Here is a 144,179-nt window from a genome sequence, read left to right as displayed (position 1 = left end):
AAGGTTATTTTCCTGTTCGCTATAGCCTCAGGGGCTAGTTAGTGAAATAGTAGCCCTATCAAGAAATGAGGGCCACATTCAGTTCACAGAAATGGGAGAACTGAATCTCTTTCCTGATCCAACCTTTCTCGCCAAGAACGAGCTACCCACTAAAAGATGGGGTCCCTGGAGAATCTGCCCTCTGAAGGAAGATGTCTCTCTATGTCCAGTAGTGTCTAAAGGTCTATCTTCGTAGAACTTAAGACTTCAGGGGAGGATAGCCCTTCAAAGGAGAAACCTCAGGATCAAACTTATCCCTAAAACAACTGAGGGCGAAGCTCACCTACTTCATTCGCAGAGCGGATCCTGACAGTACAGGTACACCGCAGGTCATGATCCGAGGAAAATTGCTTCATCACTGAACTTTTTTCAGTATATGGACTTTGAGCGTCTTCGCTCATATACGGGATGGAAATCATCCAGAGTGTTCTACAAACACTACGCTAAGCAAGTCCACGAACTGAAGCATTATGTGGTGGCGGCAGGTAGTGTATTAAAACCTGTCGTCTAGTGCTACGATGAACAGTTAATTGATTGGGACTATCAATTAGGGTGAAAAGGTGTTGACACTTCCAGTGTGATACCTTTTAAGTGAGTTTCACCATGGTGACACTAAGTCTGTTCAAAATCTCAGGTGTGGAATTATACAGATAACACTTGTGATAGTATACAACATTTACAGAATTTATATTGGAAAAATTTATCAAAATTTTTCAGTTTTAGAGTGGCACTTATCATTTCTTCCCTTTCAGGGAGGGAAAGATATTTTCTGTATACGTTGCACGTATAATTCCTTTAACATGTTACATTCGTTTCACTCATTATTCCATTTAGTCATTTATTCTAAATAAATGTCTATTAGAATGAAATTGCGTCCTTTCTCGCCCAGCTATTTGCACATTAAAGATGCCAGAGTTCTTTTACTTATTTATTTAAATAAACCTCATATCATTGTATGCTTACAAACAATAGATATAGTCGACACTGATATTGTTCCGACAATATATACAAACCGTGAGACCATTTGTATATCTGGTGGATACTTATGTTTGTTCATACAATATATGCTAACCTTGAGGCCCCTATTCTACTGTCTAGTATGACTCTTCCCTGTAGGGGGCAGAAAGCACTAACATTGTTTGTGATTAGTGGTAATATAATGACGGATAACGGTAACGTCATTTGTCTCAATGGTCCAGATGACCATAGAAAAATTGTCCCAAGGTTAAGGCACCGATGAAAATCCACAGATACAGTACTTTCTAGTAATTCTCTGGTAAACTTCCATCAGGACGACATGGCTTGAGCCCAAAAAACGGATTTTGAGCGAAGCGAAAAATGTTATTTTCATTAGTAAAATAAATTTTTGAATATACTTACCCGATAATCATGTAGCTGTCAACTCCGTTGCCCGACAGAAATCTACGGACGGGATACGCCAGCGATCGCTATACAAGAGGGGGGTGTACTCACCAGCGCCATCTGTGGTCAGGTACTGCAGTACTTCTTGTCAACACCACCTCAATTTTTTCCTCGGTCCACTGGTTCTCTATGGGGAGGAAGGGTGGGTCAATTAAATCATGATTATCGGGTAAGTATATTCAAAAATTTATTTTACTAATGAAAATAACATTTTTCAATATTAATCTTACCCGATAATCATGTAGCTGATTCACACCCAGGGGGGTGGGTGAAAACCAGTGTACATGTTAATCAAGAAGCTAAGTATCCCGTATTTCATTTTTATCAGTTATTCAAAATAACAAATGAAATTATAAGTACCTGGTAAGGAAGTCGACTTGAACCATTACTCTGCCTTTAATAAGTACGTCTTCCTTACTGAGCGCAGCGGTCCTCTTAGGAGGCTGAACAACTCTTAGGTGCTGAAGTATAAAGGGCTGCAACCCATACTAAAGGACCTCAACACAACCTCTAACCTAGGCGCTTCTCAAGAAAGAATTGACCACCCGCCAAATCAACAAGGATGCGGAAGGCTTCTTAGCCCACCGTAACAACCCAAAACAACAATAAAAGCATTCAAGAGAAAGGTTAAAAAGGTTATGGGATTAAGGGAATGTAGTGGTTGAGCCCTCACCTACTACTGCACTCGCTGCTACGAATGGTCCCAGGGTATAGCAGTTCTCGTAAAGAGACTGGACATCTTTGAGATAGAATGATGCAAACACTGACTTGCTCCTCCAATAGGTTGCATCCATAATACTCTGCAGAGAACGGTTCTGTTTGAAGGCCACTGAAGTAGCCACAGCTCTCACTTCGTGTGTTCTTACCTTCAGCAAAGCAAGGTCTTCATCCTTCATGTGAGAATGAGCTTCTCTAATCAGAAGCCTTATGTAATAAGAAACTGCGTTCTTAGACATAGGCATCGAAGGTTTCTTAATGGCACACCATAAGGCCTCTGATTGCCCTCGTAAAGGTTTTGACCTTTTAAGATAGTACTTTAGAGCTCTGACAGGGCAAAGAACTCTCTCCAGTTCGTTACCCACCATGTTGGAAAGGCTAGGAATTTCGAACGATCTAGGCCAAGGACGTGAAGGAAGTTCATTTTTTGCTAAAAAACCGAGCTGTAAGGAACATGTAGCAGTCTCAGATGTGAATCCTATGTTCCTGCTGAAGGCGTGAACCTCACTAACTCTTTTGGCTGTTGCAAGGCAGACGAGGAAAAGAGTTTTGAGAGTAAGGTCTTTGAAAGAGGCTGACTGGAGAGGTTCAAATCTAGGTGACATAAGGAACCTTAGGACTACGTCTAGATTCCAGCCTGGAGTGGACAAGCGACGTTCTTTAGAGGTCTCAAAAGACCTAAGGATGTCCTGCAGATCTTTGTTGGAGGAAAGATCCAAGCCTCTGTGGCGGAAAACTGTTGCCAACATACTTCTGTACCCCTTGATCGTAGGGGCCGAAAGAGATCTAACATTCCTAAGATGTAACAGGAAGTCAGCCACTTGGGTTACAGTGGTACTGGTAGAGGAAACTGCATTGGCTCTGCACCAACTTCGGAAGACTTCCCACTTGGATTGATAAACTCTGCGAGTGGATATCCTCCTAGCTCTGGCAATCGCTCTGGCTGCCTCCTTCGAAAAGCCTCTAGCTCTAGAGAGTCTTTCGATAGTCTGAAGGCAGTCAGACGAAGAGCGTGGAGGCTTGGGTGTACCTTCTTTACGTGAGGTTGACGTAGAAGGTCCACTCTTAGAGGGAGAGTCCTGGGAACGTCGACCAGCCATTGCAGTACCTCTGTGAACCATTCTCTTGCAGGCCAAAGGGGAGCAACCAACGTCAGCCGTGTCCCTTCGTGAGAGACGAACTTCTGAAGAACCCTGTTGATGATCTTGAACGGCGGGAATGCATACAGATCGAGGTGGGACCAATCCAGCAGAAAAGCATCCACGTGAACTGCTGCCGGGTCTGGGATCGGGGAACAGTACAATGGGAGCCTCTTGGTCATCGAGGTAGCGAACAGATCTATCGTTGGCTGACCCCACAAGGCCCAAAGTCTGCTGCACACGTTCCTGTGAAGGGTCCATTCTGTGGGGATGACTTGACCCTTCCTGCTGAGGCGATCTGCCGAGACATTTATATTGCCCTGAATGAACCTCGTTAACAGCGTGAGCTTTCGACTTCTTGACCAAATGAGGAGGTCCCTTGCTATCTCGAACAGCTTCCTCGAGTGAGTCCCTCCCTGCTTGGAGATGTACGCCAAGGCTGTGGTGTTGTCGGAGTTCACCTCCACCACCTTGTTTAGCAGGAGGGACTTGAAGTTCATTAAGGCCAGATGGACTGCCAACAACTCCTTGCAATTGATGTGAAGCGTTTCCTGTTCCTGGTTCCATATCCCCGAGCATTCCTGTCCGTCCAAGGTCGCGCCCCAGCCCGAGTCTGATGCGTCCGAGTAGAGATGAAGATCGGGGGTCTGAACAGCTAAAGAGAGACCCTCCTTGAGAAGGATGTTGCTCTTCCACCACATTAGAGTAGTCCTCATCTCTTTGGAAACAGGAATAGAGACCGCCTCGAGCGTCATATCCTTGTCCCAGTGAGCTGCTAGATGGTACTGAAGGGGGCGGAGGTGGAGTCTCCCTAACTCGATGAACAGGGCTAACGATGACAGAGTCCCTGTTAGACTCATCCACTGTCTCACCGAGCATCTGTTCTTTTTCAGCATGCTCAGGATGCACTCTAGGGCTTGGTTGATTCTTGGGGCCGACGGAAAAGCCCGAAAAGCTTGACTCTGAATCTCCATTCCCAGGTAAACGATGGTTTGGGAAGGAACAAGCTGGGACTTCTCTAAATTGACCAAAAGACCCAGTTCCTTGGTCAAATCCAAAGTCCATCTGAGACTCTCCAGACAGCGACGACTTGTGGGGGCTCTTAAAAGCCAGTCGTCTAAATAAAGGGAGGCTCTGATGTCCGCCAAGTGAAGGAATTTCGCAATATTCCTCATCAGTCGCGTAAACACCAGAGGTGCCGTGCTTAGGCCAAAACACAGGGCTTGGAATTGGTACACAACCTCTCCAAAGACGAATCTCAGAAAAGGTTGGGAGTCTGGATGGATGGGAACGTGAAAGTAGGCGTCTTTCAGATCCAACGAGACCATCCAGTCCTCCTGCCTGACCGCTGCTAGGACCGACTTCGTCGTCTCCATTGTGAACGTCTGCTTGGTGACATAAGCATTGAGCGCACTGACGTCCAGCACCGGTCTCCAACCTCCTGTCTTCTTGGCCACCAGGAAGAGACGGTTGTAAAAGCCCGGGAATTGATGATCCCGGACTATCACCACTGCCTCCTTCTGTAACAGGAGCGACACCTCTTGATGTAACGCTAGCCTCTTGTCCTTTTCCTTGTAGTTGGGAGAGAGGTTGATGGGAGAAGTGGTCAGAGGGGGATTGCGGCAGAACGGAATTCTGTAACCCTCCCTTAGCCACTTGACAGACTGAGCGTCTGCACCTCTTCTTTCCCAGGCTTGCCAGAAGGTCTTGAGTCTGGCTCCTACAGCTGTCTGGAGAGGAGGAAAGTCAATGCTTGCTTTTCGTGGACTTGGCACCTTTCTTGGACTTGCCCCTGTGACCGTCTGGACGGGAACCTCCTCGGCTGGGGGCTCTGCCACGAAAGGGCGGAATAAATCTGGTAGCAGGTGTATCAGCCACCGGGGTGCGGTAAGTTCTCGGTACTGAAGGTACAATTTTAGCCTTACGTGCTGAAGAGGCCATGAGGTCATGCGTGTCCTTCTGGATAAGAGCCGCAGCCATCTCTTTGATTAGCTCCTCCGGAAACAGGAACTTGGAGAGAGGAGCAAACAGTAACTGTGACCTCTGGCAAGAGGTGATACCAGTCGAAAGGTAGGAGCAAAGATGTTCCCTTTTCTTGAGGACTCCTGAGACAAAAATAGAAGCAAGTTCGCCAGAACCATCGCGAATTGCTTTGTCCATACAGGACATGATCAGCATGGCCGAGTCTTTGTCAGAAGGGGCAGTCTTCTTGCTCAAGGCCCCCAGGCACCAGTCGAGGAAATTAAAAATTTCAAAGGCGCGAAAGACTCCCTTCAAGAAGTGGTCCAGATCAGAAAAGGTCCAGCAAACCTTAGAGCGTCTCATAGCCGACCTACGGGGAGAGTCAACCAAACTTGAGAAGTCAGCCTGGGCAGAGGCAGGGACCCCCAAGCCTGGTTCCTCTCCCGTGGCATACCAGACGCCCGACTTAGAAGTCAGCTTAGGAGGAGGAAACATAAAAGACGTCCTTCCCAGTTGCTGCTTGGACTGCAACCAATCCCCTAAAATCCTCAAAGCTCTCTTTGATGATCTAGCGAAGACAAGCTTAGTGTAGGCAGACTTAATAGGCTGCATGCCTAGAGAAAACTCGGATGGAGGAGAACGAGGGGTTGCAGAAACAAAGTGTTCAGGGTATAACTCTCTGAACAGAGTCAGGACCTTACGAAAGTCTATGGAAGGTGGCAACGACTTGGGTTCCTCCACATCAGAAGAAGGATCATCCAGGTGAGCAGCTTCATCCTCAGAAACCTCATCACCTGAGGGTTGAGAAGCGAGAGGTAACGATAAAGCGGTATGCTGAATGGCTGAATCCTGAAGAACGGGTGCATGCGCACTTGCGGATTCATCATCAAGTCTCTGCTGAAGAGGATGAGGGCTGGCAATGACAAAGTCATGATGCTGGGATGAAGGAGGTTCTGCGGAGGTCTGAGGAGCAAGCGTGGTGAGAAGCGACTGCTGTAAGGCATGAGGGTCCTGCTGCATAGTATGCGGTTCATGTTGAATGGGAAGAGGCTCATGCTGCGAAGAATGCGGTTGCTGCATGCGTTGAGGCGGCTGCCTCATAGCATGAGGTTCCTGCCTCAAGGGTTGCGCCTGCCTCAAGGGTTGAGGAGGTGGCTGCGCAGAGAGAGGCTCTTGCCTCAAGAGTTGAGGTTCTTGCCTCAAGAGTTGAGGTTCTCGCCTCAAGAGTTGAGGTTCTTGCCTCAAGAGTTGAGGTTCTTGCCTCAAGAGTTGAGGTTCTTGCCTCAAGAGTTGAGGTTCTTGCCTCAAGAGTTGAGGTTCTCGCCTCAAGAGTTGAGGTTCTTGCCTCAAGAGTTGAGGTGGTTGCCGCAAGAGTTGAGGCTGCTGCCTCAAGGATGGTGGAGGTTGCCGCAACGCATGAGGTTGCTGCCTCGAGGATGGTGGAGGTTGTCGCAACGCATGAGGCTCCTGCCTCAAGGGTAGAGGAGGTTGCTGCAAAGCATGAGGCTCCTGCCTCAAGGGTTGAGGAGGTTGCCGCATAGCAAGAGGCTCCTGCCTCAAGGAAAGTGGAGGTTGCTGCAAAGCGCTGGTATCTGGCAACTCCCAATGCGGCAGCTCACGCATGGAGGCAGGAGGAGCCTCAACATCATACGTCTGGCAGGGTGGAGGAGCGCTCGCAGGAGGAGGTGTGCTAACCTTCTCTGCCTGAAACTCCTGCATCAACACCGCAAGCTGCGACTGCATTGTCTGCAGCATAGCCAACTTGGGATCAACAGAAGTTGGAGCAGAGGCCTGTTGAGGCATCGCTTTACCTCTCTTAGGAGGCGTGCAGCCATCAGATGACTGCGGCGAGTCCGAACTGGCCCAGTGGCTACACCTGGGCTGTTGGACTCGCTCGGTCTGGACCTTACGCTTAAGAGGCCTTGAGACCTGGGTCCAGCGTTTCCTCCCGGAAACCTCTTCCGCAGACGAGGAAATTAAGGGCTCAATCGTCTGGGAGTGGAAGTGACGATCTCTATAAGATACGCCCGCAACCACTGAGGATACAACTGTGCGCCGATCAAGGCCTGCCGAACCCTTTTGCCCTTCGACATTGCTTCTCCCCTGGGCTTGGGAGCTTGCAAGAGGTCCCGGACTGGGAGGACGACTGGCACGCACAGAAGTATCCTCATGCGCAACACTGACACTGACACTAGGCACAGCACTGGCACTACCACTTCCCACTGCACTTTTCACTTTAAGTTCCTTGACATCTGCCAAGAGAAATTTGTGGTCACTCACTACAGACTCCACCTTATCACCTAAAGCCTGAATGGCACGTAACACATCCGACATATCAGGCTGAGCACTCGTAATAGGTTCGGGGGTCACCACTACAGGGGAAGGAAAAGGTTGAGGATCATGGGGGGAGGAATAAACCAAAGAGCGAGAAGAACTCCTCCTAACTCTCTCCCTCTCTAACTTAGCCGTATACTTGAGGAATTCATTAAAATCGAATTCCGAAAGCCCGGCACATTCCTCACATCGATCTTCCAACTGACAGGATTTTCCCCTACAGTCGGAACAAACGGTGTGAGGATCAACCGAGGCCTTCGGAAGACGCCTACTACAAGTCCTAACACTACATCGTCTTTGTCTAGGAGCTTGAGAATGGTCGGACATCTTGAATTAGAGAACAGTCAAGGGGGGTTTCCAAATTAAAGCAAAGATCGTTATACCATTAATCAAAATCAATCCAAAAGCTATCTAAGCTAAGGGAAAAGCTTCCTGTATAGCGAAGGCTAAATTTCAGAGCAATACTTCACCAAAACCGTGAACAAAGACTCCAAAATCAACAGCGTATCCATGTAGGTCTTGCCGGCGGCACGACAGAGGAAAAATTGAGGTGGTGTTGACAAGAAGTACTGCAGTACCTGACCACAGATGGCGCTGGTGAGTACACCCCCCTCTTGTATAGCGATCGCTGGCGTATCCCGTCCGTAGATTTCTGTCGGGCAACGGAGTTGACAGCTACATGATTATCGGGTAAGATTAATATTGAAAAATCTATTTTTGGGTGAGATAGCCATGTCTTCCTGATGGACCCTCCCTCCTTTTCTATAGAAAAGGCCTTCGCAGGATCCCTCCCGAAACTACTATATCTGTAGCACCATGCTCAACGTTACAAGGAATGACTACCATCTTGAATATGCGCCATCTTGATACTCAATAGTAGTATGGGAAATAGGGTAACCTTGATAACGGGTCCCCTTCCAAAATTGCCACTCTTCCCCCTCGAGGCGAAAACGCTATTCGGGGTGAAGATCGCTATGTGTCGTATCAAGATATACGTCCCCTGATTTATGCGATATCCTTAAGAGAATTTTAAGGATATTCGCGCCAGGAGTTAGAATTCTGGAGACCTAAAGGTAAATTCTCTGGGAATATCACTGTAGTTCATATATCCCTTGGAAGCTACTATTAGGAACCTTCCATCAGGACGACAAGGCTTTACATCAGGAACAGAAGTGAGATAAGAGGCATGTCCTTCTTTGAGGTCTAGGTAGAGATAAATACAAAGGAGTAAGATCTCTGATCAAATATTACTGAGTTACAGCATCTTCTAAGATGAGAATAGGTAGCTTCTGTACAGAGCATCTGAGAAAATTGGATCTCACTTGGAATAGATTTTTCAACAGCTGAAGGCACAAATCCCACATTGGTATGAATAGTTATGTATGTATGCAAAGAATATTTTGTGCTGCATATTCCAAAGTTGAGGAGGTAGTAATAAGAAGGCAGGAAAGCAAAGTGAAGCCTTTTGATCATCATTGTTGAAATGCTTGTCATTAGAAGCAGAAACAGTCTGGGATCTCAAGCCTTAAACTGTATCCATAACTTACATATTAATCTTAACTAGTTTACAAGCAGTGTTAGAGAATGCACTTTTATATCAAACTCTAATGGCTAGAAGTGAATGCATGAATTATCAATTATTGTTCATCGAAGAGTACTGTATGTGTTCAAGACCCATACAGTACTCTCACCTTCAGCAAGTGAGGCAGATGCTTGACTACATAAAGATTCCTGTTGGGTAATGGGGGAAAGAGAGAGAGGTGTGGTCAGAGGTAAAGAACCTACTAGATCCTAGCGAGATACTAGCAATATAAGCATTGCATATATCTGCCATCCAATGAAGAGTACTTCAGCAATTTATGAGTGCTACTTGATTATTAGAATTACAATTCTAATAATATTGTGAAGCCCTCTCGGAAAAACAAGACTCACTAGTTACTGCTGTGCAGGGCAACCCACCAAGTCTGGAAGTCAAGTACCACTCATGTCCCCTTAAAATGCTAAAAACCAAATTAAAATAAATTATCTTGGCAAGAATAACCAGATAGAGGATTCCCCATATTCCATTAATGATCAAACCCTGAAATGGTAGCTCTAGCTGGAAGGGTTGTAAGCACTGTCTTAGACCAGGCATATGACTAAGAAACAAGAGTGACAAGAGCATTAGGAATGCTACCTTGAAAACTGTAATAAATACCCAGAAGATATGCTGTATCATACGAGTAAAGCAAAGAAGAGTCATCACTCTGCTTGGGAGGAAGCAACACTATTGGGAAGGTTTTCCTACAGCTCAGCAAAGTTAAATTCCATTTGCCTATGCAAAGACTTAAAAAGGAGGTTCTTCAACTTTCCCATCCAGGAGATCTCTGAAAGGACCTATAAGAAGTAAACGAAACTGAAATGGAAGAGGTCAATCATAAGTCTATGACTGGGCGCCCTTATATAAACTCTCAAAATAACTATGGTGATTTCTACCATCATATGGGTGTCAATGAAACTGTGACCAGCTTGTACATATAACAAAAGTAAAACAGGTGCTACATATCAGACCCTTACTTGTATTACTCCGAAAATGCAGTTCCTTTTTCAAACTACACGAAATTTGATTTGTGCTTAAATAAAAAAAAACACTTTTAAGATGACTTCAATACTACTAATCAAGGCATCTCAATACCATAATAGGCAGATAAAAATGATATTTTGATTATAAAATAAATTTTTGAATATACTTACCCGGTGAACATATAATAGCTGACGTCTTCGACGGCTCGACAGAATCCAAAAACTCGCGAGCGATCGCCATGAAGGTAGCGGGTGTGCCCACCAGCGCCGACTATCGGCCAGATACCGCATATACATGTAAACAGCTCCAGTTCTTCTCATCCCGCTGGGTCTCTATCGGGGAGGAAGGGGGGCCTTTAATTTATATATTCACCGGGTAAGTATATTCAAAAATTTATTTTATAATCAAAATATCATTTCTGGGCTCGAACCTGTGCCGCCCAGTGAATAAGCTCCATTTAGCACTTATTCTTAGGTAATTTACTGCTAAATATACCAGAGAAAAAATGTAAAGGAGTGCTAGGTTAACTAGCTCGCTCACCTATTGGTGTCGGTATAAAATTGGGCGTATATTCCAGAGGTCCCGCACTATTTAGATTAATCCACGACAGAGAACCCCAATAGAGGAGAGCTGTTCAACCTCACTCGGTACTACTACAATGCATCCGCTCAGAACCCAACTCCTTTTAGCACAACGATCAAAGTAACCCGCATTTTTCTGGTGCTCTCGATTTTGGATATTTTCTAGTGAATTATGGCTTCTTCGTCGGTTTCCCAGGAGACACCGTCTAAGTTAAGTACCAAGCTGGATTTTACTGTGTTTTGAGCAACCTAGATTGTTTAATATTTATATTATAGGAGTTATTCTCTTCGTTCATACCGATCTTGCTTGATTTCACTACAGTTGGTACTCCTGTTTTTGAGAGCTTTTAATTTTCACTTGCGGTGTTACTATGTGTATTATTTTTATTATCAAATATTATTTGTTATTGTGAATATTCATTATTTAGCGTTTAGAATCCTCGTGGTTCAATTTTTGGGCCGATATCATTTACGTATCGCTATGGCTGCCGACCGTGCTAAGGCGGCAATGTTATTTTAGCCATCAGGTGTGTCTTTTGTGATTTAATTATTTATGTTGCATGCCTTGCCCAAAAATTTTCTATGTGTTTATTCATATATTTAACGCTATTATTATTATTATAATGAATATTTGTGCCATTACTCCGTTTGATCTGTCTGGTTGGGGATCGTCAGTTGGTAGCCCTGCTGCCTCGTATCACGTGATCCTCCCCCACGCTCCCCCTCTAGCTAGGTGGGAGGCTAGGCTTCTCCCCCCTCCACTAAGGGACCGTTGCCTTCCCTCCTTTTAGAGGGGGTAGTTAAGTGTTTATGGACTTTGTCCTCCGGGTGGCCCGGCGGTTTAGTCTCTGTCTAGTCTGGTTGGCCACCGGTCTACAGAGTTGGATCCCGGTGTACCCTATTTTATATTCACTTTTCATTCTGGCTTATGTTATACGAAACCCTCCGGGTTCGATTGGCAGTTCTTAGTTACAGTTCCGCCCCCCTATTATTTTATAACATTTCCTATGATGATTATATATGACAGATCACTACCCCGGAGTCCCTAAAGGAATTGGTATTGAATATACCTTTATTTCCCGGCCCGGGGTCTACCCCACCCCGGGAAATCAGACACTATGTGTCTTAATTCCTTGTTATTGCATCCTTTTTTATGCTCCCGGCTTGACCGGAATGGATGGCTATACTTTAGTTTCAAGTTAGACTTATGTTTAGGCCCGGGACCTCCGGTCCCGCCCCTATGTAAGACTATTACAGTTAAGCTCTAACCTTGCGTTAGACCTATGTTAGGCCCGGGTCCTCCGGACCCGCCCCTATTTAAAAAAAAAAAAAAAAAAAAATTTAAAATTTAAAAAAAAAAAAAAAAAAAAAAGTACAGTTAAGCTCTAATCTTGTGTTAGACCTATGTTAGGCCCGGGTCCTCCGGACCCGCCCCTACTTAAAGACTAGTACAGTTAAGCTCTAATCTTGTGTTAGACCTATGTTAGGCCCGGGTCCTCCGGACCCGCCCCTACTTAAAAGAATAGTACAGTTAAGCTCTATTCTTGTGTTAGACCTATGTTAGGCCACTTAAAGAATAGTACAGTTAAGCTCTAATCTTGTGTTAGACCTATGTTAGGCCCGGGTCCTCCAGACCCGCCCTACTTAAGAGAATTACAGTTTCTCATATACTATTCTTTTTACAGATGGTGCATTGTCTGACGCCGGCCTGTGCAGCTGTTCTGCACCAGCCTTGTGGCCACTCCGTCTGCCGATCTCACGCCCCTTGTGGGGTTCAACTGGAAGACGTTGTGGTATGGCACCCGGATAACTGTGTGATTTGCTTCGACCTCATCACTACCCTTGGATCTGACTCGGTGAGTCCCGTTGGCTATATTGCCTTCTTATTTTATTTACTATTAGTAAGATATCTATGGTCTTGAAGGACCATTGGGAGTCTCCCTTTTATAATTCCCACTATTATTTCAGGCATCCCCGGAGCAAAAGTCTGCGGCTCGGGCCACACTGAAGGTGTGGGTTGGTGGGTTTGCCCGGAATGTAAAGTCTAAGCGGCCGTACGTCCTATCTGAGGACTACTGCACCATGGTTTACCCCAACGCCAAGTCTTCAGCTGCTGTGGCTAGGCATGTGGCAGCTCCCATCATTGCCCACATTGATGCCACTATAACGGGTCTCATCGACCCAGAGCAAGATCCATCGGACGCCCCCGGAGGTCTGGAGGACAATGTTGCCTCCATGAACCTGGACGTCGAACCAATGTTGCTAGACGAGCCGGATACAGGTAGGGTGGTAAGTGAGGCAGGTGTGTCCGGCGCTGAGATTCCTATCCTCAGCCCCGCTCTTTCTTCTTCTTCTGATCGCTCTTCCTTTCTTGGATTTTCTGGGGACCGTGATTCGTCTCAACGTTCATACCCGGTTCCCCCTAAGGATAAGTCTACTTCAAGGACCTTACCCAAAGCTCGCAAGCCTCACAAGACTTCTCATGGCTCTAAACATGGTACGAACCCGTCTTCAAAGACCTCTGGTTCCTCCTCTAAGTCTCACGACCCGGGAGTTCCTTCCGCCCCTCCTGCTGCTAGCCCGGGCCTTTCCGAATCAGCTATGCTTCGCATCGTGTCGGAGATGCAGGCAAAGTTGGTTTCGGAGATGCAGTCGAGGATGGACACGATGTTCTCTAACTTCGGTCAGAGAATTGGGGCTTTAGAGCAAGGAGCTCCGGAGAGAGTCCAAAGCTCTCTCATACCGGATGCCTCTAAGCTCCCGCCGTTTGCCAAGAACAACCCCTGGCGGATGGCTCTTCATTCCCCGTTCTCAGACGGAATGTTGACTCTGGAGGGCCTTGGCACTCGTCCTCTAGAGGACTTTGAATTCTTTCCTCCGGGTCTGGCATTTCCATTTCATGGTTATGCCAGACTTACCGAGGAAGCTTTAGTCCGATTAGACAAGGTCCCCAAAGAGACGGTCATCTTCCCGAAGGAGCAAGCCCAATCTGTTTGGGCCAGATTTTTGAATGACATCGGCTGCACTAACACCATGCTGACGCCTTATAAAAGCTCCTTTACGATGTTCTTAATGGACAAGACCACCTTGACTCCATGCGTCAATAAGGTGGCAGAGCTTGCCTTTCAATATGCTCTGGAGGAGAAGCCCTTGCCTCCCATCCGAGAGGTGGATCCAATCTCCCTCCTTCTTCCCTCAGGTATTGAGTGTTGGGACAACGTCCATACCACCTTTACCTCCGGCAAGCTTGCAGCAGACTGTGCCTCAGTCTTGTTTAGTGAGAAGCTTCCCCGTCTCCCGGAATCCCTCATTAAACAGGAATATGATTCCCGTCTACGTGTGGGCCGTACTCTAAACCTGGCCACATCCACGGAGTCGATAGCCTTGACTTACGATACGGAGAGTATTTTTAAGTCTCTCAACAAGGCTACGTTACAGTCTTTATATTATGACTTGTATGACTTCGCTACTGCTAAACGCAGATGTCGCAAGCATGTTCTAGCTGAGGCGACGATTAGGCATGAACCTAATAAACTCATCCGGTCCTCCTGTTGGGGTTCAAATCTCTTCCCAGAGGATCTCGTAGAGGAAGTCTTGGCGGAGGCCACTAGGGTTAATCAGAGCCTTAAAGCCCGTTGGGGTTTGACCCCTAAACGCAAGTATGACCCCGCAAATTATCAAGCCCGGGGTAGGAAGAAGCTTAGACCATATACCTCCACCCAGTTCAGGCAACAACAGAGTGCTTCATCCAACTTCCGGCTGCCTCTTCCTCCATCTTCTGTTGCCCCTGCACAGCCTTCCACCTCTCGGGCTCCTTCGGATGACTATGTCACCGTTCTGCTACCTAAGAGCCAGCTTTCTGGTGCCTCCGCCACTTCCCCTGCCTTTAACCAGTCCTACGAGGCTCATAGCTCTTCCCAGAGTTATGGTAGAGGTAGAGGCTACCACCGTGGCTCTAACCAGAACAAAGGCAGGGGAAGAGCCTTTCGCAGAGGAAAGAACTTCCGAGGCGGACGTGGAGGCAACTCCTCAAACCAATACTGAGGTACAGCAGGTAGGGGGGAGGCTCTATGCCTTCCGCAACAAATGGAGGTTCAGTCCCTGGGCGTTCAGTATCATCTCCAAGGGACTAGGGTGGAGTTGGATTCAAGGACCTCCTCCTCCGAACAAATTTCGTCAACATTCCACTCCGGACCTGGTCGAATTTGTCCAGGATCTTTTACAAAAGAACGCCATACAAGAAACGAAACATCTGAAGTTTCAAGGTCGGCTGTTCAGTGTCCCGAAGAAGGATTCAGACAAGAGAAGAGTGATTCTAGATCTATCCCTTCTCAACTTGTCCATTCAATGCGACAAGTTTCGAATGCTTACCGTCTCGCAGGTGCGGACCTTACTTCCCCGTGGGGCCGTCACCACCTCTATCGATCTTACAGACGCCTACTATCACGTCCCGATAGCGAGACACTTCCGTCCGTACCTAGGCTTTCGCTTAGGGGACAAAAGTTACTCCTTCAAGGTGATGCCTTTCGGGCTCAACATTGCCCCAAGGACCTTCACAAAGCTAGCAGAAGTCGCTGTTCAGGAACTCAGGAATCAAGGGATTCAAGTAGTAGCCTATCTGGACGACTGGCTCATTTGGTCAGACACCTCCCAAAATTGCCTAAAAGCCACTCACAAAGTCATCCATTATCTTCAATCTCTAGGCTTCCAGATCAACTTCAAGAAGTCCCGTCTTCTTCCAAAATCGAAGTTCCAATGGCTCGGCCTGCAATGGGATCTTATATCTCATACTCTGTGTCTTCCCAGACCCAAGAGGTTAGAGATTGCAAGGAACACCAAACGCTTTCTCAAAGACAAAGTAAGTTCCAGACGACTCCAAGAGAAGATTCTGGGGTCCCTTCAGTTTGCCTCAGTGACGGATCTTCTTCTGAAGGCAAAATTGAAAGATATCAATCGTGTCTGGCGTTCGAGGGCGAACCGGAAGCTCCGGGACAGGAAAGTCCACCTTCCTCCCATTCTACGGGAAAGACTTCTTCCTTGGACAAGAGCAAACAGTCTGTCAAAGTCAGTTCCCCTTCGATTTCCGCCTCCGGAATTAATCATTCACACAGACGCATCCCTATCAGGTTGGGGCGGCTATTCTCAGCTCAAGAAAGTTCAAGGTCTTTGGACTCCCTTGTTCCGCCATTTTCACATCAATGTGCTAGAGACCATGGCAGTTCTTCTAACCCTGAAACGTCTCGCTCTTCCCAAGAAACAACACCTTCGTCTGGTCCTCGACAGCGAAGTGGTGGTCCGCTGCCTCAACAGAGGCGGGTCAAAGTCAGGGCCTCTGAACCATGTTCTAGTAGCCATATTCTCCCTAGCAGCCTCGAACCGTTGGCATCTTTCAGCTGTCCACCTGGCGGGAGTCCGGAATGTAGTGGCAGACGCCCTGTCCCGGACCTCCCCTCTAGAATCGGAATGGTCACTCGATCTAAAGTCATTTCGGTGGATTCTCTCTCAGGTTCCCGGTCTCCAAGTGGACCTCTTCGCCACGGAATCCAACCACAAATTGAGAGTATATGTGGCTCCCAATCTAGACCCTCAGGCTTACGCCACAGACGCCATGTCACAGAATTGGGACAACTGGGAAAAGATTTATCTCTTTCCCCCGGTGAATCTTTTGCTGAAAGTTCTAGACAAACTGAGATCCTTCAAGGGACAAGTAGCCTTGGTCGCACCCAACTGGCCTAAGAGCAACTGGTATCCTCTCCTGCGGGAGTTGAGATTATACCCTCGCCCGATACCCAATCCGGTTCTGTCTCAGATAGTACAAACACGCGTTGTGTACGCTTTCTCAAACATTCAGAGCGCCCTAACTTTATGGACTTTATGAAGTTTGCGGCTATGCATGGTGCCAATATTGATCCTCAAAACACCTTGTTCCTAGAATCGGATAAACGGGATTCCACCATCCGTCAGTATGACTCAGACGTGAACTGTATGAACTTGAACCTTACAGTCACTTTCTTTAGATCTTTATTAGAATCAGGTCTGGCAGCCAATACTATCACCACTATTAAATCGGCTCTAAAAAAGATCTTCCTAGTGGGTTTTAACATAGACTTAACCGACTCTTTGTTAGCTTCAATTCCGAAAGCTTGTGCCAGACTGAAACCGGTTACTCGTCCTACCCCGGTGACCTGGTTCCTTAATGACGTACTCAAATTGGCTTCTGATACCATTAACAGTTCTTGTGGTTACATGCCCCTTCTCAGGAAAACACTTTTCCTAGTGAGCTTGGCTTCCGGGGCAAGAATTTCTGAATTGGCAGCCTTGTCGAGAGACCCGGGTCATATTGACTTTCTGCCTTCAGGAGAGGTCCTTCTTTCTCCTAACAAATTCTTTTTGGCTAAGAATGAAGACCCTCAAAACAGATGGACCTCCTGGAAAATTGTTCCCCTCACGCAAGATCCGTCGCTGTGCCCTGTCACTACTCTTAGGTCTTATCTATCCCGGACCTCCTCTAACTCCTCGGGGCCTCTATTCGTTAGAGAACAAGGCGGTACCATTACTATTAAAGGGATCAGGCAACAAATTTTGTATTTTATTAAACAAGCTAACCCTGACTCTTTTCCTCTTGCACATGATATCAGAGCGGTTGCCACCTCGGTGAACTTCTTTCACCACATGAATTTTACAGACCTTTCCAGGTATACAGGGTGGAAATCACCGTCAGTGTTCAAGAAACACTACCTTAAACATTTGGAAGCCCTAAAATTTTCTACAGTAGCCGCAGGGAGCGTAGTTACTCACGAGTAACTCACAGGTTAATGCCTTGACTCTTTATCTCTCCCTCTTACCTGCCTCATTTATACCCTATTGTATTCGTTGGTCGCGCACCTGAATACTGTTATTATATTTGTAAATTTTATGCTCCTGAGTATCTGTATATATTATCACTCACGGCATTATTATACCTACCTTATTGGATTTATGTTCATATTTAAGATACCCTTATAATTGTTTTTTGGTACTCATCTCTGATTAAAGCATCCTGTTTTTCTCTTACGCTTATGTTTTTTCCTTTATTTTGCAAGTTTGGTGACATTTTTTCTCTTGTATAGATTCACTGGGCGGCACAGGTTCGAGCCCAGAAAAGGGATTTTGACGTAGGAAAAATCTATTTCTGGGCGAAGGACCTGTGCCGCCCAGTGAACCCTCCCAGCTCCTCTCCCTTGGAGTCCCCAAACTTTGGGTGCTAAGGAGTTGGGTTCTGAGCGGATGCATTGTAGTAGTACCGAGTGAGGTTGAACGGCTCTCCTCTATTGGGGTTCTCTGTCGTGGATTAATCTAAATAGTGCGGGACCTCTGGAATATACGCCCAATTTTATACCGACACCAATAGGTGAGCGAGCTAGTTAACCTAGCACTCCTTTACATTTTTTCTCTGGTATATTTAGCAGTAAATTACCTAAGAATAAGTGCTAAATGGAGCTTATTCACTGGGCGGCACAGGTCCTTCGCCCAGAAATAGATTTTTCCTACGTCAAAATCCCTTTTTTAAATACTGTATTAAACTTAGCCGGTGAATATATAATAGCTGATTCACACCCATGGTGGTGGGTAGAGACCAGTATTAATACAGTTTACGGCGTATATGCTTAGAGTTTTTGACAGTTATATCATAACAAAACCCAAATAAATATAGGTACCTGGTAAGGAAGCTGACTCTAACAATTACTCTGCCTTGTTAGTCCGCTTTCCTCACGAAGCCCAGCCATCCTCTTAGGATGCTTAAAGACTCCCAGGAGCTGAAGTATCCAGGGCGACAACCCATACAACAGGACCTCATCAAAACCCTTAATCTGGGCGCTCTCAAGAAATGACATTTGACCACCCGCCAAATCAAAAAGGATGCGAAAGGCTTCTTAGCCTTCCGTACAACCCAATTAAAAACATTTCAAGAGAAGATTAAAAGGATATTGGAATTAAGGGAATGTAGTGGTAGAACCCTTACCCACTACTGCACTCGCTGCAACGAATGGACCCAGTGTGTATCAGTCCTCATAGAGTCTGGACATCTTTTAAGTAAAATGACGCGAATACCGACTTGCTTCTCCAAACGGTCGCGTCCATAATACTTCGCAGAGATCTGTTTTGCTTAAAGGCCACAGAAGTTGCTATAGCTCTTACTTCGTGCGTCTTAACCTTAAGCAAGCAACGATCTTTTTCACTCAAGTGAGAATGAGCCTCTCGGATTAAAAATCTAATAAAATATGACAAAGCATTCTTTGACATAGGCTATGAAGGCTTCTTAACTGAGCACCACAAGGCCTCAGATCCACCTCGTAAGGATTTAGTCCGAGCTAAATAAAACTTCAGAGCTCTAACTGGACACAGCACTCTTTCAAACTCGTTGCCTACGATCTCTGACAGGCAAGGTATATCAAATGACTTAGGCCAAGGACGAGAAGGCAGTTCATTTTTGGCCAAGAAAACCAAGCTGAAGTGAACATGTGGCTTTATCTGTAGAAAAGCCGATGTTCCTACTGAAGGCATGGATCTCACTGACCCTTTTAGCCGAAGCCAAGCACACTAAGAAAAGCGTCTTGAGGGTGAGATCCTTCAGGGAGGCTGAATGTAATGGCTCAAACCTGTCGGACATTAGGAACCTTAGGACCACATCTAAGTTCCATCCAGGAGTTGCCATACGACGCTCCTTAGAGGTCTCGAAGGACTTAAGGAGATCTTGGAGATCTTTATTATTGGACAGATCTAAGCCTCTATGTCTGAACACAGACGCCAACATGCTCCTGTAGCCCTTAATAGTGGGCGCTGAGAGGGAGCGAACATTTTTCAGATGTAGGAGAAAGTCTGCAATTTGGGCTACAGAGGTACTGGAAGAGGAAATGGATGATGACTTGCACCAGTCTCTAAAGACTTCCCACTTCGACTGGTAGACCTTGATGGTAGATGCTCTCCTAGCTCTCGCAATCGCTCTGGCTGCCTCCTTCGAAAATCCTCGAGCTCTTGAGAGTCTTTCGATAGTCTGAAGGCAGTCAGACGAAGCGCGGGGAGGCTTTGATGAAGACTCCTTACGTGGGGCTGCCGTAAGAGATCCATCCTTAAAGGTAGACTCCTTGGAACGTCTACCAGCCATTGAAGTACCTCTGTGAACCACTCTCTCGTGGGCCAGAGTGGAGCAACCAATGTCAACCTGGTCCCTTCGTGAGAGGTGAACTTCTGCAGCACCTTGTCTAGGATCTTGAAAGGTGGAAAGGCATAAACGTCCAGGTGAGACCAGTCCAGCAGGAAAGCGTCTATGTGGGCTGCCTCTGGATCTGGAACTGGAAAACAGTAAGTCGAGAGCCTCTTTATCAGAGAGAGTCGCAAAAAGATCTATGGTGGGTTGACCCCATGTCATCCATAGCTTCTCGCACACAGTCTTATGCAACATCCACTCCATGGAGATGACTTGTCCTCTTCTGCTGAGGCCGTCCGCCAAGACATTCATTTCCTTGCACAAATCTCGCCAAAGGAGAGATGTTACTGCCTTAAATGGAGTTCCTTCTGATCCGTGGATCAAAGACCCGAGCCTTCCAGACTGTCCAGTGGAGCTCCCTAACCCAAATCCGCTGCATCTGAAAACAACACATGGTTTGGGTTCTTGATCGCAAGAGAAAGACCTTCTCGAAGTCTGATGTTGCTGTCCCACCAAGTCAGACATGTCTAGACTGAGTTGGAGATTGGGAAAGAGATACTCACTGAGCCCTTCTCCTTGTTCCAATGTTTTAGGTGAAATCGGAAAGGGCATAGGTTGAGTCTCCCCAGAGAGATAACTACTCCAGCGATGAAAGAGTTCCCACGAGGCTAGTTCAAACTCTTACAGAGCAACTGTTTTTCTCTTGCAAGTGAAGGATTTTTAACAGAGCTTGTTCCATTCTTGCGGGAGACAAAAAGGGCCGAAAAATCAGACACTGTATCTCCATTCCCAAAAAAAGAATAGTCTGGGATGGGGTACTGTAAGTTACGACTTCTCTACGTTCACTATGAGACCTAGCTCCTTGGTTAGGTCTAATGTCCATTAGAGGATCTCCAGACAGCGATATAATGACGACGCCCTGATCAGCCAGTCGTCAAAATAAAGGGAGGCTCTGAATCCTCAAACAATGTAGAAAGCTTGCTATATTTTGCAAGGGCCTTGTAAAAACAAGAGGAGCAGGAATGAGGTCGGAGTACAGTGCTCGACAGTGGTACATTACTTTCCCGTCCACAAATCTCAGATGTAGTTGAAAGTTTGGATGAATCGGGATGTGGAAGTATGCATCCTGAATGTCGAGAGAGACCATCCAGTCGCCTTCCCTTAATGCTGTCAAGACAGCTTTGGTAGTCTTCATCATGAAGTTTGTCTTGACAATGAACACATTGAGCGCACTTACATCTTAAGTACTCCTGCAGTGAACGTGGCTGCCAGATAATTGGAGCCATCCCTGATAGTCTTGTTCCTGCAGAGAACGTGGCTGTCAGATCATTGGAGCCATCCCTGATAGCCTTGTTCATGCATGACATAATTGTACAGCAAAACTTCAAACGCTCGAAAAACTCCTAACAGGAGATGGTCTAGCTCTGAAGCCGACCATAAAATCTTGGAGCGTCTCATGGCCAGGCGCCGGGGAGAGTCTATGAGGCTTGAGAAGTCTCTCTGGGCAGAGGCAGGAACTCCCAAGCCGAGAACTTCTCCCGTGTCATACCAGACGCTCGCTCTATAAGCCAGTTTAAAAGGAGGGAAAGCAAAGGCTGTCTCCCCCAAACTCCTCCTGGTGATCAACCAGTCGCCTAGCAAACGTAAAGCTCTCTTAGAAGAGCGAGAGAGCACTAGCTTAGAAAACAACGGCTTCGAAGTAGCTAGGCCTAGTGTAAACTCTGACGTTTAGGCGAACGAGGAGCAGCAGTTACAAAAAGGTCCGGACAAAGATCCTTAAAAATCAGCATTATTTATTTAAAGTCCATAGAGGGCTGAGCAGCTTTAGGCTCCTCTCCGTCTGACAAAGTCCCCAAGGGAATATCAGTAGGAGGGGGATCAGCAACTTCCTCATCTGAGGGAACCTCGTCCGACAATTGCAGAGTCTCATGAAAAGGAGAGACCTGCCGCGGTGGCAATGCTTGACAGGCAAAGTCCACACGCAAAGGAGCAGCAGTAGCAGTCAAGGAAGCGACGTCATGTCGCTGCTGATAGGACTGACCAGTAACAACAACAGGAGTTGATGGACGCTCGACGTCAAGTCGAGACTGCCTTGACTGCCTAGACTGAGCAGTCAAAACAACCCTTGACTGCGGTGCTTGACGCTCAACGTCAAAACAAGGCAACTGAGCTGGTTGGCGAACGTCCTGAACGTCAACACGAGCATGCGGCAGCGGCTGAACGTCAACAAGCGGCTGAAAGTCAACACGGGACTGCATCGAGTGAGGCTCCAAGTCACGTGACTGACGTGACTTTGTAACGTCAACGTCAACAGGACGAGCAAAGGTTCGTTTGGGAGGCTGACGGCCAGGATCTCGATCAGCGTAACGGCGAGGATCATCGTGAACCTGCTCAACGGTATACTCCTCCATAAGGGAGGCAAGCTTATTCTGCATAACCTGCAGGACAACCCATCTAGGATCAACGGGAGTCGGTACGGGTCGAGACGATGGTAACGTCTGTGATGGCAAAACATTGCCTAAACTAAGACTCTCGGAGCCCGTGTTACGCTTTTGTTTAGGCGGCGAGCAGTCTTCCGATGACTGCACAGGGTCAGAGCTGTCCCCATGGCTACAGACAGGACGCTGGACCTGTCCTGAAGGGACTGACTTCCGCTTTAAGGGTCTAAAAACTTTGCTCCAAGGTTTCTTTTGCGAGAAGCCTTCGGATGACGAGGAGAAAACAACCTCGCTCGTCTTATGGTAGGGGCGATCTTGCGAGACACGCCCGATACCATAGAGGGAACGTCTGTTCGTTGGTTAAAGCCTCTCGTCCCCATAAGTCCTACGACATTACTTCTCCCTGGTAGCATGGGAGCCTGAAAGAGGTCTCGGACTAGGTGAACGACAAGCACGAACAGACGAACCTTCGGTCGCAACACTAAAAAACACTTTGCGCAATTATCACTTTATCACTACGATTTTCTGTTTTTGCACTTACTTTACTGATATCGTATTTTTCAATAATTTCACATTAGGCATGAATAAAACTGATTTCTACCTGAAGCACGCAATTCTCCCCTACATCAAAAGGTTATAATTGCGAGATGAGTCGTATAATGTAAGCACATTAGTACAAGCAAAAAACAGTAAACATATATATCGAATAAAACGGAAATATATAAAGTTAAAAAGGATCAGTGACTGGGGAGGAGACTAAACACTAGTTCATTAAAGACTACGTTTTCAATCTCTCACCGTACAGTGCCTTGGGACGAGAATAAAAAAAAAACTAAAAACGTTTTATCCTTTCTCCCCTTACAGAGACTTGGGACGAGAGTAAAAAACTGAATCGAGAATAACGTTACTCGCTCCCAAACTCCTTACTTGGGACGAGAATAAAGATCGGATCGTTTTCTCTTCCTCTCTCTCTCTCTCTCTTGATTTCACACAGAAGAGAAAAACCCCCTCACCCTTCGTCAATAAACAGGTTATTTGATCAAAGGAAAAAACTGAAAGGACTAAGAAATTGAAAATTAACAAGTTCCTTTAAATTAGTATTTAAAACACTTCAGTTTGAAAGAAGAATGAACAAAACGTCAAAATCGATTTACTCTTTCTGCAAAGTGAAACCGTGATTCTCTCTTTCTCTATCGTAACGATAGAGCGCAAACTGCGTAGCATAAATAAACCAAACGTTAGTTCATCTTTGAAACAGCACGAAGACTATTCAAAGAAAATCTTTCATAAAATATCTACTAAAAAATATTCATTTCATAACTCTTACAGAGCAAATGATTTAAACTTAACGAAAATAAAAGTTGAATGGGCTCAACGTTGTTTAACTTCGGTTTCCAAGTTAGGACCGCCTACTCTCGGACTAGGGGAGGAATGGGTAAGGCCGCATATAAACAGAACATAAAATTTATCTTGATGTTTAGTATAAATGGAAAGCTAATCGAAGAGGCCTAATAAAGGCGGGTGAGATATAAAATATATAGAGGAAAATCTATAATTAACAACAACAATATATAACGTGATAAGATAATTGCTAAAAGCCTAAAACACACTTCCGTACACTAAGGGAAGGGTCGGCCATCTTTACTCTATGGAAAAAAACCAGAGATAAAAGAGCAAGGGCAAAACACTTTTACTCCAAAGTCATCAACAATAAAATCTATCCAAAAAAGGGTTCAAGAGTTTTAATTGAAGATAAAAACACCTGCACTGCGAAAGCTCAAAACCAAAAAGAAGTACTTCACCAAGAATGACGAAAAACTCCAGGTCAACAGCGAGTAATGGAATCAACTTGTCGACAAGACCGACAGAGAAGAACTGGAGCTGTTTACATGTATATGCGGTATCTGGCCGATAGTCGGCGCTGGTGGGCACACCCGCTACCTTCATGGCGATCGCTCGCGAGTTTTTGGATTCTGTCGAGCCGTCGGAGACGTCAGCTATTATATATTCACCGGCTAAGTTTAATATTTAAAAAGAACTTTTAATGCGGCTGAACTAAGTCTGTTGATAAAATCATAATGAACAAACCATTAAGTTCTAAGTACAGAATCTCGTCAAAACCCAAGGACCATAAATAATACCAAATCTGAGAGATTTTTAACAATATGGAATACAAAGCCAGATAATGTAGATGATACAGTAACGAAGATATCCTGTCCGTGAAAAAAGACAAAAGACAAAATATTAAGATTAACAAAGTCTATATCACAGTGAAACCTTGCAAAGCATTAAATTAACTATCCTAGCACTACTATGAATGTTCTACCAATCTGAAATTGGAATAACAAGACTAAAAACCTAAATAACTACCAAGCATGAGAAACATATACCAACAAAAGTATAAATTCCTGGTAGAAGGGGAACTGTGAAAAGGTGTGCTGTTGACCAAGCTACACTTTTCTTCTTTTGCCACATTTCTAGAAAATAAACAGAAACACTTGCATGTAATTGTAAAACTATGGTTTTTAAACCAAAAGAAATTATGTTTTGTTATATAAGCAAAATTTAGATAAATACATTATAAGATATTGCTCCAGTAACCAAGTAGCACAAATTTATACCGGCACTCACTTTTTTCCTGTACTTCTTATATGAAACTGCATAAACAGAATACAGTATTTATAGCTTTGTACTTTTCCCCATTTACTAAAATATTACTTACTGGGCAAGAATTCTAAAATGATATTTTGATTATAAAATAAATTTTTGAATATACTTACCCGGTGAATATATAATAGCTGACGTCTCCGACGGCTCGACAGAATTCAAAAACTCGCGAGCGATCGCCATGAAGGTAGCGGGTGTGCCCACCAGCGCCGACTATCGGCCAGATACCGCATATACATGTAAACAGCTCCAGTTCTTCTCATCCCGCTGGGTCTCTATCGGCCTTTAATTTATATATTCACTGGGTAAGTATATTCAAAAATTTATTTTATAATCAAAATATCATTTTTAAATATTAAACTTAGCCGGTGAATATATAATAGCTGATTCACACCCATGGTGGTGGGTAGAGACCAGTATTAATACAGTTTACGGCGTATATGCTTAGAGTTTTTGACAGTTATATCATAACAAAACCCAAATAAATATAGGTACCTGGTAAGGAAGCCGACTCTAACGATTACTCTGCCTTGTTAGTCCGCTTTCCTCACGAAGCCCAGCCATCCTCTTAGGATGCTGAAAGACTCCCAGGAGCTGAAGTATCCAGGGCGACAACCCATACAACAGGACCTCATCAAAACCCTTAATCTGGGCGCTCTCAAGAAATGACATTTGACCACCCGCCAAATCAAAAAGGATGCGAAAGGCTTCTTAGCCTTCCGTACAACCCAATTAAAAACATTTCAAGAGAAGATTAAAAGGATATTGGAATTAAGGGAATGTAGTGGTAGAACCCTTACCACTACTGCACTCGCTGCAACGAATGGACCCAGTGTGTAGCAGTCCTCATAGAGTCTGGACATCTTTTAAGTAAAACGACGCGAATACCGACTTGCTTCTCCAAACGGTCGCGTCCATAATACTTCGCAGAGATCTGTTTTGCTTAAAGGCCACAGAAGTTGCTATAGCTCTTACTTCGTGCGTCTTAACCTTAAGCAAGCAACGATCTTTTTCACTCAAGTGAGAATGAGCCTCTCGGATTAAAAATCTAATAAAATATGACAAAGCATTCTTTGACATAAGCAAAGAAGGCTTCTTAACTGAGCACCACAAAGCCTCAGATCCACCTCGTAAGGATTTAGTCCGAGCTAAATAAAACTTCAGAGCTCTAACTGGACACAGCACTCTTTCAAGCTCGTTGCCTACGATCTCTGACAGGTAAGGTATATCAAATGACTTAGGCCAAGGACGAGAAGGCAGTTCATTTTTGGCCAAGAAAACCAAGCTGAAGTGAACATGTGGCTTTATCTGTAGAAAAGCCGATGTTCCTACTGAAGGCATGGATCTCACTGACCCTTTTAGCCGAAGCCAAGCACACTAAGAAAAGCGTCTTGAGGGTGAGATCCTTCAGGGAGGCTGAATGTAATGGCTCAAACCTGTCGGACATTAGGAACCTTAGGACCACGTCTAAGTTCCATCCAGGAGTTGCCATACGACGCTCCTTAGAGGTCTCGAAGGACTTAAGGAGATCTTGGAGATCTTGATTTCTGGGCTTGAACCTGTGCCGGCCAGTGAATAAGCTCCTATTAGCACTTATTCTTAGGTAATTTACTGCTAAATATACCAGAGAAAAAATGTAAAGGAGTGCTAATTTAACTAGCTCGCTCACCTATTGGTGTCGGTATAGAATTGGGCGTATAATCCAGAGGTCCCGCACTATTTAGATTCATCCACGACAAAGACCCCAATAGAGGAGAGCCGTTCAACCTCACTCGGCACCACAAACTCTGCATCCGCTCACAACTCAACTCCTTTTTAGCACGCCTGTGTGGTAACCCGCTTATTTGTGCTCTCGTGTTTTGCCTTATTTTTCACTGGATTATGGCTTCTTCATCGGTTTCCCAGGAGACACCGTCTAAGTTAAGTACCAAGCTATGTTTTGCTGTGTTTTGAGCAATCTAGATCGTTTAATATTTAAATTATAGGAGTTTATTCTCTTCGATCATATCGGTCTTGCTCAATTCCGCTTACGGTTGGTACTCCTGTTTTGAGAGCTTTTAGTTTCACTCGCGGTGTTACTAAGTGTATTATTTTTATTATTAGTTAAAATTTTTTATATGTTTTATTGTGGATATTCATTATTTAGCGTTTAGAACCCTTGTGGTTCATATTTAGGGCCGATATCAAGTTACGTATCGTAGATGGCTTGCCGACCTTCGTTACTGGGCGGCAATTTTATTATATAAGCCATCAGGTTGTTGTCCTTTGGGATTTATTTGTTATGTTGCATGCCTTGCCCTAATATTTTATGTGTATATTTATATATTTTTCAACGCTATTACTTTTATAATGAATATTTGTGCTTATTACTCCGTATGATCTGTTTTGGTAGTGTTTGGGGATCGTCAGTTGGTAGCCCTGCTGCTCCGTATCACGTGATCCTCCCCCAAGCTCCCCCTCTCGCTAGGTTGGTGGCTAGGCTTCTCTCCCCCCTCCCCTAGGGGACCGTTGCCTTCCCTCCTTTTAGAGGGGGTAGTTCAGTGTTTATGGACTTTGTCCTCCGGGTGTCCCGGCGGTTTCGTCTCTGTCTAGACGGGTTGGCCACCGGTCAACAGAGTGGGATCCCGGTGCACCCTATTTTATATTCACCTATCACACTTTTATTATGTTATACGAAACCCTCCGGGTTCTGTTGGCGGTTCTTATCTACAGTTCCGCCCCCTCTCTTAATTTATAACAGTTCCTATGATTATATATGATTATATATGACAGATCACTATCCCGGAGTCCCTATATGTATTGGTTTATGGATGTACTTTTATTTCCCGGCCCGGGGCTTAACCTCGCTCCGGGAAATCAGACACCATGTGTCTTAATTCTTTGTTGCATCCTTCTTTATGATCCCGGCTCGACCGGAATGGATAGCTATACTCTAGTCTTAAGTTAGACTTATGTTTAGGCCCGGGTCCTCCGGACCCGCCCCTACTTAAGAGTATTACAGTTAAGCTCTAGTCTTAAGTTAGACTTATGTTTAGTCCCGGGTCCTCCGGACCCGCCCCTACTTAAGAGAATTACAGTTTCTCATATACTATTCTTTTTATAGATGGTGCATTGTCAGACGACGGCCTGTGCGGCTGTTCTTCACCAGCCTTGTGGCCATACTGTATGTAGGTCTCACGCCCTCTGCGGAGTTCAGCTGGAGGACATCGTGGTCTGGCACCCTCATAACTGTATGGTCTGTTTTGACCTCATCACCACCCTCGGATCTGATTCGGTGAGTCCCGTTGGCTATGTTGTCTTTCTAATTATTTTACCTTTTTTGGTATACATACACTATTTAGTAAGATTTCTATGGTCTTGAAGGACCGCCGGGAATCTTCCTTTCTGTAATTCCCACTATTATTTCAGGCATCCCCGGAGCAGAAGACTGCGGCTCGGGCCACACTGAAAGTGTGGGTTGGGGGATTTGCCCGAAACGTGAAATCTAAACAGCCTTACGTCCTATCTGAAGACTACTGTGTCATGATCTACCCTAATGCCAAGTCTTCAGCCGCTGTGGCTAGGCATGTTGCGGCACCCATCATTGCCGACATTGATGCCACTATAGCGGGATTCATCGACCAGGAACAAGATCCGTTGGATGCCCCCGGAGATCTGGAAGACAATGTTGCTTCCTTGAACTTGGATGTTGAACCTATGTTGTTGGATGATCCGGATGCAGGTAGGGTGGTAAGTGAGGCAGGTGTTACCGGCGCTGAGATTCCTATCCTCAGCCCCGCTCTTTCTTCTTCATCTGATCTCTCTTCTTTCCATGGTTTTTCTGGGGACCGTGATTCGTCTCACCGATCACACCCGGTTCCCCCCAAAGATAAGTCTATATCTAGAACTTTGCCAAAAGCTCGCAAGCCCCACAAGGCTTCCCATAGTTCCAAGTCAAATACAAACCCGTCATCTAAGGCTTCCGGCTCCTCCTCTAAGTCTCAAGACCCGGGAGTACAATCCGCCACTTCTGCTCCTAACCCGGGCCTTTCCGAATCAGCCATGCTTCGCATTGTGTCGGAGATGCAGTCTAAGATCGTGTCGGAAATGCAGGCCAAGATGGACACGATGTTCTCTAACATTGGTCAGAGACTTGGGGCATTAGAGCAGGGTGCTCCGGAGCGAGTTCAAAGCTCTCTCATCCCGGATGCCTCTAAGCTTCCGCCGTTTACCAAGAATAACCCTTGGCGCATGGCTCTTCATTCCCCATTCTCAGACGGGATGTTAACATTGGAAGGTCTTGGTACTCGTCCACTAGAGGACTTTGAATTCTTTCCTCCTGGTCTAGCATTTCCATTTCATGGTTATGCCAGGCTTACCGAGGAACCTCTGGTTCGGCTGGATAAGGTACCCAAAGAGACTGTCATTTTCCCAAAGGAACAAGCCCAATCTGTTTGGGCTAGGTTTCTGAATGATATTGGTTGCACCAATACCATGTTGACGCCTCATAAAAGTTCGTTCACAATGTTCTTAATGGACAAGAATACCGTGACTCCATGCGTCAATAAGGTTGCAGAACTGGCTTTTCAATATGCTATGGAGGAGAAGCCCTTGCCTCCCATCCGAGAGGTAGATCCGATCTCCCTCCTTCTTCCTTCAGGTAATGAGTGTTGGGACAATGTCCATACCACCTTTACTTCTGGCAAGCTAACAGCGGACTGTGCGTCAGTAATGTTTAGTGAACGGCTTCCCCGTCTCCCGGAATCCCTTATTAAACAGGAGTATGATTCCCGCCTACGTGTTGGTCGAACTTTGAACTTGGCCACGTCTACGGAGTCGATAGCCTTAACTTATGATACTGAGAGTATCTTTAAGTCTCTTAATAAGGCTACTTTACAGTCGTTATATTTTGACTTGTATGACTTTGCTCTGGCTAAACGTAGGTGCCGCAAACACGTCCTGGCTGAGGCGACTATTAGGCACGAGCCGAATAAACTTATCCGGTCCTCTTGTTGGGGTCCAAATCTTTTCCCTGAGGATCTTGTGGAGGAAGTCTTGGCAGAGGCTACTAGAGTTAATCAGAGCCTTAAAGCCCGTTGGGGTTTGACTCCTAAGCGGAAATATGATCCCGCAAGTTACCAAGCCCGGGGTAGAAAGAGGCTCCGGCCGTATACCTCCACTCAGTTCCGGCAACAGCAGAGTAGCTCGTCCGTATTCCGACAGCCTCTTCCTCCATCTCCTGCTGTTCCTGCACAGCCTTCCACCTCTCAGGCTCCTTCCTCGGACGACTATGTCACCGTTCTGCTCCCTAAGAGCCAGCTTCCCGGTGCCTCCACCACCTCTCCAGCCTTTAACCAATCTTATGAGGCTCAAGGTTCCTCCCAGGGTTATAACAGAGGTAGAGGCTACCACCGTGGTTCACAACAGAACAGAGGTAGAGGTAGATTCTTTCGCAAGGGAAAGAACTTCCGAGGCGGACGTGGAGGCAACTCCTCAAGCCAATACTGAGATGCAGCGGGTAGGGGGGAGGCTTTATGCATTCCGCAACAAATGGAGGTTCAGTCCCTGGGCTTTCAGTATCATCTCCAAGGGACTGGGGTGGAGTTGGATTCAAGGACCTCCTCCACCGAACAGATTTCTTCAGCATTCCACTCCGGACCTAGTCGAATTTGTCCAGGACCTGTTACAAAAGAACGCCATACAAGAAACGAAACACCTGAAGTTTCAGGGTCGGCTGTTCAGTGTCCCGAAGAAGGATTCGGACAAGAGAAGAGTGATTCTAGACCTATCCCTTCTCAACTTGTCCATTCAATGCGACAAGTTTCGAATGCTTACCGTCTCGCAGGTGCGGACCTTACTTCCCCGTGGGGCCGTCACCACCTCTATCGATCTTACAGACGCCTATTATCACGTCCCGATAGCGAGACACTTCCGTCCGTATCTAGGCTTCCGCCTAGGAAACAAAAATTACTCCTTCAAGGTGATGCCTTTCGGGCTCAACATCGCCCCAAGGATCTTCACAAAGTTAGCAGAAGTTGCTGTTCAGGAACTCAGAAATAAAGGGATTCAAGTAGTAGCCTATCTGGACGACTGGCTCATTTGGGCAGACACCTCCCAAAATTGCCTAAAAGCCACTCACAGAGTCATCCAATACCTTCAATCTCTAGGCTTCCAGATCAACTTCAAGAAGTCCCGTCTTCTTCCGAAATCAAAGTTCCAATGGCTCGGCCTGCAATGGGATCTTATATCTCACACTCTGTGTCTTCCCAAACCCAAGAGGTTAGAGATTGCAATGAACACCAAACGCTTTCTCAAAGACAAAGTAAGTTCCAGACGACTCCAAGAGAGGATCCTAGGGTCCCTTCAATTTGCTTCAGTGACGGATCTACTTCTGAAAGCAAAATTGAAAGATATCAATCGTGTCTGGCGTTCGAGGGCGAACCGGAAGCTCCGGGACAGGAGAGTCCGCCTTCCTCCCATTCTCCGGGAAAGACTTCTACCTTGGACAAGGGCCAACAATCTGTCAAAGTCAGTTCCCCTTCGATTTCCGCCTCCGAAGTTAATCATTCACACGGACGCATCCCTATCAGGTTGGGGAGGCTATTCTCAGCTCAGGAAAGTTCAAGGTCTTTGGTCTCCCTTATTCCGCCAATTCCACATCAATGTGCTGGAGGCCATGGCAGTTCTTCTAACCCTGAAACGTCTCGCTCCATCCAAGAGACAACACCTTCGTCTGGTTCTCGACAGCGAAGTGGTGGTCCGCTGCCTCAACAGAGGCGGATCAAAATCAGGGCCTCTGAACCATGTTCTAGTAGCCATATTCTCCCTAGCAGCCTCGAACCGTTGGCATCTTTCAGCTGTCCACCTGGCGGGAGTCCGGAACGTAGTTGCAGACGCCTTGTCCCGGACCTCCCCTCTAGAATCGGAATGGTCACTCGATCTAAAGTCCTTCCGGTGGATTCTCTCTCGGGTTCCGGGTCTCCAAGTGGACCTCTTCGCCACGGAGTCCAACCACAAATTGAGAGTATATGTGGCTCCCAATCTAGACCCTCAGGCCTACGCCACAGACGCCATGTCACAGAATTGGGACATCTGGGAAAAGATTTATCTCTTTCCCCCGGTGAATCTTTTACTGAAAGTCCTAGACAAACTGAGATCCTTCAAGGGACAAGTAGCCTTGGTCGCACCCAACTGGCCCAAGAGCAATTGGTACCCTCTCCTGCGAGAGTTGAGACTACATCCTCACCCGATACCCAATCCGGTTCTGTCTCAGATAGTACAAACACGCGTTGTGTACGCTTTCTCAAACATTCAGAGCGCCCTAACTTTATGGACTTCATGAAGTTTGCGGCCATGCATGGTGCCAATATTGATCCTCAAAACACCCTGTTCCTAGAATCAGATAAACGGGATTCCACCATCCGCCAATATGATTCTGCGGTTAAAAAGTTGGCTAAATTTTTGATAGACTCAGACGTACACTGTATGAACTTGAACCTTACAGTCACTTTCTTTAGAACTTTATTAGAATCAGGTCTGGCAGCCAATACTATCACCACTATTAAATCTGCCTTGAAAAAGATCTTCCTAGTGGGTTTTAACATAGACTTAACCGACTCTTTGTTAGCTTCAATTCCGAAAGCCTGTGCCAGACTGAAACCGGTTACTCGTCCTACCCCGGTTACCTGGTTCCTTAATGATGTACTCAAATTGGCTTCTGATACCATTAACAGTTCTTGTGATTACATTCCCCTTCTCAGGAAAACACTTTTCCTGGTGAGTTTGGCTTCCGGGGCAAGAATTTCTGAACTGGCAGCTTTGTCAAGAGACCCGGGTCATATTGAGTTCCTTCCTTCGGGAGAGGTCCTTCTTTCACCTAACAAATTCTTTTTAACTAAGAACGAAGACCCTCAGAACAGATGGTCCTCCTGGAAAATTGTTCCCCTCACGCAAGATCCGTCTCTGTGCCCTGTTACTACCCTTAGGTCTTATTTATCCCGGACCTCATCTAACTCCTTTGGGCCTCTATTCGTTAGAGAACAAGGCGGTACCATTACCATTAAAGGGATCAGGCAACAAATTTTGTATTTCATTAAACAAGCTAGCCCTGACTCTTTTCCTCTTGCACATGATATCAGAGCGGTTGCTACTTCGGTGAACTTTTTTCACCACATGAATTTTACGGATCTTTCCAGGTATACAGGGTGGAAGTCACCGTCAGTGTTCAAGAAACACTACCTTAAACATTTGGAAGCCCTTAAATTTCCTACAGTAGCTGCAGGGAGCGTAGTTACCCCTAAGTAACTCACATGTTAATTCCTTGTCATTTTATCTCTCCCCCTTACCTGCCTCATTTATACCCTATTTGTATTCGTTGGTCTCGCACCTGATTACTATTACTATATTTGTAAATTTTTGACTCCTGAGTATCTGTATATATCATCACTCACGGCATTATTATACCTTACCTTTTTTTTGTCAATTGTTCTACCAAGTGGATTTATGTTCTTTTTAAGATACCCTTATAGCTGTTTTTTGGCACTCATCTCTGATTAAAGCAACTTGTATTTCCCTTATGTTTATGTTTTTCCTTTATTTTGCAAGTTTGGTGACATTTCTCTTGTATATATTCACTGGCCGGCACAGGTTCAAGCCCAGAAAAGGGATTTTGACGTAGGAAAAATCTATTTCTGGGCGAGGGACCTGTGCCGCCCAGTGAACCCTCCCAGCTCCTCTCCCTTGGAGTCCCCAAACTTTGGGTGCTAAGGAGTTGGGTTCTGAGCGGATGCAGAGTTGGTGGTGCCGAGTGAGGTTGAACGGCTCTCCTCTATTGGGGTCTTTGTCGTGGATGAATCTAAATAGTGCGGGACCTCTGGATTATACGCCCAATTCTATACCGACACCAATAGGTGAGCGAGCTAGTTAACCTAGCACTCCTTTACATTTTTTCTCTGGTATATTTAGCAGTAAATTACCTAAGAATAAGTGCTAATAGGAGCTTATTCACTGGGCGGCACAGGTCCCTCGCCCAGAAATAGATTTTTCCTACGTCAAAATCCCTTTATTGGACAGATCTAAGCCTCTATGTCTGAACACAGACGCCAACATGCTCCTGTAGCCCTTAATAGTGGGCGCTGAGAGGGAGCGAACATTTCTCAGATGTAGGAGAAAGTCTGCAATTTGGGCTACAGAGGTACTGGAAGAGGAAATGGATGATGACTTGCACCAGTCTCTAAAGACTTCCCACTTCGACTGGTAGACCTTGATGGTAGATGCTCTCCTAGCTCTCGCAATCGTTCTGGCTGCCCCCTTCGAAAATCCTCGAGCTCTTGAGAGTCTTTCGATAGTCTGAAGGCAGTCAGACGAAGCGCGGGGAGGCTTTGATGAAGACTCCTTACGTGGGGCTGCCGTAAGAGATCCATCCTTAAAGGTAGACTCCTTGGAACGTCTACCAGCCATTGAAGTACCTCTGTTACTCACTCTCTCGCGGGCCAGAGTGGAGCAACCAATGTCAACCTGGTCCCTTCGTGAGAGGTGAACTTCTGCAGCACCTTCTCTAGGATCTTGAAAGGTGGAAAGGCATAAACGTCCAGGTGAGACCAGTCCAGCAGGAAAGCGTCTATGTGAGCTGCCTCTGGATCTGGATCTGGAACTGGAAAGCAGTAAGTCGAGAGCCTCTTTGTCAGAGAGAGTAGCAAAAAGATCTATGGTGGTTAGACCCCATGTCATCCATAGCTTCTCGCACACAGTCTTATGCAACGTCCACTCCATGGAGATGACTTGTCCTCTTCTGCTGAGGCCGTCCGCCAAGACATTCATTTCTGCACAAATCTCGCCAAAGGAGAGATGTTACTGCCTTAAAAGGAGTTCCTTCTGATCCGTGGATCAAAGAACCGAGCCTTCCAGACTGTCCAGTGGAGCTCCCTAACCCAAATCCGCTGCATCTGAAAACAACACATGGTTTGGGTTCTTGATCGCAAGAGAAAGACCTTCTCGAAGTCTGATGTTGCTGTCCCACCAAGTCAGATATGTCTAGACTGAGTTGGAGATTGGGAAAGAGATACTCACTATGCCCTTCTCCTTGTTCCAATGTTTTAGATGAAATAGGAAAGGGCATAGGTTGAGTCTCCCCAGAGAGATAAACTACTCCAGCAATGAAAGAGTTCCCACGAGGCTAGTTCAAACTCTTACAGAGCAACTGTTTTTCTCTTGCAAGTGAAGGACTTTTAACAGAGCTTGTTCCATTCTTGCGGGAGACAAAAAGGGCCGAAAAATCAGACACTGTATCTCCATTCCCAAAAAAAGAATAGTCTGGGATGGGGTACTGTAAGTTACGACTTCTCTACGTTCACTATGAGACCTAGCTCCTTGGTTAGGTCTAATGTCCATTAGAGGCTCTCCAGACAGCGATATAATGACGACGCCCTGATTAGCCAGTCGTCAAAATAAAGGGAGGCTCTGAATCCTCAAAAAATGTAGAAAGCTTGCTACATTTTGCAAGGGCCTTTTAAAAACAAGAGGAGCAGGAATGAGGTAGGAGTACAGTGCTCGACAGTGGTACATTACTTTCCCGTCCACAAACCTCAGATGTAGTTGAAAGTTTGGATGAATCGGGATGTGGAAGTATGCATCCTGAAGGTCGAGAGAGACCATCCAGTCGCCTTCCCTTAATGCTGTCAAGACAGCTTGGTAGTCTTCATCGTGAAGTTTGTCTTGATAATGAACACATTGAGCGCACTTACATCTTAAGTACTCCTGCAGTGAACGTGGCTGCCAGATCATTGGAGCCATCCCTGATAGTCTTGTTCCTGCAGAGAACGTGGCTGTCAGATCATTGGAGCCATCCCTGATAGCCTTGTTTATGCATGACATAATTGTACAGCAAAACTTCAAACGCTCGAAAAACTCCTAACAGGAGATGGTCTAGCTCTGAAGCCGACCATAAAATCTTGGAGCGTCTCATGGCCAGGCGCCGGGAAGAGTCTATGAGGCTTGAGAAGTCTCTCTGGGCAGAGGCAGGAACTCCCAAGCCGAGAACTTCTCCCGTGTCATACCAGACGCTCGCTCTATAAGCCAGTTTAAAAGGAGGGAAAGCAAAGGCTGTCTCCCCCAAACTCCTCCTGGTGATCAACCAGTCGCCTAGAAAACGTAAAGCTCTCTTAGAAGAGCGAGAGAGCACTAGCTTAGAAAACAACGGCTTCGAAGTAGCTAGGCCTAGTGTAAACTCTGACGTTTAGGCGAACGAGGAGCAGCAGTTACAAAATGGTCCGGACAAAGATCCTTAAAAATCAGCATGATTTATTAAAAGTCCATAGAGGGCTGAGCAGCTTTAGGCTCCTCTCCGTCTGACAAAGTCCCCAAGGGAATATCAGTAGGAGGGGGATCAGCAACTACCTCATCTGAAGGAACCTCGTCCGACAATTGCCGAGTCTCAAGCAAGGGAGAGACCTGCCGTGGTGGCAATGCTTGACAAGCAGAGTCCACACGCAAAGGAGCATCAGTAGCAGTCAAGGACGCTACGTCATGTAACTGCTTAAAGGACTGACCAGCAACAACAACAGGTGCGGGAGGACGCTGGACGTCAAGTCGAGACTGCCTTGACTGCCTAGATAAGAGCAGTTAAAACAACTCTTGACTGCGGTGCTTGACGTTCAACGTCAAAACAAGGCAACTGAGCTGGTTGGCGAACGTCCTGAACGTTAACACGAGACTGCGGCAGCGGCTGAACGTCAACACGAGGCTGCGGCAGCGGCTGAAAGTCAACACGGGACTGCAGAGAGTGAGGATCCAAGTCACGTGACTGACGTGACAAACTACCGACATCACGTTTCATAACGTCAAAAGGACGAGTAAATGCTCATTTGGGCGGCTGACGGCCAGAGTCTCGTTTAGTGTAACGGCGACTCGAAAGCGAAGGTTCATCGTGAACCTGCTCAACGTCATACTTCTCCATAAGGGAGGCAAGCTTAGTCTGCATGTCCTGCAGGACAACCCATTTAGGATCAACAGGAGTCGGAACGGGCTGAGACGACGGTAACGTCTGTGTTGGCAAAACATTGCCTTTACCGCGACCCTCGGACCCCGTGTTACGCTTGCGTTTAATAGGCGAACCGTCTTCCGACGACTGCAAAGGGTCAGAGCTGTCCCCATGGCTACAGACAGGACGCTGGACCTGTCCTGAAGGGACTGACTTCCGCTTTAAGGGTCTAGAAACTTTGCTCCAAGGTTTCTTTTGCGAGAAGCCTTCGGATGACGAGGAGAAAAACAGCCTCGCTCGTCTTATGGTAGGGGCGATCTTGCTAGACACGCCCGATACCATAGAGGGAACGTTTGTTCGTTGGTTAAAGCCTCTCGTCCCCATAAGTCCTACGACATTACTTCTCCCTGGTAGCATGGGAGCCTGAAAGAGGTCTCGGACTAGGTGAACGACAAGCACGAACAGACGAACCCTCGGTCGCAACACTAAAAAACACTTTGCGCAATTATCACTTTATCACTACGATTTTCTGTTTTTGCACTTACTTCACTGAAATCGTATTTTTCAATAATTTCACATTAGGCATGAATAAAACTGATTTCTACCTGAAGCACGCAATTCTCCCCTACATCAAAAGGTTATAATTGCGAAATGAGTCGTATAATGTAAGCACATTAGTACAAGCAAAAATCAGTAAACATATATATTGAATAAAACGGAAATATATAAAGTTAAAAGGATCAGTGACTGGGGAGGAGACTAAACACTAGTTCATTAAAAACTACGTTTTCAATCTCTCACCGTACAGTGCCTTGGGAAGAGAATAAAAACTAAAAACGTTTTATCCTTTCTCCCCGTACAGAGACTTGGGACGAGAGTAAAAAACTGAATCGAGAACAACGTTACTCGCTTGGGACGAGAATAAAGATCGGAACGTTCTCTCTTCCTCTCTCCCTCTCCGTCTCTCTCTCTCTCTCTCTTGATTTCACACAGAAGAGAAAAGCCCACTCACCCTTCGTCAATAAACAGGTTATTTGACCAAAGGAAAAAACTGAAAGGACTAAGAAATTGAAAATTAACAAGTTCCTTTAAATTAGTATTTATAACACTTCAGTTTGAAAGAAGAATGAACAAAACGTCAAAATCGATTTACTCTTTCTGCAAAGTGAAACCGTGATTCTCTCTTTCTCTATCGTAACGATAGAGCGCAAACTGCATAGCATAAATAAACCAAACGTTAGTTCATCTTTGAAACAGCACAAAGACTATTCAAAGAAAATCTTTCATAAAATATCTACTAAAAAATATTCATTTCATAACTCTTACAGAGCAAATGATTTAAACTTAACGAAAATAAAAGTTGAATGGGCTCAACGTTGTTTAACTTCGGTTTCCAAGTTAGGACCGCCTACTCTCGGACTAGGGGAGGAATAGGTAAGGCCGCATATAAACAAAACATAAAATTTATCTTGATGTTTAGTATAAATGGAAAGCTAATCGAAGAGGCCCAATAAAGGCGGGTGAGATATAAAATATATAGAGGAAAATCTATAATTAACAACAACAATTTATAACGTGATAAGATAATTGCTAAAAGCCTAAAACACACTTCCGTACACTAAGGGAAGGGTCGGCCATCTTTACTCTATGGAAAAAACCAGAGATAAAAGAGCAAGGGCAAAACACTTTTACTCTCCTTTCAAAAGCATTTCTTTTGAGGATAGTATTGAATAATCCAACACGGCGAAAGCAATAAAACCAAAACCAAGTACTTCACCAATTCGGTAGAAAACTCGAGGTCATAATAGCGAGTGGAATCGACTTGTCGATGAAACCCACAGAGAAGAACTGGAGCTGTTTACATGTATATGCGGTATCTGGCCGATAGTCGGCGCTGGTGGGCACACCCGCTACCTTCATGGCGATCGCTCGCGAGTTTTTTAATTCTGTCGAGCCGTCGGAGACGTCAGCTATTATATATTCACCGGCTAAGTTTAATATTTAAAAAAACCTGATCTAGCTGGTAACACTTTGAGTCTTTGCCGGGAGATACTTTTCATACGACCAAACTCTGTTTGCCATGTTTGACAGTGCACATACTATGTGAACAATTTTGTCTAAGGTTGTATGAGTTTCTTTTTCAGAGACCTTTACCCAATTTATGGGAATTTTATTATCTAAAATCGTATATTTCTTTTTCAAAAGCTGAATAGCCCTTTTAATACGTACTAGTCTTGGATTATCTCCCTCCCCATTGTTCATCACAGCTTTCCCTTGACTTTTTATCGAGTTGGAGCTCCTGAGAGTTGCACCCATAACTGCAACAGCGTCATCAATACCCAGTTCTTTTTCAGTTAATATAACATCACCCGGGGTGATGTTTTCAAAAAATCCACTTTCAAGAGCAAGAGTTCTATCACTAACTTCTCCAAGCACTCCTTTCGAAATGAATATCACAGACCCCTGAGGGGCAATTGTCATGAGAAACCTTCTCACTGTCTGACCTTTACTTGTAGTATTCAAGTCGAGACTAGATCCACCATCAACTTTGTTGAATGTTGATGACGACCCACTTGACAGGTCTACTTGCAGGTCGAATGTGTCAGTTATATATACACAGTTCTGACAATCATTCAGCTCTGAAGGAAGTATTTTCCTCATATCTTCTCTGTTGGGCCACACAATACAAAGAGGAACTAGCTTCTTGAAAAGAAGATCGATTGTTTCATTAAACAATCTGGATATACCAGTCAAGTTAACATTAAATAATACTCCAAAAAATTTCATTGGTAAATTCAGCTTGATTTTCATCAAGGTAACCATAAGCTGCTGAAAACTACTTAACCTAACAAGATGCCGCTGATACTCACTAATAATGTCACTGAGAGCTTTCAACATATTATAGTTTTCTAAACCTGTTAAATACTTTACCTTTTCATCATTGTCCTTAAACATCTCAAGCTCCATGTCTTTAAACATATATTTCCCTTTAATTCTTGACAATTCACATCTTAAATTATAACATTCATCTTCCAGATTCTGAATGTAAGTATACTGCAAAATAGTTTGAGTACTTTGATCACTCACTGACTCAGCCCTCATAAGAAAACCTTGGATTTCTGGAGCAGAGTCAGTATCTTCCTCTTCACTACAAAATAATTCATCAAGCTCCACATAATCAGCATCATAACGGGCTTTCCTGGCTCTTCTGGGACGTCCTTTAGGCGTCTTAACCCCAGTTTTGAGTATCTTTGAACCTTTCTGACAATCCAAGTTTGTGTTATCAATGCTATTGTTATCACTTTCCTCTAAACAATAGAGCAATGTTTCAGGTTCCATAAAGGATGGATTGCAGTTTAAATCTGAGTCACTTCCTATGATCTTTGGTGAAGATGAAGTATTTGACAGCTGCTTAGATGCACTAACTACTTTAGATAACTGATCACTGGAACTGGATCCATCTTTGTTGCTGGATGCACCAGGAAATACTTCAGCAGTATTGGCTAACTTCTGCCCTGTAATAAAAAATGCAACTTGACAATACTTATAAATTGATGATGAGACTAGGAAAAGAAAATATATTAAAAATCATTCATGTTTCAGAGATATCAACTTCCTCTAATAGTGTAACTGGTAAAAATGTTTCAAACAGGTTTAGGTCAGTGTGTGTGTGCACACGCACATACACGCACAGTAAAAGTTCGCAATAAGAGACACAGCTATAACGGATTTCAGATAAAAGTTAGCAAAGGTCATCACAAAAAGAAGTAGCCTACATAGTTCTGAAATATTAATACTGTATACACTTACTGTATATTTATGTACATAAAGATAATAAAACCATTCTTATCTTATCTGTTATTGGCTTATCTTCATAATAAATAGCCTATTTGAGGAATAATTCTGCGGGTGTCAATGAAATATGTTATTTTCATTAGTAAAATAAATTTTTGAATATACTTACCCGATGATCATGTAGCTGTCAACTCCGTTGCCCGACAGAAATCTACGGTCGGGATACGCCAGCGATCGCTATACAGGTGGGGGTGTACTCACCAGCGCCATCTGTGGTCAGGTACTCCAGTACTTCTTGTCAACAAGACCTCAATTTTCTCCTCGGTCCACTGGTTCTCTATGGGGAGGAAGGGCGGGTCCTTTAAATCATGATCATCGGGTAAGTATATTCAAAAATTTATTTTACTAATGAAAATAACATTTTTCAATATTAATCTTACCCGATGATCATGTAGCTGATTCACACCCAGGGTGGTGGGTGGAGACCAGTACACATGTTAACAAAGAAGCTAAGTATCCCGTATTTCATTTTATTAGTTATTCAAAATAACAATATAAAATAAATAAGTACCTGGTAAGGAAGTCGACTTGAACCATTACTCTGCCTTTAATAAGTACGTCTTCCTTACTGAGCGTAGCGGTCCTCTTAGGATGCTGAACGACTCTTAGGTGCTGAAGTATAAAGGGCTGCAACCCATACTAAAGGACCTCATCACAACCTCTAACCTAGGCGCTTCTCAAGAAAGAATTGACCACCCGCCAAATCAACCAGGATGCGGAAGGCTTCTTAGCCGACCGTACAACCCAAAGACAACAATAAAAGTAATCAAGAGAAAGGTTAAAAAGGTTATGGGATTATGGGAATGTAGTGGCTGAGCCCTCACCTACTACTGCACTCGCTGCTACGAATGGTCCCAGGGTGTAGCAGTTCTCGTAAAGAGACTGGACATCTTTGAGATAGAATGATGCGAACACTGACTTGCTTCTCCAATAGGTTGCATCCATAACACTCTGCAGAGAACGGTTCTGTTTGAAGGCCACTGAAGTAGCCACAGCTCTCACTTCATGTGTCCTTACCTTCAGCAAAGCAAGGTCTTCTTCCTTCATATGAGAATGAGCTTCTCTAATCAGAAGCCTGATGTAGTAAGAAACTGCGTTCTTAGACATTGGTAGCGAAGGCTTCTTAACAGCACACCATAAGGCTTCTGATTGTCCTCGTAAGGGTTTTGACCTTTTCAGATAGTACCTAAGAGCTCTGACTGGGCAAAGTACTCTCTCCAACTCGTTACCCACCAAGTTGGATAGGCTAGGGATCTCGAACGATTTAGGCCAAGGACGTGAAGGAAGCTCGTTTTTAGCCAAAAAACCGAGCTGCAAGGAACATGTAGCCGTTTCCGATGTGAAACCTATGTTCCTGCTGAAGGCGTGGATCTCACTTACTCTTTTAGCTGTTGCTAGGCATACGAGGAAAAGAGTTTTTAATGTGAGGTCCTTGAAAGAGGCTGATTGGAGCGGTTCAAATCTAGATGACATCAGGAACCTTAGGACCACGTCTAGATTCCAGCCTGGAGTGGACAACCGACGTTCCTTAGAGGTCTCAAAAGACCTAAGGATGTCCTGTAGATCTTTGTTGGAGGAAAGATCCAAGCCTCTGTGGCGGAAAACCGTTGCCAACATACTTCTGTAACCCTTGATCGTAGGAGCTGATAGGGATCTAACGTTCCTTAGATGTAACAGGAAGTCAGCAATCTGGGTTACAGTGGTACTGGTTGAGGAAACTGCATTGGCCTTGCACCAGCTTCGGAAGACTTCCCATTTAGATTGATAGACTCTGAGAGTGGATGTCCTCCTTGCTCTGGCAATCGCTCTGGCTGCCTCCTTCGAAAAGCCTCTAGCTCTTGAGAGTCTTTCGATAGTCTGAAGGCAGTCAGACGAAGAGCGTGGAGGCTTGGATGTACCTTCTTTACGTGAGGTTGACGCAGAAGGTCCACTCTTAGAGGGAGAGTCCTGGGAACGTCGACCAGCCATTGCAGTACCTCTGTGAACCATTCTCTCGCGGGCCAGAGGGGAGCAACCAACGTCAGCCGTGTCCCTTTGTGAGAGGCAAATTTCTGAAGTACCCTGTTGACAATCTTGAACGGCGGGAATGCATACAGGTCGAGATGGGACCAATCCAGCAGAAAGGCATCCACGTGAACTGCTGCCGGGTCTGGAATCGGAGAACAATACAATGGGAGCCTCTTGGTCATCGAGGTAGCGAACAGATCTATGGTTGGCTGACCCCACAGGGACCAAAGTCTGCTGCAAACATTCTTGTGAAGGGTCCACTCTGTGGGGATGACCTGACCCTTCCGGCTGAGGCGATCTGCCATGACATTCATATCGCCCTGAATGAACCTCGTTACCAGCGTGAGCCTTCGATCTTTTGACCAAATGAGGAGGTCCCTTGCGATCTCGAACAACTTCCTCGAATGAGTCCCCCCCTGCTTGGAGATGTAAGCCAAGGCTGTGGTGTTGTCGGAGTTCACCTCCACCACCTTGTTTAGCTGGAGGGACTTGAAGTTCATTAAGGCCAGATGAACCGCCAACAACTCCTTGCAATTGATGTGAAGTGTCCTCTGCTCCTGATTCCATGTTCCCGAGCATTCCTGTCCGTCCAATGTCGCACCCCAGCCCGAGTCTAATGCGTCCGAGAAGAGACGGTGGTCGGGGGTCTGAACAGCCAACGAAAGACCTTCCTTGAGAAGAATGCTGTTCTTCCACCACGTTAGAGTAGACCTCATCTCTTCGGAAACAGGAATTGAGACCGTCTCTAGCGTCATGTCCTTGATCCAGTGAGCAGCCAGATGATACTGAAGGGGGCGGAGGTGGAGTCTCCCTAACTCGATGAACAGGGCCAGCGATGAAAGTGTCCCTGTTAGACTCATCCACTGCCTTACTGAGCATCGGTTCCTTCTCAGCATGCTCAGGATGCACTCTAGGGCTTGGTTGATCCTTGGGGCCGACGGAAAAGCCCGAAAAGCTCGACTCTGAATCTCCATACCCAGGTAAACAATGGTCTGGGATGGGACGAGCTGGGACTTCTCTAAATTGACCAGGAGGCCCAGTTCCTTGGTCAGATCCATAGTCCATCTGAGATTCTCCAGACAGCGACGACTTGTGGGAGCTCTTAAAAGCCAGTCGTCTAAATAGAGGGAGGCTCTGATGTCTGCCAAGTGAAGGAATTTCGCAATATTCCTCATCAGTCGCGTAAACACAAGAGGTGCCGTGCTTAGGCCAAAGCACAGGGCTTGGAACTGGTACACAACCTTTCCAAAGACGAACCTCAGGAAAGGTTGGGAGTCTGGATGGATGGGGACGTGAAAGTATGCGTCTTTCAGGTCTAACGAGACCATCCAGTCCTCCTGCCTGACCGCTGCTAGGACCGACTTCGTCGTCTCCATCGTGAACGTCTGCTTGGTGACATAAGCATTGAGCGCACTGACGTCCAGCACCGGTCTCCAACCTCCTGTCTTCTTGGCTACCAGGAAGAGACGGTTGTAAAAGCCCGGGGATTGATGGTCCCGGACTATGACCACTGCCTCCTTTTGTAGCAAGAGCGACACCTCTTGTTGCAACGCTAGCCTCTTGTCCTTCTCCTTGTAGTTGGGAGAGAGGTTGATGGGAGATGTAGCTAGAGGGGGATTGCGGCAGAACGGAATTCTGTATCCCTCCCTCAACCACTTCACAGACTGAGCGTCTGCACCTCTGCTCTCCCAAGCTTGCCAGAAGGTCTTGAGTCTGGCTCCTACAGCTATCTGGAGATGAAGGCAGTCAAAACTTGCCTCTTGTGGACTTGGACCCCTTCTTGGACTTGCCACGGTGACTGTCTGCACGGGTACCTCCTCTGCTGGAGGTTCTGCCACGAAAGGGCGGGATGAACCTGGAAGCAGGTGTATCAACTGCTAAGGGGCGGTAAGGTTTAGGCACGGAAGGTAAGGTCTTAGCCTTACGTGCAGAAGAAGCCATGAGGTCATGCGTATCCTTCTGGAGAAGAGAGGCAGCCATCCCCTTAATTAACTCCTCCGGAAACAGACACTTGGAAAGAGGAGCAAACAGCAACTCTGACCTCTGGCAAGGGGTGATACCAGCAGATAAGAAGGAGCACAGATGTTCTCTTTTCTTGAGGACCCCTGATACATAAGAAGCCGCAAGCTCGCCAGACCCATCCCGTATTGCCTTGTCCATGCTGGACATGATCAGCATGGCTGAGTCCTTGTCAGAAGGGGAAGTCTTCCTGCTTAAGGCTCCCAGACACCAATCGAGGAAGTTGAATATCTCGAAGGCACGAAAGACTCCCTTTAACAAGTGATCAAGATCTGAAAAGGACCAGCAGATCTTCGAACGTCTCATAGCCGACCTGCGGGGAGAGTCAACCAGACTTGAGAAGTCGGCCTGGGCAGAGGCAGGAACCCCCAAGCCAGGTTCCTCTCCCGTGGCATACCAGACGCCCGACTTAGAAGCCAGCTTGGGAGGAGGAAACACAAAAGAGGTCCTTCCTAGTTGCTTCTTGGACTGCAACCAATCCCCCATAACCCTCAAAGCTCTCCTTGATGATCTGGCGAGAACAAGCTTGGTGAAGGCAGGCGCGGTAGTCTGCATGCCCAGAGCAAACTCGGAGGGAGGAGAACGAGGGGTTGCAGACACAAAGTGTTCAGGGTACAACTCTCTGAACAAAGCAAGGACTTTGCGAAAGTCTAAGGAGGGTGGCGAAGACTTGTGTCCTTCAACATCAGAGTGAGGATCATCTAGATGAGCAGCTTCATCCTCAGAAACCTCCTCACCCGACAGGTGAGTTGTAAGAGGCAAAGGCAGAGCAGCAAGCTGAACGGCTGAATCCTGCAGAACGGGTGCATGCGTACCTGCGGATCCATCATCATGCCTCTGCTGGACAGACTGTGAGCTGACAACAACAAAAGCAGAGGGCCGGTGAGAGGGAGGGTCTGCGGTGGGCTGAGGAGCATGCGGTGTGGTATGCAGAGCATGCTGTAAGGCATGCGGCTCATGCTGCATGGCATGCGGCTCATGCTGCATGGGATGCGGCTCATGCTGCATGGTATGAGGCTCATGCTGCATGGTATGCGGCTCATGCTGCATGGGATGAGGCTCATGCTGCATGGTATGAGGCTCATGCTGCATGGAATGCGGCTCATGCTGCATGGTATGCGGAGCATGCTGTAAGGTCTGCAGAGCATGCTGCATGGGCTGAGGAGAATGCCGCATAGTGCTGGAACCCGGCAACTCCCGATGCGGCAGCTCACGCATGTAAGCAGAAGGTGCAGCACGAACATGCGTCTGGCAGTGAGGACTGCGCAACGGTGGAGGAGCTCTCACAGGAGGAGGGGTGTTAACCTTCTCTGCATGATACTCCTGCATAAAAGCCGCAAGCTGAGACTGCATAGTCTGCAGCATGGACCACTTAGGGTCTACAGTGGTTGGAGCAGAGGCCTGTTGAGGGACCACTCTACCTCTCTTGGGAGGTGTGCAGTCATCAGAAGACTGCGGCGAGTCCGAACTGACCCAGTGGCTACACCTGGGCCGTTGGACTAGCTCGGAAGGGACTTTACGCTTGAGCGGTCGTGAGACCTTAGTCCACCGTTTCCTCCTGGAAACCTCTTCCACAGACGAGGAATGTAAGGGCTCATTCGTCTGGGAGTGGAAGGGACGATCCTTAGTAGATACGTCCGCAACCACTGAGGATACATCTGTGCGCCGATCAAGGCCTGCCGAACCCTTTGGTCCTTCGACATTGCTTCTCCCCTGGGCTTGGGAGCTTGCAAGAGGTCCCGGACTGGGAGGACGACTGGCACGCACAGATGCATCCTCATGCGCAACACTGACACTGACACTATGCACAGCACTAGCACTAACACTTCCCACTGCACTCTTCGCTTTCAGCTCTCTGACATCTGCCAAGAGCTGATTGCGGTCACTAACCAATGACTCCACCTTATCACCGAGAGCCTGAATGGCACGCAACATATCAGCCATTGCAGGCTGAGCACTCGTAGCAGGTTCGGGGGTCACCACCACAGGGGAAGGAAAAGGTTGAGGGGCATGGGGAGAGGAAATATCCAAAGAGCGAGAAGAACTCCTCCTATCTCTCTCCTTCTCTAACCTACGAGTATATCTGAGGAATTCATTAAAATCGAATTCCGAAAGCCCAGCACATTCCCCACATCGATCTTCCAATTGACAGGATTTTCCCCTACAATTGGAACATACGGTGTGAGGATCAACAGAGGCCTTCGGAAGACGCCTATTACAAGTCCTAACACTACATCGCCTGTATTTAGGAACTTGGGAATGGTCAGACATCTTGAATTTTAGAAGTAGTCAAAGGGGGAATTCCAAAGTAAAGCAAAGATCGTTAACCAATGAATCAAATTAATACCAAAAGCTTGCTAAGCTAAGCTAAAGCTTCCTGTACAGCGAAGGCTAAATTTCAGAGCAAATACTTCACCAAATCGTGAACAAAAGACTCCAAAATCAACAGCGTATCCATGTAGGTCTTGCCGGTGGCACGACAGAGGAAAAATTGAGGTCTTGTTGACAAGAAGTACTGGAGTACCTGACCACAGATGGCGCTGGTGAGTACACCCCCACCTGTATAGCGATCGCTGGCGTATCCCGACCGTAGATTTCTGTCGGGCAACGGAGTTGACAGCTACATGATCATCGGGTAAGATTAATATTGAAAAAGACTTTTTTCGATGCGAGCCCAACTGAAAAAATGTAATCACACCGTGCAGATTTTGTCATTAGCTGATTTAAAGCTACCAATACCAAGGAAATGGGCACATATGAATAACAAATATTCTTAATGTATGCAAAGATATGTTGTTTCACTTACTGTATCATTAGAAATTCAAAATAACGAAATTAAGCCCTTTCTACTGTATATAATATTTTTCTTACATAGTATACACTGCATTTTAGATTCGGCATGAATTAATTCTAATAGTCAGGCCTCCTTCATCATGAGGCTCAATACTTCACAGTATTCTAGAAGTTTTATTCCAGGTGTGACCAAGTTGTGGAATGATCTTCCTAATTGGGTAGTTGAATCACTAGAACTTCAAAAGTTCAACCTTGCAGCAAATGTTTTTATGTTTAACAGGCTGACATAAGTCTTTTTATAGTTTATATTTGACATACAGGTATCTGTTTTGATGCCAGCTCATGGAGAGGTTGAGTAGTATAGTCTACGTAGTCCCAGTTTGGTCCAATTGCCGATCGACTGCTGTTTATGGACGGTTTGGGCCAGGGACTGCAAAATCAGGAAAATCTGATAGAAAATCCTTGCGGTCTGGACTACCACAACAACGCTAGTTTGTGGTTCCGGACGCGTCAATGCTCCCGGCGATCGTTTAGAACGACCCGTGGCGATTGGCTCTTCATGACCCGTTTCTCAGAGGGCATGTTGACAATAGCAGGAGGTGGTCCCCGTCCGGTAGGAGATTTTGAATGATATTCGCCGGGTTTACAATTCATCTTCCCTTAATACGAGCGCCCGTCAGTGGAAGAGCTAATACGGGTAGACAAGGTTCCCAAGGACACCGTTATCTAGCCAAAAGAGCAAGCTCGGTCCACCTGGGTCCGGACTTTAAATGAGTGGGAATGTGTCAATACCAAGTTAACCCCTCATAAGAATACATACACTATGTTCGAGGTGGACGGGCAAACCCCGACACCATGTACCACCAAGGTAGTAGGCCTTACCTTACAGGTGGATATGGAAGGCAAGCCCATGCCGCAACTAAGGAATACGGAACTAACTTCCCTGTTGTTCCCGGGAGGCCAAGAATGCTGGATCGATGCACCTGTTACTTTCACGGCAGGGTCATTGAACTAGGACTGTGCCACCACACAGTTTAGTGAACGACTCCCCGGACTTCCAGACTCTCTGATTAAGATAGAATATGGTGCAAGAACCAGGCTGGGCAGATCTATCAACTCAGCCACGATGACGGAGATAACTTTGTTAGCCTACGAAAAGAGCCACTTTTTTAAGATCCTGACAAAGAATTTGCCTCACGCACTACAGTGTGATACATATGACCTTGCAGCAGTCCGTCACAATTGCCGGAAGCTCGTCTTACTTGAGGACTCCATTAGGCATGAGCTTAACAGGTTACTTAAGGCCTCAATCTGGGGAGCGGACTTCTTCCTGGAGGACGTGGTAAATAGCGTCCTCGGAGAAGCAGCTAGAGTCAACCAAAGCCTCAGAGTCCAGTGGGGTCTAATTCTAAAACAAAAATTCGAGCCCACCGGACCACAATCACGAGGCAGGAGATGACCAAGGAAGTTTCAGTCCTTCCAAAGGCCACAGGCTCAGGATGTGCTACAGGCAATGCCAGTATCCCAGGTGAGCCAGCCTTCCACCTCAAGAACCCAGCCACAAAATCAGTATGTGTGGGTAAGCCAACCACCTCAACAACCGATAGCCACTATTCCGTTTATTGCGCCTGGCGTATCATCCTTCCTTCGAAACACAGGGAGTGTTTCACGGATATAATACGCATGCAAGAGGTAGTAGAGCTAGGGGAGCCTTCCTGCATAGAGGCGGCGGAAGAGCTTCCAGGAGAGGTAGAGTATTTCGAGGGAGCTGTGGAAGCAGGCCTTCTGCAAACCAGTGAGACTCCCCAGGTGGGAGGAAGGCTGTACCTCTTTCGGAGCCGTTGGGCGTTCAGTAATTGGCAAACGTCATAATGAAAGTTCTGGGGTGTATATGGATGAAAAGGCCCCCTCCACCAACCAGTTTTTATCAGATTCCAACAGCAGACTTAACACTTTACACAGATCTTCTTCTGAAGAAAGCAATAAAAGAGGTAATATGCTTAAAATTTCAAGCACGTTTGTTCAGTGCCAAAGAAAGACTCGGACAAACGAAGAGTAACCTAGATTTGTCCTATTTGAATACATATATTCAATGCGACTAGTTCCATATGCTGACCGTCTCACAGGCGAGGACCTTATGTCCCAGTGGGGCCATCACCACCTCTATTGATCTTACAGGCGTTTATTTTCATGTTCCGATAGCATGGCTTTTTCGTCCTTTCCTAGGATTCAAGCTAGGCAAACGGGCTTACACCTTCAAGGTGATGCCATTCGGACTCAACATAGCGACCAGGTTATTCACTAAGTTGGCGGAGACAATAGTCCAAGAGATGAGGACTCAAGGAATACAGTTAGTGGCCTACCTAGACGGTTGATTTATCTGGGCCAACAGCGTCAAGGAATGCCGCAAGGCCTCGGGCACAGTAAAATTTCTGGAATACTTAGGTTTCAAAATAAATTTCAAAAAGTCCCGTCTTTCTCCAGCAATGTGCTTCCAGTGGTTAGGTCTTTAATGGATCCTGACCACACACAAGCAGTCGATTCCACCACAGAAGGGGATAGAGATAGTAAGAAACACAAGAGGATCTCTCAAGGTCAAACTAACGACCCAGAGAAACCAAGAAAGAATCCTAGGTTTACTCCAGTTTCCCTCAGTAACAGACACATTACTGAGAGTCAATCTGGAAGACATCAATTGAGTTTGGCAGTCCAAAGCAAATGAGAAATATCGAGACAAAATTTCTCGGATTCCACCTACACTATGGAAAAGACTTCAACAATGGACGAAGGTCAAAAACCTGGCAAACTCAGTACCTTTACGATACCCAGTGACAACACTGGTGGTCCATTTAGATGACTCCCTAAGCGTTTAGGGAGGCTATTCCCAATACGAATAGGTCCAGGGGTTGTGGACAGTGACACTCCGACAACTATACATCAATATCTTAGAAGTCATGGAAGTGTTCTTGACTCTAATGAGTCTTTCCAGGTCACAGAAACAACATATCAGTCTAATACTAGACAGCCAAGTGATAGTCCACTCCATAAACAGGGGAGGTTCCAAATCAAGTCACGTAAATCAAATGATGGTAGCTATCTTTTCAATGGCAACAGGGAACCTTTGACACCTGTCAGCTGTTTACTTGGAGGGAGTAAGAAATGTGGTTGGGGATGATCTAACAAGGACACCTCCGCGGGAGTCGGAATGGTCCTTGGCCTAAAAGTCATTTAATTGGACCTGCCAACAGGTTCCGGGTCTCCAAGTAGACCTATTTGCCACGGAATCCAACCACAAGCCACAATGTCATGTGGCCCCCAACCTGGACCCTCTGGCCTATGTCACAAATGACATGTCCATAGATTGGAACAACTGACGGAGGATTTACCCGATCCCACATTTAAACATGCTAATGAAAGTCCTGGACATGCTCAGGACTTTCAAAGGTCGGATTGCCCTCGTAGCGCTCAATTGGCCCAATGCAACTGGTTCCCTATCTTGGTGGAACTAGGACTCCGACCTCGGCGGATTCCCGAACCAAGTTAACACGGATGATACTATCTCACAGTGTGTCTGCTTCCTCACGAATTCAGAGTGCCTTCACTTTATGGACTATCTGAGATTTGCAGCACAAAGAGATGCTGAGAATGACCCTTTTAACACATTGTCCCTAGTGTCAGGTATATGAGATTCTACCCTTCGGCAATATGATTCTGATGTAAGAAAGTTAGCCAATTTCTGGAAGACTCAGAGGTTCGGACGCTGACTACAAATCTGGCAGTTACCTTTTTCAGAACTTTCTTGGAAGGAGGCCTGGCCAATAATACTATCACTATGATTAAATCTGCTTTAAAGAAAATATTTCAGATCGGGTTCAATATTAATCTTGCAGATTCTTATTTTTCGTCTATTCCATGAGCCTGTACTAGACTAAAACCAGTAACTCGCCCTCACGCAGTTTCATGGGTTTTAAATGATGTCCTTGATCTAGATTCTGACTTTGATATTGACTCATGCACTTATATAGCGCTTCTTAGGAAGACATTATTTTTTATAAGTTTATCCTCAGGAGCCAGAATATCCGAACTCTCAGCATTATCTAGAGAACCAAATCATATTGATTTTCTTTCTTCTGGTGGAATTTTATTCTTTCTAGATAGAAAATTCTTAGAAAAGAATGAGGATCCACAGAATAGATGATCCCCGTGGAAGATTGTCCCACTTCCACAGGATCTATATCTGTGCCCAGTTATCACTCTGGAAAACTATTTAAATAGACCTTCTTTGAAGTCTTCAGGACCTTTGTTTATTAGAAAGGATGGAGGAACCATTTCCCTGAAAGGAATCAGACAATAGATTCTTTATTTTATTAAAAGAACCAAGCCGGAATCTGTACCACATGCCCAAGATATCCAGGCTGTAGCAACATCAGTAAATTATTTTCGTCACATGAATTTTGAAAGATTAAAAAGATATAGTGGTTCCTCCAGATTTAACACAACCATTATAACAGGGTCCTATCTTCCTATATATTTTCCCTCTTAGTGCCTTGTCTCCTAATAAGGAGCAGGGCGACACCTGCCTTCCCTTTTTCCCCTACCTTAACATTGACCTTTATTTGGGGTGTAATTAAGAGATTGGTATATTAAGGATTTTAGTAAAACACTCTTAATTAAATTACTCTATTTTTAACTCAGTTCCTTAACTTTTTGTGTATTTCCAAGATTATGGGACCAATTCTCTGTTACTATTTCACAGAGCGACACAGGTTGAGCCCAGAAAAGGGATTTTGACGAAGGAAATATCTATTTCTGGGCGAGGAACGTGTGTCGCCCAAGTGAACCCTCCCTCCTTTTTCCTCACCCTAGGCTGGCCCAAGCTTGGGGTGCTAGTAGGAATGATGGGAGAAGGTTAGGTAGTGGTGGTGGGGTTGGGGTTGGGGGGGGGGGGCAGTAGCTTTAGAGAACGACACCTCGTAGTAACCGGGGATGTTGAAGAAGGAGAAGTCTAATTGAAAAGGGACCTCTGGTAGTGGTTTCACTCGCCCCAGTTTTTATACCGACACCCTATAGGGGTGAGCGAGCTGGGTATATTCCTGCTATTCCATGCAACTTTTTTCTCTGGTATATTTAGCAGTATTTATACCTTAGAAATGGTGATTTAAGGAGCATTTCACTGGGCGACACAGGTTCCTCACCCAGAAATAGATTTTTCCTTCATCAAAATCCCTTATTACAGACAGTAGCCGCTAACGGCAGAGTGTGCGGAGGAGGAGGAGGGAGAGAGGATGGGGAGGAGAGAGACTTGACGGCAACAAATTTGGTACGCAATACTTTTATAACTTTTTTTAAATTCAACCTAAATGAAATTCAACTTTAAATCTAACTTTAATGAAATTACCTTACTGTACACACACTTAAAAGATAAAATATTAATCTTACGTTACACTAAACTTAATTCTACATTTTGTTTTCCTTTTCATTTTATTACTTTTCTTCTTCCGGCTTGGCTCTTTTTGCCTCGCTTTCACCTGCACTTTTTGACAGCCTTTTTAAAAGGAACCTATCTAGGGAGGTTTGCTTTTGTCTTCCCTTCAAAATGTTACGAAAAAGACGCACGCAAGTGTTGTCACAATAGGCTAACGCACAACCACTCGCCAACTTGTCCAGGTGCCTCTTTTCCATAAAATGAAAAAACTCCTGCCACTTCGCTAACACGTCTTTGATTTCTGCCGTAAAAAGGCGGTCATCGTCTTCCACCTCCTCCTCGCTACTGAGCTCCTGCAACACCTCCGAATGTTGCATCTTCTGGAGCTCGATCAATTCCTGTCGTGAGCTCTTTCTGATGCTCCTCGACAAGGTCGTTCACGTCTGCCTCGTCTACCTCCAGCCCCATGGACTTTCCAAGAGACATGATTTCATCCATCACAACAGGTTCGGGGTCATCAGGGTCTGTCGTATCGAACCCTTCAAAGTCCCTCTCAGCGACGGAAGCTGGCCACAATTTCTTCCACGCTGAATTAAGAATTCGTTTTATGACACCCTGCCATGCATCGTCAATAATTTTCAAGCAATATACGATGATGAAATGTTCCTTCCAAAATTCCCGAAGGGTGAGATTGGTGTTGTCTGTGACATCGAAACATTTCTTGAATAAATGCTTCGTGTACAGTTTCTTGAAGTTAGAAATAAGTTGTTGGTCCATGGGCTGGAGGAGTGGCGTGGTGTTGGGCAGGAGATAAAGGACCTTGATGAACCTAAATTCATCAAGTGTGTCCTCTTCGTGACCAGGAGGGTGATCAGGGGCATTGCCAAGGACCAAGAGACATTTCAATGACAGGTTTTCTGGGGCGACCTGTGACGGCCGGTAAAAGAAGTCCTTCTTTACACTTTTCTAATATAAATCTTCCAAATATACTAGAGAAAGATAAAAGCATGGAATGCAGAGGTTACTACCCTAGCGCGATCACCTTGTGGGTGTCGTGTATACAACAGGGGCGTGTGAAAACCACTATTCACAGCTGAACCAAAGCACAGATTAACCCATTCTGTGAAGAAATGCCGCGTAACCCAAGCCTTAGCATTAGCGCGCCACATCACTTGCAGTTTTTCTTTCAAGATCCTTTGGCTCTTGAAAGCACGTGGGTTTTCAGAGTGGTACATCAGCAGTGGCTTGACCTTACAGTCACCGATGGCATTGGCACACAAGGCTAGAGTTAATAGGTCTTTCATGGGTTTATGGCCTGGTAGTCTCTTCTCTTCTGCTGTGATGAAAGTCCTCCTGGGCATTTTCTTCCCAAAAATGCCAGTTTTATCACAGTTGAAGGCTTATTGGGGGAGGAAGCCATGCCGGGCGATAACCGAGGCAAATGTTGTGACGAAGTCCGCCGCGGCTTTCGCGTCGGAACTTGCTGCTTCCCCATGCCTCACAACCGAGTGTATCCCGGTCCGTTTCTTGAAATTATCCAGCCAGCCACGACTGGCTTTGAAGGTTTCCGCTGGCGTCAAAGTCTCCCCTTTCTCGGCTGCTTGCTTCCCTTTCAAGTCATCAGAGATTCTACTGGCCTTCTCACATATGATCGTCTCGGTCACGCTATCTCTCACCAACTGTTTCTCCATTATCCAAATTAAAAGAAGCCTCTCCATCTCGTCGTCAATATCACTACGCAGCTTGGAAAGGATGGTTACTCCTTTGGAAGGCTTGGTGATCTTTATAGCATCCTTCTGCTTGAGGATGGTACATATAGTCGATGTACTCATCTCATATTGGCGCGCCAGCTCAGTCACTCTTACACACCTCTCATGTTTTGCGATTATTTTATGCTTCATCTCCATTGTCATCATACGCTTTTTCTTTTCATTACTCTGGTTTCCACTCTCTTGCTTTTTACCCATTGTTTATCTAATTAATTATGCACTGAATCACACAAAAAACACGTAAAAAACAAAACAATACGGCCGATGCTCAAAGATAACTTTACACGACGAAGATCCGACGGGAAAGACCGAGCAATGCTGTCCTTGTGAGCAGCCTCTCGCACACGCAGCCACCTGGCGGCCACATAGGGAACTACTATACCTCGTACAGTATCTCAAATTTTTCCTCATATCTCAGGATAAAAATTTGCTCGGAACTCTCCTGGTATCTCAACATTTTCTCTGACTAAATTGGCAGAGGCCATTAACTGTGTCGGGGGCTCATCAGGAGATCCAGAGGTATGGGTAACATTGTTAATGTTATTCATTATTATATTGTTGGGTGGGCAAGAATAGTCTGCTAGGCAAGACGAGTCTGCTGGGCGAGACAAGTCTTCTAGACGAGACGAGATCTGGGCGAGACAAGTCTTGGTGGACAAGACGAGATCTGGACAAGACAAGTCAGCTGGCTGAGGTGAGTTAGCTGGGCGTAGCGAGTCTGCTGGACGAGACGAGACGGCCGGGCGAGACGAGACTGCCGGGCGAGACGAGCCTGCCGGGCGTGACGAGACTGCCGGGCGAGACGAGACTGCCGGGCGAGACGAGACTGCCGGGCGAGACGAGACTGCCAGGAGAGGCGAGACAAGACTGCCAGGAGAGGTGAGACGAGACTGCCAGGAGAGGCGAGACGAGACTGCCAGGAGAGGCGAGACAAGACTGCCAGGAGAGGTGAGACGAGACTGCCAGGAGAGGCGAGACGAGACTGCCAGGAGAGGTAAGACGAGACTACCAGGAGAGGCGAGACGAGACGAGACTGCCGGACGGGGCGAGAAGTCTTCTCGGCGACGAGGTCTGTTCCGGGGAGCAAAGGCGGGGAATGGACAAATTCAATTCCTGCCAGACGAATTCCATGAATGGGGAAACCAAACAGGTGAAGGAAGTCTCTCCCACGGACAGGTTAGGCAACCAACCTCTGTTGCCACTGTCAACAATTCTCCCCACAAGCGGGAAGATTGTAGGACAGCGGCTGGTGAAGGGTGATCTATATCGCATGCAGACCTCCGTCAGGTGAATGGGGGTGCAACACTGCAGATAAATTCCTCACAAGACTGGTCTATGCTCATACCCAAGTAGAATGGTTCAGAGTTCTCTGGTACGACCTGCCTCCCGCAGAGGCCTGGTAGATAGTGTTATGCACTCCTACAGGAGGAAGCATTCGCTTGTAGAAGACTATTAAGGCTGCGGGAGACAAGATGTACCAGCAACTTATTTGTGAGGATAAAAAATTCCCCCCTCCCTGATTTATCGGAAAAAGGGATGGGCTCTGGGCTACCTGGTCGAACAATAACCCAGTAGGGTAGCCAACACTTCCCAGGGATTATGACTACTGCTAACCCACCTCCCCAAAGGGTAAACAAGTTCCACTGAGTGGAACAAGTAACCTCGACTCTCAAGAGAAATGTTATTTTCCTTAGTAAAATAAATTTTTGAATATACTTACCCGATGATCATGTAGCTGTCAACTCTGTTGCCCGACAGAAATCTAAGGTCGGGATACGCCAGCGATCGCTATACAGGTGGGGGTGTACACAACAGCGCCATCTGTGAGCAGGTACTCAAGTACTTCTTGTCAACAAGAACTCAATTTTCTCCTCGGTCCACTGGTTCTCTATGGGGAGGAAGGGAGGGTCCTTAAATTCATGATCATCGGGTAAGTATATTCAAAAATTTATTTTACTAAGGAAAATAACATTTTTCAATATTAATCTTACCCGATGATCATGTAGCTGATTCACACCCAGGGTGGTGGGTGGAGACCAGCATACAAGTTAACATTAGAAGCTAAGTATCCCGTATCTCATTTTAGCAGTTATTCAAAATAACAAACATAAAATAAATAAGTACCTGGTAAGGAAGTCGACTTGAACCATTACTCTGCCTTTTTAAGTACGTCTTCCTTACTGAGCCTAGCGATCCTCTTAGGATGCTGAGTGACTCCTAGGTGCTGAAGTATGAAGGGCTGCAACCCATACTAAAGGACCTCATCACAACCTCTAATCTAGGCGCTTCTCAAGAAAGAATTTGACCACCCGCCAAATCAACCAGGATGCGGAAGGCTTCTTAGCCTTCCGGACAACCCAAAAATATTTCAAGAGAAAGATTAAAAAGGTTCTGGAATTAGGGAATTGTAGTGGTGGAGCCCCCACCACTACTGCACTCGTTGCTACGAATGGTCCCAGAGTGTAGCAGTTCTCGTAAAGAGACTGGACATTCTTAAGATAAAAGACGCGAACACTGATTAGCTTTTCCAAAAGGTTGCGTCGAATATATTTTGCAGAGATCTATTTTGTTTAAAGGTCACGGAAGTTGTGACAGCTCTAACTTCGTGTGTCCTTACCTTCAGCCAAGCTTGGTCTTCCTCATTCAGAAGGGAATGAGCTTCTCGTATTAACAGTCTGAAAATAAAAGGATAAAGAATTCTCTGACATAGGCAAAGATGAATTCTTAACTGAACACCATAAAGCTTCAGACGGGCCTCGTAAAGGTCTTTTAAAAATAGAACTTAAGAGCTCTTACAGGACATAATACTCTTTCTAGTTCATTTCCAACCATACGATAAGTTTGGAATATCGAACGATATTGGTCAAGGCCGAGAAGGCAGCTCGTGTTTGGCTAGAAAACCAAGATGTAGAACATGTAGCCGTTTCGGATGAAAATCCGATGTTCTTGCTGAAGGCATGAATCTCACTGACTCTTTTAGCTGTGGTTAAGCATATCAGGAAAAGAGTCTTAAAGGTGAGATCTTTCAGGGAGGCTGATTGAAGTGGTTCGAACCTGTCTAACATAAGGAATCTTAGAACCACGTCTAAATTCCAACCAGGTGTAACCAAACGACGCTCCTTCGTGGTCTCAAAAGACTTAAGGAGGTCCTGTAGATCTTTATTGTTGGAAAGATCTAAGCCTCTGTGACGGAAGACTGATGCCAACATGCTTCTGTAACCCTTGAAAGTGGGAGCTGAAAGAGATCGCTCTTTCCTCAGATATAAGAGGAAGTCAGCTATTTGAGTTACAGAGGTACTGGTCGAGGATACGGATACTGACTTGCACCAGTTTCGGAAGATTTCCCACTTCGATTGGTAGACTCTAAGGGTGGATGTTCTCCTTGCTCTAACAATCGCTCTGGTTGCCTCCTTCGAAAAACCTCTAGTTCTCGAGAGTCTTTCGATACTCTGAAGGCAGTGAGACGAAGAGCGTGGAGGCCTTGGAGTACCTTCTTACGCGTGGCAGACGTAGCAGGTCCACCCTTAGGGGAAGAGTTCTGGGAACGTCTACTAGCCATCGAAGTACCTCGGTAAGTTATTCTCTCGCGGGCCAGAGGGAAGCAACTAGTGTCAACTTTGTCCCATCGTGAGAGGCGAACTTCTGCAGTACCTTGTTGACAATCTAGAACGGAGGGAATGCATATAGATCTAGATGAGACTAATCTAGTAGAAAGGCATCTAAAAGAACCACTGCTGGGTCCGGGATAGGTGAGCAAAGTATTGAGAGCCTCTTGGACATCGAGGTTGCGAAGAGATCTATGGTTGGCTGGCCCCAGGTGACCCAAAGTCTCTTGCATACATCTTTGTGGAGGGTCCAATATGTCGGAATTATTGTCCCTTCCTACTGAGACAATCTGCTAAGACATTCAAGTTGCCTTGGAAGAAACTTGTTACTAGTGAAAAGTCTAGACCTGTTGAACAGGAGAGGAGGTCACTTGCGAACTCGCACCATGTCAGAGAGTAGGTCCCTCCTTGCTAGGAGATGAACATCAAAGCAGGGAGTTGTCCGTGTTCACCTCCACTACTTTGCCCTGAAGGAGAGACCTGAAGCTTTTCCAGGTCAGACGTACTGCCAGAAGCTTCTTGCAGTCAAAATGCATTGTCCTTTGACTCGAGTTCCATAATCCCGAGCATTCCCTACCGCCTAAGGTCGCACCCCAGCCTACGTCCGATGCGTCTGAGAAGAGAACGTGATTGGGAGTCTGAACAGTCAGGGGAAGACCCTATAAAAGGTTGATAAAGTCCTTTCATCAAGTCAGACCAGACTAATCTTCCGGAAACCGGGATCGAGACCGCTTCTAGCGTCTTGTCCTTTTCCAGTGAAGAGCTAGATGAAACCGAAGAGGACGGAGGTGTAGTCTTCCAAGTGACACCAATTGAACCACGGATGACAGTGTCCTAACCAGACTCATCCACAGCCTGACAGGGCCGTGTTCCTTCTTCAGCATCTTCTGGATGGATAGCAGGGCTGGGGGTTGATCGTCTTGTTCAGCCATGTCCTCATCAGAGGGTTCCTCATCCGAAACTGATGAGGAAATGGCAACGGAGTGGGCAACGTCTGACTCGCTGAATCCGGTCGCACTGGTGGATGCGTGACGGAGCCGGACACAAGATCATGGTACTGCTGCACAGTCTGTGAACTGTCAACCATGGGGATGCGAGGAAGTACAGCGACAACCCAAAACTGTCTAGACTGTCTGGGTAGTGCAGACAACCCCTTATCGGGTTGCTGAGGTTGCCGCACTGCGTCACAACAAGTCACCTCTGCTGGTTGTTGAACGTCTTCCCAGTGACACACTGAACGTCCACAACCACCTCCGAGAGTAGCTTAACGTCAACGTGCGACTGGCAACCCACACTGGGTCGCACCGGTGGAGGAACCATCTCAACTGGCGGACGTGAGTAGGATACCTCAGCGTCAACAGGGCGTACAACCAACCGGTAGGAAGGTCGTTGGCAAGAAGGTTCTTCTCCGTAAAAAATCCTCTATCAAGGACTAAGCTTGGACTGCATGTCTTGCAACAAAGCCCAAGGTCTATGGGAGCAGGTGTGGCAACAGACGGGGTTAGCGACTGAAGCGGAACCATTTACCCTCCCTGGAAGCATGTTATGCTTTAATTAAAGTCCATAGGAGGCTAAGCAGCTTAAGGCTCCTCTCCAAATGACAGAGTCCTCAAGGGAATATCCGAAGGAGGGAGAACAGCACTTTCTCATCTACAGGAACCATGTCCGAGAAAAGCTAGGTTATCTCAGTGAGGGTTTCACTGGTGCATAAGCAGCAGACCAGAAGGCAACGTTATGAAACTGCTTGACAGTCTGTGAACTGTCAAAAACTGAACTGTCAACCCCAACAGGTGCGTGAGGACATACAGCACTGGTGTATTTGTAGCACACCAGAAGGCAATGTCATGTAACTGTTAGACAGTCTGTGAGTTGGCAACAACCAAAGCTGTGTGGGGAAGCCTCAACTCCTGACTGACTAGTTTGCTGCGGGCGAGTGGCGGTAACCACAGTGTGTTGCTGAGGCTGACACACCGTGTCAAAACACGGCAGCTTGTGGTAGCTCACGCACGGCAACGGAGAGCTCCGTGTGTCTGAGGGAGTCAGCATGCGTCTGGCAGGGTCGACTGCGCATGGGTGGAGGAGCTCTCACAACAAGAGTGTGGGAGCAGGCAGCCATGCCGGGCGCACAACCGTGGCAGGCTGTAGGCCAACGGGTGCATCGTCAACCTTCTCCGCAGTCGGAGTGTGGGAGCTGGCAACAACAAAAGCGGAGTGCTGGTGCGTGGGAGGGACTGCCGTGGGTTGCGGAGCATGCCGCATTGTGGCAAAACACGGCAGCTTGACAGCACCTTCCCACTGCTGATGCGGTAGCTCACGCATGTCAACGGAGGGTGCAGCATGAACATGCGTCTGGCAGGGTCGACTGCGCATCGGTGGTGGAGCTCTCACAGGTGGAGTGTGGGAGCAGACAGCCGCAGTATCTGCTGAACGCACAACCGTGGCAGGTTGTAGGTTAACAGGTGCAGTGTCAACCTTCTCAGCACGATACTCCTGCATGAAGGAAGCAAGCTGAGACTGCATATCTGCAGTATGGACCACTAGGGTCTATAAAAGACGGCAACAAACGGAGCTACTGTCCGTTGTGACTGAGGGTCTAAAACAGCTGGTGCGGCAACAGACGGAGTTACTGCCTGTTGCGGTACCACCTTGCCTCTCTCGGAAGGTGTGCACAGGGTTGCCAGGTTGGCCTTTTTTCAGGCCAAAAAACCTCGAATTTGACCTTTTTTTTTTTTTTTTTTTAATTGGCCTTCAGTAATATCATGAAAAATATGCGGATATTAAGTACTATATATTTGGCCTTTTTCTACATATATGTTGGCCTTTTAAAGCTTCCGTTGTTTGAAAGTTGGACTTTTCTCATATAGAAAATCTGGCAACCCTGGGTGTGCAGTCGTCGAAGACTGCAGCGAGTCCGAACTGACCCAGTGGCTACACCTAGGCCGTTGGACTTGCGCGGAAGGGACCAACCTGCACTTAACCCTTTTACCCCCAAAGGACGTACTGGTACGTTTCACAAAACTCATCCCTTTACCCCCATGGACGTACCGGTACGTCCTTGCAAAAAAATGCTATAAAAAATTTTTTTTTCATATTTTTGATAATTTTTTGAGAAAATTCAGGCATTTTCCAAGAGAATGAGACCAACCCGACCTCTCTATGACAAAAATTAAGGCTGTTAGAGCAATTTAAAGAAAATATACTGCAAAATGTGCTGGGGAAAAAATTACCCCTTGGGGGTTAAGGGTTGGAAATTTCCAAAGAGCCTGGGGGTAAAAGGGTTAAAAGCTGCAAGATTTGGTCCATGGTTTCTGCGAGAAACCTCTTCCGCAGACGAGGAATAAATGGGCTCTCTCGTCTTTGTGTGGGTGGGGTGATCACGTCGGCAACGTGTGTAGATACACCCGAAACCACGGAGGGAAACGTCTGTTCGTCGATCAAGGCCTGTGGAACCCATAAGTCCTTCGACATTACTTCTCCCCTGGGCATGGGAGCTTGTAAGAGGTATCGGACTAGGTGAACAACTGGCACGAACAGACGAACCCTCGAACGCAACACTGTAACACTTTGCGCATATCACTTTATCACTTTTGATTTTCTGTTTGCACTTATTTCACTGAACTCGAAACTTTAAGTGATTTGTACCTGAAACACGCAATCCTATCCTTCATTAAAAGGTAGTAATTGCGAAAACAGTTTTACAATGCAACAGAAAAACATAATGAAAGATAAAGAATTCAGTGGCTGGAAAAGAGACTAAACACTAGATCAAATAAACTACGTTTAAAATCTCTCACCGCATAAGCCTGGGAACAAGAATAAAACTCTAGAAACGTTTTACCTTCTTCCCCTATAGCGACTAGGGAGAAGAGTAAAAAACGAGAACAACGTTACCCGCTTGAACGAAACGTTTATTCTCCTCTCTCTCCCTCCGTCTCTATCTCTCTCTCTTGACTTAGAACCTGAGAGATGAGCCCAATTATATATCGTTAAAACATATTATTTGTTAAAGGAAAAAAACTGAAAGGTTTTCCAAATAAAAAGTTCCTTTATTAGAATTAAAACCATTTAAGCTAAGAAAGAATGAACGAAACGCTAGAATCGGTTTACTCTTACTGCAACGTGAAACCGTGAAATACTCTCTCTCTATCGTAACGATAGAGCGCATGTTGAACGTTCTGAACGTCAACAACTGCGGAGACTAAACTAAACGTTAGTTCATCTTTGAAAACAGTACGAGACTATCAAAGAAATTCTTTCAAAAACATTAAAATTAAAAAAGTATAAACTCTTAAAAGGAAATACGATATGACGGGCTCAATGTTAATTAACTTCGGTTCCAAGTAAGGACCGCCTACTATTAGGAAAGGTCGCATATAAACAAACATAAAAATTAATTTTTTATAAGTTTATAATAAATGGAAAGTTAATCGAAGAGGCCTATAAATGGCGGAGAGATATAAAATAAATTACCAAAAACCTAAACACACTTCCGTCTAAGGGAAGGGTCGGTCATTAAAAAGTGAAAGAGAGTCCATACTCTCTTCGTCACCAACACTTCCGTCTAAGGGAAGGGTCGGCCATTTAAAAGTGAAAGAGAGTCCATACTCTCTTCGTCACCATAATTAAATCTATCCAAAACGAGTTAAAGTTTTGAAATGAAGATAAAACCCCTGCATAGCGAAAGCTCAAAACTGGAATAGTGTACTTCACCAAAACGTTGTGAAAACAAATCCAGTTAGGGACGGCGTATTTAATAGGTCTTGCCTGTGGCACGACAGAGGAAAAATTGAGTTCTTGTTGACAAGAAGTACTTGAGTACCTGCTCACAGATGGCGCTGTTGTGTACACCCCCACCTGTATAGCGATCGCTGGCGTATCCCGACCTTAGATTTCTGTCGGGCAACAGAGTTGACAGCTACATGATCATCGGGTAAGATTAATATTGAAAAAAGTAAATTCTCATTGTTTACTCCAGAGGGGCTGAGGGATTGCCTAGAAAGTAAATATCTCAAGTTATTTGATGTTAAAAAGTGAAACCAATGCTATGTAGGGGGAGAAACCTGTCCTCCAACTGCCTTCAATCCAGTGGGAGTTAGCCATGTAAGTGCTTACAGATCGGTAATACCAGGGTAGCCAGTACTCCTAGAGGAAGGTGGGATTACAGCGAATCTCCTTCACGATTGCTGTTGGACAAGAGACCAGTCGCTAACGACCGATTGCATGTAACTACTTCCAAAAGGCAAGACTGAAGATTGAGACATATCTTCAATCTATCGTTGGACAGGTAATGTTTGCATAAGTCAATCTACGAACCAGTAACAGTGACAGGGGAGGTGGGAGGAACATACGGGTACGGCCCGAATGATTCGTTACGTACGGAACTCTGTTGAAGATCGGTGATTAACCTTCGCAATCGAGAACTTCTTCCTATGAACGACAAAAATGTTTGTATTTCCTCATTTCCTATCAGCAAAACTGGCATGTGTTTCAAATTTTCCCTCCCCAGGAAGAGATTCACTTATGTGTAGTTTAAGAGTCTAAGTATTTTAAATACAGGCAGCCGATCAGAAAGTTAGGAAGGAACTGCCTGGAATGAAGGCAGTCTACTTGAGGGTGGACCATCTATGTCTGGTTATGGGAAGGAAGCAGGGTAATACATAACCTAACTTCTTGTAAGGAATATAACCATCGAAACATGATTTACTAGAATGGAGTTCTATTTGTATAATGGTACATAGTCCTTCCCCTCTGATGGTCCAGCACTTTGCTGCAGTAGAGGGGCTTGAGTGTCTCAATGATGGGCTGGGCAATGGCGGTGGGGTAGTTTATCCACCCTGGCAGGCTCAACCATACCGCTAAGGCCAGTTCTGAGAGACCAGACCAAGACTGAACCCCCCTATAGGCCTTCTCCTTTATTTAAGATAGGCAAAGGCTAGGAGAAGGAAAACTCCAAAATCAAACCAAACAAGACCCCAACGGCGGAGCTTCTCAGCGCCGGCGGAAGAGGGCAATGCCTGTCGGGCAGGCAACAAGGCGGGCCTTGACATAACAAGAACCCGGCAGCCCGATGCAACCAACATCGGAGAAACCGCCTGTCTCATATGTCTTGAGCCGCGGTGAAAACGGTGTGGACCAAGTGTGAGTGCGTGGCCGTTGCAAAGCCACGACCACCCAAAACAATATACCCAGCTACTGGCATTCTGTAGTTTCCTCCACCCCTCTTCATCTCTTTCTCACCATCATCATCATCATCACCACCACCACCAAGTCCTGAGGCGACAGCACCGTGGGTGAAGGGGGCAGGCCTGGATAGCTGGAAGCCCTTAGCCCACGACTGCACTCAGGCGGCGAGTCTAAGATTCAGTCTCTTTCTGGTGACGGTGCCGTGACACCAGAGTTCGGCAGCTGGACCCGTGACTGGGCTGGCCTATTGAGGACACCGCAGCCCACCCCACATGGGGAGGCCCCTAGAAAAGGTGGGGTAAACATCGGACACGGCAAACCCGTCTGGTCAGCTCACCGTGACTGGCGGACATCCCACTAATGCGGTCGAAACAACAAGAAAAAAATATTAACCTTAGGTGCGTGGAACATCCGCACCCTCCAAGACGTGACGAACACCAACCGCCCGGAACGACGTACAGCCCTCGTCTGCAAGGAGCTAGCCCGCTTCAATGTTGATGTGGCGGCTCTTAGCGAGACCAGACTACCCGAAGAGGGCAACATCAGGGAAGCTGGAACAGGCTACACCATCTTCTGGAAAGGCAAGGCCCTAGAGGAGCCTTGCATCCACGGTGTCGGCTTCGCCATCCGTTCCCAGCTAGTGCAGCAGCACAACCTAGCTCCTAAGGCCATCAGTGAGTGCCTGATGACTGTCCGCATCCCCATCACGCGAGACAGACACCTCACCCTGATCTCTGTCTACGCCCCAACTATGACCTCAACCGATGATGACAAAGCTGCCTTCTACACCCAGCTCGACCGCACCATCCAGGCAATGCCCGCCAATGACAAGCTCGTTGTGCTTGGCGACTTTAATGCCCGAGTAGGCAAAGACCATCACCTGTGGGAGGGAATCATCGGCCGCCATGGCATTGGAAATTGCAACGCCAATGGCCAACTCCTACTGGGTCTGTGTGCAGAACACCAACTTGTGGTAACCAACACCATCTTCCAGTTACCAAAACGACAAAAGACCACATGGAGACACCCACGGTCTAAACACTGGCATACCCTGGACTACGTCCTGACCAGAGCCAGAGACTGAGGAGACGTCCGCATCACCCGATCCATGCCCGGAGCGGACGACTGCTGGACGGACCACAGACTCCTCATCTCCCGACTCTCCGTGACGACCCTACGACCACCCAGAAGGGCACCTGACAGCGTACCACACCAATGCTTTGATTGTAGTAAGCTCCGCAACCCACAGGTGGCACAGAACTACAAGGAGGCCTGCGAACAACACCTCGCAGACCCCGTGGGTCAGGCCACTGTTGAGCACCACTGGACCACCCTCAGAAACGCCATGGCCCGTGCCGCGGAGGAAACACTAGGCTACACCACCAAGAAACGGCAGGATTGGTTTGATGAGAATGATGCTACCATCTCTCTTCTCATTGAAACCAAACGACAAACGCCTGACTTTAGAAAACCAACCAACAGCAGCTAACAAATGTGCTCACAAGGTGGCTGAAGCTGGTTGCCAAAGAGGGATCCGTGAAGCCCAGAACACCTGGTGGCAAAGAAAAGCTGCAGAAATACAGAGTTTCGCTGACCAACGTGACCTGCGCAGCTTCTATGCAGCAAAAAAGGAAATATTCGGTCCCACACGGTCATCAGTGGGCAGCCTGAAGGACGCGGATGGGGCCACTACCATCAACGACAGCGAGGGCATCCTGGCCAGGTGGAGGTCTCACTTTGAGAACCTCCTCAATGACCAAGCAGACACCCCAGACGATCTCCTGCGAATGACCCCGCAGCATCCCGTCCGTCACTGGATGGCACTACCACCCTCCATCCATGACTTCAACAAGACCCTGCAGCGCATGAAGCCCGGCAAAGCCCCAGGGCCAGACAACATCCAGTTGGAGCTCCTCACTCACGGTGGCCCCGGTTTGAGGAACCGTTTGATGCTCCTTATACTGAAAATGTGGGAGACCAAGACCCTCCCCAGTGACTTCCGTGATGCAAACATCGTTACCATCTTCAAGAAGGGAGACAGGGAGAACTGTAACAACTACCGGGGAATATCACTACTAAGCATCGCGAGTAAGATTTTCGCTCGGATTCTCCTTGACCGCCTCCTTATTCTCGCAGAAGACGTCCTGCCAGAGTCTCAGTGCGGCTTTCGACCTTCCCGCGGGACCATAGACATGATCTTCTGTGCGCGACAACTACAAGAGAAGAGCCTCGAACAACATCAGCCCATAATGTTCATCTTCTGGGATTTGAAAAAGGCCTTCGACAAAGTACCTCGACCTGCCATGTGGGCTGTCCTCAAAAGATATGGCTGCCCACCCGATTTTGTCAAGCTGGTGCGTGCCCTCCATGACGGAATGGTTGGGAGAGTCTGCCACCAGAACTCTCTTTCAGACCCATTCCCCATCAACGGCGGCCTGAAGCAGGGGTGTGTTCTGGCCCCAACGTGTTTCTCGCTATACACCGCAGCAATGCTCAACGAGATTCCCCCAGACACACCCTCAGTCGACCTACGTTTCCGCATGGATGGAGGCGCTTTCAACCTCGCCAGACTCCGCGCCAGAACCAAGACCACCTTGTGTGCAGTGCGAGAACTGCAGTATGCTGACGACAATGCCACCCCAGGTCAGACGGCAGAGGACCTGCAGTCGTTAGCTGATGCATACAACTCTGCCTACGAACGTTTTGGGATGCAAGTCAACACAGATAAAACCAAGACCCTCGTCCAACATCCACCAGGACTGATGCTCCTAAACTTCAATACCACAGTGAATGACCAACCGTTAGAACAGGTGGACCAGTTCTCCTACCTAGGGATTAGAACAGCCCCGCCCACCACCTACCCTCCCTTGTGAACACAACAGACTAGGACTTAACAGCCACATCAGACATAAGCACCCACCCCATAGATAGGAGGCTGATGGCTAACGACAGAACCCAATACTCGGACACGAGTGGGCGCCGCCGACGACGACATAGTCCTTGTCGGTAGAAAAGAACGCTTGCCTACATATGGTTCCACAAGCGTAACTTCTTTGCCTCCGGGTAACTGTTTGAAAACAAGCCTGAGCCTACTTGCAGGAATAATGTATGTGCGATGAATCACAACATCACTGCCCAAAGAAATTGATCGTCGAATAGCTGTAGAATTGTTAACATGTTCATGACCATGTGTACACATGAAAAAATACATACTAAATACATACTCCTAGCGTAGCGATCAGACCTACGTCAGTATTCAGTGTTTGCCTATCCATCTTGTGGGGGGGGGGGGCTTGCTATCGTTTGCAAACGTAAGCAGAAGCTAACACTATCCCCTTGGGACTAGAGGCTTACAAAAAAATAACCTTGCAAGGGTATGCCCCACAAGCCTGTTACGCACGTGCTCCAAAGAGCTCTTCATTCTGTAGGGAAACAAGCCCAAGAAAGTAACCACGTAGGATTATGTTTTATGAAACTCAGCGTCTAACGAGAACTCGTTGTGCCAATGATGGCATTCGACGGTCGCAAACAATAACCCTGAAGTTTTGTCTTGGCAAGTGCTCATGCGCAACCGAAGGAGTTCATTTCCATTTTTTATAAGGTGTTAATGAATGCCTGTAGTAGTGTAAACCTCCTCAGGGAAGGGAGTTCCCCATGAAGAAGCATAGTCTCACATGTAAGGATTTGTTGGCCCAGAACGCAAAGAACACACATGCTAGGCAGGTTTGTTCAGGCTTGCCAGCGAGTACTTGCAAACGCTAATGAGCGTTGGCGAATATTGGCGAACGTTGGTGGTGAGAATTGAATCTTACCTGTAAGGATGGATACAGGTGATGTGAGTAAGTGCACGCTACTGACGCTTGTGGCAACAATAACCTGAAGCTCTGCATGCTACTGAGATAGTGTGCATTTGAGGCATCAGTTAGCGGATGATTTGTGCGCTACCTCAGTAGCGCGCATTAGCGGCAACAGTAAACTGAAGCTCTGGCGAATAGGGATGCGGCAACAGTACAGTAAACTGAAGCTCTTGCAAATAGGGTCTCGCAAACTCACATTGGGTACTAAAGCAAGCAACCAGGGTTCCTCGCAAACCTTCATCAGGCAGGTAGACGGGTATGCAATACTGTGCATGACTTCTCTATGAAACTAAGGTTTACGCGAAGTACTTATGCTCATCCTAACACCCCACAGTGGGTTGACGAGTAGTCTTGTCATCCCCTTGGAAGGGAACAAAAAAGGCTGTGCTGGACTTGAAGACCAGTCGTTTCTCCATCATAAGAGGCTGAAACCATGAAGCCCCAAAGGGCTTGGCCTCACAAAGCTCCTTGAGCTTTGTTTTGCCCAAAGAGGCAAAAGGTACGAAATAACCACAAAAAATTATAGCCTACAAGTAGTTTCTCCCTCATAAGAGGTGGAAACCATGAGGCACAGGTCCCAAAGGCACGATGTTGGCAGTAACACCAAAGAGTTAAAGCCTACGGGACTCGTTGATGGGAGAGGCGGCATTCACAAGAGATCAGCAGTCATCACTGTCTGCAGCAAAGACCCAAAAGGGAAGTTGCAAATGAAACTCGTTTGGTACCCAGAGGGTACGGCAGCAATGAACAGGAACTGCAAGCAGTCGTCAGGCTCAGAAGGGTTTTGCTCCAAAGAGCAAGGGCGGCGCATAAACAAATCCAATTCCCATCAGAGGAATCCCCCGAGGGAGAAAACACCAAGGTGAAGGCAGTCTCTTCCGCAGGCGGGAAAGGCGACCAACCCATCGAAAATTCTCCCTGCAAGTGGGAAGATTGCTGGACAGTGGCTGGTGGAGGGTAACCTTCCCTCAGGAGGGAAAGCTGCCCAACACCTGGTGAAGGTTAACTTTCCCTGGGAAAGGAAAGGTATCCAACCACTGGAGGTGGGCCTCCAGGCAGCATTCTCTGCTTCCTGTCTATCAGCCGAACTGTAAGATGAAGGTCAACATCGAGTGTTACCTGTGAAACGTAGCCAAAGCTTATATCTGGGTTCTCCCGACAGGGTTACCGGACAAGTCATTGAGGAGTACTTGTCAGCAACTGCTTGCGCCTGCCCGCCCAAGGAGAGCAAATGTCGAGGCGACCAGAAGGTGAGGCCAAAACAGTTGAGTGGGCGCAAGAATCTTTGGGTCAAAGATCTTCAGAACCTCAGGGGGAAAATTCAACCCCCGTGAGTATGTCTGCTCCCATCGCATGCACAATCGCAATACCTCCTGCTACCTTGGCTTGCACGGGAAACCCGTAAGCCCAAAGGAAAGTAGCTCTGAAAGTAAAAGGACTTTAAAATTTTTAGGCCAGTAGCGTTTAATCATGAATCTGTTTAAAGGTTTTTACAGGTGAGCAAGACTATGTCATCATTCTACCAAGCCAAAATGAAAAAGTGATGTTTGTTTACTAGTGCTTGTGTGAGCAGGGTGGTTGGGTTAACACCGCTAACCCCCCCCCCTCCACTAACTAGAGGAGGGTAGTTACAACTCACAAAAACTTTAATGGCCTATTTCAGCTACAGTATTACCAAATAATACTCCTATGTAAAGAGCATAAGGTTTTTATCTAGAGTCAGAACAAATATTATTTCTAGGGATATATTTGTGTCATTAGTGTACTATTTCCAACACTTGCTATATCTCTCTCGTACAAAAAAAGTACACTATAAGGAATTTCTGGTTGTTTCCATAGAGCAAGAGTGTCAGAATCAGGAGGGGGAGGAATTAGTAGAGGAAGAAGAGGAGGAGCAAACACACTTCATCTTCCCCTTTCCCACTGTCCTCACAGACTACTACACCGGAACTCACTGGGGAAGCAAAGGAGTCACTGCCAGCAGTCATCTCAGTGACAGCCAAGAGATCCTTTAAATGCTGAGGCAAGGTGAACTTTTAAGTCCTAAAGAGGGGCAAAAACATTTAATGTCAAAGTTGTTTTTAGTTATTACAGATGAGGCTCAAGGCCAAGCAGATGTAAATCCTTCAATGAGGATAGGCAGAGGTTTCTACACAGACTTCCCCTCGTGCTGACAGAATCTCAAGAGTTTTCCATCCCCTAACGTGGTCTAAGATCAAGGAGTATCCGTAGGGGTAACAGAGGGTCCAGGCTGAGAAAAAGAAAAAAGTTAGAAAAAAAATCCTTTGGCATCAACTTTTGGAAAATACACTCAGACGGTGCCAGCAAAGTATTTTTGGGATCTTCTCAAACTTTCCTCAGTGCTGGGATGAGCACAACCTACAGCCATGGCCGATACAAAAGTTACAAATTATATGGGGATCAATGCTTACCTTTGACATAAACCTACAATGTGCCTTACCTTTTTCATGGCACTTCTGCATGTCACAAAGCTTGTGATCCATGTTGAGAACCAAACAAACCAATGAAAAATAAAAAGCTCCCACAGTTTTCAAAATTCAAAGGGAATCAAGATCACATACTCTGACAGAATGGCCAAAATAAAAAGTGGCTTGCCTAAGACAGGCAGTAGAATAGGACTATCACAATTGTCCACCTGTCGTAACTTGACTAACTTGTTAACGATTCACTGACCCTTCCAGGTCGTACTGAAGTATCTCTTACTTAAGGCAGAAAAAGGTTTGCTTTTGCACCAGAACGAACAAGTATTGACCTTCACATTCTCTACCACAACCACTCGCTGTGCTACATAGCAATCTCCAAGACTATAAGCATGTTGTAGACGTTCAAAACTCAACATTGATACAGTATACTGTACAGTATTGTATATTTCATTTTACATTACCTGGCTTCCTATTTGCAGTTCTTCCATAAATTTTATTCAATCTTTTCTTGTCCTGAGTACATTTGTGAGTAAATATTGAGGGGATATAATTTGGGGAGTCTTTATCATCACTCTTCTCACCTGTGAAGGAAGATACAAAAATAATCAGCACCATAAATTGAAACAATGCAACAGTAATACATACAAATACAGTTTGGACTCTATCTGCGACTCATTTATAAATGGTTAAACATTTGGTAACAAATTAGAAAATTATACATGGAAATTAATTGATACTGTACATGACACCACAGAAAAAAAGGCAAAAAAATTGTCAAAAAACAAAAGAAAAAAAAAGTATCAGACTTCCAGAGACGGGAATTACTACAGTATCTACGTTCCCAAAGCCAAAGAAAAGTCCCCCTCCTACACATTGAGTCTTTTGCTTTTATAGGCAAGGAAAATGGAGTTTTTATGATAAAACAAAGTTTTATGAATACTTACCTGGCAGTTATATATATATAGCCGAGTCTCTGACTGCGGCCGAATTTAATCGAAAATCACGGCAACCGCCTTGTGGTGGTTGTGTGGTTAGATGGTTAACAACCCTTACAGGGTGGTACTTGGAATCATTCCCATTTTCTGTTCCTCAGATTATCTTTGCCCGACCTGTCTCCTGAGGGGAGGTGGGTGGGCTTTAAAATATATATATAACTGCCAGGTAAGTATTCATAAAACTTTGTTTTATCATAAAAACTCCATTTTTATGAATAGAACTTACCTGGCAGTTATATATATATAGCTGATTCACACATTTGGAGGAGGGAAACAGACAGAAAAAACATAGTTGGGGAAACAACAAAAGAGTTGTAGGAGAACAAACACCTTGATTCCTTACCTGCTAAGGTAGCTGACTTCAAAGGTAACTGCCTCTAGAGTTGCTTTCCCTTAGGAGTGTTCAGCCAGGAGTAGACCTGCTACGCTGCAAACAACTCAATCGAGTCTGTCAAAGGGGTAGGACCAACAACTTGACTAGACTTCAGAAAACTACCTTCCCATATAAAAAAACCTGCAACCTTACTAAAGCTAACCATCTAACCTTGCAGAAATAGATATAAACTATCTATCTGGACTGAGGGAACCGTACCACAGGACGAGGACCTCAGACAACCATAAAAAACACAAACCCATATACAAGTACATAAACTAAGGTTGAGTGGGGGTAGTAACTCCTTTGCCTAATACAGAAGCCGCAGCTACGTATGGGCCCAAGGTATAACACTTGTCATAGTCCACTCTTACCTTTCTGAGGTAATGAGAAGCGAAGACAGAGTTGCTCCTCCAGAACGTTGCGTCCATGATCTGCTTAACTGACATATTTTTCCGGTATGCCAGCGAAGCAGCAATGGCCCTTACTTCGTGAGCCCGTACTTTTAACAGGGCGAAGTTTTCTTCCTCACAAAAGAGGTGGGCTTCCCTAATAGTTTCCCTCAGGAAAAAGGACAAAGCGTTCTTTGACAGGGGTTTTTGAGGATCCTTCACTGAACACCATAAGGAGTTGGAAGCACCCCTCACGCTCTTAGTGTGGGCCAAATAAGCCTTGAGAGCCCTAACCGGGCAGAGGAGGCTTTCCTGTTCCTGACCTACTAGATTCGTGAGGTTAGGGACTTCAAAAGTCCTAGGCCAGGGTTTCGAAGGGTTCTCATTCTTGGCGAGAAAGTCGAACCTCAAGGAACAAACCGCTCCATTTAGGCTGAAGCCTACACGCTTCTCGATTGCCTGGACCTCGCTGATCCGCCTGGCAGTCGCTAGAGACAAAAGGAAGAGGGTTTTCTTAGTCACATCTCGCAGAGAAGCTTGCGAGATAGGCTCAAACTTCTTGGAGCACAAAAACTTAAGCACCACATCCAGGTTCCAAGAAGGGGGTCTTAAGTGCACCTGCTTCGTTGTCTCAAAAGACCTAATGAGGTCCTGCAAGTCCTTATTCTGAGATAACTCTAAGCCTCTATGCCTAAAGACGGTTGAGAGCATGCTCCTGTATCCTTTAATGGTAGATACAGCCAGCTTAGCATCCTGCCTGAGGTACAAAAGAAAGTCTGCAATCTGGCTCAGAGAGGTAGAGGACGAGGAAACCTTGCGCCTCCTGCACCAAGCTCTAAATGTCTCCCACTTTGACTGGTAGACTATTTGTGAAGAGATCCTCCTTGCCCTGGCAATAGCTTTCGCCGCTTGTGCCGAAAAGCCTCGAGATCTAACAAGCTTCTCGACAGTCTGAAGGCAGTCAGATTGAGAGCAAGGGGGTTTTGGTGAAATCTCTCGAAGTGGGGTTGTCTGAGAAGATCTGGACTTGCCGGGAGTCTTCTTGGAAAGTCCATCAGTAACCCTACCACTTCGGTGAACCATTCCCTCGCAGGCCAGAATGGAGCCACTAGGGTCATTCGTCCCGAATCGAGGAGAGCGAACTTCCTGACAACCAGATTGATGATCTTGAACGGGGGAAAGGCATACATGTTCAGCCCCGTCCAATCCATCAAGAAGGCGTCCACTGCAACAGCTTCCTCGTCCGGGACTAGGGAGCAGTAGTTGGGGATCCTCTTGTTTAGACCGGAGGCGAAAAGGTCTATTACTGGTCTGCCCCACAACTTCCAGAGGCTCCGACAGACATGCGGGTTGAGAGTCCACTCTGTAGGAAGGACCTGTCCCCTCCTGCTGAGCATGTCTGCCCTGATGTTTCTCTGCCCTTGAACAAACCTTGTCAACAGCTGGGTCTCGTTCTCGTTCGCCCAGAGGAGAAGCTCTCTCGCAGTTGAGAACAGGGAGAGGGAGCGAGTTCCCCCTTGCTTCCTTATGTACGCAAGAGCTGTGGTGTTGTCGGAATTGATCTCCACAGTCTTTCCCGACACCGAGGTTTTGAAGGCCTTGAGCCCTAACAAAATGGCCATCAATTCCTTCCTGTTGATATGCCAACTGACCTGACTCCCTTCCCAAATACCTGAGACCTCTTTGTTCCCTAGTGTTGCTCCCCAGCCTGACTCGGACGCGTCTGAGAATAGCACTAGGTCGGGGTTCTTCTTGAACAAGGAGATCCCTTTTCCCAACAGAGCTGGGTCCAGCCACCACATTAAAAGATCCTTGATCTCTGTCGGAATGGGAAAAGAAAAAGTGTCCTCCTGGATCTTTCTGTTCCAAACCTTTGCGAGGAAGTGTTGCAGAGGCCTTAGGTGCAGTCTCCCCAAAGGGACAAACTGCTCCAGGGAGGATAGAGTTCCCAGCAGACTCATCCACTCCTTCGCTGAGCATTCCTGCTTCCTCAAAAAGTCTTTGACTTTGTCCAGGCACCTGGTCTGCCTCTCCTGGGAGGGAGAAGCCTGAAAAAGAACTGAATTCAGAACTATCCCCAAATAGAGAATAGTCTGATTCGGCTCGGTCTGAGACTTCCCCCAGTTGACGATGAGTCCCAGGTCCTGAGTGATCGTATAAGTTTTCATTAGGTCCTCCAGACATTTCTCTTTCGACTGTGACCGGATCAGCCAGTCGTCTAGATAGAAGGAGACCCTTATCCCCTCCTGGTGTAACCAGCCTGCCACATTCGCCATAAGTCTGGTGAAAACTTGGGGAGCTGTGCTGAGACCGAAGCAAAGTGCCCTGAACTGGAAGCACTTGCCCTGGAACACAAACCTCAGATATCTCCTCGAAGACGGATGAATGGGGACGTGAAAATAGGCGTCCTGCAGGTCGAGAGAAACCATCCAGTCTCCTGGACGAACTGCAGCCAGCACTGACTGAGTCGTCTCCATGGAGAACTTTGTTTTCTCCACGAAGGCGTTCAGAGAGCTGACATCTAGGACTGGTCTCCATCCACCCGAGTTCTTGGGAACCAGAAACAGGCGATTGTAAAAGCCTGGGGAGGCGAGGTCTTGAACTGGCTCTATTGCTCCCTTGACCAACATCTGGTCGACTAGCTCCAGAAGAGCCTCTCGTTTCCCCGCGTCGGTGTACTGAGCCACTAAGGCCAGGGGAGAGTCTGAGAGAGGTGGTTTCTTTAAAAAGGGGATCTTGTAACCTTCCTTGACGACTGAGAGGGACCAGGTGTCCGCCCCTCTCCTTTCCCAAGACTGCCAAAAACGAGACAGTCTTGCCCCTACTGGTGTCTGGAGGACTTCCATCTCATTTTTTGGACCGGGGCCTAAACGCACCCCTGCTGGTCCTTGGCCCTGACTCTTGTCTTCTCCCCCTAAAATCCGCTCTCGAGGAGATCCTGCCCCGAAAGGGCTGTTGAAACTTCTTCTCCTCCTTCTTCAGAGGAGCAGGAGCAACAGGTAAGGTCTTTCTAGCCGACCGAGACAAAAGGTCCTGAGTAGCCTTCTGAGCCAGAGAAAGGGAGATATCTCTGACCAGAGCTTCAGGAAAAAGATGACGTGAAAAAGGGGCGTAAAGTAGCTCCGACTTCTGGGCAACAGTCACAGATCTAGAGGTGAAGGAGCACAAAAGGGCCCTCTTCTTTAAGACCCCTGCTGAGAAAAGGGAAGCCAATTCATTAGCTCCATCCCTTAGAGCTTTGTCCATGCAGGACATGATACTCGTCAGGTCCTTCGTGTCCTCCAGGAGTTCAGACTTCCTGGCCAGAGTCCCGAGAGACCAGTCCAGGAAGCTGAAAACCTCGAAAACCCTGAAAATTCCCTTGACGAGGTGATCAAGCTCCGACATGGACCACATCACCTTGGCAGAGTTTAAAGCATGCCTTCTTGCCGAGTCCACAAGAGCCGAGAAGTCACCTTGGGAGGAGGAAGGCACTCCTAACCCCAAAGGTTCCCCTGTCTCATACCACATACCGGCCTTGGAAGCGAGCCGGGACGGTGGAAAAGAAAAGGTGGTCTTGACAGCTTGTCTCCGTTCCTTCATCCAATCATCCACTTTAGCAAGAGCTTTCCTGGCCGAAATTGAAAGTCTCATTTTGATGAAGGCCGAAGACTTAGTAGCTTTCTTCCTGGTAAATTGAGACTGAGGAGAAGGAGGGGCCGAAGGTTGAAATTCCTCCCCATAAAGTTCCAAAAGAGAGAGAGAAAGAACCTTGTAATCGCTAAGAGGCGGCAGGTTTTTCTTTCTCTTCCGAAATATCTTCGAGGTCCTGCTCAAGGATAACATCCCGAAGAGTTGGGCTGCCAGCAGTCTGGCAGCAAGAGCTGTTTGAATCCTGGCGCCGAGCGCCGCTAACATCCAGTCGGCGAGAGGCGGTATCGTCACGATGACGAGAAGCGGAAGCGTCCTGAAGATGCAGGCTGCCGTCGCCTTGAAAATGCAGACTGCATTCATCCTGTTTCCTAAGAAATAAGGCAGTAACGTCCAGGTGTTTCGAAAGGGAAACGGAATCGCCACGGCGCCGAGAACGAGAGGCAGTATCTTCCTGACGGCGGGAGAGGGGGGAAGGAAATTCCTGGCAGCGTGCCGATGAAGAGGGTGTACGTTGTCGTACGGCCGACGAAGTGCGCAGAGTTTTCTTGGGAGAGATACTAAAATCTCTCTTAGAAGAAGATCTCTTAACAGGCAAAGAGACGTCCTTACGTCTGACGGACTGAGAAGGGTGGCTGAAAGCTTTAACTAACGATGAAAGTTGTTCCTGCATAACAACCATGAAAGCTTTAGCAACCTCCGCTGGCTCTTGCGGTGCCGAAGACGGCAGTTGTCGTACGGCTTGACTGGGAGCGCTGGCAGGAGAAGCAGGGAGTCTAGCAGGATTAACTGGGCTAAGGACTCTCTGTTTCGCCCTTTTAACAGGAACATCGAAATCGTCTTCCGAAGGATCAGGGTCTCTGCTACTCGAACCGGGAGAGGGAGAGCGAGACTGCACGTCCCGGTTCCACCCTCTCTTCATTGGTCTTGATTCGTAACGCCAATTACGTCTGGGAGAACGATCAGGCGAAGACACAAACGTATCCGACACGCCTTTCCTACGGCGGTCAAGAGCAGCCTGGGAGATCGCAACAGGACTGTCTGAGGCGACGACTGACCGAGGATAAGCACCTCTCACCCCCTTTCGGCTTTCGACGTACCTTCTCCCTTGGTCCTGGGAGCTTGATAGAGGTCTAGACCTAGGGGTATGACAGATTCGATCAGTCGCCACCTCCACTGCACTTTCACAAGCACTAATTTCACCTACACCCTTACCTTTAAAGGCCTCCAACTGTGCTTTAATGGCCTCCAATTCAGCAGCTAATTTAGCATACCCAGGGTCATCCGTAGGCACAGGTCCTGTAGAAGGGGCAGGAGTCACTACATTTGGGGAAGGAATACCTTCCAAAGGGGTTACAAGCAAAGGGTCAATAGATAAATCTAAGCTAGGCTCACTAGCAGACTTTGACTTTGATTTAGCTTTTCTAACTCTATCAATCTCAAGTTTGCGCACATAGCGATGCATAGCTAACCAATCATTATCACTTAAAACCTCGCATTCCTTGCACTTATTATCTAAAGCACATTCAAACCCCCTGCAACCCATACAGATAGTGTGAGGGTCAACCGAAAGTTTCGGCAACCTCACCTTGCAAATATCATTCGCACAAACACGATAATGAATTTTCTCACTCATGATAATAAAGGAAAAAAGACAAAAAACAAAAACAACACGATTGCCAAATCCCAACACAGTGTACTTCACCAAAAACGAAGTCCAAAAAGGAGATGAAGGGAAAGCGATCCGAAAAACTCTGAAAGGCGGACCGACGATGTTGTCGATCCGGCCGGCAGAGATAATCTGAGGAACAGAAAATGGGAATGATTCCAAGTACCGCCCTGTAAGGGTTGTTAACCATCTAACCACACGACCACCACAAGGCGGTTGCCGCAATTTTCGATAAAATTCTGCCGCAGTCAGAGACTCAGCTATATATATATAACTGCCAGGTAAGTTCTATTCATAAAAATATCTTTCAGATTTCATACTTGAATATAAAATACTGATTAAAGTTAAATGCACCTAATGTTATCCTTTTATGATATATTTGCTCTTTCTTCTTAAAAGAAAAATGTTATTTTCCTTAGTAAAATAAATTTTTGAATATACTTACCCGATGATCATGTAGCTGTCAACTCTGTTACCCGACAGAAATCTAAGGTCGGGATACGCCAGCGATCGCTATACAGGTGGGGGTGTACACAACAGCGCCATCTGTGAGCAGGTACTCAAGTACTTCTTGTCAACAAGAACTCAATTTTCTCCTCGGTCCACTGGTTCTCTATGGGGAGGAAGGGAGGGTCCTTAAATTCATGATCATCGGGTAAGTATATTCAAAAATTTATTTTACTAAGGAAAATAACATTTTTCAATATTAATCTTACCCGATGATCATGTAGCTGATTCACACCCAGGGTGGTGGGTGGAGACCAGCATACATGTTAACATTAGAAGCTAAGTATCCCGTATCTCATTTTAGCAGTTATTCAAAAATAACAAACATAAAATAAATAAGTACCTGGTAAGGAAGTCGACTTGAACCATTACTCTGCCTTTTTAAGTACGTCTTCCTTACTGAGCCTAGCGATCCTCTTAGGATGCTGAGCGACTCCTAGGTGCTGAAGTATGAAGGGCTGCAACCCATACTAAAGGACCTCATCACAACCTCTAATCTAGGCGCTTCTCAAGAAAGAATTTGACCACCCGCCAAATCAACCAGGATGCGGAAGGCTTCTTAGCCTTCCGGACAACCCAAAAATATTTCAAGAGAAAGATTAAAAAGGTTCTGGAATTAGGGAATTGTAGTGGTGGAGCCCCCACCACTACTGCACTCGTTGCTACGAATGGTCCCAGAGTGTAGCAGTTCTCGTAAAGAGACTGGACATTCTTAAGATAAAAGACGCAAACACTGATTAGCTTTTCCAAAAGGTTGCGTCGAATATATTTTGCAGAGATCTATTTTGTTTAAAGGTCACGGAAGTTGTGACAGCTCTAACTTCGTGTGTCCTTACCTTCAGCCAAGCTTGGTCTTCCTCATTCAGAAGGGAATGAGCTTCTCGTATTAACAGTCTGAAAATAATAGGATAAAGAATTCTCTGACATAGGCAAAGATGAATTCTTAACTGAACACCATAAAGCTTCAGACGGGCCTCGTAAAGGTTTTTAAAATAGAACTTAAGAGCTCTTACAGGACATAATACTCTTTCTAGTTCATTTCCAACCATACGATAAGTTAGGAATATCGAATGATATTGGTCAAGGCCGAGAAGGCAGCTCGTGTTTGGCTAGAAAACCAAGATGTAGAACATGTAGCCGTTTCGGATGAAAATCCGATGTTCTTGCTGAAGGCATGAATCTCACTGACTCTTTTAGCTGTGGTTAAGCATATCAGGAAAAGAGTCTTAAAGGTGAGATCTTTCAGGGAGGCTGATTGAAGTGGTTCGAACCTGTCTAACATAAGGAATCTTAGAACCACGTCTAAATTCCAACCAGGTGTAACCAAACGACGCTCCTTCGTGGTCTCAAAAGACTTAAGGAGGTCCTGAGATCTTTATTGTTGGAAAGATCTAAGCCTCTGTGACGGAAGACTGATGCCAACATGCTTCTGTAACCCTTGAAAGTGGGAGCTGAAAGAGATCGCTCTTTCCTCAGATATAAGAGGAAGTCAGCTATTTGAGTTACAGAGGTACTGGTCGAGGATACGGATACTGACTTGCACCAGTTTCGGAAGATTTCCCACTTCGATTGGTAGACTCTAAGGGTGGATGTTCTCCTTGCTCTAACAATCGCTCTGGTTGCCTCCTTCGAAAAACCTCTAGTTCTCGAGAGTCTTTCGATACTCTGAAGGCAGTGAGACGAAGAGCGTGGAGGCCTTGGAGTACCTTCTTACGCGTGGCAGACGTAGCAGGTCCACCCTTAGGGGAAGAGTTCTGGGAACGTCTACTAGCCATCGAAGTACCTCGGTAAGTTATTCTCTCGCGGGCCAGAGGGAAGCAACTAGTGTCAACTTTGTCCCATCGTGAGAGGCGAACTACTGCAGTACCTTGTTGACAATCTAAAACGGAGGGAATGCATATAGATCTAGATGAGACTAATCTAGTAGAAAGGCATCTAAAAGAACCACTGCTGGGTCCGGGATAGGTGAGCAAAGTATTGAGAGCCTCTTGGACATCGAGGTTGCGAAGAGATCTATGGTTGGCTGGCCCCAGGTGACCCAAAGTCTCTTGCATACATCTTTGTGGAGGGTCCAATATGTCGGAATTATTGTCCCTTCCTACTGAGACAATCTGCTAAGACATTCAAGTTGCCTTGGAAGAAACTTGTTACTAGTGAAAAGTCTAGACCTGTTGAACAGGAGAGGAGGTCACTTGCGAACTCGCACCATGTCAGAGAGTAGGTCCCTCCTTGCTAGGAGATGAACATCAAAGCAGTGAGTTGTCCGTGTTCACCTCCACTACTTTGCCTTGAAGGAGAGACCTGAAGCTTTTCCAGGTCAGACGTACTGCCAGAAGCTTCTTGCAGTTAAAATGCATTGTCCTTTGACTCGAGTTCCATAATCCCGAGCATTCCCTACCGCCTAAGGTCGCACCCCAGCCTACGTCCGATGCGTCTGAGAAGAGAACGTGGTTGGGAGTCTGAACAGTCAGGGGAAGACCCTATAAAAGGTTGATAAAGTCCTTTCATCAAGTCAGACCAGACTTATCTTCCGGAAACCGGGATCGAGACCGCTTCTAGCGTCTTGTCCTTTTCCAGTGAAGAGCTAGATGAAACCGAAGAGGACGGAGGTGTAGTCTTCCAAGTGACACCAATTGAACCACGGATGACAGTGTCCTAACCAGACTCATCCACAGCCTGACAGGGCCGTGTTCCTTCTTCAGCATCTTCTGGATGGATAGCAGGGCTGGGGGTTGATCGTCTTGTTCAGCCATGTCCTCATCAGAGGGTTCCTCATCCGAAACTGATGAGGAAACGGCAACGGAGTGGGCAACGTCTGACTCGCTGAATCCGGTCGCACTGGTGGATGCGTGACGGAGCCGAATACAAGATCATGGTACTGCCGCACAGTCTGTGAACTGTCAACCATGGGGATGCGAGGAAGTACAGCGACAACCCGAAACTGTCTAGACTGTCTGGGTAGTGCAGACAACCCCTTATCGGGTTGCTGAGGTTGCCGCACTGCGTCACAACAAGTCACCTCTGCTGGTTGTTGAACGTCTTCCCAGTGACACACTGAACGTCCACAACCACCTCCGAGAGTAGCTTAACGTCAACGTGCGACTGGCAACCCACACTGGGTCGCACCGGTGGAGGAACCATCTCAACTGGCGGACGTGAGTAGGATACCCCAGCGTCAACAGGGCGTACAACCAACCGGTAGGAAGGTCGTTGGCAAGAAGGTTCTTCTCCGTAAAAAATCCTCTAACAAGGACTAAGCTTGGACTGCATGTCTTGCAACAAAGCCCAAGGTCTATGGGAGCAGGTGTGGCAACAGACGGGGTTAGCGACTGAAGCGGAACCATTTACCCTCCCTGGAAGCATGTTATGCTTTAATAAAAGTCCATAGGAGGCTAAGCAGCTTAAGGCTCCTCTCCAAATGACAGAGTCCTCAAGGGAATATCAGAAGGAGGGAGAACAGCACTTTCTCATCTACAGGAACCATGTCCGAGAAAAGCTAGGTTATCTCAGTGAGGGTTTCACTGGTGCATGAGCAGCAGACCAGAACGCAACGTTATGAAACTGCTTGACAGTCTGTGAACTGTCAAAAACTGAACTGTCAACCCCAACAGGTGCGTGAGGACATACAGCACTGGTGTATTAGTAGCACACCAGAAGGCAACGTCATGTAACTGCTTGACAGTCTGTGAGCTGGCAACAACCAAAGCTGTGTGGGGAAGCCTCAACTCCTGACTGACTAGTCTGCTGCGGGCGAGTGGCGGTAACCACAGTGGGTTGCGGAGGCTGACACACCGTGTCAAAACACGGCAGCTTGTGGTAGCTCACGCACGGCAACGGAGTGCTCCGTGTGTCTGTGGGAGTCAGCATGCGTCTGGCAGGGTCGACTGCGCATGGGTGGAGGAGCTCTCACAACAAGAGTGTGGGAGCAGGCAGCCATGCCGGGCGCACAACCGTGGCAGGTTGTAGGCCAACGGGTGCATCGTCAACCTTCTCCGCAGTCGGAGTGTGGGAGCTGGCAACAACAAAAGCGGAGTGCTGGTGCGTGGGAGGGACTGCCGTGGGTTGCGGAGCATGCCGCATTGTGGCAAAACACGGCAGCTTGACAGCACCTTCCCACTGCTGATGCGGTAGCTCACGCATGTCAACGGAGGGTGCAGCATGAACATGCGTCTGGCAGGGTCGACTGCGCATCGGTGGTGGAGCTCTCACAGGTGGAGTGTGGGAGCAGGCAGCCGCAGTATCTGCTGAACGCACAACCGTGGCAGGTTGTAGGTTAACAGGTGCAGTGTCAACCTTCTCAGCACGATACTCCTGCATGAAGGAAGCAAGCTGAGACTGCATATCTGCAGCATGGACCACTAGGGTCTATAAAAGAAGGCAACAAACGGAGCTACTGTCCGTTGTGACTGAGGGTCTAAAACAGCTGGTGCGGCAACAGACGGAGTTACTGCCTGTTGCCGGTACCACCTTGCCTCTCTCGGAAGGTGTGCAGTCGTCGAAGACTGCAGCGAGTCCGAACTGACCCAGTGGCTACACCTAGGCCGTTGGACTTGCGCGGAAGGGACCGACTTGCACTTAAAAGCTGCAAGATTTGGTCCATGGTTTCTGCGAGAAACCTCTTCCGCACCTCTCTCGTCTTTGTGTGGGTGGGGTGATCACGTCGGCAACGTGTGTAGATACACCCGAAACCACGGAGGGAAACGTCTGTTCGTCGATCAAGACCTGTGGAACCCATAAGTCCTTCGACATTACTTCTCCCCTGGGCTTGGGAGCTTGTAAGGGGTATCGGACTAGGTGAACAACTGGCACGAACAGACGAACCCTCGAACGCAACACTGCAACACTTTGCGCATATCACTTTATCACTTTTGATTTTCTGTTTGCACTTATTTCACTGAACTCGAAACTTTAAGTGAATTGTACCTGAAACACGCAATCCTATCCTTCATTAAAAGGTAGTAATTGCGAACAGTTTTACAATGCAACAGAAAAACATAATGAAAGATAAAGAATTCAGTGGCTGGAAAAGAGACTAAACACTAGATCAAATAAACTACGTTTAAAATCTCTCACCGCATAAAGCCTGGGAACAAGAATAAAACTCTAGAAACGTTTTACCTTCTTCCCCTATAGCGACTAGGGAGAAGAGTAAAAAACGAGAACAACGTTACCCGCTTGAACGAAACGTTTATTCTCCTCTCTCTCCCTCCGTCTCTATCTCTCTCTCTCTCTCTTGACCTAGAACCTGAGAGATGAGCCCAATTATATATCGTTAAAACATATTATTTGTTAAAGGAAAAAAACTGAAAGGTTTCCCAAATAAAAAGTTCCTTTATTAGAATTAAAACCATTTAAGCTAAGAAAGAATGAATGAAACGCTAGAATCGGTTTACTCTTACTGCAACGTGAAACCGTGAAATACTCTCTCTCTATCGTAACGATAGAGCGCATGTTGAACGTTCTGAACGTCAACAACTGCGGAGACTAAACTAAACGTTAGTTCAACTTTGAAAACAGTACAAGACTATCAAAGAAATTCTTTCAAAAACATTAAAATTAAAAAAGTATAAATTCTTAAAAGGAAATACGATATGACGGGCTCAATGTTAATTAACTTCGGTTCCAAGTAAGGACCGCCTACTATTAGGAAAGGTCGCATATAAACAAACAAAAATTAATATTTTATAAGTTTATAATAAATGGAAAGTTAATCGAAGAGGCCTATAAATGGCGGAGAGATATAAAATAAATAGATCTATAACTTGTTAAGCAAAATTACCAAAAACCTAAACACACTTCCGTCTAAGGGAAGGGTCGGTCATTTAAAAGTGAAAGAGAGTCCATACTCTCTTCGTCACCAACACTTCCGTCTAAGGGAAGGGTCGGCCATTTAAAAGTGAAAGAGAGTCCATACTCTCTTCGTCACCATAATTAAATCTATCCAAAACGAGTTCAAGTTTTGAAATGAAGATAAAACCCCTGCATAGCGAAAGCCCAAAACTGGAATAGTGTACTTCACCAAAACGTTGTGAAAACAAATCCAGTTAGGGACGGCGTATTTAGTAGGTCTTGCCTGTGGCACGACAGAGGAAAAATTGAGTTCTTGTTGACAAGAAGTACTTGAGTACCTGCTCACAGATGGCGCTGTTGTGTACACCCCCACCTGTATAGCGATCGCTGGCGTATCCCGACCTTAGATTTCTGTCGGGCAACAGAGTTGACAGCTACATGATCATCGGGTAAGATTAATATTGAAAAATACATTTTTACTCTAGCAAAAAGAGTTATCAGATGATGAGATATTGTAAACGAATTTCAACTTCATTATCTTATAATTTTGAATCAAACACTGAATTAAATGATTGTTGATTATCTGGTATCATACAATCAATAGTCATTTATACCAAATGGATTATGATGAGTAACAATGTTAAAATAGCTCTGTCATATACAGTATAAACTATGAAGAAATTTAATGTCAGTCTGTTCAACGTAAAAACATTTGGTGCAATTTTGAACTTCTGAAATTTCATTGATTAAACTGCGAGATTAGGAAGATCATTCCACAATCTGGTCATAGCTGTAAAAAAATTTCTAGAATATTAAGAGGTATACGAAAATTGAAGGGAAGTGTAGTAACATGTTATTTTTATTAGTAAAATAAATTTTTGAATATACTTACCCGATAATCATGTAGCTGTCAACTCCGTTGCCCGACAGAATTCTATGGAGGGATACGCCAGCTATCACAATACTAGAAGGGGGTGTATTTACCAGCGCCACCTGTGGCCAGGTACTCAAGTACTTCTTGTTGACACCTCCTCAATTATTCCTCGGTCCACTGGTTCTCTATGGGGAGGAAGGGAGGGTCGATTAAATCATGATTATCGGGTAAGTATATTCAAAAATTTATTTTACTAATAAAAATAACATTTTTCAATATTAAACTTACCCGATAATCATGTAGCTGATTCACACCCAGGGGGGTGGGTGAAAAAACCAGTGTACAAGACTAAAGGATAGCTAAGTATCCCGTATTTCATATAATCAGTTATCCACAATAACAATGAAATAATAAGTACCTGGTAAGGAAGTCAACTTGAACCGTTACTCTGCCTTTAATAAGATCGTCTTCCTTACTGAGCGCAGCGTTCCTCTTGGGAGGCTGAATCAACTCAAAGGTGCTAAAGTATACAGGGCTGCAATCCATACTAAAGGACCTCATCACAACTTTTAACCTCGGCGCTTCTCAAGAAAGAATTGACCACCCGCCAAATCAACAAGGATGTGGAAGGCTTCTTAGCCGACCGTACAACCCATAAAAAGTATTCAAGAGAAAGGTTAAAAGGTTATGGGATTATGGGAATGTAGTGGCTGAGCCCTCGCCTACTACTGCATTCGTTGCTACGAATGGTCCCAGGGTGTAGCAGTACTCGTAAAGAGACTGGACATCTTTGAGATAAAATGATGCGAACACTGACTTGCTTCTCCAATAGGTTGCATCCATAACACTCTGCAGAGAATGGCTCTGTTTGAAGGCCACTGAAGTAGCCACAGCTCCCACTTCATGTGTCCTTACCTTCAGCAAAGCAAGGTCTTCTTCCTTCAGACGAGAATGTGTTTCTCTAATCAGAAGCCTGAATAGTAAGAAACTGAGTTCTTAGAACTTGGAAAAGAAGGTTTCTTGATAGCACACTATAAGGCTTCTGATTGTCCTTGTAAAGGTTAAGACCTTTTTAGAAAGTACCTAAGAGCTCTAACTGGGCAAAGTACTCTTTTCAGATCATTCCCCACCAAGTTGGACAGGCTTGGGATCTCGAACGACTTAGGCCAAGGACGTGAAGGAAGCTCGTTTAGCAAAAACCGAGCTGCAAGGAACATGTAGTCGTTTCAGATGTGAAAACAATGATCCTGCTGAAGGCGTGGATCTCACTTACTCTTTTAGCTGTTGTCAAGCACACGAGGAAAAGAGTTTTTAATGTGAGGTCCTAAAAAGAGGCTGATTGGAGAGGTTCAAATCTTGATGACATAAGGAACCTTAGGACCACGTCTAGATTCCAGCCTGGAGTGGACAACCGACGTTCCTTTGAGGTCTCAAAAGACCTAGGGAGGTCCTGTAGATCTTTGTTGGTGGAAAGATCCAAGCCTCTGTGGCGGAAAACCGCTGCCAACATACTTCTGTAACCCTTGATCGTAGGAGCTGAAAGGGATCTTACTTTCCTTAGATATAACAGGAAGTCAGCAATCTGGGTTACAGTGGTACTGGTTGAGGAAACTGCATTGGTCTTGTACCAGCTACGGAAGACTTCCCCTTGAGACTGATAGATTCTGAGAGTGGATGTTCTCCTTGCTTTGGCAATCGCTCTGGCTGCCTCCTTCGAAAAGCCCCTAGCTCTTGAGAGTCTTTCGAAAGTCTGAAGGCAGTCAGACGAAGAGCGTGGAGGATTGGGTGTACCTTCTTTACGTGAGGTAGACTTAGAAGGTTCACTCCTAGAGGAAGAGTCCTGGGAATGTCGACCAGCCATTGCAGTACCTCTAAGAACCATTCTCTCGCAGACCAGAGCGGAGCCAACCAACGTCAGCCGTGTCCCTTAGTGAGAGGAGAACTTCTGAAGTCCTCTGTTGACAATCTTGAACGGCGGGAATGCATACAGGTCGAGATGGAACCAATCCAGCAGAAAAGCATCCACGTGAACTGCTGCTGGGTCTGGAATCGGAGAACAATACAACAGGAGTCTCTAGGTTATCGAGGTAGTGAACAGGTCTATGGTTGGCTGACCCCACAGGGCCCAAAGTCTGTTGCAAACATTCTTGAGAAGGGTCCACTCTGTGGGGATGACCTGACCCTTCCGTCTGAGGTGATCTGCCATGACATTCATACCGCCCTGAATGAACCTCGTTACCAGTTAGCTTTCGATCTAAAGACCAGATGAGTAGGTCCCTTGCGATCTAGAACAACTTCCACGAAAGAGTCCCTCCCTGCTTGAAGATGTAAGCCAGGGCTGTGGTGTTGTCAGAGTCCACCTCCACCACTTTGTTAAGCTGGAGGGACTTGAAGTTTATCAAGGCCAGAATAACCGCCAACAACTTCTTGCAAATGATGTGAAGTGTCCTTTGCTCCTGATTCCATGTTCCCGAGCATTCTTGTCCGTCCAAAGTCGCACCCCAGCCCGTGTCTGATGCGTCCGAGAGGAGACGGCGGTCGTGTTTCTGAACAGCCAAAGGTAGCCTTCCTTGAGAAGAAAGCTGTTCTTACACCACGCGAGAGAAGACCTCCTCTCTTCGGAAACAGGAACTGAGACCGTCTCTAGCGTCATGTCCTTTATCCAGTGAGCAGCTAGATGATACTGAAGGGAGGGGAGGTGGAGTCTCCCTAACACGATGAACAGGGCCAGCGATGAAAGTGTCCCTGTTAGACTCATCCACTACCTGACTGAGCATCGGTTCCTTCTCAGCATGCTCTGGATGCATTCTAGGGCTTGGAAGATCCTTGGGGCCGACGGAAAAGTCCGAAAAGCTCGACTCTGAAGATCCATACCCAAGGAGACAATGGTCTGGGATGGAACGAGCTGAGACTCCTCAAAATTGACCAGGAGGCCCAGTTCCTTGGTCAGATCCATAGTCCATTTGAAAAACTCTAGACAGCGACGACTTGTGGGAGCTCTTAAAAGCCAGTCGTCTGACGGAGCCGGACACAAGATCATGATACTGCTGCACAGTCTGTGAACTGTCAATCATGGGCAAGCGAGGAAGTACAGTGACAACCCGAATCTGTCTAGACTGTCTGGGTCGTACAGACAACTCCTTAACGGGTTGCTGAGGTTGCCGCACTGCGTCACAACAAGTCACTTCTGTTGGATGTTGAACGTCTTCCCCGTGACACATTGACTCCGTAACAAAAAATCCTCTAACAAGGACTAAGCTTGGACTGCATGTCATGCAACACAGCTCAAGGTCTATGGGAGCAGGTGTGGTAACAGACGGGATTAGCGACTGAAGTGGAACCATAACCTTCCCTGTAAGCATGTTATGCTTAAATAAAAGTCCATAAGAGGTTATGCAGCTAAAGGCTCCCTCCAAATGACAGAGTCCTCAAGGGAATATCAGAAGGAGGGAGAAAAGAACTTTCTCATCTACAGGGACCTTATCCTAGAAAAGCTAAGTTCTCTGAGTGAGGGTTCACTAGTGCAAAAGCAGCAGACTAGAAGGCAACGTTATGAAACTGCTTGACAGTCTAGTGAGTTGGCAACAACCCAAGATGTGTGACTGAGAAGCATGCGGTAAGGTATGCAGAGCATGATGTATGCAGAGTATGCTGTATGCAGAGCATGCTGTATGTAGAGCATGTTGTATGCAGAGCATGCTGAAAGCAGAGCATGCTGTATGCAGAGCATGTTGTATGCAGAGCATGCTGAATGCAGAGCATGCTGTATGCTGAGCATGTAGTAAGCAGAGCCTGCTGTAAGCAGAGCCTGTTGTAAGGAAAGCAGAGCGTGTGCATGGCGTTTAACATTTCTCAGAAATTCATGACCAGTGCTAGAGTGCTTTATGCATGCTTGCATGGGGTTTAAAAATCAACATAATGTTTACCTTACATTCATAACTCATGATTCATATTTTTGCCATGGTTTGAAAATGGAGGTAAGGTATGCTGAACAGCAGAGTCAGAACGAGCTGGAACAACAATAGTTGTGGTTTCCTCTTCAAGACTCTGTTGAGGGAACACCTGAGGCTCAGTCTGCAAAGGCTGAATAAAAGACAAGCAGAAGGAAGGCGCATGGGTGGAGGAGGCTGACTCCTAGCATGAGTGGTTGAACCCAAGGGTTGCGCTTGCTGAGCGGTTGGCGGAAGCGGAGTAGCAAGTTCCAGTTCCTGTGGTGTGAGCGGAGCGCGATGAGTAAGAGGCTGCGCAGAACAAGGTAAATGTCTCGCAAGCTGAGGCTCCTGAGGCGCAAGGCTAAGGTGTTGTGGTGCTTGCCTTGTGGAGAGTTGAGCTCGCTGCAGCGAGAGCTGAGGAGACTGACTCATGGACGGGAGAGGTTGTTGTACCTCAACCGAGTGTTGCATCACTGGTGGAACAGCAAGTGGAGGCGGAGGAAGAGAGGTATAATCCTCCTGATCCCATTGTAAAGGTTGCCTTAAGGAAGGCGGAGGCTGAACACCACTGGGAACAGCAAACTCAGCACGTGGCTCAACATCGTACGCCTGGCAGGTGGTACTGCGATCAGGCGGCGCGAGCGTAGGCGGAGGGAGTGTAGGCGGAGGCGGAGGAGCAACACTCTCAGCCCGACACTCACGCATCAAGTCCGAAAGCTGTGCTTGCATGGACTGTAGTAGAGTCCACAACATCGTACGCCTGGCAGGTGGTACTGCGATCAGGCGGAGCGAGTGTAGGCGGAGGGAGTGTAGGCGGAGGCGGAGGAGCAACACTCTCAGCCCGACACTCACGCATCAAGTCCGAAAGCTGTGCTTGCATGGACTGTAGTAGAGTCCACAACATCGTACGCCTGGCAGGTGGTACTGCGATCAGGCGGAGCGAGCATAGGCGGAGGGAGTGTAGGCGGAGGCGGAGGCGCAACACTCTCAGCCCGACACTCACGCATCAAGTCCGAAAGCAGTGCTTGCATGGACTGTAGTAGAGTCCACTTGGGGTCGGCAGAAACTACAGTAGGCTGAGGTAAAGCCTTAACAGTCGAGCTCTGTTGTGGCAGAACCTTACTCCTCTTAGGCGGAGTGCATTCAACTGATGACTGAGGAGAGTCAGAGCTAACCCAATGACTGTGAACTCTAACTTCGTACGTCTGGCATAGGTCTGGACTTTACGTTTAAAAGGTCTTGAGACCTGAGACCAGCGTTTTCTCCCCTAAATTTCTTCTGCAGACGAGCAAAATAAGGGCTCAATCGTCTGCGGGTGGGAGTGACGGTCTCGGTAAGACACGCCCACAACCACCGAGGATACTTCTGTGCGCCGATCAAGGCCTGCTGAACCCTTCTGCCCTTCGACATTGCTTCTCCCCTGGGCTTGGGAGCTTGCAAGAGGTCCCGGACTGGGAGGACGACTGGCGCGCACAAAAGTACCCTCACGCACAACACTGACATACTTTGCGCTAATCACTTATCACTTTGATTTCTGTTTGCACTTATTTCACTGAACTCGAAACTTTAAGTGGTTTGTACCTGAAACACGCAATTCTATCCTTTCTCAAAAGTTAGTAATTGCGAAAACAGAATTACAATGTACAGTAACAGAAAAATCTAATGAAAGATAATTCAGTGGCTGGAAAGAGACTAAACACTAGATCACTCTAGAAACGTTTAGTTTCTTCCCCTAAAGAGACTAGGGAGAAGAGCAAAAACGATAACGACGTTACTCGTACGCCTGGCAGGCTTGAATGAAACGTTTATCCTCTTTCTCCCTCCGTCTCTATCTCTCTCTCTCTCTCTCTCTCTTGACTTAGAACCTGAGAGAAGAGCCCAATCATATATATCGTTAAAACATATTATTGTTAAAGGAAAAACTGAAAAGTTCCTTTATTAGGATCAAAACCATTAAGTTAAGAAAGAATGAACAAAACGCTAGACACGGTTACTCTTACTGTAACGTGAAACCGTGAACATTCTTTCTCTATCGTAACGATACAGTGCAAGTTGAACGTTCTGAACGTCAACAACTGCAGAGACAAAACAAAACGTTAGTTCAACTTTGAAAACAGTACGAGACTATCAAAGAAATTCTTTCAAACTCTGTGTCGGAAATAGCATAATATGTTAACAGGTAAAACCGAAATGACGGGCTCAATGTTAATTAACTTCGGTACCAAGAAAAGACCGCCTACTATTAGGAAGGTCGAATATAAACAAATATAAAAATTAATTTTAATAAGTTTATAATAAAAGGAAGTTAATCGAAGAGGCCTATAAGAGGCGGAGAGATATAAAATAAATCTATAACTTTTGTTAAGCAAAATTAAGAAAGAGAGTCTATACTCTCTTAGACACCAACACTTCCGTCTAAGGGAAGGGTCGGCCATTGAAAGGTGAACGAGAGTTCATACTCTCTACGTCACCATAATAAATCAAATTAATTCCAAAAGCTAACTAAGCTAATATAGAAGTTTCCAGTAAAGCGACAGCCGAAATCAAAGAGAAATACTTCACCAAAGTCGTGAAAATACTCCAAGAACATAAGCGTATCCCAGAACGTCTTGCCGGAAGCACGACAGAGGAATAATTGAGGAGGTGTCAACAAGAAGTACTTGAGTACCTGGCCACAGGTGGCGCTGGTAAATACACCCCCTTCTAGTATTGTGATAGCTGGCGTATCCCTCCATAGAATTCTGTCGGGCAACGGAGTTGACAGCTACATGATTATCGGGTAAGTTTAATATTGAAAACTATGGTTGCCCCACATAACCTGGCTTAAAATGTCGTGTCTTTACTTAGATTTGGGGCTCCCCCTTCCCCTTGCACACTATTTTTGAGATCCATTATCAAGGCAAGATCAAGTTTGGGGATGTATGTAGTTGGTTAAGACAAGAAAAAAATTTTTTTATTACTTATTAAAGCATTTTTCTATATTGAGGGAAATAGTTGTTTATCTTTATTTGAACAACGATATAATGACGATAGATTTGTGATTTATGAAATATGAGTTAGTGTTACCTTGCCAGGAGTGGAGCCAGTTGGGAAGTAAACACAGGGTTGAGACTTGGGCTTATAGTAAGCAAAGGATACGGCAGTCTAAGGGGCAATACATATATGTAGGTATGGAAACAGCTCCTAGGTTAGGTTAGGTGGAGAACCTTGGGTTAAGTGGTGTTCTTGTTATCCCTTTTTGATATGTGATTTTTCAGTCACAACTTTTGAAATTTTACACCCAATCAGTCCAAACCCACTACAAAGGCTCCCAAGTTAGCAAAATGTTATTTTCATTAGTAAAATAAATTTTTGAATATACTTACCCGATAATCATGTAGCTGTCAACTCCGTTGCCCGACAGAATTCTACGGAAGGGATACGCCAGCGATCGCTATACAAGAGGGGGGTGTACTCACAAGCGCCACCTGTGGCCAGGTACTGCAGTACTTCTTGTTGACACCACCTCAATTTTTCCTCGGTCCACTGGTTCTATGGGGAGGAAGGGTGGGTCAATTAAATCATGATTATCGGGTAAGTATATTCAAAAATTTATTTTACTAATGAAAATAACATTTTTCAATATTAAACTTACCCGATAATCATGTAGCTGATTCACACCCAGGGGGGTGGGTGAAAACCAGTGTACATGTATATCAAGAAGCTAAGTATCCCGTATTTCATATTATCAGTTATTCAAAATAACAATGAAATTACAAGTACCTGGTAAGGAAGTCGACTTGAGCCATTACTCTGCCTTAAATAAATTCGTCTTCCTTACTGAGCGCAGCGTTCCTCTTAGGAGGCTGAACAACTCTAAGGTGCTGAAGTATCAAGGGCTGCAACCCATACTAAAGGACCTCATCACAACCTTTAACCTCGGCGCTTCTCAAGAAAGAATTGACCACCCGCCAAATCAACAAGGATGTGGAAGGCTTCTTAGCCGACCGTACAACCCATAAAAAGTATTCAAGAGAAAGGTTAAAAGGTTATGGGATTATGGGAATGTAGTGGCTGAGCCCTCGCCTACTACTGCATTCGTTGCTACGAATGGTCCCAGGGTGTAGCAGTACTCGTAAAGAGACTGGACATCTTTGAGATAGAATGATGCGAACACTGACTTGCTTCTCCAATAGGTTGCATCCATAATACTCTGCAGAGAATGGCTCTGTTTGAAGGCCACTGAAGTAGCCACAGCTCCCACTTCATGTGTCCTTACCTTCAGCAAAGCAAGGTCTTCTTCCTTCAGATGAGAATGTGCTTCCCTAATCAGAAGCCTGAATAGTAAGAAACTGAGTTCTTAGAACTTGGGAAAGAAGGTTTCTTGATAGCACACCATAAGGCTTCTGATTGTCCTCGTAAAGGTTAAGAACTTTTTAGATAGTACCTAAGAGCTCTAACTGGGCAAAGTACTCTCTCCAGTTCATTCCCCACCAAGTTGGACAGGCTTGGGATCTCGAACGACTTAGGCCAAGGACGTGAAGGAAGCTCGTTTAGCAAAAACCGTGCTGCAAGGAACATGTAGTCGTTTCAGATGTGAAAACAATGATCCTGCTGAAGGCGTGGATCTCACTTACTCTTTTAGCTGTTGTCAAGCACACGAGGAAAAGAGTTTTTAATGTGAGGTCCTAAAAAGAGGCTGATTGGAGAGGTTCAAATCTTGATGACATAAGGAACCTTAGGACCACGTCTAGATTCCAGCCTGGAGTGGACAACCGACGTTCCTTTGAGGTCTCAAAAGACCTAGGGAGGTCCTGTAGATCTTTGTTGGTGGAAAGATCCAAGCCTCTGTGGCGGAAAACCGCTGCCAACATACTTCTGTAACCCTTGATCGTAGGAGCTGAAAGGGATCTTACTTTCCTTAGATGTAACAGGAAGTCAGCAATCTGGGTTACAGTGGTACTGGTTGAGGAAACTGCATTGGTCTTGTACCAGCTACGGAAGACTTTCCCTTGAGACTGATAGATTCTGAGAGTGGATGTTCTCCTTGCTCTGGCAAACGCTCTGGCTGCCTCCTTCGAAAAGCCCCTAGCTCTTGAGAGTCTTTCGAAAGTCTGAAGGCAGTCAGACGAAGAGCGTGGAGGTTTGGGTGTACCTTCTTTACGTGAGGTTGACGTAGAAGGTTCACTCCTAGAGGAAGAGTCCTGGGAATGTCGACCAGCCATTGCAGTACCTCTATGAACCATTCTCTCGCGGGCCAGAACGGAGCCAATCCACGTCAGCCGTGTCCCTTTGCGAGAGGAGAACTTCTGAAGTACCCTGTTGACAATCTTGAACGGCGGGAATGCATACAGGTCGAGATGGGACCAATCCAGCAGAAAAGCATCCACGTGAACTGCTGCTGGGTCTGGAATCGGAGAACAATACAACAGGAGTCTCTAGGTTATCGAGGTAGCGAACAGATCTATGGTTGGCTGACCCCACAGGGCCCAAAGTCTGCTGCAAACACTCTTGTGAAGGGTCCACTCTGTGGGGATGACCTGACCCTTCCGGCTGAGGCGATCTGCCATGACATTCATACCGCCCTGAATGAACCTCGTTACCAGCGTGAGCTTTCGATCTTTTGACCAGATGAGTAGGTCCCTTGCGATCTAGAACAACTTCCACGAAAGAGTCCCTCCCTGCTTGAAGATGTAAGCCAGGGCTGTGGTGTTGTCAGAGTCCACCTCCACCACCTTGTTAAGCTGGAGGGACTTGAAGTTTATCAAGGCCAAAAGAACCGCCAACAACTTGCAATTGATGTGAAGTGTCCTTTGCTCCTGATTCCATGTTCCCGAGCATTCCTGTCCGTCCAAAGTCGCACCCCAGCCCGTGTCTGATGCGTCCGAGAGGAGACGGCGGTCGGGTTTCTGAACAGCCAAATGTAGACTTCCTTGAGAAGAAAGCTGTTCTTACACCACGCGAGAGAAGACCTCCTCTCTTCGGAAACAGGAACTGAGACCGTCTCTAGCGTCATGTCCTTTATCCAGTGAGCAGCTAGATGATACTGAAGGTGGGGGAGGTGGAGTCTCCCTAACACGATGAACAGGGCCAGCGATGAAAGTGTCCCTGTTAGACTCATCCACTACCTGACTGAGCATCGGTTCCTTCTCAGCATGCTCTGGATGCATTCTAGGGCTTGGAAGATCCTTGGGGCCGACGGAAAAGCCCGAAAAGCTCGACTCTGAAGATCCATACCCAGGTAGACAATGGTCTGGGATGGGACGAGCTGAGACTCCTCAAAATTGACCAGGAGGCCCAGTTCCTTGGTCAGATCCATAGTCCATCTGAGAATCTCCAGACAGCGACGACTTGTGGGAGCTCTTAAAAGCCAGTCGTCTGACGGAGCCGGACACAAGATCATGGTACTGCTGCACAGTCTGTGAACTGTCAACCATGGGGAAGCGAGGAAGTACAGTGACAACCCGAAGCTGTCTAGACTGTCTGGGTCGTATAGACAACTCCTTATCGGGTTGCTGAGGTTGCCGCACTGCGTCACAACAAGTCACTTCTGCTGGTTGTTGAACGTCTTCCCAGTGACACACTGACTCCGTAAACAAAAAATCCTCTAACAAGGACTAAGCTTGGACTGCATGTCTTGCAACACAGCTCAAGGTCTATGGGAGCAGGTGTGGTAACAGACGGGGTTAGCGACTGAAGTGGAACCATTACCTTCCCTGGAAGCATGTTATGCTTAAATAAAAGTCCATAGGAGGCTACGCAGCTAAAGGCTCCTCTCCAAATGACAGAGTCCTCAAGGGAATATCAGAAGGAGGGAGAAAAGCACTTTCTCATCTACAGGGACCATATCCGAGAAAAGCTAAGTTCTCTCAGTGAGGGTTTCACTGGTGCAAAAGCAGCAGACTAGAAGGCAACGTTATGAAACTGCTTGACAGTCTAGTGAGTTGGCAACAACCAAAGATGTGTGACTGAGAAGCATGCGGTAAGGTATGCAGAGCATGCTGTATGTAGAGCATGCTGTATGCAGAGCATGCTGTATGCAGAGCATGCTGTATGTAGAGCATGCTGTAAGAGAAGCAGAGCATGTTGCATGGCGTGTAACATTTCTCAGAAATTCCATGACCAGTGCTAGATTGAGTAATATTGCATTACTGTCCATTGAAAGTGCACGTGCCGAGGGAATTGATTTAGACTGTTTTGTTGATGAATTTGATAGCCGGCATGATAATCGTAGAATTAAGCTGCACTAAATATACGATCTATAATCTACTTCACCTCAGGACAGGGAAACTCGCCCTGTTGGCAACACTGCATTACTTCATGCATGCTTGCATGGGGTTTTAATATCAACATAATATTTACATTACATTCATAACTCATGATTCATTTTTGTTTTGAAGATATTTTGCCATATTTGCGATTTGTTAAAAATATATTGCAAGGAATACATATATATTTTTTTATTTAAGTAATACGAATAACCTCCATTATCATAATGTTTGTGTAGGCATACATGTATATGATTACAAATGCAAGTTATGAAAGTAATGAGGTGTTATTATTGTCATTTGTTATTTCAAAGTTGAATGGGAAGAGGCTCAAGTTGAGGAGAAAGTGGCAGATGCATGCGTTGAGGTGGCTGACTCATAGCATGAGGTACCTGCCTCAAGAGTTGCGCTTGCCTCAAGGGTTGAGGTGGCTGCGCAGAGAGAGGCTCTTGACTCACGAGTTGAGGTTCTTGAGGTGTGAGCTGCGAGAGTTGAGGTAGCGGCTGCGCAGAACGCAGTTCCTGTCTCACGAGTTGAGGTTCCTGAGGAGCTAGCCTCAAGAGTTGAGGCTCTCGCCTTGAGGAAAGTTGAGGTAGCAGCTGCGAGAGCTGAGGTGGCTGCCTCAAGGATGGTAGAGGTTGTCGTACCTCAAAAGGTTGTAGCCTCAAAGATGGTCTAACTGCAAGAAAATCTTGTCTCAAGGCATAAGACTCCTGCTCCCATTGTTGGGGTTGCCTTAAGGAAGGTTGAGGTTGCTGCACAACGCTGGTAACTGGCAACTCCGAACGCGGTAAGGTAGCTTGAGGAACCTCAACTTCGTACGCCTGGCAGACTGGACTGCGGTGAGGCGGAGCGCTCGCAGGAGGAGGTGTAACCTTCTCAGCCTGAAACTCACGCATTAAGACCGCAAGCTGCGACTGCATGGACTGCAGCAAAGTCATCTTGGGATCAACAGACGATAAGGTCTGTTGAGGCAAAGCCTTAACAGAAGATGAGGTCTGTTGAGGCATCGCCTTACCTCTCTTAGGAGGTGTGCAGTCACCTGATGACTGCGGAGAGTCAGAGCTAACCCAATGACTGCATCCGGGTTGTTGAACTCTAGAGGTCTGGACTTTACGTTTAAGAGGTCTTGAGACCCGAGTCCAGCGTTTTCTCCCCGAAATTTCTTCTGCAGACGAGCAAAATAAGGGCTCAATCGTCTGCGGGTGGGAGTGACGGTCTCTGTAAGACACGCCCGCAACCACCGAGGATACTTCTGTGCGCCGATCAAGGCCTGCCGAACCCTTTTGCCCTTCGACATTGCTTCTCCCCTGGGCTTGGGAGCTTGCAAGAGGTCCCGGACTGGGAGGACGACTGGCACGCACAGAAGTACCCTCACGCACAACACTGACACACTTTGCGCTAATCACTTATCACTTTTGATTTTCTGTTTGCACTTATTTCACTGAACTCGAAACATTAAGTGGTTTGTACCTGAAACACGCAATTCTATCCTTCCTTAAAAGTTAGTAATTGCGAAAACAGAATTACAATGTAACTGAAAAATCTAATGAAAGATAAATAATTCAGTGGCTGGAAAGAGACTAAACACTAGATCAAATAAACTACGTTTAAAATCTCTCACCGCATAAAGCTTGAGAACAAGAATAAAACTCTAGAAACGTTTACCTTCTTCCCCTAAAGAGACTAGGGAGAAGAGCAAAAACGATAACAACGTTACTCGCTTGAACGAAACGTTTATCCAGCTCTCTCTCCCTCCGTCTCTATCTCTCTCTCTCTCTCTCTTGACTTAGAACCTGAGAGAAGAGCCCAATCATATATATCGTTAAAACATATTATTGTTAAAGGAAAAAAACTGAAATATTTCCCAAATAAAAAGTTCCTTTATTAGAATTAAAACCATTAAGCTAAGAAAGAATGAACAAAACGCTAGAAACGGTTACTCTTACTGCAACGTGACACCGTGAAAATTCTCTCTCTATCGTAACGATAGAGCGCAAGTTGAACGTTCTGAACGTCAACAACTGCAGAGACCAAACAAAACGTTAGTTTAACTTTGAAAACAGTATGAGACTATCAAAGAAATTCTTTCAAAAACATTAAAATATGTTATTTTTATTAGTAAAATAAATTTTTGAATATACTTACCCGATAATCATGTAGCTGTCAACTCCGTTGCCCGACAGAATTCTATGGAGGGATACGCCAGCTATCACAATACTAGAAGGGGGTGTACTTACCAGCGCCACCTGTGGCCAGGTACTATAGTACTTCTTGTTGACACCTCCTCAATTTTTCCTCGGTCCACTGGTTCTCTATGGGGAGGAAGGGAGGGTCGATTAAATCATGATTATCGGGTAAGTATATTCAAAAATTTATTTTACTAATAAAAATAACATTTTTCAATATTAAACTTACCCGATAATCATGTAGCTGATTCACACCCAGGGGGGTGGGTGAAAAAACCAGTGTACAAGACTAAAGGATAGCTAAGTATCCCGTATTTCATATAATCAGTTATCCACAATAACAATGAAATAATAAGTACCTGGTAAGGAAGTCGACTTGAACCGTTACTCTGCCTTTAATAAGATCGTCTTCCTTACTGAGCGCAGCGTTCCTCTTGGGAGGCTGAATCAACTCAAAGGTGCTAAAGTATACAGGGCTGCAACCCATACTAAAGGACCTCATCACAACCTTTAACCTCGGCGCTTCTCAAGAAAGAATTGACCACCCGCCAAATCAACAAGGATGTGGAAGGCTTCTTAGCCGACCGTACAACCCATAAAAAGTATTCAAGAGAAAGGTTAAAAGGTTATGGGATTATGGGAATGTAGTGGCTGAGCCCTCGCCTACTACTGCATTCGTTGCTACGAATGGTCCCAGGGTGTAGCAGTACTCGTAAAGAGACTGGACATCTTTGAGATAGAATGATGCGAACACTGACTTGCTTCTCCAATAGGTTGCATCCATAACACTCTGCAGAGAATGGCTCTGTTTGAAGGCCACTGAAGTAGCCACAGCTCCCACTTCATGTGTCCTTACCTTCAGCAAAGCAAGGTCTTCTTCCTTCAGATGAGAATGTGTTTCTCTAATCAGAAGCCTGAATAGTAAGAAACTGAGTTCTTAGAACTTGGAAAAGAAGGTTTCTTGATAGCACACTATAAGGCTTCTGATTGTCCTTGTAAAGGTTAAGACCTTTTTAGATAGTACCTAAGAGCTCTAACTGGGCAAAGTACTCTCTTCAGATCATTCCCCACCAAGTTGGACAGGCTTGGGATCTCGAACGACTTAGGCCAAGGACGTGAAGGAAGCTCGTTTAGCAAAAACCGAGCTGCAAGGAACATGTAGCCGTTTCAGATGTGAAAACAATGATCCTGCTGAAGGCGTGGATCTCACTTACTCTTTTAGCTGTTGTCAAGCACACGAGGAAAAGAGTTTTTAATGTGAGGTCCTAAAAAGAGGCTGATTGGAGAGGTTCAAATCTTGATGACATAAGGAACCTTAGGACCACGTCTAGATTCCAGCCTGGAGTGGACAACCGACGTTCCTTTGAGGTCTCAAAAGACCTAGGGAGGTCCTGTAGATCTTTGTTGGTGGAAAGATCCAAGCCTCTGTGGCGGAAAACCGCTGCCAACATACTTCTGTAACCCTTGATCGTAGGAGCTGAAAGGGATCTTACTTTCCTTAGATATAACAGGAAGTCAGCAATCTGGGTTACAGTGGTACTGGTTGAGGAAACTGCATTGGTCTTGTACCAGCTACGGAAGACTTCCCCTTGAGACTGATAGATTCTGAGAGTGGATGTTCTCCTTGCTTTGGCAATCGATCTGGCTGCCTCCTTCGAAAAGCCCCTAGCTCTTGAGAGTCTTTCGAAAGTCTGAAGGCAGTCAGACGAAGAGCGTGGAGGATTGGGTGTACCTTCTTTACGTGAGGTAGACTTAGAAGGTTCACTCCTAGAGGAAGAGTCCTGGGAATGTCGACCAGCCATTGCAGTACCTCTAAGAACCATTCTCTCGCGGGCCAGAGCGGAGCCAACCAACGTCAGCCGTGTCCCTTTGTGAGAGGAGAACTTCTGAAGTACCCTGTTGACAATCTTGAACGGCGGGAATGCATACAGGTCGAGATGGAACCAATCCAGCAGAAAAGCATCCACGTGAACTGCTGCTGGGTCTGGAATCGGAGAACAATACAACAGGAGTCTCTAGGTTATCGAGGTAGTGAACAGATCTATGGTTGGCTGACCCCACAGGGCCCAAAGTCTGCTGCAAACATTCTTGAGAAGGGTCCACTCTGTGGGGATGACCTGACCCTTCCGTCTGAGGTGATCTGCCATGACATTCACACCGCCCTGAATGAACCTCGTTACCAGTTAGCTTTCGATCTTTAGACCAGATGAGTAGGTCCCTTGCGATCTAGAACAACTTCCACGAAAGAGTCCCTCCCTGCTTGAAGATGTAAGCCAGGGCTGTGGTGTTGTCAGAGTCCACCTCCACCACTTTGTTAAGCTGGAGGGACTTGAAGTTTATCAAGGCCAGAATAACCGCCAACAACTCCTTGCAATTGATGTGAAGTGTCCTTTGCTCCTGATTCCATGTTCCCGAGCATTCTTGTCCGTCCAAAGTCGCACCCCAGCCCGTGTCTGATGCGTCCGAGAGGAGACGGCGGTCGTGTTTCTGAACAGCCAAATAGACTTCCTTGAGAAGAAAGCTGTTCTTACACCACGCAAGAGAAGACCTCCTCTCTTCGGAAACAGGAACTGAGACCGTCTCTAGCGTCATGTCCTTTATCCAGTGAGCAGCTAGATGATACTGAAGGGGGGGAGGTGGAGTCTCCCTAACACGATGAACAGGGCCAGCGATGAAAGTGTCCCTGTTAGACTCATCCACTACCTAACTGAGCATCGGTTCCTTCTCAGCATGCTCTGGATGCATTCTAGGGCTTGGAAGATCCTTGGGGCCGACGGAAAAGTCCGAAAAGCTCGACTCTGAAGATCCATACCCAAGGAGACAATGGTCTGGGATGGGACGAGCTGAGACTCCTCAAAATTGACCAGGAGGCCCAGTTCCTTGGTCAGATCCATAGTCCATTTGAAAATCTCCAGACAGCGACGACTTGTGGGAGCTCTTAAAAGCCAGTCGTCTGACGGAGCCGGACACAAGATCATGGTACTGCTGCACAGTCTGTGAACTGTCAATCATGGGCAAGCGAGGAAGTACAGTGACAACCCGAATCTGTCTAGACTGTCTGGGTCGTACAGACAACTCCTTATCGGGTTGCTGAGGTTGCCGCACTGCGTCACAACAAGTCACTTCTGTTGGTTGTTGAACGTCTTCCCCGTGACACATTGACTCCGTAAACAAAAAATCCTCTAACAAGGACTAAGCTTGGACTGCATGTCTTGCAACACAGCTCAAGGTCTATGGGAGCAGGTGTGGTAACAGACGGGATTAGCGACTGAAGTGGAACCATTACCTTCCCTGGAAGCATGTTATGCTTAAATAAAAGTCCATAAGAGGCTATGCAGCTAAAGGCTCCCTCCAAATGACAGAGTCCTCAAGGGAATATCAGAAGGAGGGAGAAAAGAACTTTCTCATCTACAGGGACCATATCCTAGAAAAGCTAAGTTCTCTCAGTGAGGGTTCACTGGTGCAAAAGCAGCAGACTAGAAGGCAACGTTATGAAACTGCTTGACAGTCTAGTGAGTTGGCAACAACCAAAGATGTGTGACTGAGAAGCATGCGGTAAGGTATGCAGAGCATGTTGTATGCAGAGTATGCTGTATGCAGAGCATGCTGTATGTAGAGCATGTTGTGTGCAGAGCATGCTGAATGCAGAGCATGCTGTATGCAGAGCATGTTGTATGCAGAGCATGCTGAATGCAGAGCATGCTGTATGCAGAGCATGTTGTATGCAGAGCATGCTGAATGCAGAGCATGCTGTATGCAGAGCATGTTGTATGCAGAGCATGCTGAATGCAGAGCATGCTGTATGCAGAGCATGTTGTATGCAGAGCATGCTGAATGCAGAGCATGCTGTATGCAGAGCATGTTGTATGCAGAGCATGCTGTATGCAGAGCATGCTGTATGCAGAGCATGTTGTATGCAGAGCATGCTGTAAGCAGAGCATGCTGTATGTAGAGCATGCTGTAAGGTAAGCAGAGCGTGTGCATGGCGTTTAACATTTCTCAGAAATTCCATGACCAGTGCTAGAGTGCTTTATGCATGCTTGCATGGGGTTTAAATATCAACATAATATTTACCTTACATTCATAACTCATGATTCATATTTTTGCCATATTTTGCGATATTGTTAAAAATATATTGCAAGGAATACAAATATATTTTTATAAGTAATACAAATAACCTCCATTATCATAATGTTTGAAAATGGAGGTAAGGAATGTTGAACAGCAGAGTCAGAACGAGCTGGAACAACAATAGTTGTGGTTTCCTCTTCAAGACTCTGTTGAGGGAACACCTGAGGCTCAGTCTGCAAAGGCTGATCAAAGGAAGTAGCAGAAGGTAGGCGCATGGGTGGAGGAGGCTGACTCCTGGCATGAGTGGCTGAACCCAAGGGTTGCGCTTGCTGAGCGGTTGGCGGAAGCGGAGTAGCAAGTTCCTGTTCCTGTGGTGTGAGCGGAGCGCGATGAGGTAGAGGCTGCGCAGAACAAGGTAAATGTCTCGCAAGCTGAGGCTCCTGAGGCGCAAGGCTAAGGAGTTGTGGTGCTAGCCTTGTGGAGGGTTGAGCTCGCTGCAGCGAGAGCTGAGGAGACTGACTCATGGACGGGAGAGGTTGTTGTACCTCAACCGAGTGTTGCCTCACTGGTGGAGCAGCAAGTGGAGGCGGAGGAAGAGAGGTATAAGCCTCCTGTTCCCATTGCTGAGGTTGCCTTAAGGAAGGCGGAGGGAGCTGCACACCACTGGGATCAGTAAACTCATAACGTGGCTCAACATCGTACGCCTGGCAGGCGGAGCGAGCGCAGGCGGAGGCGCAACCTTCTCAGCCCGACACTCACGCATCAAGACCGAAAGTTGTGACTGCATGGACTGCAGTAGAGTCAACTAGGGGTCGGCAGACACTAAGGTCTGCTGAGGTAAAGCCTTAACAGCAGATATCTGTTGCGGCAGAACCTTACTCCTCTTAGGCGGAGTGCATTCAACTGATGACTGAGGAGAGTCAGAGCTAACCCAATGACTGCATCCGGGTTGTTGAACTCTAACTTCGTACGTCTGGCATAGGTCTGGACTTTACGTTGAAGAGGTCTTGAGACCTGAGACCAGCGTTTTCTCCCCGAAATTTCTTCTGCAGACGAGCAAAATAAGGGCTCAATCGTCTGCGGGTGGGAGTGACGGTCTCGGTAAGACACGCCCACAACCACCGAGGATACTTCTGTGCGCCGATCAAGGCCTGCTGAACCCTTTTGCCCTTCGACATTGCTTCTCCCCTGGGCTTGGGAGCTTGCAAGAGGTCCCGGACTGGGAGGACGACTGGCGCGCACAGAAGTACCCTCACGCACAACACTGACACACTTTGCGCTAATCACTTATCACTTTGATTTTCTGTTTGCACTTATTTCACTGAACTCGAAACTTTAAGTGGTTTGTACCTGAAACACGCAATTCTATCCTTTCTCAAATGTTAGTAATTGCGAAAACAGAATTACAATGTAACAGAAAAATCTAATGAAAGATAAATAATTCAGTGGCTGGAAAGAGACTAAACACTAGATCACTCTAGAAACGTTTACCTTCTTCCCTTAAAGAGACTAGGGAGAAGAGCAAAAACGATAACAACGTTACTCGCTTGAATGAAACGTTTATCCTCCTCTTTCTCCCTCCGTCTCTATCTCTCTCTCTCTCTCTCTCTCTTGACTTAGAACCTGAGAGAAGAGCCCAATCATATATATCGTTAAAACATATTATTGTTAAAGGAAAAAACTGAAATATTTCCCAAAATGAAAAGTTCCTTTATTAGGATTAAAACCATTAAGTTAAGAAAGAATGAACAAAACGCTAGACACGGTTACTCTTACTGCAACGTGAAACCGTGAAAATTCTATCTCTATCGTAACGATAGAGCGCAAGTTGAACGTTCTGAACGTCAACAACTGCAGAGACAAAACAAAACGTTAGTTCAACTTTGAAAACAGTACGAGACTATCAAAGAAATTCTTTCAAAGACATTAAAATAGCATAATATGTTAACAGGTAAAACCGAAATGACGGGCTCAATGTTAATTAACTTCGGTACCAAGAAAAGACTGCCTACTATTAGGAAGGTCGAATATAAACAAATATAAAAATTAATTTTAATAAGTTTATAATAAAAGGAAGTTAATCGAAGAGGCCTATAAGAGGCGGAGAGATATAAAATAAATCTATAACTTTTGTTAAGCAAAATTAAGAAAGAGAGTCTATACTCTCTTACATAAGCGTATCCCAGAACGTCTTGCCGGAAGCACGACAGAGGAAAAATTGAGGAGGTGTCAACAAGAAGTACTATAGTACCTGGCCACAGGTGGCGCTGGTAAGTACACCCCCTTCTAGTATTGTGATAGCTGGCGTATCCCTCCATAGAATTCTGTCGGGCAACGGAGTTGACAGCTACATGATTATCGGGTAAGTTTAATATTGAAAAAGCATAATATGTTAACAGGTAAAACCGAAATGACGGGCTCAATGTTAATTAACTTCGGTACCAAGAAAAGACCGCCTACTATTAGGAAAGGTCGAATATAAACAAATATAAAAATTAATTTTAATAAGTTTATAATAAAAGGAAGTTAATCGAAGAGGCCTATAAAAGGCGGAGAGATAAAAAATAAATCTATAACTTTTGTTAAGCAAAATTAAGAAAGAGAGTCTATACTCTCTTAGACACCAACACTTCCGTCTAAGGGAAGGGTCGGCCATTTAAAGGTGAAAGAGAGTTCATACTCTCTTCGTCACCATAATTAATCAAATTAATTCCAAAAGCTAGCTAAGCTAATAATAAAACTTCCTGAATAGCGAAAGCTGAAATCTTAGAGCAATACTTCACCAAAAACCGTGAACAAGACTCCAAAATTATAAGCGTATCCATGAACGTCTTGCCGGAAGCACGACAGAGGAAAAATTGAGGTGGTGTCAACAAGAAGTACTGCAGTACCTGGCCACAGGTGGCGCTTGTGAGTACACCCCCCTCTTGTATAGCGATCGCTGGCGTATCCCTTCCGTAGAATTCTGTCGGGCAACGGAGTTGACAGCTACATGATTATCGGGTAAGTTTAATATTGAAAATTACAGCGTCCATTGGTGAGAAGAAGAATGTGTATGATAAATAAAAATAACGGTACTGTATTAAGATATACTGTATTTATGCCAAAAATAGGAGATAATTGTTGTTCGTTGGGACGGGTGTAAACTATCTTTTTATAGATCAAATCTAGTTTCTTTAAGGGAAAGTTAATTTTCGTCTGAAATATGACAATGAGGCTAGTTTTGGTAAAATTATAGTTACAAACAGAATATTATGAACAGAAAAAAATTTGTTTTTCCTGTCGTAAATAATGTGTTCACTGAATTTGACTTTCATTTCAACAACAAATAAACTAAAACTCGTTAGACCATCTACGACAGGAGATATTTTCTAAAAATCCAATGGTTTTTGCCCCTCCGTGCACCCACGGAAAAAGAAAAACATCAAGCTCTTATGTACTGGCAAGCGGTACATGCTGAGCTGCGCACGCTAACCCCATTGATTATTATTCCTTTGATAATTAAGTTTTAAAGTTTTATTTGAAATGAAAATAGGTGTCATTTTCGAAGAAAACAGGCATTTTTCTATAGGAAACACCTGTTTTTAATAGAAAAGCTTTTCCCGTCTGTAACTATAATAAAACCCTACCTATAAGATTTAAGAAATATAACTTATTATCATTACTACAAGCTAAGCTATAACCACAGTTGGGAAAACAAGATGCTATAAGCCAGATGGCTCCAACAAGGAAAAATAGCCCAGTGAGGAAAGGAGATATGGAAATAAATAAACTACGAGAAGCAATAAACAATCAAAATGAATATTTTAAGAACAGTATCAATGTTGAATTAAATCTTTAATATATAAACTATAAAGCCAGTTGAGAAGTAAAAACAAGATTGAGACTTAGAGTAAGCTAAGGATATGGCAGTCTATGAGGGATTGGAGATGGGCGTAGTCCAATGGTAGGTAAAGTTATAAGGAGCCTTTGTATACCAGTGGCCAGTTTCTCCAGTGTGCATAAAAAATAAAGACAAAATAACCTAAACTTTCCCCCTAACCTAACCTACAAGCCGTGTTCTAAACTACTTACCTAAAGGAGGCTAACGCTCCTTGCGACCACCTATACACTGCCGTATTCTTAGTCAGCCGTCATCATACATACAGGTGGTCGCTATCATACATACACAACAGCTAAGGATATGGCAGTCTACGGGAGATTGTAAAGGGGCATAGACCAATGGTAGGTAAGGTTATGGCTCATTAATTAGGTTAGGTGGTCTTCTAATGTTTGTTTTCACCCGGTAAGATGACCTACAAACTCGATATAAGAGTCAATGGCTCATCAAGATGACAGACAAAGTACCATAGTATATTTAAGACAGAGGGCGGTGCCTTCGCGGACAAGGGACCAGGTCTTCCTCGCGCATACAAACGGGAATTTTTTCCTGCTTTCTAGCCATTCGTAAAACTAGGCAACTGTATTACAAAAGCAGTTTCTGTCGTTTTGCAAAAAGTCTATAAAAGAAAACTAATTATCTTAAATAGCCCCACCTAACCTTACCAACGAGATGTGTCCCTGCCTATCACGGGGGTTAACAACCCCCTTGAACCCTCGTACATTGCCGTATTCTTATTCTAAAATATAACGGGGGAATTTCTCACCAAAAACGAAGTGATCACTGCATATACGACTGCCCCCATTGGGCTCCCAATGAAGTCTCCCTATTGCTTGCACCCATCTTTTCCGTCGTTCTAAATCCGATTTTGGAAATCGAAAAAATCTTTTGCTCGTTCCAGGGACGTGACGGTTTTTGCAGCCGAGGGCACAGCACGAAGATGGCATTATTGCCTCCAAAATCAAGCAATAACTATTGACATCCTCGAATTACCTACACCTTTGTTTTTGTTTATAAACGCCTTCCTTGCTTGGGTCCAGGTTCCTCGTTGCTCTCTCCACAACACTGCGATTTGATCAAAGAAGCGATTTAATCAAAGAAGATAATAGGAAACGTGCTGTTTAAAAAAGAAGGAATGAAAAAAAAGAAAAGAATATATTTATCAGATGTGGAAAAAAGAGAGGAGGAAAATAAAAGAATTAGAATAAAAAAGAAAACTGAGGAGGTGCCGATGGAGAGGCGAATCCCTCCACCCAACAACTGGACATAACTGAATTGTGGGCACACTACTAGAAGAAATATCTGTAATTTCCAGAAAATTCATTATCATTAGTTACCTCCTACACAGACAGCACAGCTTACATACTTTATATCTAACTTCAATAGCCTTTCTAATATACCAGGCAACATCTTAAGCTGGTGTCTCTAAATTCCCTACTTCCATTCCATTACCTCTAGATCTTCATTTCTTACAATACAAATGTTCCGTAATAACCTCTGCCTCCCTACATACACAGCCTATCCGTATCATTCGTGTTTCTATAATTTTCTTTTACTTCTATCATATTCAACCTTGTTTTCATAACTATTACTACTTCTTTAGTGTTAAGTTCTATGTAATCTCTTCTGCCATTACTATTCACAAACCTCAGTTTGGTCATCTCTACTTTATTTTCTTCTATTTTAATTTCATTTGCCACTTTACTTTTTATTTTTTTTTTAGTTCTTGTTTTTATGCCTTCTTACTTCTTCAAGTTTAATATCATATTTATTGCATATTTCTATAATACTTTAGCTCTAACATTCACCATATGTTACCCTTATCTGAACGTCCACTACCTGCTTAACTAGTCGTTGGTCATCTGATGTTATGAAAAAAAACATCACCTTTTTCTACTCTATTCTATTTTCAACTGGCCATATTCCTGTTTATTATCAGCTTTAGATTTTCATTTTTTTTTTAAATGTCCATACATTTGATAGTGGTAGTAGGTGATCACATGGTACCCATCACGTATGTTATAAGTACCCCATCGTAACATGGCAAAAGCATCACCAGGACAAAAGCATCAACATGACAAAAGAATCAACATGACAAAAGCATCGTCTGCAATCACTGACGGGAAAAGTACGGCTGAAAATGCACTTAAGGATAAACCAATTCATGTACCAATTATTAATACAAGACCAACATCAATTGACAATGTTGTGAATTTTGGTGATGAAAAGATCAGAGATGAAATAGCAAACAAGATTCAAACAATGACTGCCTACAACAAGGGGAGAAAATTCGAAAAATTAAAACCTAAAATAATGATATGCAATATATACAATGATGGAGATGAAGTAGTAAATGTTTTGATTCAAAGGAATCGTTGCCTGGACCCTATTCAAAATATAGAAGTGGTACCGGGTTTGTTTGCTTGGCAGCAGATCGATCCCCGCCTGGGACCGTGAGTTTAAACCGTTTACTGGGGAGGCCACTGCTGTGTTTGGGCGCCACAATGGGATGTTGGGCTTGTCCGGCTGACGTTCTGGTGAGTATATATATTCTGATGAAACTGGAATTGAAATCAGAAACTTTTAACGTATGGTATTCTAGAAAAGTGATGTAGGTGGGACTGGCCACTATTATTATTATTATTATTATTATCATTATTATTATTATTAGCCAAGCTACAACCCTAGTTGGAAAAGCGAGATGCTATAAGCCCAAGGGCTCCAATAGGGAAAAATAGCCCAGTGAGGAAAGGAAATAAATAAATGATGAGAACAAGTTAACAGTAAATCATTCTAAAACAGATATGTCCTATATAAACTATTAACAACGTCAAAAACAGATATGTCATATATAAACTATAAAAAGACTCATGTCCGCCTGGTCAACATAAAAAAATTTGCTCCAACTTTGAACTTTTGAAGTTCTAATTGTTGATATGTGATCCTGATATTTGAGAGGCTATGCATGATAACGGTGACAAATGTGATAGGTACCAAAAGCTATGGACATTTTGAAAAAGATTACAAGTTCAAGATTGCTGATGAAGTTTGTGGAAAATGTTTAGAAAAATACTCCAGCAAGGAGATAAAATGTATAAACTTCCCCCAATTGAACAAATCTGATGATCATAATATGAATTCAAGAAACTGCAAGACTTATGACATGAAGTTGAAGATATTAACAGAAATTATGAACTATGGATGTCATAAACTGCGGCAATGTAAATATTCAATCCATTAGTAACAATTTGAAAATTGATATATGATAAATATTTCGACATATCGATATTATCTGAAACATGGTTAAACGAATTCGACAAGGTTAAGATTGCTGAAATAACAAGCCCCCCCCCCCCCATTGCAAATAGGGATACAATGTTTTCATAATCAAATAAAATACAATTCAAGAAACTTTTTTTGTGGGGGGGGGGGAACATCACTTAGGAAAACTCTCTTATTTAGATAAAATGGTAAATTGTGTAAAACGTAAATTTACTTTTCGTTCTTTTATATTTAAGGTAAATTTTAAAGAAATAATATAGGTTTCCTGGAATTTTTGGAAGTTTCCGGTAAAACGGACTATTATTATTATTATTATTATTATTATTATTATTATTATTATTATTATTATTATTATTATTATTAGCTAAGCTACTACCCTAGTTGGAAAAGCAAGATACTAAAAGCCCAAGGGTTCCAACAAGAAAAAATAGCCCAGTAAGGAAAGGAAATAAATAAACTACAAGAGAAGTAATGGACAATTAAGCTAAAATATTTTAAGAACGATAACATTAAATTAAATATTCTATAAACAAAACTACAAAACTCTTAACAGTAAGAGGGAGAGAAACAGGATAGAGCACTGCGCTTGAGTGTACCCTCAACCAAGAGAATTTCACCCAACGACAGTGAGAACACCATGGCACAGAGGCTATGGCACTAACCTAGACTAAATGTGTCTGGTTTCAGTTTTATCAAAATAGGTACTCATCAGAACGTCAGCCGAGCATGCTAACCACACTCCCCACTGTGGTGCCCAACCACAGCAGTGGGCTCCCCAGTGAACAGCTTTAGCTCACGGTCCCAGGCTGGGATCGATCTACTGCCATGCGAATGCTAGGCGAACACGATACCCCTGTACTACTTTTACAATGAGGGCTGCTTTTTCCTGTCCTATACAGCAGGGGAACATACTCTCTACAGGAGACTATTTAGATTTTGGATGTCTTTCTCCAAGAGGAGCTGCTTACCATAGCTAAAGTGTCTCTTATGCCCTTGCCAAGAGGAAAGTAGCTACTGAGCAATTACAATGCAGTAGCAACCCTTTGACTGAAGAAGAATTTGTTGTCTAAGATTGGTCTTTCTAAATGCTTCGATATTGTGGCTTTGACAATAAATACCAGTTATGCAGTGTAATATGCAAAACATCTAAGAATGTTTACGACAAACTGATCTTATTGGTCCTGTAGTGAGTAGGGGTCCCTGGGTCCCTTGCGTGATAAGACCAGGAAAGCGCTTTGCCTGCAAAATTCAATATACAATTAGACATGTGATATGTATTACCTTGTGTACTTGTTAAAACAACCTGCTTATTTATTAAAAGGGGAAACTGCCCTACAATAAGATATAATCGTTAATGCCTCATTTACTTATGGAACGGGCTGCTTGTTAAAAAGAAAGATTTTTTTTTTTTTGCTGTAGAATAAGGCAAATAAGAAATAATTGTTACTTCTTCATCAACAGAAAAATAACTTCCAATTAAGAGATGGTCGTTATCTGCCTTGTTCTTGTTCAAAAAAAAAAAAAAAAAAAACTATTCGACCTATAATGTGTAATTATTACCTCTTTACAAAGAAAAAAAAACAACTTCTAGCATAAGTTCGAATTTCAATTAGATAAAGTCAAAACCCTTCAGCAACACATTATTCAAGAAATTCTACAACACAATGATTGCTTCAGAAGATATTTCTGTCTCTTTGCATCGTCAGCATAACCTCTTAAACAGTGTGCAATATGTTGGACCATACCTTAGATGTGGGAAGTATAATGCAGGAAAAGAGAAAGTCAATACTATTATACTTCTATGTACAGTATATAAAAAAAGGAGCCTGACTTCACGATCATTGATGATTCAATAACTTTTTTTCCATCATACTGATGGTAGTAATCGAGGAAATTCGAAGCCGAGTTTGTGTGGAATCCTGAAATTGTTTTTCCTCTTTGCACTGGAGATCCAATGGATACTTTACTTACTTTTACTTCGACTTTTAGGGGTTTATTTCTCGCCCTCCATCAGACACTAAGAGTCTGTTCAGGCGGGCCTTGGTGTGTGAAAATAATTTCTTTCCAGTTTATGGTTTGCTCTGTATCTTTTCAGTTATTCGCTAGCATTTGTATTCAGGCTTAATAGTTTTCAGATCACTATTATAACACTTTCCAAAGTGCTTTTCTGGTCCCATACTGCAGAGGAATCCTACTCTCTACAGGACCTCCACAGTCATTTTATCGTGTTCGTTCGAAAGCATTCAAAAATTTCACACGGCAGATTGTTAATCAAAGTAACGGATTAAATCCTCACGGACTGGTTCAGCTTGTCATTATTATTATCATTGTCATAGCTACAACCTTGATATCATACAGTTTTAGAGGTCAAATGGAAAGTACATTTAAAGTGCCAATTCAAATCGACTGGGTGAGATTTGCAGGCCGCAAAAAGTACAATCGAAGACGGATTTTAATTGGTGACCAACTGACCATGGACCTCTCTCTGAAGTAGAAAATATGAAGAACCATGGTGCAAGATTAGATGGGCCTTGGGTCTTTTGGTTGAAACAAGAGAGAAGCTCAGTTCGTTACGCATGTTGCAAAGGATTTTCATAACTCTGATCATCCTTTGCATTCGGATCGTCACATACAGCAATACTAGGTATGAAGTTAATTCTAACAGTCATGCTTTAATTCTCCATCATGAGACTCAATACTGCAAAGTTTGCTAAAAGGTTTACCGCAGCTGTGGCCAAGTTGTGGAATGGTCTTCCCAATCATGTAGTTAAATCTGTGGAACTCCTCAAGTTCAAACTTGCAACGAATATTATAATGTTGAACAGGCTGACACAAGTCTCTTTTTTATAGTTTACTTATGAAAGATTTATTTTAATGTTACAGTTCTTAAAATGTTATCTTAATTGTTCATTACTTCTATTTTAGTTTATCATTTCCTTCCCTCATTGGGTTATTTTTTCCTGTTAGAGCCCTTGGGCTTATAACATCGTATCTTTTCAACAACAACAACAACAATACTTTACTTTTACTTCTAAGGGTTTATTTCTTGCCCTCCGCCAAACACTAAGAGTCTGTTCAGGCGGGCCTTGATGTGTGAAAATAATTTCTTTTCAGTTTATATTTTTCTCTGTGTATCTTTTCAGTATTCGCTAGCCTTTGTATTCAGGCTTAATAGTTTTCTGATCACTATTATAACATTTTCTGAAAAGATAAGTCTTCAGGTTTTTCTTGAAAGCTGCCACATTTTTACTATTCTTGACATCACGTGGAAGGTCGTTGAAGGGTCTCGGTGCAGCATATAAAAAGGCTCTTCCTCCTATTGCACGATTCACACTAATTTCGAATAGTCTATATGGGTCACCAGCATGTCTAACTTACATCAGCGTTATAGTAGCTAGAGGGTAGGGGACCAAGCAATCACGAAGATATTTAGGCTTATCAGTTGTAAGTGCCTTGTAAGTCAACAAACAAATCTTAAATTCAATTCTAGCCTTAATAGGTAGAATTGAATGTGATAATAATAATAATAATAATAATAATAATAATAATAATAATAATAATAATAATAATAATAATAATAATAATAATAATAATAATAATAATAATAATAATAATAATAAAACTTTTTTCCAACTAGGGTTGTAACTTAGCGAACAACAACATTTTACACGATACTATAGACTGATTTGAAATTAATTGATTTTACAATAATACTATTCCATTTAATTCAGAATATTGTATTCTGTATTGATTGTATGTCTTACATTAATAAAAGATTTCAATAATACCCACATCTTGGTTCCTTTTACAACAGGAATAATGTAAGAAAAAAAGTAATAACTTAAGTTACTTTTTAAGTAGATATTTTGAACACGTAACACCGTGAATATATCGTCAATCCCCCACTTCTATTTTTCTCCAATTTTGGTAGTGCCTTTAAGTTTCTTTCTTTCCCTCCCCTGCACAATTCATATTGATTACATTTCTATCAGTCTATTATTTGTTTTGCTAGGATACTTCATTTTATATCTAGTTTTCGCCTCTATTTTTTTTTTTTAATTTCTAAATATAACTTGATATCTTATGGGCTCGTACTGTCTTCGTCCCTCTAATTATATAGTCTTATGTGTTTTTGTTAATGTTACTGGGTTAATGTTATAACTTTTTGTTTATCAGATTCTAAATCTTTATGTATTTGTTCGTTAAACCTTTTATATTTATAATTATTTTGAAACGAATGTTCTATTATTTTTTACGTTGGACTTGCCTTTAATATATTCTACCTTCTAGAATAGTAACGGGTTCTCTTTACAACTAGAAGTGTGTACCCGTTTTGCCTATTAAAAAAACATTATACTGTATAAATATCCTAAAATATGTAAATATAATTTAAAATCAATAACTTTTTATCATTTAATTTTTAAATGATATAGAAAAATCGTGTTAACTTCAACACCGGTAAGAGAAACTATATTCCACGTAACCGTGGGAGGTACTCTCTACCATACGCCCTTCGTTCTTTCGCGGCCTCTCATTCTCTCTCTTTCAGTGTACGTCTTCGGGAACTACAGTCGGTCCGGAGGGCGCAGCAAACATGACGCAAGTAAGTTGATATTATCCACCTTGATATCCTTAATTTATTTATGTATTAATCAACCCTGGTAACGCGAAGAAGCAATGTAGTGCCTAACTTATTTAATAAACGTTGAAATTATCTCGACTTAGGGATTTTATGTTTTGGACTTCGGCGTGAAGTAATTACACGAGCACTTTATCGTTCTTAATCTTAATCATCCATGGCATTACTGTGGCTTAAACTATTTTAATTTAATGATTTACACATAACCACTGGAATAACGCTGTTCTCGTAACCAATTTAGTAACAATTTTCGATGGGCCGCTAATTGAATTCAACTTCTCGAAAATGGGACAATTTTGCCTTATACGTATATAGTTGAAGTATAACCATACTACAGACCTAAAAAAATAGGCCAATTTTGTCATACGTATATTGTCGAAGTATTACCTTATTATAGACCTTATTTCTTCCAGCAAAATTTTTGAGTTATTTTAAATTCTTTTACTCTTATTATTCATTATGTCCAACGATACGTGTCTGCACATTCTCCTCGTTCCTGTGAAATTTTTAATATGTATTATATAAGGAATGATTAAATTTCTCTACATTAATATCCAATCTAATCTGTAGAACATGCGGTCAGTTGGCACGAGGTAAATTTTTTGAATACACTTCTTCTCAAGGACCCATCTGTCTACATTCAAGTTTTTAAACGAACTGTCCCATACTGTATAGAATACCTTTTATGATTTTCAGAATGATTTATTGTTAATTTGTTCCTTTCCTCACTGGCCTATTTTTCCCCATAGGAACCCTTGGTCTTATAGCATCTTGCATTTCCAACTATGGTTGTATATTGGCTAGTAATAATTATGTAGAGACTGAAGAAGTGTATTAAATTTTACCAAATGCAAAAGTGCCTTAATTTTTGTCAGATTTTGTAGGCTGGGGAGTCTTTCGTATAAATATTTACTACAGCACAAGAACCATAATGTGGGAAAGTAGGCAAGAAGGGGGGGGGGGGTTTGTGCTTCCATAGGTTGGTGGGTCACGGGAAAAGTAACACTACACCTTAACCTAACCCAGGAGGCAACTAACTACGTGGTCCGAAGCCTTTCCTACACGTGGAAGTATCTCGTATAAGATTTGCTAAATTATCATGCCTTGGTCGTCTTAGATTAAGGTTTCAAGGCATTTTAGTCTTGCCGCTAATGCTTGCCCAGTGGAGCCGGTGTATATCAGTGGCCAGTTCTTTCCATGTGCCCAAGACATGGACACTTAACTAATCTTACCCAATAGGCGACCTCCCTCCTGCATGCTCCCAACTCCACATTACTGTATTCTTAGCCAGCCTCCTTATGCATACAAGTAACCACTTTCTGTATACACATCGGCCCAATTATATACGTATCACTGTCAAGTCTAGGGGTGGTGGAATTTCATTAGTCACACAACCGTCTTGGTTACACGGCTGAAAGATAAGTGTTAAAACATCGATTTTTTAGCTGCATAGACCTTAGTAGATAACACATTTTTAGTACCCTTTACTACCAGGGGAACTGCGTAATGTAATATTGGGTATTAATTAAGGTATTTTTACAATTAGCTCACTCCATTTACTGTAAAATTATGCAGTCCTGCAGCTCTTTCATGTACGGTAATTGAGGTTCTTTGAATGCTGGGAAAGTAAAAAGTAGCAAGATGTTACAGAACGGGAGTTTGTGTTGGTATATATTCATAATGTATACTAAGTTGAAAATTGAGTAATTACTCAAGTGTCACTATGTGAATTATGTATTTGGAGCTTATATATATGCAGCCAGTTCCTCCCATTTGGATTTAAATTTGACATCAAATAACCTAAATGTTTCCCCCTAACCTACAAGCTGTCTCCTTACCTAAGGGTCCCGTTACCCCCTTCCACTGCCGTATTTTAAGTTAGCGGTAATCATACATGTAGGTGGCTGATATACATACACCCCGTATATTTTAATCTTTGGTAATTACTTTACACTAAATCTTATCCCTCTTTTTGTTTTTACTTAATCATTGAAATGATTTATTGTATGTTTTCATTGCTGGGAAATTGGCAGGCACCCTTAGGCTGTGGTCAGTAGATGTCGTTAGTATAGTAGAACGTAGTCTGGGAAACTTGCATTTCACAAATAGACACTTGAGTAATTACTCCATTTTTTTTTTATTTAGTATATATTTTGAATATATATCTAATGTACGCTGACATCGCAGACTGCTCTTTGGTTGACGATGTCCGTTCCAGGTCGTTTAGTACCTCCTCCACTAACTCCTCCCCTCCCTCCGGGCACAATATATCTTGCTACTTTTTGCTTTCCCAGCATTTAAAGAACCTCCCAAATACTGTACAAGAAGAGAGCTGCAGGACTGCGTTAATTGGAGAGAGTGCTCTTGTAAATACCTGAAAAAATAGCTGTCCAACTTTTGTCCTAGCAAATCACTAGGAGTCCTTCCACCCCATGTTGTATACCAAGTTATTTATTTTAAGCAATATGCAATATATTCATAGCTCTTTGTAGATTTTGTTAACAAATTGTAGATCTTGTTAACAATAAAACTGTAGGGTAGAAGATTGTTGATACATTTAGTAGGACCATGGACTAACGTAACGAAGTGTGTTTAGCGCCTCAGAGCATAAGGGCCTATATAGTTGTAGTGTTTTGATATTGATATACAGAGCTACAACTCATCCCTTTTTATGATTGAATTACAGGTGCATTAGACGAATTGACGTGAAAGTTAGGGCTGCCGGTAATGCATGTACCGAAGCATGGTTGCTTGCCATGACAAACATTGTCATAGTTGAAATATAAAGAAACATTGTGATAGTTAAAATATAAATGAAGTCTACCTAGTATATCTGTATTGGGATTGCATGAATTAATTGCCATGGAGCCTCTGTAGGTTTTGGGGACAGGCCTTTGACCGGCCGAAAATAGAATTACAAAAAGGCTTGTCCCAGCAATCTACATACTAGGACCCCTCTGGTCATGGATGTCGGAAATGTGCGAATAAAAAAATTCAAAATCTGCTTTTTTTCCAACAATCTACATACTACGACCACTCTGGTCATGGATGTCGGAAATGTGCGAGAAAAATAGACAACCCAAAATTCCCCTCCTAACCTGACCTACAAGCCATGTCCTTACCTTCCTTGTGAACTAACCGCCCTGCGACCCCCCAAACACTGTCGCTAATATACAAACCCCACAAACTCAACCTAACCAAACCTAGTAGTTCCCAGGTCACTACCCCTACCCAGGGCAAGCCCCCAGACCCCCTTCGTAAGTCTCCTACACAAAAAAAGCTTAGGGCAGCACTCAAAATCGTTATCCACATGGTCATAATAAAAAAGTACTCGGGCTTACCTTAACATTTTTTTAATTTATATTTTATTTGTATTGCCCGAAGAGCTCTGCTCCAGATGGGCTTGGACAGTTTTTTTGTAAATATTTTGTATGTAAATATGTTTTTGTCCAATAAACATTATTATGATGTCGCAACATCTATTGTACACTTCTCACATGGACCCCTAAAATCCCCTAAGAGGCCTTCTCGAAATAAATAATGAAAGAATTCGGGGTAACTCGAGTAAAATCACGTAGGTGTATACAGTATACCTTAGTCTTAATCGAATCAATTTGATCAAAGTCTTAATCGAATCAATTTGATCAAAGTCTTAATCGAATCAATTTGATCAATATGAGTGATAACTACGAAACACAGTCTACCCATTACGGCGGTTAGAGTTAGAAAGGATAGACTCTAGGTCAATCTCAGGACGTGGGGGGGGTTAAAAATTTGAAATCACGCGGCCAACGAAAGGTTTAGTTCGGTTGCTATGTTTGACACTGGCTTTATCTACCGAAATATCTTAACTAGATGTTGGGTAGCCTAACCTTTGGTTGTATATAAAACAAAATTGTATTCTGCATGAATTTAGGTCGTGTTCCAACGAAATAACAATCTTAACAAGAGGTTAAAAATGAAGATTGTTGGTATTAGCGAAAACAAGTCTGAACATTGATAACTGTTCAAGCTTGCGCCACCAGCTGATAGGCGAACCGAGCGCCGCCAAACTGGTGTTATAGTCAGGCCGGAAACAATGCTTGTGGGAAATTGTACGATAGTGTTGGCCGTGGCTCCAGCGGACAACGCATTGTAACGACTTTTTCCTAACCTAACAATTCATGATAATTATCATAGTATCAAATATCACTATAAATGACGTGTCCCTAAAAACTAAAAAACTTAATGAGGAGATAAATATGTAGATTGATGGGACAAAATTAAATTGTAAAAACTAAAGTTTCTTAGACTGGGATGACACGGGCTCTATCTATCAGGAAAGTTGGAAACTAAGCAGGAGCTACCCGTGACTTGCGTTCGGACCGTGCTGAACTTAAAAAATATCGCTGTGGTAAAGGTAAATTATGATATTCAAAATGATAAAATAACATCATATTATGGTATGTTATCACTGTAAAGAACATCTTCCCTATAATGAAAAACAATTTGGCTAGTAATAAGAAAGATATCGCCCTGTCCCAAAAACTACAGATAGCCCGCCACAATACTCTAAAATTCGTTATTTGGGGTGTATGTATGATAATTGCTAACTTGTAATATGTCAGTGTAAGGGGGTTCGTATGGCCGTAAACCCCCCCCCCCCCCCGCTCCCCAAGTAGGTAAGGACATCATTTTTAATCATAGGAGGAGCTGGCCACTGATGTACATAGGCTCCTATATTTCATAGACCATCTGTTGCACTTTTCTATAATTTTACCTCAATTATGGTGGGCCACTTCTAGTATATGTAAATAACTTGATTTGGGTGCACATGGCCGAGTTGATAAATTGAAAGAAAGTGGCTTTTGAATGGTAAATGTAATCAATTAATGTTGTTCATGCCATAAAACTAAGTGAAAGAAGGGTGGACTTTCGCTCTCGTTAAATTGGCGCCTTCACATCTCTACTGGTCGGGAATGTTACACCGTTGCATCATGCGTGACGTAATTAAATTAAGAAGTACAGAAATAAGATTAGAAAGAGTATCTTGATCAGTAACTTGAAAATAAATCTAACCCGATATAGAAAACGTGAAGGGTGTTGGCTAGCGGCTTGGGAACAACTAGGTTAGATGGGTATTAGGTTTGTGGCCTCTTATTAATCTCAATAGTGTTGAATAATAGTTATTCTGTGGCCTCTTATTAATCTCAATAGTGTTGAATAATAGTTATCTTCTGTTTTCGCATAACCTAAGTCCCAGTTTCCACTTGTCTGAAGGGAAGTGGATTCCAAAACTAGAATGACTAATTTACAGAGGAAGTAAGGGTCAAATTTGGTGAAAATGCGTTATCTACTGCTGTTAAAGGTGTTGTGCCTACTGGAGGAAAGCTGTGTTCTACTGGAATTAGTCTCAAGTTATATAATTTTACCAAAGATCCATGTATTTTACCCTGATCAACAAATTTGTGATTAGCTTGAAATTTTGTTGAATATTAGTACTGATTGAATTTTTTTTTTCCCCAGAGCAAACCAGCAAAGAAGACCACCAAGTCTGGTGGGGCAGAGGGAGGTAAAAAGGCCCCTGCTTCTGCCAATCCTACCAAAAGTGCAGGGTCTGCAAAGGCAGGCAAAGCTGCAGACAAGGGAGCCAAGCCTGCAGCAGCTGGGAAAAAGGCACCTGAGAAGGCCCCTAAAGCACCAGTAGCAGAAAAGGCCCCTAAGGCGCCAGCACCAGAGAAGGCTGCCAAACGCCCAGCAACTGAAAAGCCTGCTGGTGCAGAAAAACCCGCCAAGCGTCCTGCTGGGGAGAAGGGTGACAAAGCAGAAAAGCCAAAGGCCCCTAAGCCCAAAGGAACTGCAGCCGGAAAAGCTAAGGGAGCAGTGGCTAGTAAAGGGGCCAAGGGCAAAGCTGCTGCCAAGGGAGGCAAGCGTTTGACGACCACAAAGGGCGGCAAGGGTGTCGCTGGTGGTAAGGGTGTTAAAGGCCAAGTTTTAAAAGGTGTCCAGGGCAAAACTGGCAGGGTTGCAAAGCGTAAGAAGGCTTCTTTCAAGTTCCATATTGACTGCAGGCAACCAGTTGAGGATGGAATTATGAATGCTGCTGACTTTGTAAGTATCAAGCTAACGTTAATGGAAATTACTTGAAATTAATCTGACAATATATTTGATATGTTTGGGAGTTTGATGTGTAAAATTTTGAGTTAATGGGTAAAATATTTGGGTAAATAAGGTGTAAAATTCGAATTCAACCTTGCATGTTTGTTTGATATAAAACTGCAATTATTACCTTATTAATAATTTTTTAATTTCCAGTTAGGGTCACCTTCCCTAACTAAAAAAACAGTTAGGGTTATCTTCCCTAGCTGAGTACTTGTTACAGTACCACAAGGAAAGAACTTGATGTTTATAAACTATTAGGGTTACCTTCCCTAAGAAAAGTTCTCTTGAATGGAGGCTGTAACCAAGTTGCCCGTCGAGGATTGACGTCCGGACGGTAACTGTGGGGTAACCTACGGTTAAATTTTTTTTTTTTTGCTCGTCTTCCACAGGAAACCTACTTGCTCAGTCACATTAAGATTAATGGGAAGAAAAACAATCTGTCCAATAAGCTAAACCTTGATCGTAATAAGAATAAAATCACCATTAATGCGGAAGTACAGTTTTCAAAGAGGTAAGGTTTTTGTTCCAGATGGCATTTTGAATATATATTGAATATTTATAAATTATGGAAAATTTTAAGTTCAAGAGACTACAAATGATGTTATATCCCTCCCTGAGGTAGCAGTGCTGACACTTTAACCACTCACCTTCCTGATGAAAGTGATAAAAAGCTTGCACAATGAGATTGGTATTAGCCATTGCTAACTAGAATAATTTTTTCCAGATACCTTAAATACCTTACGAAGAAGTACCTCAAAAAGAATAACCTTCGTGATTGGTTGAGAGTTGTCGCACCACCCACCATGAAGGATACGTATGAGCTTCGTTACTTCCAGATCAACAATGACGAGGATGATGATGACGACGGCGACGAGTAAATGGTGCTCAATAAATCGCTGTGAAAATTTTTTGTTTTCTTGACATTGCATTGTTTTTATAACAGGGTTAGGCTGTCAATTCTAATTGAGGTTGCTATAGAAATGAATGCTACTGTACTAAAAAGTTATATTGAGGGGAAATTATTTTGTTAATAGTACAGTAATTGCTAATTTGTTAAATCAACTTTATAGCCTGCGAATAAATACAATGCACATTTTCCGATATGGATGCAAGTTTCTATAAGGTGGTGCCAGAATATTCTAGTCAAGTGGCTGACTGAATTTCATTCTTATTCAATTTCAATCTTGTGTAACCCAAAAATATGATTTGTAATTCATTGCAGTTGCTAAGTGGAAATCAAAGCAAAGTGGACAAATTTACCCTGTAATCAAACTATTTGTTCCTACACAAAACAAGCTTTGTCGTGATTCAACTTGCATTTAGTTCAGTAAGCAAAGCATTAAACTAAATATGGTTTGGATACTTTTAAAACCAAACACCCCTATGTTCCAATGCGGTGAAATACCATTATGAAGGTTAGCTGGAAATGGCCTATTATGTCTATTGATCTGACAGTCTGATGAAGTCTTTACTACTTGGCCTGCCATTATAACGACTGAACCTTCCATGTGTTGTCAGTTTGTTTGTAAAAGGGTTTTTTCTCTAACTGGTGAATACATTGTTTAAAGGTATATGATTTCCAACTGCAAATCAATGAAAGATCTACCTCCTTTTGTTATGCACTGAAAGGCCACAATTAGGCTTTGTACATTTCCAATTGACGCGGTAATATGTCGGAAGACCGTGTTTGAACTTTTTAAGTCGATAGATGAAAAGTTAATACAGCCAATGCTGGTTCTGGTTCTCTCCCCCCCCCCCCTACCCTGATGGTAATGCAAGGGAAGAGGAAATTGCCTGAACCAAAATCTGAAATTTCTTGATTTCCTCTAATGATTTTCTCAACTTGTCAAAATCTAGAAAGGAATTTAGTTCTTGGATGCATCGGTACTCACATTGTATAAGAACTATTGGGGGTTTTACACGGTCAAGCATGTTGGCCAACACGCTTGACACGACGTTTGAGAGAATGTTTGAACGTGTGAAAGGGGTAAACATGTTTGACCAACGTGTTGGACGGACGTCTGACGGCGCCTGACTTTTGTGGGCGGAGCTTGCTCGGTGCATGTCCATGATTGAACGTGTGAACGGTCAGCAGTCTCGAACCGTCATTCATACTCAAATCCCGCCGAGGGAACATCTGTAATGAATGGAGTGACCATATTAAAAAATTCTAAATATGCTGATTCATCCATGCGCATATAATTGCACCATTCATCTGGGTCTAATTTCAGCTCTTAAATTAAATTATGTGAAATTTGGTCCCTTAAGCAACCAGTCCTTTGTCCACTTTGAACGCTTCCTTTTCTTTTCGTTGAGGGCAATCACTATCCCGACTGCCATCACCTAGTCTTGGGTAAGTGACATGTTGCTCCTCCTCCTTTTGGCACCGACTGATGTCTGTCAGTTTGGTTTGAAGATGTAAACACTTCAAACATGTGTTGGAGGTTCGATGAGCGTGTTGGCCAACATGCTTGACGGTGTAAAACCCCCTTATAGCCTCCACCAAACATTTCATCCTTTGGTTGTGGCAGGTAGTGAGATTACAGACGTTAAAGGAATGGAGTTTGATCGCGACTAAGCTCAATCTGGTGTTCACCGGTCAGATGTTTCGTCGGCCATTACAACCCTACTAAAGTAAATCCACTTTACTACTATTCACAATCTTTCTACATGAATTGTAGCAGTCAAGTGTTGTAGTAGGCATTATCTTCTCGCTGAATGGTTTAACGCCAAGGAAATGGGAGAAGTGGCAGTAAGCAAGGCCAGAAAAATACTACCTTATATAGAATTGTGCCTATTTACTGTGAAGCCACTAGAGAAGGAATATTTATAGAATAGGCATTTAGAATGCAGCCTAATTTAATTAAAATTCTAATGTGTCTTGCCCCATTAATCCTGTGTTGATTTGGCATCAATTACCTTTGATGCCAGAAAACCTCAAATCAATCGATCAATCAACCCTATGACGAAGTAAATTAAGACTTTCTACGCCGACCCACTGCCACTTTTTCAGAATTTGTACTGTACTGTCCTTGTAAGGAAAAATGGTAAACGATGAATTATAATTTTGCCTGTACATAATTGTAGAATTTATCAAGGTAATTATTTTTAGTCATCTACCACCTTCAAATAATGAACTGGTCACCACTAAATTATTTTACAATTTTACATTCAAAGCCAATTTATCCTCCCAAATGATATCTTGTCACGGTACTACTGTAGCCATTACTTTCATGGTGGTGCTGTAGCAATTACTTTGCCGGTTCACCTCTTAACAGTAAATTAATTCTGTTTTTTATGGCTCCCAGTTGAAGTTTAGGTGTTGCATTTGTTCACTGGCACTCGCTGGTGGACTAGTCTGAATTTATAGTTTGTGTTTCCAGTCTTAACCACTTCATATCTCTTTATAATGTTAAGTTGTCTTTGGACGGGTTTGGTTCACTTATTCTGGATGGAAGCATTTGGTGGATAGTTGTCCCATAACTCGACTTGTTGAGCAGACTTCTTGGCATTTAATCCGAATAGTCGGATATTTTTTTGGTCTTCAGACGTCTTGCTGATGCCCTATGACCAAGGAGGGGCTCGCTATTTAATTGCCATGCTTCTATATCTGCTTGGATGTCCCTGAGGGTGTGTCAATACCTGACGTAGAATGCAGGAATTTGTTTTTTTAAGGTGCCAGTTATTATTCTACACTAGTTAAGCTCAGGATTTCTTTTGTGGCCCTAGCTTGATCTTTTCCACGTTGATTAGCTACATTCAGCAACATTGCTATAGTTAGAGAGAAATGAGGCCGCTGAAGGATAAATCAACCTTGTCGACCACAAGACAATCCAAGTAGGCTTCCCCTGTAATTTGTAAACGCCTGGTGTTTGAGAGGACCAGCTATCGGCAAGGGATACTAAATCAGAAATGCTAATAAAGCCGTAATCTAGCTGTTTGTGACATCACGTTCATATCTGAATATAGCTACAGTATAAATATTTCTATAATAAATTAAGTAGTCTATCATATATAACTTAGCATTATCTTCAAAATGAATGGTTATAATACCAACAGTACGATTGAATGGATATTATATCTATAGTAAATAAGCCAATACGTTGCCTGATCTCATCTTTCAAATAAAGACAAGAAATTATGACTAGCTTTATACAAAGCAAATGTTTGTTCGTTCGTAGTGTATTACAGCCAACTCTACTTGTTGGCACGTCCCTTTCTCTTGGTCGGCCCGATAATGTTAAGTAAAGAAGATAGATATTGCCCACAAAAACATTTGAAATCATAATCTTGATGGATGTTTTAGCGTAGATGGAATATCAAGTAGAAATTAGATATTAGAGTTGGGTACAGTATGCAGAAATGGACTCTGCTGTTTAATAGGACGGGCACCCAGAGGAATAATGCAGGTCGAGCATTAGTGAACCTTATATTCTCCTCCCACTGTGTTCTAAAGGCCAATCCACATTATTGGGCAATGGCCATCCCCAATAGGCAGATACTAATATCAGATCCCAATGGATAGTGAGAATGATGCTGATGTCGTAAGCAGGAAAATTACAGGTGAGGATCTGGCAACAAAAAGTGCTACCAGATGGCGTGTAGCCCATAATCTTTACTTATTCAGATGACAAAGACTGTCGGGTAAAGAGAACATGGCAGACACCAATAACATAATTTTCTAATGTATCTACTAGGAGATACTCGAATCACAATGTCATCCTGATGGAAGGTCCCTCCGGCAACTTCCTACTGTAATATTTCTGCGAGTGAGATTACAGGAGAATTACCGTCGGGTATCACAGTGTTCTAAGCACCGGAATGACTATCCTAAGATATCGTGTATAATCAGGGACGTATTCGTAGATCATAGATATCTGCACCCCTAAGAGACTTGACCCAGTCTAGGAATCTAGGGAGAAGGATAGGTGAGGAGCCGTTACATATCCTCTCCCCTCACGGTACTGTACGCCATTTCTTTATTCACAATGTCCTCCTTCACAAGTAGTGTTGTCGAGTGGGCTTACTTCAGCTTTTTTAGAGTAATGCCACGCATGATGGTTTCCTCTTCGTTGTCTAAGTTGAGGAGTGCCCTCTTCTTTTACAGTTTGAATTAGCTTTCGCTGTTTTAGATCCCCTCAGGGAGTTGTTATTTAGCTTTTTTAGTTGATGAAAGATTCATGCGCTCAGAGTCCAGTTAGCCATTGGGCGCCATGTCGCTCTCCCGACCACACTCTTATTTCGTGTTCACTAGTATCACATTAGCTAGCCTTATTTTTAGCATTGCAATGCCTTGGGCTCTGTTTTGTGAATACATTAACCATGCATTGGTGCATGTCAGTCCTGGCTAGTCTAGCTTAGAGAGTGGTCTTACAACAATTCGAAACAATTATTTCTGCCAACCTTATGCCTATAAACTTTTCTGTTATATAAAAAAGACCTTATGATATTTACAGTTTCTCTAACTTGCATCTTAAAACAAGGGTTCCTTTATATGAATTTTAGTATGAATTCACAGACTGATTAAACGATATTTGAGTTACAAATCAAAACAAAAGAGGCGAGGACATACAAAAATCTCTAGGCTACCAATAATTAGAAAACTAATCTAATTCAAGCTACTAAAGTTGGCAATAAGAGAAATTGCTTAATAATCCTGAATTAGGGGCATGTTTTGGGAATGAGAGAGAGAGAAAGGTATTTTGTTAAGAAAAGTAGCAAGCAGAGTCATAGGAATCTGCCTCAAACTGAATCTCTTAATGAGTAGTAATCATGCTGAGTATTTTTTACGTAATTCCGAAACTTTCTTAAACTATGCGCTATCTCGATGCAATGTCACCATCAGTGAGGAAAGAAAGGTCACCAAAAACACCATAATTTGAGGGTCTAGTCTGTCCGTCCCAGCCCTGACTTGCTCGAGTTTACTATAGTGCTCCCAAACGAAAGTGGCAGTCGAATGACAGTTCTTCTTAATATTTCGTATAGATTTCAAATAATTTCGTACCTTCACGACCTCTTGGTGAGGATACAAGAAAATTTGTCCAGCTTGACATTTGCGGATTAACTGATTTAGCGTGTCGGACTAAACTTGTTCTTCTCTGAGAATGGGTGACCTCTAAATCTTAATCATTTGATTCTTTCTGGGTTTTTTCTACCAACAGAGTTTTTCAGTACACTGGAATTTTTTGTAATCCTTTTAAACATACACACAAGCACACACATTTATATATATATATATATATATATATATATATATATATATATATATATATATATATATATATATATACACATCAGTCGGCATGGTCACTGCAGGCATAGTCTCCAGCCGAACAGGTGGTGGTTCGAATCCCCACCCGGCCAGAAGCTGTTACCATAAAATGAATTCCAAGTGGATATATATTCCCAGATAGAATTTGGTATTAAATGCCATTCGTGGGTGATATTTACATTAATTAAAATCACGTGTGGTTGTGATATATGTTCATATATATATATATATATATATATATATATATATATATATATATATATATATATATATATATACACACATATATATATATACACATACATGTGTGTGTATATATATATATATATATATATATATATATATATATATATATATATATATATATTGCCGTATATCATATTCACTCGGATAAAGAAGTAAAATTAATTAAGACACGTGCGCCTTGTTTAAATGCATTAGAGACTTTTAATCTATTCCAATTTCTTTTCCATTGGCCACCTAGGAAAAATAGCCGAAAAGGGAACTATATCCGGGATAATGACCAACGGAACTACCCCGCCTTTAGGACCTTAATCCATCCCCTGCTTTAGGGCTTCTCCAAATAAAATGACCGAAATATTTTAGATTTGATGCGAAAAAATAAGCTCTCAGCTGCCACTTTCGTTTGGGAGCACTATAGTTAAGGCATTTCCTGCCTGTTCATGCATGCCCTTCTTTTCCTCGCCTCTGTCTTCACTTTCATGCCTGCCACCTGCCACCTGCCACTCGCCCTCCTAGTTTGTGAATTGGTGTTACCGGATCTGGTATCACTGTTTGCCTGTCGGGCATGTCCGATAGGGTGGACAGGCATTAAAGTTCATCTGGCCAGCCAATGTCAATAAGGCAATGCTTCTTTTTCTGTAGCAGCCTTATTTCTCTGGGAAGACTATAGAACGGTTGTTTGTTCCGTAACCGAAATACAAACCACGCTATTTACAATGGGTTTACCTTTTAGCGCAGCTGTAATGACGAGCCAATAGTTTTAACGAGGGTTAATTACCCCCGCGCTAGTTAGCAGGGGTAGGGGAAGGGTAGCTTGCTACCCCTCCCCCCCCACACACCGGTGACTTGCATCACTTCACTTTTGGCTCGGCGGTGATCAGACGTGTCTGCTCATCGTCCTCGTGACAGCCTTTAATTTTTCTGCTTTTTCTTTCTACAGCGTGTGTGTTGGTTGGAAGTTGGCCTTCATTATTATTATTTTACAATGCGTACATGCCTTGGAGTTGCCGGTCGTCCTTGTGGCACCTTTATGTCGGACGTAGCTACGGACCCGCACACCCTTTGCCCTCAATGTCGGGGCCGACGGTGTGACCAGGAGAACATGTGCCGTGAGTGCAGGGAGTGGTCTGCCTCCCAGTGGGAGAGGTTTGGCCGCCCGCGTAAGAAGAAGTCCAGGAGAGACCGTTCTCCTTCGGGGTTAGCCTTGAAGGAGGAAGGTTCTCAGGATTCTTCTTCCGCCGCCCAAACCTCCTCCGAAGCTCCCCCTCGTCCAGCTCCTAAGGAGAGTCGGCCGAGTGGTAGCGCAGGCCCTAGTTCGGTTTCCCGACCTTGGGTGGGGGGAGAGGGCGTCGCCTCCCATAGCGAGGCGGTTCCCCCTCCTCCGGGGGAGGGTATTGATAATGCCTTAACTAATGATGATCTTTTGCAGATTTGGTCTTCCCTGGGGCTTAAGGGCTTGCCCTCCAGGGTCGCCTTTATTGACCTTGTCTCGTTGGGGGCCGCTGTTAAGCAGTCACCGGCGGTAGCAGAGGTAGACCATCTGTCTATTGTCGACAGAGGCCTCCGACGTGGCTGGGCAATCCTCTGCAGGTGCTGTTGCGGATGATGGTGCTGAGGGCTCTCCTCCCCCTTCCGTACATCCTTCGAAGGGGGAAGTGAGTCCTTCGGTCTCTGCTGCTGCTCAGCTTCCTTCTGAGGGAAGTGCTTTGACTGAGACTCCCCTTCGGAGGACCGATGGTCCCGACGATCTTCCCCGAGGCCGCCTCCGCCGTAAGGCTCACCGTCCGCTACGTCGCAAGGGCCTTCCCTCCCCTTACAAGGGGGTTAAGAGGCGCCTTTTTGGATCTTCTTCCTCCGAAGGGGACTCTCCTCGTCAGCCTCAACCTTCAGCTCCGTCTTCCTTGGACCTCTCTGCAGACCGTTCACCAACTCCTGCCAGATCCTCACCTTCTGGAGAACTCGTCACCCGACGGGCAACGGTCCCTTCGGGGCAAAGGGATTCTTCCCTTCCACGAGCAGTGCTAGCGCACAGGCGCTCTCCTGCTCGTCAGCGCTCTCCTGCTCGTCAAGACTCTCCTGCTCGTCGGCGCTCTCCTGATGTTCGCCCTCCTCGCCAGCTCTCTTCTGAGCGTCAGCGCTCATTTGAGGATCATCGCCCTGCGGTCTCTGACCATCCTACAGTTCCTGCTGAGCTCCCTGCTCACCATCAGTCTTCTGATCCTGTGGCTACGCAACATCGTTCTGCGCGTGTGTCAAAAGCACATGTTCGCCAACGCGCCAGCGATCTTCCTGTTCCTGCTCGTGAACGCGCCGCGCCACCTGTCCTTTCACAGGACACGCGTCTACCTCCTGCTTGCCAGCGATCTCCTGCTCGCCAGCGATCACCTACACGCCAGCGATCGCCTGCTCGCCAGCGCGCACAGGCGATTTTAGTATCGGCTATTCTCCAGCGTTCTCCCACGCGTCAACGATCGCCTACGTGCCAGCGTTCACCTGCTCGTCAGTGCGCACAGGCGATTTTAGTATCACCTATTCACCAGCGTTCTACGCGTCAGCGATCACCTGTTTCTCGGCGATCTCCAGACCGCCCGCGTGTGTTACAGCCTGCGCGCCAACGTTCTCCAACGCTTCTGAAGGAACATGGTTCGCCAGCTACTAGCTTGCCATCGCGCGATCGCTCACCTGCGCATGCTGCTCGCCATCGCGTCGCCATGCCACAACGCGCCATCGCCTACCTGCGCGTCAGCGCTCACCAGCTCATCACCGATCGCCTGTTGATCCACATCGCCAGCGGTCTTTCTCACCTACGCGGCAGAGCGTTTCCTCGCCATCGCACCAACGCTTGCGTTCGCCGCCTCGGACACGCGTTCATTCACCTGCTCACCCTCGCGCCCACTCAACCGCTCGCCTGCGCGATCATTCGCCTGCGCGCCCGCGCGATCGCTCACCCGCGCGACCATTTGCCCTCGCGCGACCATCGTTCGCGGCGAATTCCGCAGCCGATGGTAGCAGCAGGAACGCGTGTTCCTAGACGACGCTCGGGATCGCCTCCACCCAAACACAGGTTGGTAGTGTAGGACGAGGATACTACAGAGGAGAGGTTAGTACATCATTCTTCCCCACCTTCTTTTCAGGCAGGTACTGTGGTGTCCACTCCAAAGGATCGCCCGATCCCTTTCCCTTTAGCGAGGATTTCGGGCTCTGTGTTCTTGGAGCAACAGACTTGGTTTGGTCCTCTGGCGCGGGCGTTAGTGAGGGTTATGAAACCAGCACTTGCCGACCAGGGTAACAAACCAACGGCTGTCTCTCCTACGCTAAAGAGAAAGAGAGGAGTGGACTTCGTGGTGTCTTCCCCCAGGGCGAAGTTGATTCCCAAGAGGTCGGTCGCGAAGGCCCCTTCTCCTGCCCGAGTGCTTTCTCCTTCTCCCGTGGACGAGACCTTTCCGTCCTCAGGTGAGTCCAGTGGGGCGGTAGTCTTCCCCTCGGCACCAAGGGGGGAGACTTCGCTTCATGCAGGAGAATCATCTCGTGAGGAAGGGGCCCCTCGATCCTCTTTATTGGGATCCTGTATCCCTCCCAGGAGGGAATCCAAGGACTCCAAGACCGTCCCTAAATCCTCTGCAAGGATTTGCCAGGAACCCACGACTACCCGGGGGAATGTCCACTTTTCACCCCAGGAAGAGATCCCTGGGGCAGGAGACTTAGCTGCCAGCCCGCAGGGAGGAGAACAGCAGGAATCCGAACTTGCCTTCTGGAAGGTCCTAAGCCTGATTAAGGCAACTTAACGGGCTTATGGATCCAGTCATCGCCCCCCGTGAAGGCAAAGACACGATTTTGGATGAAGTGTTTGACGTTCGGAAAGCCCCTAAGACCAGTGCAACTCTGCCCTGGTCTCGGGGTCTGAAGAGTGCCAGAGCTAGGGCCAACGCTCAGCTCGCACTTCTTGCCTCCTCCAGTCGTTCCACTGCCGGGAACAAGCTCATCCCTCCTCCTCGTCTTCAGCAGAGGAGGTATTTCGAGATCCTGGGTGAGCCCAACCTCGCTCTTCCTCTCCATCACTCTGTGGAGGAGCTGGCGAAGGGAGTTCCCCTGGAGAAGCTCTCTGCCCGGCAGGTGTTGTTCTCGGCGGCAGAGATCCTTAGCCACGAGAAGGTCGCTAACTGTGCCATGAGCAACACGGGGCCGATGCTTGGACGGTCTCAGTGATCGGCCAAGGCTATCACGTCCCGTTCACTACATCTCAACCTCTCCTGACAGCGAATCCAGTGTCGAACTCCTATGCCACAGGATCGGCAAAGGGGCTGGCCCTTCAGGCCGAAGTCGAGACCATGCTCGAGAAGGGTGCTCGCCAGGAGGTCGTCGACGGCTCCCCAGGCTTCTTCAGTCGACTCTTTCTTGTAAAGAAGGCTACTGGAGGCTGGAGACCCGTCATCGATCTCTCAGCTCTGAACGGGTTTGTCAAGCAAACCCGGTTCAGCATGGAGACAGCAGACACGGTCAGACTTGCGGTGAGACCACAAGACTTCATGTGCACACTGGATCTAAAGGATGCGTACTTCCAGATCCCAATCCATCCGTCTTCCAGGAAGTACCTGAGATTTTGCCTAGACGACAAGATCTACCAGTTCAAGGTGCTGTGTTTCGGTCTCTCCACAGCTCCTCAGGTGTTCACCAGACTGTTTACCCTGATTTCATCTTGGGCGCACAGGAACGGCATTCGTCTCTTTCGTTATCTGGACGATTGGCTGATCCTAGCAGACTCGGAGTCGACCTTTCTTCGGCACCGAGACAGGCTTCTGGATCTTTGCCAGGATCTGGGGATCGTGGTAAACCTCGAGAAGTCTTCTCTGCAGCCGTCTCAACGACTGGTTTATCTAGGCATGCTAATAGACACCAATCTCCACAAAGCCTTTCCATCAGACGACCGGATAGCAAGACTGAGGAGGGTGGCGGAACCCTTCCTCAGGCGAGAAGAACTCCCCGCCCAATCGTGATTGCGTCTCTTAGGTCACCTATCCTCCCTGGCCCGTCTGGTTCCAAACAGCTGCCTCAGGATGAGATCCCTTCAATGGCGGCTCAAGTCCCGGTGGAATCAAGGATCCGATTCCCCGGACATTCTGATCCCAATGGGGTCTCTGGAACACACGGACTTGCGGTGGTGGCTGGTCGACGAGAACCTGCGGAAGGGAGTGAGTCTTCTCGTCCTCCCCCCGGAATTGACTCTGTTTTCGGACGCGTCAAAAGAAGGGTGGGGGCCGCACGTTCTGAACCAGAGGGCCTCAGGCCTTTGGTCAGAATCGGAAAAGTGCTTACACATCAACCTGCTAGAATTGAAGGCCGTCTCTCTGACTCTTCAGCAGTTCCAACGGTCCCTGGCGGGTCACTCCGTGGTGGTGATGAGCGACAACACCACGGTAGTGGCTTATATCAACAAGCAGGGAGGCACTTTTTCGCAGCAGCTATCCCATCTTGCAGTAGAGACTCTGAGGTGGACCGAAACCCACTCGATAACACTATCAGCTCGCTTCATTCCTGGCAAGAGGAATGTGCTCACCGACAGTCTGAGTAGGGCCTCGCAGATAGTGAGTACCGAGTGGTCTTTGGATCCTCAGATAGCCAACAAAGTCCTGACTTTGTGGGGTTCCCCGACTGTGGACTTGTTCGCGACAGCTTTGAACTTCAAGCTGCCCCTGTACTGCTCCCCAGTCCCGGACCCCAAGGCACTCTGGCAAGATGCTTTCCAGCAACGGTGGAACAACATCGACGTGTACGCCTTCCCACCGTTCTGTCTGATGAGAAGGGTGCTCAACAGGACCAGACTATCGGTCAACTGTTCGATGACTCTGGTAGCTCCGCTATGGCATCACGCGGAATGGTTTCCGGACCTTCTGCAGCTCCTGACGGAGCTCACGAGGGAGCTTCCTCCACGACACGAGCTTCTCAGACAACCCCACTCCGGCGTCCCTCACAGGGCCGTAGCCTCGCTTCGGCTTCACGCCTGGAGACTATCCAGCGTCTCCTCGCGGAGAGAGGCTTTTCGCAACAGGTTGCGGAGAGAATGTCTCGGCACCTGCGAAGGTCCTCTGAGGGATTCTACCAAGCAAAGTGGAGAGTCTTTTGTGGTTGGTGTCGTGGAAGGGGTATCTCTCCACTCGATGCCACTGTTCCATCAATAGCGGACTTCCTCGTTTATCTGCGGGAAGAAATGCGCCTTTCTGTCTCGGTAGTGAAAGGCTATCGCTCACCCTTAAGCTTGGCCTTCAGACTGAAGGGCGTGGATATTTCTTCATCGCTAGAACTCTCTTTACTCATACTTAGCTATGAGCTTACCTGCCCCCAGTCGGAAGTGAGACCCCCTCCTTGGAACGTGGTTCGAGTCCTCAGGTCTCTTAAGAGACCTCCCTTCGAGCCATTACGCCAGGCCTCCGATCGCCACCTGTCTTGGAAGACGGCTTTCCTACTCGCTTTGGCTTCGGCCAAGCGGGTTAGTGGACTTCATGGTCTCTCGTACGACATCGCCCATTCAAGGGGATGGGGGGAGGTAACGTTCAGGTTCGTCCCCGAGTTTGTTGCCAAGACTCAGAATCCTGGGGTGCCGGATCCTCGGTTCGACTCTTTCAGGATCGCGAGTCTCCGTTTTGTAACAAGCGACCCAGACCAGCTGCTACTATGTCCAGTGAGGTGTCCGAGGCACTACTTGAAGAGAACGGCTGCAGTCCGTCCTCAAGTGCGAGCTTTGTTTGTGAGCACAGGCAGGACTAAGAGGAGGGTCACCAGGAACACCATCTCAGCTTGGATTCGGAGGGTTATCCACCATGCCTTGAATCCTCACCCTCCTCCGTCACGTCGCCCTCGGGCCCACGATGTCAGGGGTATTGCTACATCCCTGGCCTTCAAGAGAAACTTCTCTGTGACGCAGGTACTTCAAGCTGGGGTCTGGAAGCGTCATACGATCTTCACAGCCCACTACCTGCAAGACGTGACCCACAGGAGCCTCGATACGTTTTCTATCAGCCCTGTGGTGGCTGCACAACAGCTGATCTAACCTCAGGCTCCTTTTTGGACAAGTAGCAGTAGGTTGAGGGCGTTGTTACCCGGTCTTAGTCTGCGTGAATTAAAGAGTATGTCTGACCCTTACTTCTTTCTTCATTCTCCCCTCTCTTGGGGAAGCAGCATCCTGGTCCTCGCATAGCTGACCTCAACCTCTGCAGGTAACCCATGCTTGTTTGTGCTCCTAGTATTAAGCTTAATACTGTTGCGTCTCCCATACCCTGACGAGGTGGTATTGGGAACGTCCTATCCTAGAATTCCTATCAGAAGGTCTCAAGGTCAACTTCATAGGACGAGTCACACACTCCTCCACACACTGCTTATGTAGGCCACTCGTTCCTAGCGATGCTAGGAACTTGTGAGGTACAGGGGCTCCCTCTCTCTAGTGCTGCTCACTGAGGGATCGAGCCTCGGGCAAGCCGAAGTCAGTAAGGCTGGGGACTTTCCACCCTTCCTAAGTGGTAAGTCACCCAATGTAAATAGCATGGTTTGTATTTCGGTTACGGAACAAATGACAAACTCGAAGATAATTTGTATTTTTCCTAACCATACAAACCTTAGCTATTTACACATATGTGCCCGCCATCCCCGACCCCCAAATCAAGTCTTACCTCTTAAGTGAAGTGAAGTGAAGCAAGTCACTGGTGTGTGGGGGGGGGGAGGGGTAGCAAGCTACCCTTCCCCTACCCCTCGCTAACTAGCGCGGGGGTAATTAACCCTCGTTAAAACTATTGGCTCGTCATTTCAGCTGCGCTAAAAGGTAAACCCAATGTAAATAGCTAAGGTTTGTATGGTTAGAAAAAATACAAATTATCTTCGAATTTGTCATTTTCAGTATCTTTGGATATTCCCCAGTTAGAGTTGGCAAGTTTGCCTAGTGGATGGTTTTTCATGGCAATTTTTTACTCCTTTCATGCTCATCAAAAGACTGTTCAATCTAATGCGAGGGCCTGGCATACAGGAAAGTCAGCATGCTCAAGTCTCATCATTCCAGAAGCTTAATTTTCTTTTTGCCTTTGAGAACAATTGTGTGTGATATGATATCTGCTCTTCTTTCTATCCATTTCAACAAAGAAGCATCTGTGAGCGATGATTGTATAATCTTGACAATCTTTGTTACAAACACTCCGGACAGTTTTAGGGGAATCATTCTCTGATCTGATGATCCTATGCAGCAGTTGATTTGCATGCCTCAAAACCGTCATCCTAAACTACAGCATGATCAACCTGGTCTGGTGATATTTGTTCCACAGGCAGGTCATCATTCATTCGTATAATTTTTGAAGATTGCTTGAGAAGGAAATGGGGCTAGCTTTTTCTTCTCTCTGGACCTTTCCAGGTTCTAGTAGGGCCACACCTCATACTATTCTCCAAATGTATGCCAGTCTTCATCTTTCATTTCTTGCATTTGAAATCTCTCACACTGAATACTGTACATAATGCTCAGGCCATGCATTTATATGACTGGAGTGCTTTTTTGGGCTCAAGCCATGATGTCCTGATGGAAGGTTCCTTCAGTAGCTTCCTTGGGTATATTTGACTACAGTGGATATTCCCAGAGAATTAAACTAAAGGTTATCACAGAATTCTAACTTCTGGTGCGAGTACCCTAAAGGTTTCCCTCTAGGATATCGTATATCAACAGGGGACGCATGTATTAACACGCCACATAGCTATCTGCACCCCATAATAGAGTTAACACTTCGATATGGAAAGGTGGTTGAGTAACTGGGGAGCCGTTCCACAGTTACACTCATCCGTGGCTGCTTTTGGTACTCGAGACGTAAACAAACGGGCGCCATTGCTAAATGACGTCACGTCCGTCTCCATCCTTTAGCTTGTAGCTTCTTTGCTTAGTCGGATTTTTCCAAGTGCTCACTTTTATCAGCTTACATCGCCGTTATGTCGCTACCTTCAGCCTCGTCTTCTTCTGGAAAGTTGAGTACCAGGTCCCAGTATTGTTTAAATAAGCTCTAGCCGTAAAGTAACTTCTACTTTTCGTAAAATATTGTGTTTTGTGGGAGTGCTTATTTCACTCATGCATATCCTCAAACTGTATTTGCCAATGATTTTATCACTAACCCCTTCAAACATTTACTTTTCATTAGACCCAATACTTATTCAGAACTCGTACTTCTTGTATAAAACTTATCATTTACCTAGCTTCACTTTTTTCCCCAATGGATGATCTTAATTTGGTCTTATACGAAAATGTTGACCTATGTTCAGTCAACCTATTTGCACTTGCTATACATAGTTGAAGGCATGTTAAATTTTCCACTTGGAAAATAGTCTTTTCCTACAGTTAGCAGGGTCATACATTCCCGTATTGTACTGTACCGCGTACATATGCCGTGCATAACTACTATTTACTTTAGGTACTGTTACAGAAAATTTTCACACCAATCTTTCTAGTAGACATTGAATTTTCTTAAAACCGTTATTACTATACAGTATATTGGTTATTTCCAATATTTGGGATACAATTCAATAACATAATTGCCGTCTACTCTTAAATCTGCATACTTTGGTGTAGACTTATTAGTTCATAATTTACTTGGGCCAGATGAGGAAAAGTCAACCTGCTTAGCCGGTGTGTTTGACAGTTGGATAAAAGTCCTATGAAATCAAAACTTTATATACTGTATAACCTTGATGCTTACGGAGGTGTACATCCAAATTGTATTTGTTCCGTAACCGAAATACAAACCACGCTATTTACAAAGGGTTATTACTTTTAGCGTAGCTGAAATGGCGAGCCATTAGAATTTAACGAGGGTGTATTACCCCCGCGCTAGTTAGCGGGGGGGTAGGGGAGTGGTAGCTAGCTACCCCTCCTCCCCCTCACACACAGGTGAATACTCACTTTCACTTTTGGCTCGGACTGTGACAGACGTCTCTGTCTTGGTCCTCGCTTGGCAGCCATTGTCTGTTTTGTCTTTACTTAATCGCTTACTTTTCTTTTACTCAATATATATGTAAACATGTTTTCATGTTTGTATATATATTTGAGTATAGAAATAAGTAAGTTTCCTTTTCAGATGTGTGTGTGTAGTGTACGATATCTACGTGGAGGCCTCGGCAGTTAGGCCACCACGGCCTAATTTTATGGGTTGCGATCGAGTTTGACTTCGGTCTTTCTCTCTCTCTCTCTCTTGAGGTCGTTCACCCTTTTACTATGTTTTACTACGCCCTTGTAGCTTCCTTCCCGTGTGGGTGGGGTTGCTACGCCGTACATTTTGTTTCAATTAGTTTATGAATCTAATTGTAGTTGTTAATTTTTCAGCTTGTAGAACGATTCCTTTCGGGGTTTTCGTTTTTTTCTTTAGTGTTCATTCATTTTTAAATTACATAATTACATAGTTACATAATTATAATTGTTATAATTCTGTTTTGGTTACAGCTCTCCTTCCGCGAGTGTAAGTGGTTGTGAGGGCACGTGCCTGTTGTGTAATTCTTGTTCCTTTTCCTCGGGATTCCTCTTCGGAGCCTTCCCGGGGGAATGAATGTGTACTAATATTATTTGTTTTTTTTTTTTTTACAGTTACCGATCTAGTTCGTTTCTGTAATATAGCAACGGTGTGAGCTGTCTGGTTGAGTCCTGGGGATTCGGCTGTTGCTGCCTCCCCCCTTGTATTGTCGTCAGGGGCGTGTCTCCTTCTACTGGTAGTACTCCCGTGTCGACGGACAGCTCTCCAGTTCATTTTAGAACAGTCAGGAGGCTTGCCTCCTTGGGCGGATAACTTTCCTTCCGAGGGAAGTTTTTTCCTGTCCAGGCTTGAGCTTTTCCTCTTTTGGGGGGTTCTTCTCTTGCCTTTTTTTCGTGCGACTATGCTCTTGGTGCTGAGCGGTCGCACCTGCAGTTTCAGCTCAAGGGGCTGGGCAACTGCAGGAGCTCCTCTTCGGAGGATTGCCCCTTTTAGGTCACTGGCTGACCAGTCTCTTCCACGAAGTGTTTCTCTTTCGTTCGCGAGAGAGTACACTCATAGAGACTCCTCTTCGGAGGTTTCTTCTGTTGCTGTTGCTGTTGGCCTCCCTCGCCGTAAGGCCCTCCGTCCGCCTCGTCGTAAGGGCCTCTCATCTCCCTATAAGGGTGCTTGAGGCGCCTTTTTGAATCTCCGTTTGCAGCCTACAACTTCTTTTTCTCGATCTTCCGTCTTGGTGCAGATGGACAGCAGTCTAATCTCGTCTTCCGACGGGCAACGGTCTTCCCGACGGACAACGGTCTTCCCGACGGACAGCGGTCTTCCGACGGACATCAGTCTCCCGGCGGACAACGATCCCTTCGGGGCTAAGGGTTGCCCCCACGGGGGTTCTTCCCTTGCGTGTCAGGGTTTCCCTGCGCGCCCTTCTGTTCGTCAGCGCTCTCCTGTTCGTCAGCGCTTTCAAGATGATCTTCCCTGCGGTTCCTGTTACGTGCCCTGTGCGCCCACGTTCGCCCTCGCGATCTAGAACTTCGGTTCAGGTCGGGGTCAAGGACTCTTCTTCTTTGCACAGGCTTCCACGCGTAGCCTTCTGCTCGTCAGCGATCATCAGCTCGTCAGCGATCATCAGCTCGTCAGCGATCATCAGCTCGCCAGCGATCGTCAGCTCGTCAGCGATCATCAGCTCGCCAGCGATCTCCGGATCGCCCACGTGTGTTACAGCTGGCACGCCAACGTTCTCCAACACTTCTGAAGGAACATGGTTCGCCAGCTACTAGCTCAACTGCGGATGCTGATCGCCATCGCGCGACCCTCAACTGCAGATGCTGATCGCCATCGCGCGACCCTCAACTGCGGATGCTGATCGCCATCGCGCGACCCTCAACTGCAGATGCTGATCGCCATCGCGCGACCCTCAACTGCGGATGCTGATCGCCATCGCGCGACCCTCAACTGCAGATGATGATCGCCATCGCGCGACCCTCAACTGCGGATGCTGATCGCCATCGCGCGACCCTCAACTGCCCTCTTGCGGATGCTGATCACCATCGCACCCTTTCACGCGATCATTCACCTGCGCATGCTGCTCGCCATCGCACAACCCTGAACGATTGCCCGCTTACGCATGCTGCTCCTCATCGCACCACCCTGAACGATCGCCCTCTTGCGGATGCTGATCACCATCGCACCCTTTCACGCGATCATTCACCTGCGCATGCTGCTCGCCATCGCACAACCCTGAACGATTGCCCGCTTACGCATGCTGCTCCTCATCGCACCACCCTGAACGATCGCCCTCTTGCGGATGCTGATCACCATCGCACCCTTTCACGCGATCATTCACCTGCGCATGCTGCTCGCCATCGCACAACCCTGAACGATTGCCCGCTTACGCATGCTGCTCCTCATCGCACCACCCTGAACGATCGCCCTCTTGCGGATGCTGATCACCATCGCACCCTTTCACGCGATCATTCACCTGCGCATGCTGCTCGCCATCGCACAACCCTGCACGATTGCCCGCTTACGCATGCTGCTCCTCATCGCACAACCCTGAACGCTCGCCCTCTTGCGGATGCTGATCACCATCGCACCCTATCACGCGATCATTCACCTACACATGCTGCTCGCCATCGCTTACCGCCAGCGATCTTCTTCACCTACGCGGCAGCACGATCCCTCGCCGTCACGCCCATTCGCCTGCGCGCCCGCGCGATCGCTCGCCTGCGCGCCCCGCGCGATCGCTCGCCCGCGCGATCGCTCGCCTGCGCGCCCGCGCGATCGCTCGCCTGCGCGCCCGCGCGATCGCTCGCCTGCGCGCCCTCGCGACCGCTCGCCTGCGCGCCCGCGCGACCACTCGCCTGTGCGCCCGCGCGACCATTCGCCTTTGCGCGACTGTTCGCCCTCGCGCGACCATAGTTCGCGGCGAATTCCACAGCCGGTGGTAGCAGCAGGGACGCGTGCTCCTAGGCGGCACTCGGGACCACCTCCATCCAAGTACAGGTTGGTAGTGCAGGACGAAGACAGGTCAGTACAGCATTCTTCCCACCTTCTTTTCAGGCAGGAACCGTCGTGTCCTCTCCAAAGGATCGCCCGATCCCTTTCACCTTAGCGAGGATTTCGGACTCTGTGTCCTTGGAGCAGCAGACATGGTTTGATCCGCTGGCACGGGCGTTAATGAGGTTTATGAAACCAGCACTCACCGGCCAGGGTAACAAACCAGCGGCTGTCTCTCCTACGCTGAAGAGAAAGAGAGGAGTGGACTTCGTGGTGACTTCCCCCAGGGCGAAGTTGGTTCCCAAGAGGTCGGTCTCGAGGGTCCCCTCTCCTGCACGAGTACTCTCTCCTTCTCCCGCCCTGGAAGGATTTTTGGCGGGGGGGCTTTCCGTTGAAGATTTCTCCATCGGACAAGGGGTGACTGCTTACCTCTTCCTCTGGGAGCTTACCAGGTTCTTTCCCTCCTCGGTTACGGCCCGAGGTTTGGTTCAAGGAAGCTACAGGAAGATCAAGGGTACTTTCCTCCTCTCGAGCTCAGGCACCTTGGCCTTTCGTCGTTAAGTATCTACTTGCGGACAAGCTCGATGTTGTACCATCTGGACGCGCTGACTGAAGGCTTCATTCGGGTGTCTCATCTGTGGAGGTCAACGACCTCAGACACCCTTCCATCCTTGAGAAGAGTTTTGTCTTTGCCCAAGGACAGAGACTTAGACGTCTGCTGTGCGGAGTAAATCGACTTCCGGTTTCACTCCTCCAAGGCGCTTTCTTCCAGACTCTGCAGGGCTCCAGCTCCCTTTTCTTTCAACCACGTCGGCCCAAGTTATCGGCTACGACAACTGGGACAAGGTGTCCAATTGCAGTTTCCTCCTGTCAGGAACAGATGGCACGGGAGACTCCCCCGGGGGGGCATAGTCCTAAAAGGAGTTCACGAACTCTAGGATTGCAGGTTTTTTCGCTGGGAGGATGCTTAAGGTTACTCATCCGAATGACAGCTTCCCGATGCCCATTCCCGCACAATCTCTGTGAGTAGCCAAGGATATCGCGCCTGCCGTCTCTGTCAGCGAATTCAGTGTCTCTGAACCTCTATGCCATAGCATCAGCAGAGTTGCCCGGTTGGGCAGAATGATCCATACCTTAGGCGAAGGTCTTCCTTAGGATCATCGACGGCTTCACCCCCGGCCCCCTCAGTCGATCCTTTCTTGTAAGAAGGATCTGAGAGGGGATGTCCATAGTCGACCTCTCAGCCCTGATCAAGTTTGTCGAACAAACTTCGGCCAGCGTAGACCAGCAGAATCGATCAGACTGGTAACGAGGCGACAGGACTCCTTTAACCCTGGATCGGAAGGACGGGTACTTTCAGTTTCCATTCCATCCATCTTCCAGGGTGCTCGTCGAATTCAGCCTAAACTGCAAGTATTCCTGCTTATGATGCAGTGTGGCTATCCCGCCGTGGCATAGCAGGTTTGTTTCCCCAGAGAACTCTCCCTGCCTTCCTCTTGGCCGCTCAGGTGCAGACTTCCGCCTCCTCTGCTGTTTGGAGGGCTGGTCAACTCCGGTAGGCTCGGGTTTCGACCTTCTTCAGCGCCGGGAAAAGCTTCCGAATGCTGACCATGAGTGTGGGCTCATGGTATTTTGCTTGGAGCCTTCTCTTCCTCTGCCTCAACATCTGGAGTATCTGGCCATGATATTGAGTCAACCGCCTTACCACGTTGGAAACCCCGCTTCTCGTCCGTCCAGCGAGGTTAAGCAACGTCGGTACTTGGATGGGTGACCACCTGGGGACGCCAGATTCTGTTACCACATCCTCCGAGCCTTCCTTTCGGTTCACCGTGGCAAGACTGAGGAGAGTCGCAGTACCTGTTCTCAGTCAAGCAGAGTTTTCAGCCCTACCTTGGAACGTTTCCTAGTTCTTCTTTCCTCATTGACCCGTTTATAGTCCGAACGGTCGCCTCAGGATAAGTTCCATGTGGGGCGATCCAAGTTCCGGTGGCTTCAGGCAATGTTTAACCGGACTCCCTGGCCCTATGGGACCAGCGGAACTATTAAACCTACAATGGGTGTTGACCTATGGAGCCTCTTGATGGTAGTGGATATTCTCGTCCTTTCCCCACATTCTTGATGCGGTTCTCGGACTCGTCAAAGGAAAGGGGGGGGGGCATGTTCCGGTCCAGGCCTATGGTCAAGACCTGAAGGATACCTCTCCATCATTCAGGCAGGCTTAAGGGCCTTAGTCTGGCCCCTCTTCAGATCCTACCGCTCCTGCCAAGTCGCCCCGTTGCGTGTCGACTTCATGCTAACCAGCAGGGGACGCATTTTCACACCTTCACATCTTGCAGTAGAGATATCGGGATGATTGAGATTCTCTCAATTCCACCATCGGCTCTCTCATTCCAGGCAGGGGAATGTTTCTCTCAGACTATCCGAGCAGAGCCTCATAGAGAGAGTGTACCTAGGGGTCTTTGACCTTGGGTAACCAGCAAGTGCTGGTCTGGGGGACCTGATCGCGACAGCTTGGAACCTCAAGCTTCGGCTAGTTTTCCCCCCAGTCTCAGACCCCGAGACTCTGGCAAGATGCATTCCGGTGATGGTGGGACAACTTCGACGCCTGCGTCTTCCCTCCTTTTTGTCTGTGGACAATGGGTCTCAACAAAACCAGGTTGTCTGTCAACCTTTCAATGGGAGAGCTCCACTGGGACTATGTGCAGAACGGTTTCTGGACCCTCTGCTTCCCCTGACGGAACTCCCGGGAGAGCTTCTCCCACGGCGCAGACTACTCAAGCAACCACACTGCGACATCTCTCCCGAACCGGGGCGTCGCTTCGGCTTCATGCCTGGAGACACTACGCTTCCTCCTCTAGAAGAGACAACCCGCTACAGTCGCGGTACGGAGGTCGCGTCATCTGCGATAGTCATCCACAGGGGTCTCCCAGGCAAAGTGAAGAGTCTAAGGTGGTTGGTGCCGTGGGAGATATACCTCTTCCCGTGAGGCCTCTTCTCCAGCAATAACGGTCTTATTGCCTTTCGGCGGGAGGAAACTCCTTTCCGCTCTTGGCAATGAAGCCTGTCGCTCAGCCTTTCCCTGACCTTCAGGCTTAAAGGAATAACTTTTTCCTGCCCGCTGGATCTATCCTCGCTCATGCGAAGCTACGATCGTCCCTGCCCTAGTCGGAGGAAGACCTCCAACTTGGAGCATGGCTCGGACTTTTAGTCCTTTAAGAGATCTTCTCAAGACCCTTTTACGACAGGCCTCGGATTGTATTCCGCCCTGGGTCTTCTGCTCACTCTGGCCACGGCCAGTGTGTAAGCAATCTTCTTGGTCTCTTACTACTCCCCCCCTTTCTAAGGAAGAGGGGAAGGCAACATTCAGGCTCGCTCCTGAGTTGTTGGCTAGACTCAGAATCTGTGGGTCCCGACCCTTCGGTCCGATTCATTCAAGATTTTGAGTCTCCATTCTGTGTCTGATGTCCCAAGACCTTCTCTTTCTTGCCAGTACAGGAATCGAGAGGTTAGCGCTGGGAACAGCTGCAGTTTGGCCTCAGTTGCAGCCGATTTGGGAACACAAGGAGGACATGGGGGGAGAGTCACCAGTATACCTCTTCAGCCCGGACTCAAGGACATTCATCTCGACCTGTCTTCAGACCCTCCCCCGTCACGTCGCCCTACAGCACGATGTTGGATACATCGCAACGTCCCTCGCCTTCGAGTAATACTACTCTGTGACGCAGGTGCTACAAGCTGGAGTCTGGAAGCGTCTGATGACCTTCGCAGCCCGCTTCCTGCAGGGCGTGACCCACAGGAGTCTCGATACGTTTTCTATCGCTCTGTGGTGGCTACACAACAGCTGGTCTAACCTCAGGCTCCTTTTTGGACAGGTAGCAGAAGGTTGAGGGCATTGTTATCAGGTTTTAGTCTGCATGAACGAAAGAAGTATGTCTGGCCCTTACTTCTTTCTTCATCATCCCCTCTACGGGGAAGCAGCATCCTGGTCTCTGCATAGCTGACCTCGAACCTCTGCAGGTAAACCATGCTTCCTTGTGTTCCGAGTATTGAGTCAATACTGTCGCGTCCCCCATACCCTGACGAGGTGGTATTGGGAACGTCTTAACCCAGAGTTCCTTCTG

The 144,179-nt window shown here is 45.6% G+C and overlaps 2 protein-coding genes across 2 annotated transcripts; one reads left to right on the top strand and one right to left on the bottom strand.

Moving 5' to 3' along the window:
* Window positions 1-38,998: 38,998 nt before the first annotated feature.
* LOC137638712 (uncharacterized) lies at window positions 38,999-107,743 on the bottom strand. Its single transcript, XM_068371033.1, has 3 exons — window positions 107,278-107,743; window positions 71,424-71,543; window positions 38,999-40,520 (listed from the first exon to the last, which is right to left on the bottom strand). Exons 1-3 carry the CDS (start codon window positions 107,456-107,458, stop codon window positions 39,022-39,024), a joined length of 1,800 nt encoding a protein of 599 aa, XP_068227134.1. The 5' UTR covers window positions 107,459-107,743; the 3' UTR covers window positions 38,999-39,021.
* Window positions 107,744-114,242: 6,499 nt separating this feature from the next.
* Window positions 114,243-121,478, top strand: RpL22 (Ribosomal protein L22). Its single transcript, XM_068371032.1, has 4 exons — window positions 114,243-114,396; window positions 119,938-120,522; window positions 120,963-121,084; window positions 121,298-121,478. Exons 1-4 carry the CDS (start codon window positions 114,388-114,390, stop codon window positions 121,449-121,451), a joined length of 870 nt encoding a protein of 289 aa, XP_068227133.1. The 5' UTR covers window positions 114,243-114,387; the 3' UTR covers window positions 121,452-121,478.
* Window positions 121,479-144,179: the final 22,701 nt, after the last annotated feature.

Source organism: Palaemon carinicauda, chromosome 3 (assembly GCF_036898095.1).
Source record: "Palaemon carinicauda isolate YSFRI2023 chromosome 3, ASM3689809v2, whole genome shotgun sequence".
Classification (NCBI taxonomy): Eukaryota; Metazoa; Arthropoda; class Malacostraca; order Decapoda; family Palaemonidae; genus Palaemon; species Palaemon carinicauda.
Note: the sequence above shows the minus strand (reverse complement) of the source record. Positions and strands in the feature narration are given on the sequence as shown.

What these genes read in the sequence shown, in the direction of transcription:
- RpL22 (XM_068371032.1), top strand. An exon ending in TTATGAATGCTGCTGACTTT is followed by an intron (nt 120,523 to 120,962) that starts GTAAGTATCAAG and finishes CGTCTTCCACAG; the next exon opens with GAAACCTACTTGCTCAGTCA. An exon ending in GAAGTACAGTTTTCAAAGAG is followed by an intron (nt 121,085 to 121,297) that starts GTAAGGTTTTTG and finishes AATTTTTTCCAG; the next exon opens with ATACCTTAAATACCTTACGA.
- LOC137638712 (XM_068371033.1), bottom strand. Translation starts at nt 107,458, where the DNA reads ATGCCATCTTCGTGCTGTGCCCTCGGCTGCAAAAACCGTCACGTCCCT. An exon ending in CAGTGATCACTTCGTTTTTG is followed by an intron (nt 71,544 to 107,277) that starts GTGAGAAATTCC and finishes CTTCCTTCACAG; the next exon opens with GTGAGAAGAGTGATGATAAA. An exon ending in AACTGCAAATAGGAAGCCAG is followed by an intron (nt 40,521 to 71,423) that starts GTAATGTAAAAT and finishes TTTTTATTACAG; the next exon opens with GGCAGAAGTTAGCCAATACT.